Source organism: Nyctibius grandis, chromosome 7 (assembly GCF_013368605.1).
Source record: "Nyctibius grandis isolate bNycGra1 chromosome 7, bNycGra1.pri, whole genome shotgun sequence".
Classification (NCBI taxonomy): domain Eukaryota; kingdom Metazoa; phylum Chordata; class Aves; order Nyctibiiformes; family Nyctibiidae; genus Nyctibius; species Nyctibius grandis.
The window spans coordinates 16,912,983-17,057,161 of NC_090664.1; the positions used below are offsets into that span (position 1 = coordinate 16,912,983).

General features: G+C 40.3%; 5 protein-coding genes across 7 annotated transcripts; 3 read left to right on the forward strand and 2 right to left on the reverse strand.

Annotated features, from left to right (window-relative positions):
* The first annotated feature begins 2,102 nt into the window (after positions 1-2,102).
* SGO1 (shugoshin 1) lies at positions 2,103-7,519 on the forward strand. Its single transcript, XM_068405163.1, has 9 exons — positions 2,103-2,347; positions 2,844-2,986; positions 3,067-3,260; positions 3,618-3,722; positions 4,206-4,270; positions 4,429-4,580; positions 5,168-6,025; positions 6,545-6,716; positions 6,942-7,519. Exons 2-9 carry the CDS (start codon positions 2,851-2,853, stop codon positions 7,081-7,083), a joined length of 1,824 nt encoding a protein of 607 aa, XP_068261264.1. The 5' UTR covers positions 2,103-2,347; positions 2,844-2,850; the 3' UTR covers positions 7,084-7,519.
* A 1,783-nt stretch (positions 7,520-9,302) lies between these two features.
* On the reverse strand, positions 9,303-58,115 carry KAT2B (lysine acetyltransferase 2B). The gene is made up of 18 exons (XM_068404984.1): positions 57,894-58,115; positions 49,156-49,282; positions 44,509-44,654; positions 43,910-43,999; positions 41,990-42,171; positions 39,429-39,620; positions 36,779-36,885; positions 34,947-35,072; positions 32,450-32,586; positions 30,896-31,104; positions 24,227-24,353; positions 20,906-21,016; positions 19,182-19,325; positions 16,217-16,331; positions 15,429-15,465; positions 15,043-15,106; positions 14,861-14,945; positions 9,303-11,295 (listed from the first exon to the last, which is right to left on the reverse strand). Exons 1-18 carry the CDS (start codon positions 58,113-58,115, stop codon positions 11,102-11,104), a joined length of 2,415 nt encoding a protein of 804 aa, XP_068261085.1. The 3' UTR covers positions 9,303-11,101.
* Positions 58,116-69,707: 11,592 nt separating this feature from the next.
* Positions 69,708-75,506, forward strand: PP2D1 (protein phosphatase 2C like domain containing 1). The gene is made up of 3 exons (XM_068404586.1): positions 69,708-70,731; positions 74,139-74,957; positions 75,009-75,506. Exons 1-3 carry the CDS (start codon positions 69,708-69,710, stop codon positions 75,392-75,394), a joined length of 2,229 nt encoding a protein of 742 aa, XP_068260687.1. The 3' UTR covers positions 75,395-75,506.
* A 696-nt stretch (positions 75,507-76,202) lies between these two features.
* Positions 76,203-94,190, reverse strand: RAB5A (RAB5A, member RAS oncogene family). Of its 3 annotated transcripts, none has more exons than XM_068404587.1 (6): positions 93,978-94,190; positions 86,906-87,156; positions 83,081-83,232; positions 81,979-82,101; positions 80,043-80,136; positions 76,203-77,066 (listed from the first exon to the last, which is right to left on the reverse strand). In XM_068404587.1, the coding sequence occupies exons 2-6, from the start codon at positions 87,066-87,068 to the stop codon at positions 76,951-76,953; spliced, it is 648 nt and encodes a 215-aa protein (XP_068260688.1). In that variant the 5' UTR covers positions 87,069-87,156; positions 93,978-94,190; the 3' UTR covers positions 76,203-76,950. The 3 variants fall into 3 exon arrangements, with proteins under 3 accessions (XP_068260688.1, XP_068260689.1, XP_068260690.1); XM_068404588.1 differs by lacking the exon at positions 93,978-94,190 and adding an exon at positions 93,908-93,974; XM_068404589.1 differs by lacking the exon at positions 93,978-94,190 and adding an exon at positions 89,535-89,551.
* A 6,897-nt stretch (positions 94,191-101,087) lies between these two features.
* On the forward strand, positions 101,088-124,712 carry EFHB (EF-hand domain family member B). Its single transcript, XM_068405328.1, has 13 exons — positions 101,088-101,153; positions 101,472-101,534; positions 102,436-102,579; positions 105,156-105,336; positions 105,950-106,060; positions 108,037-108,166; positions 108,546-108,629; positions 110,405-110,472; positions 111,894-112,048; positions 113,049-113,256; positions 113,625-113,831; positions 114,364-114,545; positions 124,467-124,712. The coding sequence occupies exons 1-13, from the start codon at positions 101,088-101,090 to the stop codon at positions 124,629-124,631; spliced, it is 1,764 nt and encodes a 587-aa protein (XP_068261429.1). The 3' UTR covers positions 124,632-124,712.
* The last annotated feature ends 19,467 nt before the right edge of the window (positions 124,713-144,179 follow it).

Here is a 144,179-nt window from a genome sequence, read left to right on the forward strand (position 1 = left end):
AATTAAGAGTAGCACTTAGATGACAGCAATGAGGAAAGCATTCTTTTTCAATCAGAGCATGGTTCATTTAATCACAATCTGTGTATTTGTGTCAAGCAAATGAATGACTAGTGGCTAAAAGACCTTACCAGCATTTCTGGAAACTACCAATTGCTGCTTGGCCAAACGCAAAACACCTGCTAGCTTTAAGTGAGACAAAGTTTGTAGGGAAAGGTATTGCTTTTGGTTAGAATAGCTGGTGCTTAGCTGAAAAAAAAAAACCCAAAACAACAACTCCCCAAACCCCAAGAAGTGGAGTTCAATGAGATAATTTCATCTAATGTCTAGAGAAAGCTGTTTGCAAGGGTCCAGATGAGGCTGTTAGCTGATGTTGAGTGGAGGAGTGTGTCCAATTATTGCCTGTAAAACAGCAAGAGGCCTGGAGGAAGTGGATGCGAGGTTAATTGTACAATATCAGAAAACTGGTATTTCTACTGGGTATGTGATTTTTAATATCCAGTACTTCTTTCTTTTTTTCCCCCCCTTTTTTTTTTTCCACAGGCCTGTGGATTTTTTGTTTGGTTTAGGGAGGGTTGTTTTGGGGTTGGAAGGATGGGTTGCAAGGTGTATGGTAGACTCAGCAAGCAGACAGAAAAAAGCAAAAAGATGTAAAGAGGAACTGAAATTGTGTTAGTCTGGTTTTGTGTGACACTGCTAACTGAGTAGGAGGGTCTAATGTGTTTAATTTGCTCATAACTTTTTATGCCGAATCCTAAAGAAACTATGATTCTGACATGATCTCACGTCTCAAAAGGGGATCATCACACCGCATAAGGAACTGTGTTTGCAGGGCAACTCATTTGCTGACAGGAAATGCAACCCCAACTTTATCACTATCTGTTGATAAAGTAAGAGAGTAAGTTAGATGATTTATTTACACTATTGTAAGAACTACCTAGATGAGGCCAGCTATTCTGAGCTGGAGAAACAAAAAATACATAATCTTCCAAGGAGTGGGAAAGGATCAATGCATATATATCACGGACTACAGTTTCCGTCACGATCTATGAGAATTTTTCAAGTTTGAAATCAGCTTGCCACACCACATCCAAGCTTTAATGGATAAAATCAAACAGGCAGGAGTAGCTGTTAGGAAAGTAAAAATGTAGTAGCTATGAAATGCTAATTTTTCAGATACAAGAATACTATTTATTCTACTGTTAATAAGGTATCGCTTAGCTGATTTTTTTTCTTCTCCCATCATAAAGCAGTGTTTAATAAAATTTCAGCACTCCATGTTCAATATGCATAGATACTAGTATATACTGATCAGTTACAGTTGTTACAAAAATGACATAATCAAAGAACTAACGCCCGTGGGGTGGTAGGGAGGTGAACAGTCTCCTCAGGCCTGGCTCTCCCAGGGAGGCTCCCCTCACAGCCAGGACACAAGCCTAACCGCAGCCAGGCTTGTCCTACTCATCAAGGCCTGGCCGCACATGAACCTCCCAGAGCAGCAGCTGCCATCATCTTATCGATAGGATTTTGGAACAGTTTCTTCCATAAAATAAGTGTTTGAAAATAGGTTTAACTCTGCAGCTTTTATAGTATTTTGATTTCAAGCTGTAACAGCAGCAGTTGGGAGTGCTCCAAAAGAAGCGTGGCCCAGGAAGAGTGGGAAAGGCTTATCTTGCTACTGCTGCGACGAGCAATTGCTGTAGGTAAAATATCTACGATTAATGATTTTTATCTCAGAGTTTTGCTCTTTAATAAACAGCTGTTCTACCTCCACATCTTTCTACTGGAGCAGCTGAAGGGGTGCAGGTGAACACAGGACCCGGGGCGAGGGTCCAGCCGGGGCAGCCGCGCCGGCGCCCATAGGCCGCGTCATCCCTGAGCCTGGCTCCGGCCGCAGCTCTGGGGCAGACAGCGGAATCCCGCCGCGGCCGCCGCTGACCCCCGCGAGCCGCCTCCGCCTCATGCGGCGGGCTGGCGTGCGGGGGGCGGAGCCTGCGGTACCGCCCCCCGAGGGGGCGTGGCCAGGCGCGAGGCCCGGATGAGCGCGGCGGCCGCGCTCTGACGCCACGCGCCGAGTCCCACCAATGCGAGGCTGCGGCGGTGTTGTTTAAGCGCCGGGGAGCGGCGCCAACCGTCTGGCCGCGCGCGGGGACGCCCTGCCGCCCCCCGAGGCCGAGCGCGCGCGGCAGTTGTTGCTGTTGTCAGGCAAGCCGCGGCTCTGCAGAGGCGTCCGCCGGGCGAGAGAGAGGCGTCCGCCGCCGGTGGGCCAACGGTGCTGGGCCTCGGGCCTTGGGCCTCGGGCCTCGGGCCTCGTCCTGTGGCTTGGGCAGCGACTGGGAGGCGCCCAACGGTGTGTACGCCTTTCTGAGGAAGTACGGCTGGTCAGTGCGGGGGCGGGGGGGGCAGGCAGGGCTGATCGGTGGGTGGGTGGGTGGCATGAGGTATTTCTTTAGCGTTAGAGGAGCTGGGGGTCCGCTTCTGACGCCTCAGGGACCACCACACCCCCACACACCCCCCCCCCCCACACACACCTACACCCCCCACCCCCCCACCTCGTACCGCCCCGATGCGGGTGTTTAGAGGCCTCGGCCTGGTCTTCGCCGCCGAAACCGTGCGTCTTGCAGTTCAGGCAATCGCAGTACTGACAGTAGCCGTGCTGCAAAGAATGTTTTGAAAGTGGCCGTAGCTGTGTGTCTTTTCATGTTTTTGGGTCTCTTCTATGTGTGTATATGCAACTTAAAAATACCATAAGCTTTACTCTTGTTTCTCTGTTCCTTTTCTGTTGGAATTGGGGAGCATTATGCAGCACCAGCTTAATAATTTATTTGCCCTTTATATTTCTAAAGGTAGAAGATGGCTGAATGCTTGAAAAAGCCCTTCAAAGACACCCTGAATGATATAAAAGAACGAATGAAAGAAAAAAGAAATCAGAAATTGACAGGGCTGGGTAAAAATAGCCAGCTCTCCACTGTAACGTGCAAAAGAGCAAGTAAGATGTTTAAGTATCTTAATAGTTTTCATATTTTTTTTTTTTCAAACCAAGCTGAAATACTCATTGTTCTATTGCAGCCAACAGCTCCATGCGAATAAAGAGCATCCAAGCAAACAACAGAGCTCTAGCTAAGGCTTTGCAAGAAGAAAAGCTCAAACTGAGGGATGCTGAGGATACCATTCTTCATTTAAGGAAAGATTATCAAGATCTGAAGGTTGAGATGTTTGACTTGCAAAGAAATCTTAGGTTCAAGGAAGCACAAGGTCTTGAGGTATTTTTAATAACAACTTTATGATTTAGTGAAGCTGAACATCAGAATCTGCACCAGTCCACTGGTATCTTTATGGTCTTAAATGTTTCATAAAAAATTAACTCAATATATAGAACAAGTTTTCTCATATTTTCACCTAGTCTGGTCATTAACTAAATATTTATTTCTGGCTGCTCTTTCTTCTTTAACTAAAATCTACCCTCTGTGAATTTTATTTTTTTAATCACAGTTGAAGATACCTGACAGGAGTATCTTCAGGATTTAGTCATCTCATAATACCGGTGAGAAGTTATTACACTGATGCTGTTATACTCTAGTGTAAACTAACTGTGTTATTTTCCTTCTTTTGTCCGGTAGAATCGACTGTCAGCTTTGAATAACATAATTTCAAAAGTATCTCAGAATTTACTGAACTCAATTGATCTCCTTGGCCCAGCAAAGAATTTGTGTTCCACGGGTGTAGTAAGTACCTTTTCCTCTTGGGGAACAGGATTTCTATTAATTCTTCCCCTTACTCCTTCCAGCATAGGTGCACACAGTTTTTGAGACTTGAGCCTTAGTTTGGCGGTACAACCTAGTCCTGCAGTTCCCAGTATGACATGGGGTCCCACTGTGGGGGTGTGTAGCAAGTTGATAGTGGGACTGAGGCTCTGCTAAAAGGTGGTAGGGGCACCCTGATTTTCTATGGTTTTGTCTTGTTCCCTGTACCATCCTTGTAGTTCCTTCTCCTGTCCACAATCTGTATGATTGGGCTGGTTATGAATGTGCTGACTTGCAGGGGCTGAGTATGTGAGATCCCACAGCACTTTGTGTTAGCCAGCCAGAAAGAAAGAGTCAAGGGCCTCTTTGCTCCTTCTGTGGGTAACTTGGCTGTTGTGTAAAATTCGTATATGGTGCAAGCTTGTTTCAGCTATTCAGCCACATTAATATTTACTTTGTTGACAGAATCAGAGAGTGCTTTCTTCAGTTCTTGAAAAAAGTTCCAGTGTCGTAGAACGAATACGTTCAGTGTAAGTACCTTTTATTAATACCTATTTATATTTGAAAATTCTGTTACAGTAAGCTTAATTTTCTGACTGGAAAAAGGGAAGAAATCCAATTATGAAGTAGTTCATTGTCATAAAATACATTGCTCTTCAGTAAATACTACCTTTGGTATTTTCTCTAGAGGACCTATACTGTGTGCTGATGGAGATCATCAAGTACTTCCAAGTGGGATGGAGGCTCACAGTGATAGAAATGAGCTGGCTCGTTCTTTGTCAGAGATCTGTGAGGAATCTGACAGTGCCACTTCCTTAATCCAAATAGTTCCAGACAAAGGTAACTAAATGGAAGTATCAGACACTGGTCTATTCTGAATCAGGAAAAGAATGTGTGAGTGTAAGTTTAAAATGTAATTACTGCTTTTGAAGTAACTGTCAAGTAATTTTCCACATATTATCGTAAAGATTAGGTATTAATGTTGGCAACTGGTAAACTTTTTGAATGAAGATGCCTAGCAAAATGGGGGAAGAATTCGAAAATGCTTTGTCTTCTACATACCTGCGATGTAGTTTCATTATCTATCAAACAGTTCAGAAGAGTAAAGTCATCTTTAGTCATGCATTATCATTTATGAAATCAACAATTGTTAACAAAGCAAAATGCTCTGAAAAATTAAATTACCTGTAGATAACCTTACCAAACAGCAGTTTAGAGGAAAATCTTAATGTAGTATGTTTAACTGCTTTCTGTCTGGAAGCTGTATTAAACAGACCTTATCTTGATTGCCAAATACTGGTTTATACAAATCTGAGGAGAAAATTCTAAGAATAGTCTTAATTTTTGACAGGTTCAGAATTTGCACAAAACCCTTCCAGGTTGTTACTGTTTAGCTTTAATATGACTTTTTCTTCTTCAATTACAAGGGCAAACATCTGATTTTCGTCTGGACAGCATAAGGTCAGAGCTGGAAAATGTTATTTCACATGGACAGGAGGATAGGTTTGGTAATGTATTACCAAAAAGTGTGTCCACCGCACGTCGTTATTCAGAGATGAGAAATCACAATGAACTTTGCACTGGTATCTTGGACCGTTTAGAAGCACCTGATTCAAAACAAGAACTTTCTAAACAGGATGAAATTAGACTTGAGGAAAGTCTAGAAAAGTGTGCTGTAGAAAATGTAAATTCAGATATTTCTCAGCTGAATGAAAACAAGTTAGATTCAGAGCTGGTGTTGAGGCGGAGAGATTCTGAAACTGCACAGTTCAACTTGGACAATAATTCTGATCTTAAACAACGTGACTGTAAAAGGAGAGAAGACTCTCAAGTAAGGAAAGAGAAGCATCAGAAGGGAAAACTGGAAGGGCCCAAAAATACTTCCAGACAAAGACCAAAAAAATGTCAGGATAAAGAGACTTCCAAAGAAAAACTGGATTTCTTGGGTGGCTCCAGTGATGCTTATGACTTTGATGTTGAAGAGCGTGTCCATGTTACACCTTTTCGACAAAATAAGGTGAATGACACAGACACTCGTGTGGATGACGAAGACTACTTATCTAAAACTTATACCATTGACTGGAGCGATTTTGAAGAAGATTCAGATGATAGCCTCTACGAACCTTATAAGAATAAATCAAAAAAAAGGAAAAGTTCTGTGGGCAAGAAAGATACATCGGCAGTCCATGCAAGGCCAAAGTCTAAAAGATGTTTGGCACAGCGTGAGCAGAAACTCCATAATGAAAAAGAGACTGAAAGCAATAAATCAAGTGACAAGTCTACTAGTAAGTGCAGAAAGCGTTCTGTATTTGCTTTTGTTTTATTGAAAGATAACATTGTTTAAGGGATTTAGGCTTTTTTATTTTAGCTTTTTTTGATAAAGAGAATAATGTTATAAAAATCATTAGATTCATTCTTATGTCGACCTTTTCTTTCCTCAGCAGAAATTAGAATTAAAGATATATTTTAAGAAATTGGTCAACAATGAATTAATACTGTATTTTAGTTGTGTTTAAAGATGTATTAAAGCTGGGGAAAAAAGAGAATCGGAGTATAAATAGAGAAGTGGAATAACAAATCACACTTTGCCTGGCACTGCTTAGTGTTAATTTATTTTTCCAATTTAAAATACTGAATGTGTTGATCCTCTTTAGGTACTCTTACTTAAGTGGAAAGACAAAGATAATAGTTATTGCTGAGAGCTGTACATCTAGTATGTTCACTAATGTTCTCTTTTAAGCTAGCTTGCCTGAATTGTCTTAAGTGTGCCTGATTTTTTTTTTTTTTTTTTTTTTTTTCCCCAGGGCAGCCTTCTGAGCCATCTCGTGGTCATCTTTGTGATGTTACCAATACTGCTTCATTGCTCCCCAGCACTGGGAATGCACATGTTGTCCCAGAATGTGAAGGACCACAATCTCCAAAACGCAAGCGTAGCTGTACTGTTACTGTGAACTATAAAGAACCAAGTATTGCAGGGTAGGTGTCTTACTTTCCAGTTTGATATAAAGTTCATGATATTCTATCAAGTAGAGGATTTGAGGGGATTAGTTAAATACTGGAAATAAGTTCTTAACAAAACATTCAAAGAGAGGTCTGATGTTAGTAATATGAAACAGTTCATGTGAAATTGAGCTTACTAGCTGAAAGTTAATGTTTTAAGTGAGGTGAGGAACAAAATTTTGCCTTTTTTTTTTTTAACAGGAAACTCAGGAGAGGAGATCCATTTACAGATACAAATTTTCTGAATTCTCCAATTTTCAAGCAGAAAAAAGATGTTAAACACCATCATTTTAAGAAAGAATCTCTATCAAAATACAATGAGAAATTTGTTGGTTGTCGTTGAGATTTCCAGTCATGATAGCCTTGCTTGCTCCACGAAGGAAGGAAATCTTTCATCCAGGAAATTGTTGTACAGTATCTTATAAAAAATATGCAATTATTTCCATGTTCTAATATTAAGGATATAAAATTAAGGGGGTTTGTTTTTAATCCAGTTAATTGTTTTTAATGATATAGAAGACATAAGACTACTTTTATAACTAAGGTGATTCCATTCAGACTCTTGAGAGGAGGCATCCCTTCATCATTGATATGTGAGTATATCAGAAATATCTGACGGAAAAGATGGTGAATGTAATTTTATGATTCGTACCCTGCTTCATTTCACAGTGGTTGGCAAAGGTGAACTTCAGGCACTTAAGATCAAATGGTTTTGGTTTTTTTTAATAACAATGTTTGTACAGATCTTGTCTATGTAATGGTTGTAGTTTCATATTGAAGTTCATAATAAATGCCTTTTAGTGTTCAGAAACAGCTCGGAGTTGGTTGGTGTTCTTTTTTCCTGGTTTCCATAGTTGCTTCAAGGGTAGCAGTGTCAGCTGTGGGCATACTGCAAGCCAGTGTACTCCTTCCCCCATTTTATGCAGCATAAGCTTTGTTTAGAACCAAGATTGCCAGTTGTGATTTGATTATGTAGCTGGAGCTCTCAAAAGTTGCAAATAGGGTTGGTTGGTACTGCTGTGAATGTGAGTTAAACGTAGGAACAAAGCAAATTTTAAGTTAATTATCTGGTTATCTGTGGAGGTTGTGAAGAGTTCTCTGCTTTGGTGGAGTGTGAAGTAAACTATTATGGGACTTCATAATAACTTTGGCACTGCTTTGCAAGTGTCTTTACTGGAGGAAGTTCTGCCAGATATGAACTTGGTACCATTTGGTACCACAACAGGCACTATGCTAGACCACCACCGTTATAAACTGTCCAGCAAGATTTCAAGGTTGCCGAGCCCTCAAACTGGATTTTCTTTGCTTGAGAAACATTTAAGAAGTACTAGTGGATATGTGAATACAAAGAGGAAAGCTACATTCAAATTAATAATGGGAAAGTACAAAAATACAGCTGCTTTATTTGTCTTGCAAGGTTGCCTGTCTCACCTGTCCCACCTCAATAGCTGTAAGATCTCTCCCTTTCTGTAATAAAAATGTGTAGTGTTAATTACTGTTTTACTGGTAACTTCTTACATGACTCTCCCAACAGTAATAACAAAAGCTGCAGCTACTGAGTGTTTGAAAATATTTGTTCACAACACAGCCTTTGGATGTTGGAACAGAAGCTTACCCCTTCCATTGGAACCCTAAAATTCTAGCTCTGGGGGTTACCAATCTTCGTTCTGAAACTCTTCAGTACTATAAGCACTTAAGTAGAATGATTTAACTTCAGGTGCTCTTTTCTTTCAGTAAACAAACCTGTAATAGCTGTTTATCAGGGACAGCAGAGCAGCCCAAGGCAGACATGGTGGGTCTGGGGTTTTTTTGGATTGAGTAAGCTTGAAGAAGTGCTGCACTTCCATCACAACTGCAAGAAGGAGTCTTAAGTCTAGCTCACTTAATCTCAACTGATATTCCTAGAAGCGTCCAGGAAGAAAGGCTGAGCCTCTTTTGGACCACTGTTTGCTACCCTCTGAACAGTACACTTTTAGTCCTGTGTCATACCACATAAATCTTAGCGGATGGGAGCGGGGCGGGGGGGGGGGCGCGGAATAAATCTCTTATACTCTTTGATTGTCTGTCAGGTATTAGACAGGTTTTGTTTATGGTATGCAAAAAAAGTGTAACATCTGAGTAATGTCATGGTGATAGCAGTCATGTAAAAGCTCAACATGGACTGTAGTTTGCTCCTATGTATATTGTGTCTTGCAAAGAAGGGACTCCAGCAGACAAAAAGGAGAAAAACAGCATGAGCATGCTTTGAGATGAGAAATCAACACTTGAACAGCTCAGTCAAAGAATTGTTTGAGACATTGAGGAGAGGGGAGTAACAGCACTGTAGCTCAGTTAGTATGGAGCTCAGAATGCTACTTGGAATGGTCACAGCTTTCCATACTGAATTCTCAGCTTCACACACCATGTTCCCAGTGAACTCTGAGGCTTTTGTGCACATTTTCTAGTCTACCTCGAAGGTGCACTGACTGCACTCTTATAGCTTCACTGTGCTCAGTAGTGAAATGGCTTCAGCGTATATACTTGTAGTGCAAGAACTAATTAATGAAAAGAGACCAAAATAAGTAGGGTTTTGTACATATATAATTTAAAACTATTCTGTACCAGTACAATATATTAATTTTACAAATGTAAAGTTCAGCAGCTGTTAAAGCATTTGCAAAACCACATATCCTACCGTAACTTTATTGCACAGTATCTATGAAAATATTAATTCTTAAATTAGAAAACAAATGTTTCAATATAGAAGAGACAATCTGATTGAAAGACAGTAAGAAAATCTACTATGAAAATAACAAAATTTCACAGGATACCAAGCTTAACAGGTGCATCTGTAGGCCCAATCTACAAAACCGGATTATAGCATCCGGTACTGGCTATTTAAAAAAAAAAATACTCACTGTACCTTTGTTATAGATCCAAATGTAGGTCAGACTAATTTCATACAAAACGCTACGGCAAGTCTAGTGTTAACATTTTGAATACCTTGTGTACCACATTTACTACTTCGAGGTAGCTCCTGACAACTACTTGCTGAATCAACTTGTGATTTAACACTGCACAGGCATTTTGCAGGAATATATTCTTTGACACAGGACTGGGGTTTTTTGCAGTCTTTTAACTACTGAATTTTACCAATGTAACCTCTGTAAATATAAAACACCAAGAATGGAAGTTAAATCTTTTTTTCACAAAAGCAGTTATAAATTAGTTACAAACTCTAATTAGAAAATGTCAAGTGACAACTTTTTGGCCTGTACTGAGCTCCATTAAGAAGTTAGATGTACCTCTTAAATGTAGTGTAAGCAGCAAAATATATATATTTTATATATATAAGTGCTTAATTTAGACATATACTAACATGAGTTGTAAAATGTTAATACGTTCCTTGGTCTAAATAATCACAGTTAATAAGCATTTACAATAAAGCTTGGTAGAAAATCCAGTTTACCACAGAGCCAAGATTGTAAGCTAGAAGCTGTCATATGTTGACTTCTTTTGTGTACGATAGTCTTATCTCTGCTGAATAATCTAAAGAATTTATCAGTGAAGAGGAGTAAATAGGGTGGATCATAAAATGCATCAAAACCTTAGCTCTACTAAGCCAATTGAAGTTGTCTAGTACCTGCCAATCAGATTCTCTGAAGTTATTTTGGGTACTTATGTCCTGCATAAGCCAAGTCAGTATGACATTACACATCTAGCCTGGTAATTTTTTTTTTAAACAGTGGTTATGAGATTACAACTTGCAGGTAAAATATTTATCAAAATCCAAAATGAATAGAAAAACTTGCATCTATCAAAGATTACAGGCAGTCCTTTTTCAGAACTGGCTGCTTCTCTCACAGCTTCTCAACCAGCTGAGTGTTTCTTTTAAAAAATAACATCTTATAAAAAGGTTCTACAAAGAAACAAGTGTTTTAGAACACCCCCCCCAACTGTTGTTTTCCCTTACTGTTCTCTTTTTTTACTGAAAAAAAACCCAAAACTTTATCAAATAGGTACTGCATTAGGTAAGCTATAACATCTATTGTCTAGGAATTTTCTTCATATTCCCAAACATGTGCAATCCCCCCACCTGTTTTGTGGGGTTTCTGAGGCTGTAGCTGATAAACTTATTATGAACAGAGGGTAATGGGCACACAAAAGAAAGTTTCTGTAATTAAATACATTATAAAGCATTTTAATAAAATAATTTTTGTAACTTCAGTATAATACACATTTGCAAAACTAAAAGGGTTTTTAAAAGTGCTAAGTATTAAACAGAAGTGTCGTAAAACCTTGAAGTCCCACAACTCAGATATATAACAGCTTCCCCTGCCCATAAAGTAGGCACACTGTTTGGCTGTAAAAAAAAGACAGTGTCACTTGTCAATTAATCCAGCTTCTTTAATTTTTGTGTAGAAGAATTTCTCCAGTATATTGGCACATTTGTAGTATTCACTCTCGGGGGGGTTGTACTCTCTGCAATTTGTAAAGACTCGCTGCAAGTCTGCCATGAATAATTTCTTAGACACGTAGTACCTATTCTTGAGTCGCTCACTCATTGTTTTGAGATCTGTACAGGAGAAAAATAGATTAACAGCGTTTGATTCAAATACTTTTTGTATGCAATATCCCCTTAGGCTGATTTGCCATTTCACACTAACTGGCATGGCTAGGTTTTGGAATTCCTAATTGCCTTCATCTAAGGTGCAGTCCCTTTTTTAGCTTCAACAGCAACTGAGCCCCTGGAACTAAGCGGTATTTTGCTGTAAGAATGATTTTGTATAGAGTTTATTTTTTCTTTTTTTGAAAGAGTAAAGCATCATTCTTTTGTGTGAGGTGTTGGAGCGAGTCCAGAGGAGGGCGACCAAGCTGGTGAAGGGTCTGGAGGGTCTGACCTACGAGGAACGGCTGAGGGAGCTGGGGTTGTTTAGCCTGGAGAAGAGGAGGCTCAGAGGTGACCTTATTGCAGTCTACAACTACCTGAAGGGAGGTTGTAGTGAAGTGGGAGTCGGCCTCTTCTCCCGGGCAACTAGCGATAGGACAAGAGGACACAGCCTCAAGCTTTGCCAGGGGAGGTTCAGGTTGGACATCAGGAAGAATTTCTTTACAGAAAGGGTTATTAGACATTGGAATGGGCTGCCCAGGGAGGTGGTGGAGTCACCATCTCTGGATGTGTTTAAGACAAGACTGGACATGGCACTTAGTGCCATGGTCTAGTTGACAGGGTGGTGTCAGGGCAACGGTTGGACTCAATGATCCCTGAGGTCTCTTCCAACCTGGTTGATTCTGTAATTCTGTAATTTTCAGTGGGTATTAGGTGTCCCTAACTCTCCTCTAGCCGCTCTCTGAGGCAAAGCTGTTGTCAGCTCTGCTGGAGGAGGCCTTAGGAGTGTATAAGCAAAGAATTCAAACATCACAAAACATGTATGTTAACCTAAAATCCTCACTTCTGTGCAAACACAGCAGAGAAGAGACATCTGTCTATACTAGAAGCAGTACTTGCAGCTTTGAAAAAAGATTAAATTTGTTCCACACTCTACATATATTTTAATTACATCTTTAAAGCTTATAGTTACACACCCCTTTTTAAGAGTCACATGAAAACAGAGCTCTCCTGCTTTCAATGCATCATACAAAACCTTTACTTACAGAGCATTCTTTAAGAAATGTTTTCTTTTATACTAAAATCAATCATCCATAAAATACATAAATCATCCCAGTATTCTCCACACAGTCACTTTCCCAGTAATTCTTATCAGGCACTTCAAAATTTTGTCTACATTACAAGTGTTCTAGGACTGAGTACAGGAATAGAAGTAGTGGGAGGTGTGCTGGATGCCTTGGCTTTTCTCACCTCAGATGCTCTAACAACTATTTTTTTAGCAATGTTTGAGCCAGGCTTCAGCAGCACCTTTGTGAAACTGTAACAGCTGAAATGGAGAAGACTTACTGCCAACAAATATTGCAAGCAAAGCAGAGACCAAAGACCTCCAATGCAAAGGAATTAAACCGTATAACTTAAGATTTAAAAATACAGTTGTGGGTGGTTTTGGTTTGGTTTGGGTTTTGGGGTTGTTTTGTTTTAAGGGAGACTTGACTTGGCAAAACAGAGAAAAACCCTGACAAATTGACAAGAGGGGATTATTTAAGAAAAGTTTGATGGATGCTCTCACATACCTCTTCCAATGATATATAACTTGCCATTCACTAGTGTTGCACAGTATTTCGCAAAAGTAAAGGCTCATTCAGCTCCCATTAAGTCTGAAATTCAGGTGCCTACATCTAAACTAGATATCCATAGTCTAATTATAGTATCCAAGTGAGAAGGCTGTTCAGCTCACCCTAAAGCCAACATTGCCTAGCTAGTCAGTTAAACTGTCCTCCTCTAACTACAGTGAAAGTTTGGCTCCATCTGTCACTCAGCCATACAGCTTTTGTATTGCAGATGAAAAGGAAAAAAAACAAACAGTATTTCTTGAAAATAAGCAGCTGAAAGAGCACTTAAAACAGGGGAAAAAAGCATTTATACATGAGAACTGACCTTACGAGGTAATCAAAAAAACCTACAGCCATACCTCTCAAATGCTATACAATTTAGTCTGTATGCAAATGTCAAGACAAATGTTCTATCTTGTATGTGACGGCATAAGAAAGGACAATGCTGTTTCTTTTTAATTGAAATTATGTCTGAGCGATTTTTTTAATAGTATCAGCATGCTGACAGTGAGAGCAGAAAGAAAGCAGAAATTGATCAGGAATCAAAATGCTGTTTAGTTGTGCTGGGTTCCTTAGCTGAAAAAACCAACACAAAACTAAACCAAAGACCTCAGCTTAATCCTAAAATGAGAGCTCCTGCCCCCACCTCCAATGTAATACATCTGAACGAGGAAAGGACAGACAACATTCCTACTTTGGGTTTGCCAATCCAGGCAGTAAATTATTTGTAACCATTGTTCAGATTAAACAGCCATCTAGGTCTAGCCTCTGCTCAGAAAAGCAGACAGAGAGAAAACTCTGTCATGGGAGGGTGTCAACATTCTTTTTCTCCATACATATACATATACATATACATTTGTGTCAGGGATACAGGAAGCCGGCTGCTGTTTTATAAAGTACACATATATTTGTTATTTGGAAATTATAAAGTTGAATATAAAAAATCATTAAGCCAAACTGGTATACACAGGCTAGAAGCCTATGCAAAGCAACATGAACACTTTCATTCATTGAGAAACTGATTGATAGTAGCCTGCAATGAACTGGTATTTCATTCTCTAATAACATTAAAAGGTACAGAAACTGTAATCCGAAAGATGGAGGTAAGTATTGCATAAACAATGAAGGAGTAGCAGGATTCAGTTTTAAATCTGCTGCAATACAAATCAAAACAAGCGTCATCTGTTTAGAACAGCACTGAATCATCATGGAAATCGTATGACCCAGCAGTCAAAAGCAAAGAAAAACGTTATTAGCAGTTGTGTATTTCCCTTTGCAAGTAATCCTGCATAAACAACAGCTGCATGATTTAAAAATATAAATAAATAAACCACCTTGGACAACTTTAGCAGATCTCAAATACAAAGATAAAAGTTATCTTACAATCAGTTGCATGAAGCATTTTCCTAAACTTAAACTGGAGTAAACTGTTAAGACTTAATCAGAAAAACCCTGGTACTTTTGAAAAGGTTTCCTCTATGTGATGTAGAAAGTTTAAATCCGATTTTCAAAGCAATTCAAATGCTCAGGTGTTCCTGAAAGTTTGCCTTGAGATTTTTTAATATACCAGCAGGATCTGCAATGACCAGTTACCACACACAAGAATATACTCATACAACTCGCATAAACAAGCTCAGTCCTGAAAGTTTCTAGCTGACTGCACTGTTTAAGAGCTTGCTAGGGCTCTCTAGAGCATACTAAGATTTCACATGTATACGCTATAGATGCTTCACAAAGGTCACAAAGCAGTTGTAAATTTCAAACAGCAGCATCGTACTCTTGGCACTTCAGAGCTGCAAGCAATTCAGATGCTACTAACATACCTTTTAACATAAAACAGTCAGATTACAATTTATCTGCTATGTCTCCAGCTATAAAGATTTTTAAACTCTATACTTAAAAAATGTTAATGGCATTACCCATAGGAAACCTTATAACTTCATAATATCCAGGAGCTTCTGTTCTCTTCACAGGTTCCATGAAGGGCCAAGCGCTTTGATGGCTCTTTGGTAAAGAAAAAAGTAGGGTATCTAATATGGAAACTCTATATTGGAAATCATTTAAAAATCTTTACAGAAGGTAAACTAGAACTAGCACTCACCTTCACCTGCTGCAGGATGGTTTTTAATGTGCTGTAAAGTTGATCTGGATCCTTGGGCTCCTTACTTGAAAGAAAATACGAATACAAAAAGATTAGCTTGAATACCTTATCTTCATTCCTATGACGTGCATCTTACCTAAAAGCAACTCCAAAGTTTCAAGCATTTTATGGAAGAAATAAAATTTTTAAAAAAAGCAACCAAAACCCAACACCCCCCCCCCCCTAAAAAAAAAAAAACCCAACCAAACCCTCTTAGGAACTCATCCCTTGCAGATTATTTATCTATCTTCCAATGGATGGAAGGAAATAGCAAATGGTATTGTTTAAAGACTTTTCTCAAAGGAATCTCCAAACTGCTGCATCATTTTACTTTGTGCAGCACTTACCCTCTTTCTTTTCCACTTGGTTTCCAGCCAGTCTCTCCTATAGACCAACAACATGAGAGATTACATGGGAACTACAGTAGGTCACAACATTAACTAAGTTATTGCAACTCTAAAAAGATAAGCCATTTCAGCACTGCTGCAGTAAAATGGGTTTGTTTTAATAAAAGTTACTCCTAATAAATAACACAACCATCTAGCCTACAGCCCCATTCAATTTCCTACATGCCTCTTCCTCCAGACTGCTGAAAAGATTCTGCAATATTCCTACATTAAATACACGGTTTTTCAATAATTCGGTACAGATTTTACCACAAACTCTGCAAAGAATAACGATGTCAAAGTTACCAAATTTGATTCCCTAGGAACAGAGAACAAATTGTAGAAAAGCACAGTTGAAAAAAATCCCCCAAAAGATGATACTTAAATGTTCTGTTTTGTCCTGTAAGTCCATGTTTAGCACAGAACTCATCATTGTATAGGAGTGCAGTGCATAACAGTGGTGCCTGAGGGAAATTGCTGACTACACTGCGATACAAATCAAAGAGGGATCACATAAATAAAATTACAAACATGTACGTAAAAGAGGACCAGCCTGGGATGCCTCAGGGAAGTCTCAAAGACAGCAATTGTAATGGAAACACAACAATCTTCACAGAAATCAAATCAGCAGACCAAAACAATTACATTTTAATCAAAAAGAAATACGTGACTACATTAGTATTTCTAGTCTTGGACCTTTCTTGGGCTGTTCTGCTTCTGTTCTACATGAAAAGACGTTGATTACATACTAATTCCAGGAATGCTTTCTATAGGAATCTGCCGTACTCCATCTTTGAAGCAAGAAAGGCCAGGATAAACTTTTCGTATCTGAGCTTGTTTCCTTTCTATGAGCTTTTTAATGATCTGTAATAAAGCAGCAGAGAAAACAAAAAATAACTGATTTGCTCAAAAGTAACCCAGAGGATTAATGCAAAACTGTGATGAACAGAAACACTCTCGCTTCCTAATGTTATGGTCCTTACAGATCCACTGAAGCTGGTCACAGGGGCGAGCTACCTGGTCGAACACTGATTCTGCAGGTGAGGCTACCAAGTCTCTCAGCTGCCTGTTTAGGCACAAACCTGGAAGAAAAGGAGTCATCACTTGCTGTATTGATCACAAGCTGCACAGCTCCTGGGAGGGTAGCAGCAGAGTTAGGGAAGGAAAATCCCTGGAGGCAGGTTTGGGAACTGGCTCTAATTCTAACATCTGGTGCTGCTGAACTGCTTCAGCACAGCTCGTCAGAAACTTCAAGGCATATATTAAATGCACATATTTCAATGCACGTATATGTTCACATTCCAAAATCTTAGAAAGACCTGTTCACTTTGAAGTCTCCATAGGAGATGAAGGAGTTGCTTAGATATCAGTCAGAGATGCTCTTACTGAAGATTTTGTCTCGAGGAAGTCAGAATGATGCCACTCTGGAACCAATATTCTACTCTGCTTGTAAATGCCAGAAAAGGCTTTCTCAGTTCTGGGGTACATTCTGTTCTATTTTGCAATCTCATTACCTCAATTCTAAGTAATTTTCTTTGGTGCTCTTGACAGACACTTAGATGCTTACCTAAGCTTTGTGTGTCCTGAATATGTCATTTTCAAAATGGCTTACTTCATAACTGGGAGTAAACAAGTGTGCAGCCATTCAGACCACCACAGTTTGAAAGACTGTTTTCTTTGGAAATAATAAAGATAGACGTATTTTTATTTTTAAAGACCTTCACTCCCCCACACATAGTATTTTCTCTCAAAGAAGAGGAAAATTAAAAAACCCAGACTTTCAAGAGAGGTTACAAATGTTAAGAGAAATACAGTATACAACAGTACCATGGCTAGATTCCAGATATTTTCAAACTAATTGTGAAATGTACCTTAAACTCTTCCTATAATTCAGGAACTAGTGGGTCTTCCTGATTAAAACAAGCTGTTCCATCAGTAACACTGATTATTCACAAGTCAGCAGGTCACAAAAAGGGATTTCTTATATTTTTCAGAATGACTGTAAATAAGCTACAGATCAGGCAGTGCAAACTAACAAATGGTGGTCTGTGACTGGTGTTGGGTGATGTGGTCTTAGCAGCCATAGGCATATACTCTAATTCTTTAATCAAAAGCTTAGATCCCATGAAAAGCTTCACTTCTAAAAAGATAGGATTGGAAAAGTTTGATGTCTAGTACTGGCCAATACCAGCAGCAAACCAAATCAGTATATTATCCATACTGTCAACATTCAAAATTCTACTTATGACCAGAAACCATCTTCATTGCTTTTGATTTGAGCAGACAGGTGAACATTCCCCTTAAAGCTGCAGACTGTGAGGGCTATTTCTAAATTTCCTTCAAACAGAGAGAGTATAAAAAGCCTGATCTGTGTTTTGTGTGTCAAACAGGCAATCCTAAGATGCACTTCCAAAGCTGTATATATTTATTTTCAGAGAAGATACAACAGCAATCATAGATCAGTGTGTAACAACAGCTTGCTTTCTAACAGGGGTAGACACGGGATTTCTGGAGGACCAAGGCACTTTATCTCCAAGTGGAGTGTCTCCAGGTGCTTTGGAACAAAACGGACATCCCACCAAATACAACAGTGAAAATGCAAAATAACATATGCTAATAAAGCAGTCCCAGAGCCACAATCTTACAAACCAACTTAGATTTTTGGAAGTGACATGTTGATGTTTTGGACCTAGAACTGTATTACTGCAGTTAAGTGTGCCTGAGATGTAACAGGCTACAAGAGACACGTCCGCTATCTGCCCACCCTGACAACGTCCCATCCCTGGGGGGAAGGCGGCACATATTTAGCAGTGGACTGAGATCTGAAGAGTAACCAACCAAGCAGAAATGAAAGGGAAAAAAATATGATCTATCTTGTATGGATATATGAAAACTGTCCCAATGAGTTAAGAAACCTTGTAGACTAAATGTATAGCACTCAGATATTGTCTTTCTTTCTGCAAACATGGTTCAAATAGTTCTATTGGAATGAAAATGACTGTTCCATAAAGAAGCATTTTAACAAAAAAAAAAGTCATGAGATTTGAGCAACTTTGAAAGAACAAATTATCCTTGTAATTTGTATTACGTTAAAAACCCAGGAAGGTATTTAAACACAACTGGAAACATCTTAATTATTTTGCTCATAAACTACCTTATTATATGGAATATTATTATGGACTAAATAAAGAACATCCCACATAAACTCCAAAGAGGGACAGCCTGGAATTTAAGAGAGCCCACCCTTGATTTGGAAATTAAAACACTGGCAGAAAAAAATAATCCTCTTTCTTTCAAGTAAAATACAGAACATGCAGTACAAATACTCCACTCAAAAATGACCCTAATGAACACTACTGTCATGGGGGGGGGGAGGGGGGGGGGGAGGAAAAAAAAAACGAGAAAGCTGCAGAACAAATCCATCTCACAAGATTTTGCTTAGTTATCATCTATGACAAAATTTAGCTATGAAATACTCCCCAAAATATCAGTACTTTTCAACACTTCTGTTATCATAAAGTTAGTAAGGTAGAATTTAATGCTTCAACTGCAAAATTATGGGGCTGGGACTCGAATGAAAGAATTATTCTAACCAATAAAAGTGTACATTCCACTGTTCTAAGCACCAAAGCAGAGAGCTAACCTGGCACCGACTGGACTGTTTCTAAACATCTGAATAGATTACCATGTTCAGTGTTTCATTTCAGCCTTTACCTCTTTTTGCTTTTTAATGATGACAGAAAATTCCGTGTAGGGGATTCTTGGATTTAATTCACATCCCATTAACGTGGCACCCTCATAATCCTTGATGTAGCCAACATATTTTGCTTTTGGTACTTTAATATCTTTGGAGAAACCCTGAACAAGAAAAAAACACAAGTTGTCATCATGCCATTTTCTTTCTACATTTGTTTTAACTGAAATGCTATGATGATTTAGAAACAAATTCATCATAATGTTAAAATACAGACAATACAATGGAAAGAGTTACAGACCGTGGTTCATAGTGTTGTAAACACCTTCTCAGGGGAGTCACTTCATAAAAGAATAGTTAATTGCTTATGTGTATAGGAAAAGAAGGGAGATAGGGAAGACAGAGATGGAGGAAAAGATTTTTACTGTGGACAAATCTACTGGATTTTTCAAAAAAAACTTCTATTCAAGGATGCCAGTCCTGTAGTCATTAGTCAAGGAAAGTTGCTGTTGAAGTCAAAGAGATGACAGTAATTTTATAGCCAGAAAAAAACAATTTATTTTTTTTTACCTTTGTATTTCAAGTGAAAAAATAAAATAACAAATCCTATTAAAAGTTCCAAAGTTATACTACAGTCTTCATACAGTTCAAAAGTTAATTGAAAAACAAACCCACAAAAGAATTAACCAAGACAATAAAAAGCAGTGTAGGACTCTCTCTTTGGCTGCATTTTATTCTTTTGGTACAGTGGTATCTATGAAACCTCAATAAAAATCAGGAACCCAACCAGGATTTCCGCCTCACAATTTACCATCAAAGGCTTCAGACTTAAATGGAGACTGAGCACCTTCAAACTGGGGAAGGGACATTTCAGACATGAAAAGGGTCTGTCTGCACAGACAGCAGTATCACAAGCCCAGTGTTTATTCATTTTGAATGTATGAAGAGTGAATTCTATCAGGTTTATATACAGAATCATAGAACAGCTGAAGTTCAAAAGGACTTAAGGAGGTCATCTAGCCCCATCCCTGCTCATAGCAGGTTCTCATCAGATCCGGTTGCTCAAGACCATGTCCAGTCTTGAAGACTGCTAAGGACAGAAGTTCCACAACCTCTCTGGGCAACATTTTCCAGTATTTCACCACTCTTAGAACAGGAAGAAAAAGAAAAAAATTTCTTCTATGTAGTTGCAATTTCCCATGATCCAACTTGTGTCCATTCCCTCTAGCCCTATAGCTCTACATCTCTGAGAATAGTCTGACTCCATCTTCGCTCTATCATCTGACCAGACAGTTGACACCTGTTTAATCTATCAAATCTATTTGACCAATTAGACATCACAATCTTTCCTGAACTTGAACCTCAATCAGGAGGAGCTGTGAGCACAGGTCAGGTAAGTTTTAGTCTGACGCAGGTATGTCTGGCCCTTCTTTAGACTTCTTACAGAATCAGTGAAGGAACTGAACGAATGAAGAAGCAGCCAACCCATAGTTGACTGGTTTTTAGACTTGACAAATTATAGGCTATACAATTCATCTATATTCAGATGATTCCATCAAAGTAAAATGCATTATAAGCCAGTATCATTACACAAAACAAACACAGAGCATATTTTGTAGATAAAAAATATACACATAAAATTGCACTATGCATTTTACCCAACTACTTTGTAAGGTCTAGTTGTTTGGTTCATCACTGCGAGATGTTAACTTCTTGCACCAAGTAATTTCTTACATTGACTTACTTGTTTTTTGAAGTAGCCGATAGCATATTCATCTGCATACGTGAGAAAGTTGAGAATGTTGTGTTTGATGTGGTACTCCTTCAGATGGTTCATTAGGTGAGTCCCATAACCCTGTGTGAAACGTATGAGGAAAAAGCCGTTACAAAGCCTTTGGGGACTGCACATATTAGAAACTATGGACCAAGGATTATTACAGACTGTTTTTCAAAATGCAGTCTTTCCTCTAGATCCTGTTTTAAAGATTTTCTCCTAACTCACTTGGTGAGGCATACTCAAGATCAAACTGTTTTCAGCCTTGTAAGGGTATCTTTGTGACCCAACAGGCAACACAAAATATCACAGCTTCTAGTCTCTGATTCACTTTTAATGTAAAAGAGATCAAAACCTAGACTATTTCTAGGGGTAAATCATAGCTCTAAAGCAGTATATTGTCCTGGAAGTTGTAATTCAAGGTGCATACATTATTTTTTTCCTTTTTAAGTTAGATATCAACTATTAATAGTCATATATTTCACCAGTAACAGAAGTACATATATTGTAATAATAGGGCATCCTTTTTTAGGCATATCACTTCAAAACTGCGAAGCAGTAGGAATACTGAAATTACTCCTTCTAGAGGAACTTGTTGAGATGAGATCTCTGTTTTACTGTGTTCTGTGCACCTGTAGCAGAAACAGCCTCTGCCTCAAAGAATGTATAATCTGAACTGATCATAGAGCATAAAAGGGAACAGTGAAACAGTTATTACCGTAATAAGGACCAGAAAATTATTGAGTCCACAATCAAATAAATAGCTATGCCTTCTGACTGCACACAGGAATAATTTCCATTTTCATTTAACCCCACAGTAAACAAAAGGTTCCATTTATTCACATTTCCAAGCAAGCTATAGTCTTCCCCTTCTGCTGTGAGATGAAGAAATGTAAAATAGACAGGAAAGCCCATAATAATGTGCTGTTCCTGCATATTCCAATTTTAACGTCATGGAGAATAACTGGACACTTACAGAAATATACATGGAATGGTTTTGGGTACTCTGTTCCTGAAAACTGGGGAAATTTTTACTTATGTACATAAGCCAGAAAAATAAATTAGACAATACATACTTCTGATTTAATTCACAATTTGATAGCCTCAAACATGGAAATAGCCAGATAAAAGCAAGTTAGGTAAGTGCTGAAGCTCAATAGAAAAAAAATTTAGTAGTGACACATTTTCTTTAAAATCTTACCAGTCTAGGTACAAAATTTGTACGTTAGTCCTTCCTTTCCAGCTAGTGTTTGGAGCATGTGGTATTCAGACCTCATATTCAAAATTAAGACCTCATATGTGTAAAAATAAGTACTTATGAATTTGAGGAAGCTCTTACAGCCGTATGTTCACTTGTTCAAGTGGCACCCATCACGCATAGCATCAAATACAAATAAGTGGTTTGACAGCTGACGACATGTTAAGTGGTACCGCATTGCTCAGAATTCAGAAGCACTCAAGATAATGAAGAGACTTTCTAATTGCAAATTTGAATTCTCAAATTCTTTGACAAAAACTCTGAATGTTTAATGAAAAACGTTTTCCTTAAATGCAAGCTAGCAGTACACGAGCTAGCCAAGCTCCTCACTCCCCTTCTCATCAGCAGGGTGAAAGGAACAGCCTATAAGAGACTGACATTTTATTTACACTGGAAACACTGCAAACACTGCAATTCATTCCAGTAATTCTAAAGCATCTAATCTCTGACAAAAAATGTCAGCTTTGTGTCTGGAAGAAATTCCAGCAATTATGATGACAATTACTTCAAACATTTTCTGCTGACCTATTATTTTTATAACCTTCACAGGATTTATTCATTCTCACAAACACTTGCCAAAGTCTAACAATCCTAAAAGGAAACTAAGCCATGTACTGTAAAATTTAAAATAATTTTGTAACGTGGGATCAAACGATCTCAAAAACAATCCAACTTTTAAATATCACATTTAAAGGAAAACAGTACCCATATTTCTTACTCCAGCCTCAAACTGAATTAAAATAGGAATTTATTTTTCCCCAAAGCAGGCAGTTCACCCATGTGTGAACATTCAGTTTTTCTCAGTTGCCTGCTGGTAGGGGTCACCTTACTCGGATCGGAATGTGGGAAGGCAAGTTTTCAGAAACAGTTAACTGATACAGCAAGGCACCCAGAGGGTAACAGAAGAAATTGTGCGTTATGTGTGTGTGCATATGCAACCTAGGAGGCACTCTGATGGGTCAGATTTATTTGCTCTATCATATTCTGAAAGGTTATTCCTGGAGAATCACAACACACCTTTGGCAGCCTAACTTGTGTAGTGCAGTTGGTTGTTTTAGTAGACTGAAAACACCTTTTATGAATTAGTCAAGCTTAGAATAGACATAACTTAAGCATATTCCATTATTGTTTGCATTTGCTAAAACACTTTGGATACTTCCACGACAGGCCACTCCTAAGTGCAAGGAAATGTTCCTCTCTAACACCAGAGTTGAATGAAATCAAATACAACCCAAGTACTAACAGTTGTCACAGGCTTTCAGTCCCACTGTGTTACCATTCCACACCCAGAGCTCTTCCCTTCAAAACAGGGCACACAATTTCTGCATGTTCAACTGCTACAAACTCTGAATTAACCCACGTCTCGGCTGTAACAGTTTCACCTGAAAAACATAAAGCTACAGCACCATCTAAAGGCAAAATCCTGAATCAAATGGTCATAGATCTATCTGTAGTCCCCCACGAAAGCGGAAGGAATCTGCTCTATATTCTTTCAACACAGCCACTGATTCTCAACACTCAGAGAACATTTTATGAAAGTAACTCAAAAAAGAGTGTATAGAACAGAGTGTGTGCTTATTTTGGGATGCAAAACTATATCTAGTTTTTTGATGTATCTCATTTTGATTGAAGTCATGTAACACCATGGAGTGAATGAACACAAATTACTGTCACACACAAGCAATACTTGTTTCAATCAACCATGAGGTGTTACACTACACAGAGAGGCAACTGCTGGAGACAGTGGAGTGACTAGTCCAAGAATGGGAAACTACTAGCCACTGTTGTTGTGTTGAGAAAGATTTTATTTATTTCATTAATTACACGTAATCGTGCTATTATGCTGATGATTCTAAATCTGCACATTTGTTTAGTTTTTGTGTATTGTGTTCAGAATCACTGTATCTTTCAAAGTCTATTTCTGTTTGGCAACTCAACAATCTATTCAATGTGACTAACAAAATTAGGAGCATATGCAGTAGTGAATGGGACTCAAATACATTTAATAAACTCTAGTAGAGAATTATTTTTACCTTGACTTGCTCATTGGAAGTCACAGCACAGAAAACAATCTCCGTAAATCCTTGGGAGGGGAACATCCGGAAGCAGATACCACCGATAACACGACCATCTTTTATTAACGCAAGGGTCTTGTGTTTCCTGAGTAGACAAAAATAACAGTCACTTTAATTCATGTACATAGTACATAAAGTGCCATTACCTTCCTTTTTTCAGAAACTTGATTCACTTCTTTCCATGATGCTAATGCAATTGTATATGCCTCTGTTAAGTTAGCTGCTCGTATTTACAGAAGAGTTGCTATTTTAACACCATGCTTTGAATTTACCATAAAACTCATCATTCATGCAGCAAGGTCCTGGCCTTGCCAAGTAGTCTTAGATACTAGGGTAATGTCCAATAAATAAGAGTTGTATTGCTTTCATTGAATCTTCTGCTGACAGTTACACCATTGCGCAGTTCCCAGGATGATTTTACCCTGACTAAATTAGAAATTAATGGAGTTACAGGACAGGAAGTCCTTTCTAAGGGATTCCTGTTTCCTTGCATGCACTCTCTATAGCTAAGCTATCGGTTTCAAATGCAGCTGATGAAGCAAGAAATGATAAGTTCTTATTTGTAATCACCCACTTCTATGGAATCAAGACCAGAATAAATATCCATTTCTGCTGCACTTACACTGACTGCCAGGAAAGACATAATGAGGTGTAATCTGAACTCTTGTGTCAAGGATTAAGAATTTTAGTGTAATCCTCAAGGTCTGGAAAGATTTACACTGCACCTGTTCTCTAGATTACTTAATACACGGTATCATATAAATTGTATAAACAATACAGTAAATTTACAGAGGGTATCTTTTCGGGGGGTATAGTCAGTGCCAAAACTGAGCCCCTGCCAAAAAAAGGTAGTCTTAAGAGTAGTTATATTTTATGTGCCACTGTTGAAAGAGATTTTATACATTTTATACATTCTTCTTTTTCTTGTACTTAGTTTGGTGCTTTTTATTTGTGGAATGACAGCAGCAATGTAGTAGCTTGAGCTTTTTTGTTTACTCATGTTCAAGTTGTTAAAGCAACAAGATTCAGTAAGGATGGCCATTTCAGAAATAAGAACAATAAGTAAGGAAGGCGATAAGTAAGGCAACAGCTGAAAGAAATTTGGGAAGAGAACTGTTGGACACCAGTATCTCACACTTAACGTAGGTTTGTCTGTACCCACTACTCAGCACAGGTCGCCAGTGTGCGTCCCTGGAGATTCACGGCAGATGCTGGGGTACTCAGCTGTCCAGGCGATGTGCGTCGCTTCCTTTGGGTCAACTGTTTGCCTCAGGCACATAAAGGAGGGCATTTTCTTGCTGTAGCAATATCAATACCTCTTTCTCAAGCACAGACTGCTGTCCAGACAGACTTCTATACTGAAGAGCACTTAAACTACAAGCAGTTCCCCTCAGCCTACTAGAAGAGTCCCAATAAGAGATATAGGAGAAGGCCATGACTCAACACCACTACTTCAAAATTTTGCTTTGTTTGGTTATGAGAGAACCTGGCTTCTTCAGCCAGTAGCCTCTGCTTGAGATCACAGTGCTGCTAAGGCTCCCAAACTCAGACAAGATCCTGGTGCTGCCTCTCCCTCCCAACCGAGCAGCGCTTACCCTGCCAGAGCAAAGGTAAAAGAGTCTGGACCGGTGCTGGCCCTCACAAGACAAGTGCTGCCCCCCTCTAAAGAACCCAGGAGAAGGCCCCAAGATCAGTCTCCTGTGCCTGGTGACCAAAGTCCTGTCCAACAGTCCCCAGCACTGGGCTGTTTGTGATTCAGGGACAGCACAGACCCAGCAGCAGTAGCATTTGTTGGCACTGAGAGAGTATTCCTGAGGGAACACTAGTGAGCCTAAAAGCAGAGGAAATGGTTCCAGAAATATTTTCGTAACTGCTGCAGCTATAATACTGGGCACAAAGACAGAGGCTGATATCACCAGTGGTGGAGAAGGGCTCTTCCACAAACCAGGCTGCGTAGCTGGCTGTGATCAGCTTAGTCAGAGCTCCTCAAGGTCTCTGCTGACACACAACAGTGGGCCCACAGGCATTCTTCACCATGAAGTGCTGCGGTCAGTACAGCGAACACCTAGGCTATCCTTGGGCGTGGATCGTTCAGAGGCAGAAATTTTGGGAGAACACACTGGTCGAAAGGAAGCAGACTCTGCAGGAAGCACAGAAAAGTGGACACTTCTAAGGAGAACTTCCCTCCATGCTTGAGCAGCTGAGGCACAATTCAGTCAGGACACTAGGGTAAGTGGAGGACCATGTGCAACCTCTGGATGCCGCTACAGCCAATGTGTCTCTTTTCAACTGCCCATGGTGTAGAGCTGCACCCAAAGCAAGACAGGAAACTTGCACCGATAAAGAGAAAAGCAATGTGCTTAGGTGAGGAGCGATTTCTCCCATGCTGACTTAAATGCTGCTGTTCTTCATAAATCCCACAAGTTCTTCTCACTGATAAACTTCAGTCTCTGCTGCCATTTGGTTCACGATCTCCACAGAGGATGGAGCAGCCTGCAAGTTAGTATGGGCCTGCAAACCACTAATAAGCACCATAACTACTTTCTGACTTTCAGTTCCAACATTGGAAAGTACAAGATAGGTAGGAACCTTCCTCGCAGGCCCACGTCCCTGTATTGGGTTTGCCTGTCAAGGTTTTGGTAGCAGAGGGACTACATGGTGTAAGAAGCTGCTAGAAGCTTCCCCTATGTCTGACAGAGCCAATGCCAGCCAACTTCAAGACAGAACCACCGCTGCCCAAGGCTGAGCCCATCAGTGATGTTGGTAGCACCTCTGTGATAACGTATTTAAGAAGGGGAAAAAGTTGCAGCACAACTGGGTAACTGCAGCAGGAGAGAGGAGCGAGAATATATGAGAGAAACAACTCTGCAGACACCAAGATCAGTGAAGAAGGAGGGGGAGGAGGTGCTCCAGGTGCTGGAACAGAGATTCCCCTGCAGCCCATGGTGAAGACCACGGTGAGGCAGGCTGTCCCCCTGCAGCCCATGGAGGTCCACGGTAGAGCAGATGTCCACCTGCAGCCCGTGGAGGACCCCATGCTGGAGCAGGTGGATGCCTGAAGGGGGCTGTGACCCCATGGGAAGACTGCACTGGAGCAGGCTCCTGTCAGGACCTGTGGCCCTGTGGAGAGAGGAGCCCCCACTGGGAGCAGGTTTGCTGGCAGGACTTCTGACCCCACGGGGGACCCACACTGGGGCAGTTCATGAAGGATTGCCCCCTGTGGAAGGGACCCACATTGGAGAAGTTTGTCTCCCATGGGAGGGACCGCACACTGGAGGAGGGGAAGAGTGTGAGGAGCCCTCCCCCTGAGGAGGAAGGACCAGCAGAGACAACGTGTGACAAACTGACCACAACCTCCATTCCCCATCCCCCTGCAACACTCTGGGGGCAAAGGGAGAGAAAATTGGGACTGAAGTTGAGCCCAGGAAGAAGGGGGGGTGGGAAGGTGTTTTAAGATTTAGTATTTATTTTCTCATTATCGTACTCTGATTTGATTGGTAATAAATTAAATTAATTTCCCTAAGTTGAGTCTGTTTTGGCCATGACAGTAATTAGTGAGTGATCTCTCCCTGTCCTTAACTTGACACACGAGCCTTTCGTCATCACAGAGACTTGGTGGGATGCCTCGCATGACTGGAATGTGGTCATGGATGGCTATGTCCTGTTCAGGAAAGACAGGCCACTAAGGAGAGGTAGTGGAGTTGCTCTTTATGTGAGTGAGCAGCTAGAATGTATTGAGTTCTGTCCAGGGGCGGATCAGGAGCGAGTTGAGAGTTTGTGGGTGCGAATTAAGGGGCAGGCTGGCAGGGGTGATACTGTTGTGGGTGTCTATTACAGGCCACCGGATCAGGATGAGGAGGGTGATGAGGCCTTCTACAGGCAGCTGAGAGCAGTCTCGCAATTACAGGGCCTGGTTGTCCTGGGGGATTTCAACTACCCTGATATTTGCTGGGAGGCCTACTCAGCCAGCCATCCTCAGTCCAGGAGGTTCCTCCAGTGCATTGATGATAACTTTCTGATGCAAATGGTGGATGAGCCAACTAGGAGAGGAGCGCTGCTGGATCTTATCCTCACTAACAAGGAGGGTCTGGTTGAAGAGGTGAAGGTTGAGGGCAGCCCTGGTTGTAGTGTCCATGAGATGGTAGAGTTCAGGATCTCATGTGGCAGGAACAGAATAGCTAGCAGAATCACAACCCTGGACTTCAGGAGGGCCAACTTTGGCCTTTTCAAGCAATTGCTAGGGGAAATCCCATGGGACAGGGTACTAGAAGGTAAGGGGGCCCAAGATAGTTGGTTAGCATTCAAGGACTGCTTCTTCCGAGCTCAAGATCAGAGCATCCCAGCAGGTAGGAAGTCAAGGAAGGGTAGCAGGAGACCTGCATGGTTAAACAGGGAACTGCTGGGCAAACTCAAGGGGAAGAAGAGGGTGTACAGATCATGGAAGGAGGGGCTGGCCACTTGGGAGGAATATAAGTCTGTTGTCAGAGGATGTAGGGAGGCAACTAGGAAAGCTAAGGCCTCCTTGGAATTAAACCTTGCAAGAGAGGTCAAGGACAACAGAAAGGGCTTCTCCAAATACATTGCAGGTAAAGCCAACACTAGAGGCAATGTAGGCCCACTGATGAATGAGGTGGGGGCCCTGGAGACAGAGGATAAAAAGAAGGCGGAGTTACTGAATGCCTTCTTTGCCTCTGTCTATACTGTTGGAGGCTGTCCTGAGGAGCCCCAGACCCCTGAGGCCCCAGAAGAAGTCAGGATAGAGGAGGAATCTGTCTTGGTAGATGAGGGCTGGGTCAGGGACCAATTAAGCAATCTGGACGTCCATAAATCTATGGGCCCTGATGGGATGCACCCGCGGGTGCTGAGGGAGCTGGCGGAAGTCATTGCTAGGCCACTCTCCATCATCTTTGCTAAGTCGTGGGCAACGGGAGAGGTGCCTGAGGACTGGAGGAAAGCGAATGTCACTCCAGTCTTCAAAAAGGGCAAGAAGGAGGGCCCGGGTAACTATAGACCGGTCAGCCTCACCTCCATCCCCGGAAAGGTGATGGAACAACTTGTCCTTGGTGCTGTCTCTAGGCACATCAAGGATAGGGGGATCATTAGGGGCACTCAGCATGGCTTCACCAAGGGGAAGTCATGCTTAACCAACTTGATAGCCTTTTATGAGGACGTAACCCGGTGGATAGATGATGGTAAAGCTGTGGATGTGGTCTATCTCGATTTCAGTAAAGCATTTGACACGGTCTCCCACAGCATCCTCGCAGCTAAACTGAGGAAGTGTGGTCTGGATGATCGGGTAGTGAGGTGGATTGTGAACTGGCTGTGTCTAGCAGAGTCCTTCAAGGATCGGTACTGGGACCAGTACTATTCAATACATTCATTAATGACTTGGACGAGGGAATAGAGTGCACTGTCAGCAAGTTCGCTGATGACACAAAACTGGGAGGAGTGGCTGACGTGCCGGAAGGCTGCGCAGCCATTCAGAGAGACCTGGACAGGCTGGAGAGTTGGGCGGGGAGTAATTTAATGAAATATAACAAGGGCAAGTGTAGAGTCCTGCATCTGGGCAAGAACAACCCCATGTACCAGTACAAGTTGGGGGCAGAGCTGTTGGAGACCAGCGTAGGGGAAAGGGACCTGGGGGTCCTAGTGGACAACAGGATGACCATGAGCCAGCAGTGTGCCCTTGTGGCCAAGAAGGCCAATGGCATCCTGGGCTTTATTAGAAGGGGTGTGGTCAGCAGGTCGAGAGAGGTTCTCCTCCCCCTCTACTCTGCCCTGGTGAGGCCGCATCTGGAATATTGTGTCCAGTTCTGGGCCCCTCAGTTCAAGAAGGACAGAGAACTGCTAGAGAGAGTCCAGCGCAGAGCCACGAAGATGATTAAGGGAGTGGAACATCTCCCTTATGAGGAGAGGCTGAGGGAGCTGGGTCTCTTTAGCTTGGAGAAGAGGAGACTGAGGGGTGACCTCATTAATGTTTATAAATATGTAAAGGGCAAGTGTCATGAGGATGGAGCCAGGCTCTTCTCAGTGACATCCCTTGACAGGACAAGGGGCAATGGGTGCAAGCTGGAACACAGGAGGTTCCACTTAAATATGAGGAAAAACTTCTTTACGGTGAGGGTGACCGAACACTGGAACAGGCTGCCCAGAGAGGTTGTGGAGTCTCCTTCTCTGGAGACATTCAAAACCCGCCTGGACGCGTTCCTGTGTGATATGGTCTAGGCAATCCTGCTCCGGCAGGGGGATCGGACTAGATGATCTTTCGAGGTCCCTTCCAATCCCTAACATTCTGTGATTCTGTGATTCTGTCATATTTTCTCTCCCCTGTCCAGCTGAGGAGGGGAGCGATAGAGTGGCTTTGGTGGGCACCTGGTGTCCGGCCAGGGTCAACCCACCACAGTCCCACAACAGAAGCCACTTGTCATTAATACAGCCACCAAGATAGTATTTGGGTACAATCCAATTAGATTGGCCAGGAGTTATGGGGGCTTGAAAAGATGGGAAAAGGGTAGCACGAGCAGAGCTGCCTTCCACACCACCTCAGCTGGCCATTTCATACACCACTGCCTGCAACCAGCACCAGGCTCTGTCTCACTCACCCAACCCCTCTCCAGCAGTACTCACGGATCAAAGACCAAGCGTGTGATGTACTCCTTCGGCATTCGAGGCAGCTGATGGGAGAACACGTTCTGCAAACCAACCAGCCACATCATGATCTTCTTGTTGGGCTTCTGGTTCAGAGAGTTGCCGATCACATGGAATTCAATCACCCCCCTGCGCTCCTCCAGCCTCGCCGCCTCGTCCCGGGCCGAGTGCGCCGAGAGGAAGTTGGTCTGTACCTCATAAAAGAGGAACAAAATCACATTTTGGAGGTTTCACATCCTCGGATGGAATAGCCTTAACAAGAAAACAAATGAAACCCCTTCTTTTTTCCAAGTCATCTTTTTACAAAAGGAGAGCTGCCAATGATTACGGTTTTTTTGCAGAAGTGAAGCCATCAAATAAGCTGTACAAAGTGTACAAAGGCTTACTCAAACTTCTTTTGGTAAAGATTAGGTAACAACAAGAAGTTCCAAAATCTCTCGAGGGACAGCACTCATCCAGTTGAAGCCTATGCCACTAAGTCTTCATATTTTCTTTAGTATAGCCAGTTTGGACAAAAGTAGTGGATTCGCCTACACATGCTGCAAATCACATATTCTAATGGCGGTGCAGGCAAAGTAATTTTTCATTTTAGTAGTGCTTACCACTATCGTAAGAGCCTAAAAAGAACCTTTTAATTCCTACTGATTCTGCTGTTACATATCTAGCAATTGCATCCATATATTTGAACGGAGATGAAATTAATATAGACAATTTATTTAACTTTTTTTTTCCAAGATCATTTTACAATGCCAAAACATCTCCGCACACACATACTGTTTACTTTTTAGAGCAAAGTTTTGCTGCTGGGTTTCTAGTCACTGCCAGTCCCAACAGCCAGACTGGCACAGCATTTGTAATACGCAGAGCCATCAGTCACAGTATATACTTTGAGTAAGAAATGTAGGCGGTTCCAAATCTTCAGCAGTCTCTAGCTAAACCTTGGCAAATAAGAGCTGATGGCAAAACACAGCCTGGCGAAGGGAACAGAAGGAGGAAAAGCCAGCCAGGGAAAAAAAAAAAGCGCAATTCTCTACATGGCACAATTCTGCAATTCTGTTTGTTTTCTTCCAGCAGAAAAAAAGAGCAACTGTGGAAGACAGAGCAAATAGCTGTTTAGATCAGCCCTTCTGCACTAGACACAGGTTTTAACTTTGGATCTTTCATTCTGCTGTAATATTTGAACCCCATTTACCTTGTCTTATGAGCTACATCTATGATTAACAATAGAAAGCATACTCTGGAACTGTTCTGTAACAAATGTACCTTGCAAAATAAGCTGGGATCTACTGTTTTATTATCACTAGCTTCCAAGTCTCTTTGCAAACAGTACACAATGCATTAAAAAAACCTGCAGAACTATTCTTCATGTTAATGATGCATTTCATCAATATTTTTTGCTCACCTAATCACACTCTTTGAAAGCCTCTATTTTTCTTGCAGACATCACAGTTAAGTTTTGTCGACTCTTAGCTTATCATACTCTATCCATGTGGAACATTTATTGAAAACAGACCAGGTCTATCTATTTCTCACCTCTGGCCCAAGCATTGCTGCAGGATCTGTAATTGTCGACATTACTTCATTGATTAACTCAATAGGAATATCTCCTACAACCCTGGGTCTTTTTGAATCCTCCAGAGAATAGGGTTCATTATTTTTTCTCTTTTCCCCTATAAAAAAAAATCAGGACAAATTAGAACCACCAAACTGTCACAGACTACCGCTATGAAGTCTAGCACTTCTGTTATATTCTTTAATTTGCATGCCAAGTTTAGGGATTTTCTTTTAATCCCTATAGAAAGGGAGAAAGAGAAAGAAATGCAATTCAAACAATACTTATCACTGCTGCAATTTTGTCTTTGCGCTGGTATATTAGCACAAGGGAGGATCAATATACCTCTCCTTCTCCTATACCTCTGAAAAATTCAGTAAAACTATTTGCTTTTCTTTTGCTTCAACATCCTCTGCAGTGAACTTCTGTGCTGCTGTCTTGGAAGGTCAGTGCTCAACACACAAATTATAGTGCATACTTTCGGATAACATGAAATCCCATTATGGCATTCACTGGAAATTAAGTATCCATTATAGATTTCTCTCACCTTTTTTGTAAACCAAGCAGCACTTACAGTCTGACATGTCATACACATTTGACTTCGAAAATCCATAGGAAGTTTCCAAATCAAAATGTACCACATTAATTATTAACTGCCCTACTAACTGCAGACCAACGTTTAATATAGGAAAAGCAACTAGTTAAACAAATTAAAGAAAGAAAAGTCCACCAAGGACTAGTGAGTACAATAATATTGATAGAGCCAGCTGCTAGCTCAGAATTTATCCAAGCAGTAAACTGCCAAATACTAAGAAAGCATACAAACAGGAATATCACTCCATGGTTACCTTGTTCCTGTATTCTTTCCCTAAAGATCTGCTACTGGTCATTGTCAGAGCCAGGATGCAAAATTTTGCCTTTGTGATCAGCACTGAGCAGTGAGATAAGTTGGTTTGGTTTCGTTTCTTTCCTTTTTTCCCCTAAGGAAAGTCCACAACAACTTTAAGATCTGCTTTCTGAAACAACCAGGTAGCTTAGGGCCCACTATTTTACATATATTCTACAGATTGTTTTCCCACAGCTATAGCACTGTAGATATATGAGGATCAAACTGTTCATTCCCCTTTTCAGACTTTAAAGCAGTACAATTGTTTTCTTAATAATAAAATTTTATTGTTAACCTCCCTTCATTGTAGAAATGGTTTACTGCTAATTCTTTTTTTCTTACTTTTTAAACAGCTATTCATATGTGAACAGACCTTCCTTCTTATTTCCCAAGGGATTAATTTCTTGTTTTAAAACAGAATTTTTTGAAGCAATTTGTCAAAAGCTTTCTGGAAATCCAGGTACACAAAACCCTTTCCAAATGCTCACGACTTCCTTCACAGATACGTACAACTCGTGAGTTCTAGAAAAGGCACACTGAATTTCCACACATCACATCACTCACGCATTTATTCATTCCATTCTTAATCAGTTTATTATTGTTTCTTCTAATTGTCTGAAACAGGAGACTTACAATTGACGGTTTCCTGAATTCTCTTACAATCCCTTTAAAAACTAGTTTTGCATCTGTGTGTTTCAGTTCTGTAGTGCCAAGGGCAATTCCAATGACAGCTCAGCTGCACAACTTAATAATTAGTTTTTCAATTGCATATTTCTTCTCATACTCTCAAAAAAATATAATTTTTCTAGTGACTACTTACTACTCATTTTGCTGATCTGATATTTAAAAAAAAAAATAAATTCTTCTACTCATTCCCACTTTTAAGACCATTTCCCAACTTGTCCCTAAAGAAAGCTGCAGTTTAGGGGCCTCCTTAAGTTCCTCTGTAGCAAACTCTGAGGCTAAGAATTCATTTAGCTTTTCCTACTTCCTTGAGGACTTACTTTACGTGAGCTCATGATTATCTCTCTGACCTACAAACTCTCTTGACAGGCTCATTAATCCTGAAGTGTTTGCAAAAGGATTTATTAGGAGAATTTACGCATTCAACAACTTTTTTCCCTCCAAACACTTTTTTTTTCTTTAACCTGACCTCATTCAGGTTTTAAATTTAACCTGGTTGGTGCATTTGTTCTTTTCTTTATTAGCCAAATGTATGCAATTTCAGTACCTTGAAAAACTGGAAAAAAAAAAATGCAATTGCCCCTTCAACTCTGCCTTTATTTAAATGAAACCTTTTTTTCATGAGTCATAATACAGGTACTCCAAGTAAAGTGTTTTCCAACAACCTCTTGACACCTGCAGACCTCTCCCCATTTTAATTGAATTTAAACAAACTGATGGTTTTTTGAAGTACAGTTGCCATTTCTGCTAGTTAAAGATTACCATAGTGGAAAAAAACTATGCGTGTGCGTGTCTTTCAGCAAAAACACCTCAAGGTCGCTATTGCACAGCAAAGGCAATGGTCACCATATACTGTAACTACTGATAACATCGAAAGAAGCCAAAAAGCAAGTGTCCCTCTTCATTACCTAGGTTTGCGTCAAGGGCAGAAGAACCTTTGCAAGCAGGACTCATATTCCCACTGTTGGGTTGCTCCAGAGATGAAGGACTTGCACTGTATGAAACAGATCTTGCAACGGGAGGAGGATTGATAACTGCAATGGCATAAAAGACAAACACATTAAAAATCAGGACATGGAACTCATTACGGTGCTGACTGAAGGACTGTCACAACAACGGACCCAACTTCACACCCACCACCTGAGAAGTAACAGCTAACATCATGCAACAGAACAATGCCACCAGTTCGCAAGCAGAGACATTAGAGCTTTATCTCAACATATTTTCCTAAACATCTACCTAACGAGGGACTGTATTGACAGAGATTGCAAATATCAGGCTTTATTAATCTGCAGTGCTGAGCACAAGCTAAGAAAACAAACTTCCTTCACATACCTGCCAAGCCTGCTGGCGTTTAGCTTCATGAAAAGGCTTTTTGTAGGGGTCTATTGAAAAGCAAAATCTCATCATTCAGCTTCAGCTGTCCACTTTAACAGTGTTCAAAGACTGGTTGGACAAATCAAACTCAACAAAGGGAGACATTGTTGCACCAGTTAAGAGGACGAAACTGTTATTTTAAATGGCCGTAGACTAACATCTCTCTCTCTAATTTTTTTTAAAAAAAAACATTCATCCCAAATCATCCAGTTTTCATTTGTGTCAGGACTTTTGGCAGGTGGGCAGGGGGTTGAGGTGACAGCTCATAGTCTGGACACCTGCAGTCTTTCTCTTTGCATGCCTTTATCCTGGTGTCATCACCAGCAACAACTCTTTTGTGCCATATTCATGCCAAGAATCCAGTGCTTAAGAGGCGCACATTAAAATGAAGCACTGCGGAAATGTACATGATAGAATGAACTCTGAGAGCAACATGATTTTAGAGTTGCAATGAACTTGTGCCTAAGGCATAATTCACCAGTTCATGGTGCAGACCAGAATTTCTCACCAGAAAAGCCTGTATCTGCCACAGTCGAATTTCCCTAGTACTCTAGGAAATCCACTATCAGATAAAGTGCTGACATGATGGTTTTGTCAACTGATAATCAACAATTTTTTCAAAATACTGAATTGTTAAAAAATACTGAATTAAATACCTGAAAATTAAAGTCAACCCCTGAGCTGCATAAATGGATTTTATGTACTTTTGAGCAGGAAGGAAGAGAAGAAGGGGAAAGCGAAAGAAACCCATCATCAATATCTCCCTGCAATTTTAGGGATGAGTTACACCTCAGTACCCTAACTGAAGAAAAGTGAATAAAGCTGCAGAATTGGTGATGAGGCACACGAGTCAGAAACAAAGCAAGGAAAAGCTATAAAAAAAAACCCAAGAAAATCAAAGGCATGTGTGCAAAGGCAATGGGACATCTGATGTGTAAGGTCCCTACTTCCCTACTGGTAGGTCCCTATATCCCTACTGCCAGGGAGCTGGAGAACTGGTGTGGGTCCTCATGCTAGGGGACCACTGTTCAGCAGGTGACCCACCGCAGCCATTTACCCATTGACCATTCCCTCTTGCCCACACTGAGTGCACTTGTGCCGCTTGAATACTCAGGCGATCTGCCTCAGCACCCAGCCTGCTCCAGTGGCACCTTCAATTTGCTGGATTTCATCGTCAAAATGGGATCTTTATATGAGGAAGCACCAGAGTCAGACACCGGTGCTTACTCAAGGCAGATTGATTTTGGTATAGCCTGCTATTCATAAAGCTGCATATCTAAGTCTCGTTCCTTAGAATTCATCACTTGTACAGGTTTATCTTTATATTCAGGCGTTCCCTTACCCGTAACTAAATGCAAATTACCTGTCTGGATTCCCAGCTGCCCGGTTCGGGAACTAGACACCATGAAATCCTGATCCCAAATGGGAGAATTCTGGCTGTACACTTCTTCCTCCAGCATCGAAAGAAACCTAGGCACAAAATCAGGTGAAATATTAACTTAATAGGATAATTCAAAACAGGTTCTTTTTCAGAATAAGCTTTTGCAACTTTTTTACTTTAAAAATAAGTAATGATTCAGTAAGAAAATGCTGTTAGCCAATTCCTTTTTTAAACAAAACAAACACAAGCCAGAGTAGACATTAAGGATCTCAATTCAGTGGAGTGCTTTCACCTACGAAAATTTATCTTTGATTATAAGCCATATTTATTGAATTTACAAATGCAGAAAGAAACAATCACAAACTACTTTTACATAATGAAACTGTGCACTAATATGAAAGCTATGAGTTGACAGATGCCAAGGTACTCATGTTATACAATGATGACGAAATGTGTCTATTTTGATAAACTGGTGTTTTTCAGAGGCACTTGCTTTTTGCCTCTTACAGGTTTATAAAATCCCAGTGTTAGTTATTAACACTGCTCTTAGGAAGATATTTTCATTACTTTAAGTGTGCTACTGTAACTTTTAATTGCATACTTGTGCTTGCATAACAGTATTTTTAATCTTACTTTTGTACACTTACAGAAACAGTGTGATTTTAAACCTCTCTTGATACTACTATGTGAGAGAAATTCCACAGATCAGACTATCCAGCACGCTTGCCTTCACAAGGCTAATATATCAATTCCCCTTCAGAAGCAAGACAGCTGCATATCCTATGTTGCACAAAAGGGGTTTTCAGAACAGGAGTTGACACAGCACATTTTTACTCTCTAGAGGCATCTATAATGTATAGAAACTGTCTAGCTGAAACCAACAGGACTGTTGAGTAAGACTTTCTTGAACAGGATAAGGATTTTCAGGATCAAATCCTACTCATATTTTATATATAGGACATTTATAGCTAAGCCCAGCAATGTGCAGTGTTTCCTGCTACCTACACGGCTGATAATGGCTAAAATGTCTGTAACAGCTACTCGACCATCTGTGACGGAGCAGAAGCACAAATTAAACTTTGGCCATGGCTACATTTACAGGCAGCACAGAGGCTCTGCGTTCAGACCCCTAGGTGACTATTTCCTAGGTACACACAGACGTAATCTGTGGGTGCTCCCTTTGCCCAGGCAGGAGCAGCCAGGGCAGCCGGGAGCCCTGCACTGAAGCCAGGCTCCGTGCTCTGAGCAGCAGCTCCTCCACAGGGTTCACTCTGCCTAACGCCAGCAGAGAGACAAATGCTTCAGACAAGTACAGCTCATAAAAGGTTTAAAACATTATTCATATTTCCCACAGATCATCAGCAAACAGTGCTTGTCTTTTCTTTTTTTCCACAGCAGAATATTAAAAGGAACTGCAGTGAACAATAATGCCTTTCAAATTACTTATCTAGGCTGTAAAAGGCAGTGGAAACATAGGGGCGTATGCACACCTCCTTCCTCTGCAAATCTGCTCCTTGTATCAATGTAGTGTTAAATCCTTTTTTATACCTATTTCAGGGCCAGATTATGATCCTATTCCCAGATATACACAAACATTCCTGTATCCATAACAATCTACCCCAGAGACAGCTTACATTCTTCAAAGTGGTAAAAGGCGCTATTAATAATAATAGGAGCAACAAATCCTGGCTGTACCCAGCTTTCAAAATCACATGTTGTTTTTCATTCCCTTGAGCACCAACCCAACTCTAGCTCCAGACAGCAGCTTGCATAGCATCAGTGTCACCAACTCTCCTGTACGTTCAGTTCCTTTGTTATTAGGAGGGACAGATTTTTAAAATATGGGCTAGAGAGACAACCCATCCTCACAAAATAAGGATAGTTTTGAAGTGATATACTATTTTAACAGGAAGTATACAATGAATGAGCCTGTCACCACCCTTAACCACTGATAAAATGTTTGAAACTAGGGACTGACAAAGTTGAGCATGTTTCGAGATAAGTCATTCTCCCACATACCCCAATATGTAATTATTATTGTTGTTTAATTGTGAGAGATCGTCATCAATATTCCAGTACTGGAACAGACAGTCGATATGAAATTCATGAGTTTAGGATTCACTGATGCAGCTTTATAACTACTCTCTTCTTTGCCAAATTAACACATCTCTTCTGGGGATGGGGTGACTACTTTGTTCCCTATTACAATGTTGAATCAAACTGAAATTCTTAGGTGAATATAAACTCCAGTACAACACTCCCTTTTTTTTACTGCTCCATCACAAAAGCAGAAGCGAACATATGTTTCTGGAGATCTGGACCTATGTTGCTTCCAAGGACTACAGAAAAAGAAAGTAACTGACCAACAATACCTGCTAATAGGCAATAAGCACAATCCCCCAGCAAGATGAATAACGCTTTTTATAAAGTAAAGCCCTAGGACAAAGCAAAACAAGCTGTTGTGTACATAAAATACACTAGTTCAAGCTATGGCAGAAGAGAAAGCTGCAGTATCTACTTGTTACTGAATAAAAAGAGAAATGATTTTAGGCTGCAGGTAATTTTTCCATTTCCATGCCAAAGTTGCATCCTACTGGTTAACCATGAATGCAGGCACATTGCGACACCTTACTTTGGAAAATGGGTGAGGATTAGTGTTCGTTTCTCTTGAGGAAGCTTGTCCTTTTCTTGCCTGGCCTGCTCCAGCAGTTGCCGTCTCATTACAGTAAAAACAGAGCGAAGCAATGTCCTACCGAAAACCTGGGTGGTTTCATACCGAGGTAGACTGTCACAGAACTGAGGGACATTGCAATAACAAAGCCACCTGTAAAGGGGAAAAAAGCCAGATAATTAACACCATCTAATATTTGAATTAATGCAATAAAACCACTACCTACATCATTTATAATGCAGCTGAGAGCTATATGACCATATAAATCAGTTCTACATCAAGTCTGGACAGAGTTAAGCAGCATTTATATTGCCCAGTTTTTTAAAGAAGTGACAGCCAAGTACTTTTAAGTCTCCATATATTCTTTTTCTCTGCAGTCTAGTTTCCACAAAGCACTCTTGTTCCAGACAATAATCATAGATCAATTCATGTTGATGTCAAGGATTCACAGCTAATTCATTTAGCCTCCCACGTCTCCTGCCTGCGACTCCAAAGACCCTTAGCCTGGCCTATTTTCCCCTCTTTAAACATCTACAGTTCCCCACATAGACACAAAAGGGGTGAAACTTTTAACTAGCTCCATCCCAATCCGACTGGACTCCCACCCTGCTCTCCCACCAGCTGGCTTCTTCCCATTACACCCTGACTTGATACTCTTTCATTTACCAGTAACTCCCTCCATAATGAGTTTTGCATTAAGGCGTACATATGAAAATACAGCATGTCGTGCTACTCTTGGAAAAGGGATCATGGTACTGAAGAGGTAAATCAGCGGTACGCTGACTATGTAGGTCACGATATCTGTTAATTTTATAAACAAGATTTCGGTATCTGCATGTAAGTGAACAGTCAATGGTATCTGTAGCTTTAGCAGAATCGGACCACAACCATTACGAAAGCTCCAACAATGAAAAAAAAAAAATGTTAAGAACTGGATGCAAACAGACTGTGCTGGATCCTCCAGGGGTTTTTTCATCCAGAGCCAAAGTACAGCCTGTCTCAAAACGCTCTCCCAAACCCTCATGTTTTAATCTTTGCAAACACAGGAGTTGCAGAAGAGTTGTCAGATACAGATGTTAACAGACCTCTACTCCCTGTTCTTGGCTGATAAAGCACACCTCTCAAAAACACAAGGATGTGTGTGAAACTCTGATATAGTTTCACTCACATCATCAGGTTTTCAAATGAACTCGCTGACTGTAAGAATTCACGAGGTGCACCCGTGGCACACAGCAGCTTCCTCAGCACCCCGAGCAGCACCTCCAACACTGTGGAGAGGAGCAGCTCACACTGACAGGCTTAGATCACATGGAAGAAGTCAGCACTTTGGGTCAGAGGGAGCCTTAGGGACTGTGGAAGGTTTGAGAAACTGCAAGCAACAAAATAATTAATAACAAAAGCCACCAACCAGAGCTAACGATAGCTATTGATTCCTAATAAAGGTTGACTCCAACCAGCCCTGGCTATCTGACATCTGTATCACAAACAAACGGAGGGCAAAGACCCACCAAACATGGTCTTAGGAGCCTCAAGGATTATCAGTAACTATCCTTTATGCCTGGTAGTTACTTGAGGTGACAAGTCTTCTGAGAGCATCCTGGTCGGACAGACACAGCGCAGTCTGCTGTGTCACCAGCCACAGTCTCAACTCACACCAGGGTTTGCTGTTCTCCTTCCCGGAGCTGAGGTTTGTCAGAGGAAAGGCCACCAGGGAAGTGGGCAGAAGACAGTGCTCATCCTCAGCCAGGACAAGCGTCCCTGGCCACTCCTGGGCACAGATGTGCTGACAGAGACCTTGGCTAACAGCTGCCTGCGCTCAGACGGCACGTTAACTGCTGCTGGCACCGTCAGGAACCTTAACTGCTGTTGCTGTGCTAACTGAAAAAGGCATCACACTATTGTTATGAGAAAAGCAAAATTCAGAGGGACTTGGCTTTTTATCCTAGCTCTTCTTCCCCCAGTGGCTAAGTTATTCCTTTGAATTCTGACAACGTATTAAAAGGTCATAACAAGAACTATCATTTTAAGGAACCTAATAGTATCTGTTCACCATTTAGCATTCAAGCACTTACAAAATTATCTTAATTTTTCAAATCTTCTGTGATTTGGTTTCAAACTGTGATGCTTTGCAATGCTTAATGTTATCTTCTTTTTTTTTTAAGTTGAATAACAACTTGCCTGAATTTTAAGTACATAAAATAAGAACCTTCCATGAGGCTCCTATCTCAATCAGACTGAGAGCTCCTTGCAAACACAGGAGTTGAAAGATACAGGAGTTGTCAGATACAGATGTTCGCAGACCTTGGCTCTATGTTCTTGGCTGATAAAGCACAACTCTCAAAACACACAAAAGCGTGTGAAACTCTGATATAATTTCACTAAAATCGTCAAGTTTTCAAATGAACTCCGTGAGTGCAAAGATTCACAAGGTGCACCTATGGCGTACAGATACTGGTGTATTCCCGAAGTGTGCATGTGCCATATTTGTAAGCAAGACTTGTAACAAGCAAAAGCAGCATTACCTGGTATAATTCACTTTATACCCTGCAATATCATCATTTGGTGATCTTAGTCTTCGCTGAGAAGGTGTCTCCAGGTGCCAGTAGTTAATGCGGTTCAGAAACATTTTGGCCAGTTCCACTATTGTTTGCCTTTCCTTTGAGGGTAAGTGGCTAAATTTGTACTGCACAAAATTATTCACACCCTTAAAAGAGAAGAAAATAATGTTTAATTATTTAAGCACAATTTTTGTAGGAGTGTCCTCGAACATGCCTCACTTTATATTTATTAACCCTGAACTTGCATTACATGGGAAAGAAAACAAATACTGTGGACAATGAACTCCTTGCTCAGCTACTCATGTAGCTGAGCACGAGCTGGTTCCCCTGTACACAGCAGCAGGAACATCCAGATGTTTTTATTCTATCCACCTCCAGCAGCTGATTTAAAGGGAGAGAAGGAAAATTCTTTATTTTTCCTTGCTTCTCAAAGTAAAAAACTTTGTCAGGGAACAGAGAAAGATCCAGGGGGCTTTCTTCTATATGCTCACACATGCACAATTTTGCTGATAGCCATGCTGCACAATTTATTTCCTGTGTAAATCAAGTATCACCTATAAATCTCTCCAGCCACTTTTAAATAGTATAGTATGGCTTCTAGACATCTATTTAAGTTTGTGTCTACACATGATATTATTTCTTCAAGAAGTGCCAGTATTTCACAAGCATGTCCCCTCATTGCACTTTGTATACTGTCTACTTTAAAGAAAACTACTGAAGATAGTTAAAATGTGTGACTAAAAGTGCTGCAATACATATATATTATAAATCGATTATAATACTGCTTAGCAAAAAATTTTGTGTGATTGAGTTGCTAAAAACAGAATTGAAAATATTGGTCTATTTTAAGGGAAAATTATTTCAAAATACACTGTAAGAAGAATTACCCTTTCATCTCTACGCTTTACTTTCTTAAGCAAATTGAGCAATATGAAGAATGTGACAAAAAATGATACGGTACAAAACCTTTTTAACAGTAGATTTTAAGGACTAGGAGTGTATGGCGATTACATATACTTATTCTTTGTTTATACTCAAACTAAAGGAGAACTTAAGGTGAAGACTTCCCAGAAATTCAGCAATAAAGTGTTTTGATTCTCCTAAATTATAAGAAGTGAGAGCTGCAAGGAAATAATTACTACATATAACAGTCTTCACATTTTAAATGTCCTGTTTAACAATAGAGCATCCATTCATCCACTGATGGGAAAACACTGAGCTCCTGTTTCAGCGAGGTATGTGAGCCTCTGCATAGTCTCACTGGAGCTAATGGGCCCACTTGTGTGCCAAAAGTGCATTCTCAAGAGCTTGCTTAACCAAAATCTGAATTTGTCATATGTTCTTCATCCATCGAGAGTTACAAAAGCCTCAGTTATTCTTCGGTTTCGGCTTTGTTTTCTGTTGTGTACTCTTTGAAAGAGAAGGCTATGATCTCACTGAATTGGATTGTAATATTTTCATTCATTTGCAGAAGACAAGTGTCATTTTAATATTGGATTTCAAAACTTCAACAGCATTTTTCATCACTTGAAACAAAGAAAGATTATAACTGCCACACATGAAAGTAGTATTTTAAGTTCATTCTCTAAAACCACAAAAAAGTCAGTTTCATTAAAGCATAACATGAATGATGAGAGAAGTCAAATAATGTAACTATTGTACCAACACTAAAGGAGAAGCAGCAGCAGCCTCCTACTTTGTCCTAAGTAATGCACAGAAACATCTGCAAACTGCCTAAAATGCAATGTTTTCAAAAGTAGTGCCTATGTTTAAAAAAAAAAAAAAAAAAAAGAAAAGAAAAAAAACAAAAACAAACAAAAGCCCCAAAACCCCAGCAAATCAAAAAAACCCCACACCAACCAAACCCAAGTTTTGACTGTTTACCTGTTCAATGCTAGGTTTCTCAAATGGGGGACTTTCCAAAGATCCTTCTACGACAGGTTTTCCCATCTGTAAAATGCACTTCCTCAAAAGCTGTTAAAAATATACAAATTTTTTCAAATTAACATATTTACATGCATAGGCTGAATGGAAGTCACAGGTGCACAACACACTGCAAGCAGTGTTGAAAATCTCCTGGCTATATATCTGCTTGTTTAGTCATCTAAATTTATAGCTACTAAACATCACTGTGAATTCACCTTCTTTGAAATGGATGTAAGAGGCTTCTCTGAGCAAATGTAGGCAGCTAAGTTAGCATTTAACTTTTCCCGATGTGTAAGTGAAGAGGGTAAGGCTTGCAGGTTGCGCCTTTTATAGATGAGACTCAGGGTCAGCTCCTCAATCACCTGGATGACTTTTGGAGTAAGATACGGTACATTGCAAGTACCAGAACGTCTAGCCCATAGTTAGCCACTAGAGCATCAGGGTAGAGGAAAAAAAGTCTCACCAGATAAAGTCAATACATGGATGAGGGGTAGTGAAATTGGCTTACGTGTGAGAGAGTGAAAAACCTGAGAAGATACTACACAAGTTCGGCTTACTTTGAACAGGTAGAAATAAACTTGCTTGGTGTCTGCATCTTCTTCTTTGTGGACACAGGTGAACAGATACTCCACATCCAATACAATCCCCAGGAGCCTGTTCATTTCTTCTTCAGACACATTCTCCAGGTGAGAAACATGAGCAGCTAAACAAAATAAAAATTCAAACCTGTAAAAAGCCTACTGAGAGAACCAATAGCATAAGTATTCCCCAGGATATCTCAAACTAAGCCACAATGGTAAAGGCACTGATCCTGTAATAACCTATTTAAACAGAACATCTTATCAGAGGTAACTGAAATATGTGTCACATTGCAGCAACTTGTAAAGGTAATCCAGGGGTGGTAATTCCCACAGCTGAGGAACGATGGCTGGTTGGAATCACAGTGTCTGTTAACACTTAAAACAGACCACACAAGTCCTGTCGGTATTAATATGTTGCAATATATAAATAACTAAATACATTTTTGTCCCAGAGCTATGTTTTTGAGACAAGGTTTCTTGATTAAAGAAAATAAATCCATAATTCCCATAAATTAGGTAATCCAGGTGTTGATGCGACTAGCACCTTACTCTGTGAAGAGTAACAAAAAAAAAATCATCTCCATAAACATAAACTTTTGCAGACTGTACATGCTCATTTGTTCAGAAGTTTACGAAAGAGCATCTTTCAACATGTTGAAATTTCCCAGTGACAAACTCCCTTTTATCATCTCCAAAGGTAAATACAGTTCCACATCGGTAGTTTGCAAAAGCTTGAGGTTTGTACATGTGAAGCAGGACGTTCATTTCAAGCTGGTTTGAACAACTCACCCCAGGAAGAGAGAAGGGAATTTAAAACAAAAAGTCAATTCCCAGAAAGAAGGTATTTGCATTACAAGAAGCAACGATCTTCCCTGACTCCAGGCCAATGTACATGGTATGCATATCCTTTCCTCTGAAAGGACAAAAAAATGCCCTTTAAAAGAAAAGGAAAATTGTTTAAAAGGTTGGGCATATTAGTTTTTCTCTATTTTTAAAAACTTTTATCAATATTTACTTCTTAGATAATTATTATATAATCTTAGATATGCCAATGTGATTAGGACTGGTAAGAAATTTTCAATATAAATCTGATTCCTTAGTGGGGGAGGAAGTGGGGAGAAATAACACTTAACTTAAAAACGATCATATCTATTGGCCACCCAGCAAAGATGGTTTGTTTTGGGAAGTTTGGTATGATACCTGCCAAAATGTTTGAAATCAATAAATTTGTGCAGCTTCAAGTAAAAAGGACACCGTAGCTCTGAACATTAAAAAGATGCCAGCAATTGTTTCCACTTAAATGAACATCTATAACACAGTGTCTTAAGTTCCAAGCATATGCTCAGAACTGAAAGGGGGATGGCCATCATGAGCTTTCTTTAAGGACAAATATTCAGCATTCTGGGCAGAATAAAAGAATTTCATTTCTGTCCTTGAGCCAGATAAGAAGGTTTAATATTCCCACCTGTCTGTTCTGATCTTGTAAAAGTAATAAATAGCCTCCTAGATGAGCACTGCATTAGGAATTGATAACATACTGAAGAAATCTTGCACTCAACTAACAAATGAATAAAACATTACCATAAGAAGCCATTTCCACGTAGTTTCCATAACAATACTGAAGGTTACCTTGACTACTTAGTGGCCGAATTTAAACATTTTATTAAACTAGAGAATTATTACCCATACGGTGAATCTAAAAGTAACACAAGCGTATTACCAGCATGCATTTACTCCTGGTTACCATTTACTGTACAGTCACCAATGGTTGTACATCAGCCCAACAAACTATCTCTCTTCAGATGTTCACAGCCCATTCCCAAATTCTTGTGGCCATTAGTAAACCTTTTATTAAAATCAAAGCTTTAGTACACTGACATCAAATACTGCATTACTCTTGACTAGAGTTACACAGTCCCATTCATCTGCATTGCCCAACAGGTACACCCTTCCTCAGCTGCTGTTGTGCTTGCAAAAAAAAATAAAAAATAATAAAAAAAAAAAAATCACAAGTATAGCTTGGTACAGCTTGCAGAAGAAGAAAGCAAGCAGGAAGAGCAAGGCCAATGCAATGATATGAAGACCTAAAAAACAGCAAGTTAATTATTTCAGTTGTGCAAATTCAACAAGCAAGTACTTGAGTATGTGAACTAGGAGCAGTGAGAAAACAGATTAATGAGGAATGTGTCCACAGCCTATCTCAAAATCAGTGTGTACATAAAAACACTAGTAATGTATACAGGACAGGCAAACCAAGAAATACCCAAATATGCTATGTGAAGGTGCATAGCAGAAACTGAAGACAGTGCTGGGAAAAAAACGAGAGACTGAGTGTGTATATAGTGTACTAACACATTAATTAACTAGTTCTAAAAGTGACTCAAGACTGAAAATGCTTATCAACAGGAAAATGCACCCTGTAACACAGGACAAACCAATCAAACATAAAACAGAAAAGAGCCTCTGACTACGTAACACCTGGTCTTCAGGTTGGTAGAGAGTAAATTCTGCCGGAACCCAATTCAGTCACCACTTCCCAGTGTTATGGTAGTGACCAAATATATCACCCAAATAAAAGAAATATTCATTAAAAACCCAGTATTGAGACAAGCTGTGGGGCTAAGCCACAAATAGAAGAATACAATTTGTAGGTAAGTAGACAGAATACAAGAAAAGAATACAAAAAAGAATACAAATAGTAGGTAAGCAGACAGAAATAATGCACCACCAAACAGATTCATGCACCAAAAACTGCACTGGCTTGAAGATCAAACCATACCCTCAAAAAGAGATTTCTGAAGCAAGACTGATGTCTAGGATTACCTTTGGAAGAAAGTAAGTTAAAAAAAGGCAAAAAACATTCTACATTTTACATCAGGTATGGATTTAACCAGTATGGGAATTTCTGCATTGCTATTTCAACGGTTCTCTGAGGAAGAGAAAATGCAGCATCAATGATAATGTGAAGCCTACACACCTTCTGGTCAGTCTAGTTTTGCAGGCATTCAGCAGGAACACGCTAATTTAGAAGAGATGAATAGGAAAATTATCTTGTAAAACACTGCTGACAAGACATATTTTTGCCAGTAGTATGAGGAAGTAGACAGCAACTCATTTCAGTTATTCCAGTGAAACATCATCCTCATTAGCTGCAGTCGGAAGAATAAGAAATTTCACCTTTTCTAAAAAGAGCCATAAATAAAAACACAGTTTGTTCCATAAGGTACATTTCACTAGCACTGGTTTTACACCACTGGTTTTCCCTGGTTCCCTAGCTAATGAGCAGTTTAAGATTTTCTAACAGACCAAAAACAGCCTCAGCCCTTAGAAGAACTGAGTTTTTCTACAAAATACGTAGCATCCACAAATTCTGCTGAAGAACCAGGAACTGACAGACACAACATCTCATAAGATTTTTAAAAAAATAACAAAAACCTCTTTCTTCAAAGGCCAGGAATGAAAGGGACGGGTAACACAAGCCACCCCAACTGCAAGGCCAAAAGCAGCACAGAGAAGCTGCGTGATGAAAGGTTGAAATAACTTGGCTAAAGCGACCGAACTTTCTATGATACTGTGCACTTGTTCATCTCCTCCTGCAAGCAAACCCAGAGGTGTGGGATATCAGGAAAGGAATCAGCTGAAAAGCCCACAAATAGATGAAATGTAATGAGAGCATAAAAAGAAAAGAGAGCAGAAATAGAAATAAAGTGCAATTAAAAAAAAAAAAAGTATTCAACACAAAGTACAATACTATTTTCAAAAGTTAAAAAACAAATGATCCTTTGTGAAGGTTTTAGATTTCCTTTTTCTTATTTCACTGTCCTAAGTTTTGGACATCAACAAAAGTTAAACAGCAACTGCTTCTTTTCAATTAGTTCCGAATTTTATTTTAGCTCAATTTTTATTCAATATTTGCTAAGGTATACAGAAAAAGTCATCAGCTTTATTTTGGATAGGCCCAAATTCTTAAAAAAATAATAGAGTGATTCACCACTTTTTCAGGCTATGTGAGTAACAAAACATTATTTATTATTAGTCTGGAAAAAAAAAAAACCAAACCACCACAACAGTATTTAACAGTGGATTTTGAGCAGTTGCTTCCAAGATATGCAAGCTGTTTGCACAATAACTTAGACAATGCTAAGATGTACAACCCTAGTATTATTTTCTGTGACACGGAAAAGGCACAGTTCTTTTTGTAGGTAAGAGTATCTGCTTTAGCAAAGTTCAAGAATATTTTATAGTTTATTCTGTAGAAAGAAAATGTAATACAGACTACAGGAGAGAGTCGTTCATGTTGTAACTAAGGCAGCTGACAGATAAAACAATGTAAGGTTAATGTATATGTTACACAAAGTATTAAAATTGTTATGGGTAGATTAACAGTGCTTTTACATTTTAGCAACTTAGAATGTCTGGGGTGTTAGAAGTTGTACCTTAGTTCAACTTCTTCAAAACTCATTTTAGGATATTTCCAACATATTTTAATCTAAGTTATTGACATTTAAGTGCGGTCGTAACCCCCATTTCTAGGTCTTGGCATGGCATCTTGGCTTTCGCCTCGCAAGAGCGGAGATTTCTGGGTATGGGCGCGTGGACTGCAGGAGAAAGGCAAAAGCTTACCCAGTGCGTGGCTGCAGCTGCGGCAGGGTTCGGCCAGGCTGACAACAGCCTGCTGCAGCTCTGCCCGCGGCGGCGTGGGAGGCGGGTTGGGGTTCTTCCAGCCATTGCATTTACAGGATTCCTCAGCCTGAAATCAAAGCAAAGGAGTATCGATCAACACCGTAAAACACAGGAACTTGCTGAAATTGTGTTATTTCAAAAGCAATATAAAGTAATGTTACTAATTATAAGTAATTTTTTATGTTTTGGGGGGATTTGGGGGGCCTGTTGTTGTTGTTGCTGTTGCTTTGCTTGATTTTGGTTTATCAACCACACAGCTAGACTGTATTTTCTAGAAATAATCAGAAATAGAATAGTACCCCAAATAGAGGGATTAACATGGATCTGTTAAGCAAACTGTGCTCAGAAAAATATATATGCAAACTCTGGCTAATTCCTTTACAGAAAGCCCTTGTTCTAGGTCCTATATGAAAGAAGTATTCAAACATTTACTGGTATATCAACATGTACAAATCCTGCCACCAAAACAGTTTTAATGATTTAAACACAAACAGGTTATCTGACAGGCAACACGTTTATCACTGCCTTATCAGCTATGCCGGTAACAAGGAATCACGGAACTAAAACCAAGCCCGTAACAACCCAAGCAGGGCTAACTAAATACTGAAATAAGCAAACAATAACTGCACTATGGGAGAAACCTGTCCAAAGCAAGGCTTGGCCACAAAAGCAATGGATGCCAAAGACAGGGACACTACCAACGCAACCTGCTGCTCACTCTGGAAAGTTTATTTATGCTCACTGAGTGTGGCACACCACCGACAGACTGCAGCTAAAAGGGGTGACCATGAAGGGAGAGGCTGTGACTTTGGTAATCATGTCTCAAATCATTAAGAAGTTCAAAGTCCCAATTCTAGTTATCAAAAGAGCAGCTTTATAGGAGTGGATTTTCTTCTGCATATCCAAAAGATCTTCGTCATTTTGATGGTAAAGTTCTTCTAACAGCATCCATACCCCTATGTGAAGATGTAATCAGAAGAAAAGCAAGCTTTTCTACTGTTCAGTGATACCTGCGCACAGGGCTGTAGCAAGATGCTCATGAATTTGCAGTGCCAAGACCTCAGTGAGGAAAGTGTGCCAACCGCTGCATAATACTTACGACTGAAACCACCTCAGTAGGAAAAATTGTGGTGTTAATATACCCAGCACTAATGCGTCATTTTTCAAAACCAATTCTGAATATATTTAATGCAATCTATTTCAGGAACCTATTTCATTTTCCTTTTATGTTTCCAAATCCCTTCTTACCTAATGAAGAAGCACCCAGGAGAAGCAGAAAGGATCACAGCTTGACAGCTCCTAAGACTCGCAGCTTTGTAGATTGATGGTAAATTGTTTTCCAAACTAATTTCAATATTCAGAAACCTGAGCACCAAGAAAACTGCTGCCTGCAGTTTGCTGAGCTCCACATCATGTTTTTACCATCCCTAACGCTTAAGTCTTTATGCGACTGGTCTCCCAGCCCCAGGTGCCATGGCCTCTGCCTGCGCCTAGGGCAGTCTGGCAGGTACAAAGGGGTGTCAGAGGCATTTTCAGCAAACGGAGCCACCAGGATAACCCAGAAATCCACCTGCAAGGGCCCAGCAAACCCACTTCCACGTAATTCCCTTGGAAGAGGGACAACCTGCATCGCCTGAACCCCCTGGCTCTCCAAACTCCCTGCCACCCCGTGTCTTTATAATGCGGCATCAGGGAGGTTTCAGTATGAAATGAGGGGAAGATTAAAACAATTTATTTTTTGTTAAAGTCTCATAAAATGCAATATGGATGGGTTTATGGTGAATTTTGTGTTATTTTTCTATCATGTTTTCTATGAGTAATGTGATTGGCAGGGAAGTGAAGAAGGCCCGATGTTATTTTACAGCAGAAACCGTCTCTTCCAGTTTCACAGGCATTGTGCCAGTTTTACTTTTGTTTGATACCCAGACCTACAGGGCCTCTTAAAGTTTAAAGACTAGAAAGAGCGATCAGTGATTGAGTGACACCCTGCAAACCAAGGATTGCCCTGGTGTGGGGACTTTGGACATCTGTGAGATAATGTGAAACCCCACTTTCAATTAGCATCTTGAGCTAGACAAAAACAATGCCAAATAAGCTATCCACATTTGCTCTGTGGGAGAGGCAACGTTGCCATGAAAGTTTTTGCAGTTAAGACAAGGATAGAGAAACTGTCACAGAAAAAACTGTCAGAAAATGAGATTATAGCCAAATAAAATTCAAGAGACAATCATAAAGACGTTCTCAAACAAAAATTGATTGAATATTATTTTAGGGAAGTAAGATTTGATCCTTCCCATGCATCTGTCTGGACAAATGTTCAATACTGTAAATTACTGATATAATATCATTCTTCTTATTAATTGCCTTTAATCATACCACAATGAAACACGTCCAAAAAAAATCCCCTCAAACTAGGCACAAGCTTTTTGAGAATTTTTTCTCCAAGTGGAAGCAGTATTACACAGAAGCTCACCACACAACGTTTACTATCAAGCCTAAAATCTATGAACAGTGAGTAACTACACAAACTTTAGTGTCACACAATAATTAACAGCAAAGATGCAAACAAACAGATGTACAAATCGTGGTAACAGCTCAGTTAAACTGCCAAAAATAAATATCAACCCACCCACAGAAGAATCAAAACAGCATGTTCAACAGCAGATTTTTTCTGCCCTCGGTAGTATTTCCTCGCCAGATCCTTCTGAAGCAGCTGTTAATTTGTATTGTTCAAATTATTCCAGAGACCTTTCTCAAACAACTACTAGGGCGGGTTTTTTTGGTTAATCTGTAAAACACCAAAATCAGCATAAATGTTATGTTAACCAAGGCGAAACACAACCTGAAAAGGTCCTCTTTAAAACTAAGCTTTCATTGTAGATGGTGACAGTGCAAGTATTTTGCAGTGAATATGCAATGTGCATTCCTTGGTGGCTTAAATTGCTGAGTTGTTTTAAGTCTTCCACAGCGTTTTGTTCATTCAGTCCTTTCTTTGACTATCTTCAGCTTTTTCCTTTCTTTCTTCCTTTTTTTTTTAATGTCACTCATCTGCTTCCATTAGAAAATAAAGTATGACTTCACCTCTGCAAAAACTTAATTTAAGATCAAAACAGTTTTGAGGGGAGGGAAAAGAAGCATTTGAACTAGTACATCCAGTCCTTGGAGCCTTGTTTTCTGGGACATCTGCACAGATTTGATACAGCCACTGGAGAAAGTTGGGGACTTCTGCCTTACTGAAGCCTACAAAGTAATGACTGTCGTCTCTGTAGGCCCAGGGATCACAAACATCTTCATTGGTAGTTTTTAATAAAATTGCATGAGTGCAGTATAATAAAACACAACAATTACACACTGTTGCCTGCCCCCCACAAAGAAAAACAGTGCAGAAATTATGTACATTTTGCACTATACAATATAATTTCAATCATTTTATTGACACCTTCCATGTTAGGTGGAGCATTACAATGTGGGAAATCAAAAGGTCTGGTAGCTCTGGGCAGTGAAAACTCCAACTCTGGACAAACTAAAGTTCCTCAACAAACTAAAGGAAACTTTAATTTCCTTTAAAATACTGAATATACCAATAGCAGGTCAAAAATAGACAGTGAAAAAATACAGCACATTTTAACACACGTTGTTAGCATTTTTATTTAAAAAGGAAGCACCTGAAAGTTACAACATTGCACATCTTGGCCCCTTTTAAGTGAGTTTCAGGTGTCTAAATAATAATGAATAAACGAAGAATGTTACAGTAACCCATGGACTAAAACATTCCTCTCCATTTCGGATAGTGAAATGACCACAGGAAGGTGCAAACTTCAAGGTAAATGAATTACAAAGTAAAAGACACCAACAGTCTTAAAACTGAGTTTCAAAACAGCTGTTCTGCTGGGCTCTATTTCCAACTCAAAATCATGCAGGTTGCCCTGTCTGGTAACTGAGATGCAAAGCAGACTGAACAGATTATATATACACAACATTACGGATCTTTCTCTTTTCAGCAAGTATAATTACTCTAGAAAAAATATTCTTCCTCCCAACACAAAAGCCATGTAAAATACCCTATAAATTTTTTCCTGCAAGCAATAATCTCAAATTGATGCTTTTAACAAAGAACATCACACAAACCATAACAAATACATTGATGAATTTAAAATACGTATTTGATGAATTTAAAATACGTATTTTTCCCACTCGAATGTCCAGTACCCAGCAACCAGTCAGTCAGATACTGCTTGGAGAGCTACTCACACATATCAGGAAATTAGCTGACCCCTTTGTCTTTAACAATACGAAATAATCAGTTCAATGTTCAGCTCTAAGGAGCTGTTCTTCATTTATTGATCAATCCAAGTATTTTGTTCCCTGCATTTTCCAGTTTCACCTACAGAATAGATGTAGGCTACCATATGAAGCTTTCATTAATAATAAAGGCCCAGTTCCCACCTTGTAAAGTTAATGGTAGATTTCCTATTTAATTTAAAGGAAGACGCTTTAATTGAGCCTGTAAGACATTGTAAAATAGATCCACCCCACCACAAAAATGATTTTAAGAAAGCTTTAGATGTCCTATATGTCTCCTACACACTTCTGCAGAAAACAACTTTAGTACATTTCCAGTTGAGCTTCAAGAAGCTGTATTCACACTATGCAGAATCCAGCAGTAATATGGCCAAGTCTGCCCCATCTTAATCTGCCTTATAGAAGCCAGGAAAACAATATTCCGTTATTGAAACAGCGGTACATATTTACCCTATGAACTCTCTTTTATATGTAGGAGCAGAAAAACTCCATAGAGGTCACTCTAGGAGGAGAAGTGGGAAGAAGTGCCTCTACCAAGGGTCAGCAGCTGGTCTGGAGCCCAGAACCCAGATTTTACTTCAACCTCTGCCACTCGTTCACCTGACACAGGGCCTTGGCCAAGTCATCTCATCATAACCCTTCTCACTCTGTCCATTTGGTGTCTTTAAAGCACAAGGTCTTTCTCCAAGGAGGTATTATTTCCTGCTACTTGTGCAAATGCCTTAGGCTACTGGGCTCTAATTGTATTTGTAAGCATCCAGGCATTACTGTAAGATACATATAATGATAAATAACCAATTTTACAGAAAACTTACTGTACCAAAATAGTACATATTTCAGCTTGTTTATAAGAAAAACTCCCAGTGGGACTGGAAAGAGAGTTGTATTTTCACATACTGTAAACCAATAGGGAAAAAAAAAGCCGAGGAGACCTCCTCCTACATCTTCATTAAATATATTTATGTGCGTAAGTCACACAGTGCTGCTTTTATATAAAAGTACTGCAAGCTCGCATGCCTAATGCTCAATTTCACACCGGGCAAAACCAAAACGATGTATGCAGCCATTCATACGTGCACAGATATAGCAAGTGCCAAATACAAAACCCTGCACAGCATACAGCACTACTGTGCACTTCCGAAAGTCATGAAAACTGTGCCAACTCCTAATATATATCTTATCGTTCAGAATGCACTTTCTTCCCCCACACACACACAAACTTGGGCATTTAAGAAGGTTTTTTGGTTTTACGTTTTGTTTTTTTGGTTTTTTGGTTTTTTGGTTTTTTTTGTTTTTTTTACACAGAGGAGCCTGTTCTCTCCCTTCCACCCCAACCTTTTCTCACAGGGGAAAAAGTCAAGCGGAGCAGTTCAACAGCTACAACTGTCCTGTCCCAATTTTTATCAGTAGAAAAAAAACAAACCCCACATTTCTCCAGCCTGTGCAGCGGCTCCCTAAACTTCACTCTAATTCTGCTCAGAATATGTGCACACTGAAGATGTGTTTGCCAGCAGTCTTTGTTGGTGTTTTCTGTGAAGAAAAAGGATTGCTGAAGAAGGACCAGGAGGTCCCTTTTGGGGACTGAGCACCCTACCCCAGAGCAGCTCCTTGCGCTCTTTTCTGCTCAGCATTTCTGCTGTCGCCAGTACGACTCACGCTCTACAATGCCAGGGACCTCTCCATCTTCTTGTGCTGCTGCCCTTCATCCCTAGTGAAAGCACGCTCCCTCCCTCTGCTACTCCCGGCATCTCTGAGGTTAAGTTCCTAATAAATTCTGCATGCTGAATTTTGCGATGAATTTTACGTGGGAGAAGGTGATGGATGCTAAGGATGCCATTACACATTTTCTGCACTCCAACTTGTACAGCTCTATGTAGATTTACATGAGATTCACATATGGCCACTACTTGAATGAACACAGACATCTCCTTCAGAGATGGTTTGAGTGTTTGCCTTCTCACTCTCTCGCACTCACGCACAGAAATGCAAAATAAATGGAATAGAAATTGCAACCCAAAGTAAGAAAAAGTTCAAAGTTACACTCTGCGCTGCTACTGCTTCTTGAAAACCACTAATGTCACGAGCCAAGCAGTGTACTTCTGGAACACCTGCCAGGTGTTCAGGAAGAAAAATAACACATACTTCCACCCTGCTCCATCCTTCCCCCTTTATCCCATAGGAGAAGCTGCTTGATTAGTTTACAAGGAGCTTCCCATCTGCCTGCTTGCCTCTGTTTTGACTCGAAAGCTGCCAGCCACTGAATCACTGAAGAGAAGTGAAATAGCAAAGGCAGGTTTTGCAATTTAAGCTGAACACAGGGCAGCGTTTAGTGCTGTGGCTGTGTCCAGATCCTGGCGGGAGGAAGAGGCCCTGGGGTGCCCTCAGCCATGGGTCCTACTCCGTCCATCACTGGAGTGCCAATGGGGCATGCACCCAGGACTTCTCACAGAAGAGAGCCAGCAAGGACATCCCAGCAGAGGGGGGGCAGTACAAGCTGTCACCGCACTGTACCCCACCACCCTATGAGAGGGAAAGAAAGGCTGGTGGCCAGCCACGGCGTGCTCTCCTCCCCTCCCAAATGGCACTCGTCTCCCTTCCGACAAAGCACCTGCAGCAATGTACATGTGGGGCTGGAGAGTCCCCAAAAAAGCAAAGGGTTTGGGAGGAGACAAGGCTGCCTGCACTTCTTCACAGCACAGCCACCTCTGTGGGCAAAGCACCTCAGGAGAAGGCTTCTGCCCTCATAAAGATCACCTGGAGGTACATCAGGGGAAGAAAAAAGAACCGACCAGAGAACAAAAAAGTAATTCACACACACACATGTGCACTCCTAACAGCCTGTGAAAATCTTACCCACCCCACAACCAGCTTCATTTAACCGCAGTCTTGGCAACATTAAAATATAGGGGTGCAAAGGGAACTCAGCACTGGAAAAGCTTCAAACCACGCTACCCAGTGTGCGGCAAGGGACGCAAGTTTCAAGTATACTAGCTGCTCTTTTAACTTACTGACACCGGTGTAATATTGCAATGTCCCACGTACGTACCAAAGCTGAAGTGGAGGTGCCTGCACATTTGGAAATAGCTAAGAAATTGCAGTGTGTGTGGCTTCCTTAATTTGCCTTCCCATGACAGCATTGCGCCATGCCTTCAGCATACAGTTAAAGCTCCTCACACCACCAGACAGGACTACAAAGTCATACTATGGTGCTTCCTCACGTACATTAACATTTAGTTTGGCCTTTCACTTAACGTTTGCCCTTTTGAAGCTTCCAAAGTAAGGGGACCGAGAAAATAAGATGCACGTTTCCCACAAACAGCTATTTCCAACGCTGAAAGCATTACTAGCGGATTTGACATCAGCACTGCCAATCTTAACACGTCAGACCCGCTGTGCATCCAGAAATCGCCCTGACAGTAGCGCAGCGAGCGGCCCATGCTCCGAGCACGCTGGTCCTCCTCTGCGCGCCGCACGTGCGCACGCACAGACGACAATGGCAGTTGTCACTGTCCTCCGAAGGCAGGAGCGACAGCTCCGCCCAGGCTCCCTCCGCCTCCGACAAACAGGCAAGTCCTGCTTCTCCCACCAAGAAGAAAATTTCAGGTGGAGGGAAAGCGCTTGTGGAGGGAAACCCAGGGCAGCTCTCCCATGTAAGAGAGGAGAGCACCGGGCAGGCGCTGGAGATGAGATCCCCGCTTGCAGGCGGGCAGCGGAGCCCGCTGCCAGCCCGGGCACCGGACACCGGGACGGCGGTACGTGACCGGCGGGGACACAACTTTCCCAAGCCCGCAGGCCGCGCCCCTTCGCTTCTCTGCCAAAGCGGCTGGCGACGGTGCCAGCTCGGGGCAGCGGCTTTCGCGATGTCAACAGCTCTGCGCGGCGAGGCCGCCGCCGCGCCCCGGCCGACAGGCAGCCCCCGCCCGGGGCCGGGGCGGGCCGCGCCCCCCCCGGGCAGGCGGGTGTCCCCGCTCCCCGCCGGGATGTTTACGCGGCGGGCAGCTGAGGCAGCGCTGTTAACCCTGCGCTTACCGCCGGCACCAGGAACCGCCCCGCCCGCCGCCGCCTCCCGCGGAAGGACGGACAGACGGACGCCGGGGACGGGCACCTCCGCTGCCGCCCGGCTCGGGCAGGGGGAGGGACGGCTGCGCTGCCCCCGCGCTCTCGTCTTCGGCGCGTTTGGGGTTTATTTCTTGCGACCGCCAGCCGGAAAGCTCCGGGGGGAGCAGGACCCACCGGTACCGCCGCAGCCGCCACTTCCGCGGGGAGCGCCGGGCTGCAGCTGGGCCGCCTCCCCCGCCCGGCACGGCCCTTCCCCACCGCCTCCCTCCCGTCAATCCCCACCCTCCGTGGGCGGGTGGGCGCCCGCGGCCGGGTACCTTGCAAGCGGAGTAGACGCCCAGCTTCTCCAGCTTCTTGGCCCGCGGCGCGGCGCGCAGCTGCGCCTTCTTCCCCGCCGTGCGCGCCGAGCCGGGCCCCCCAGGGCTCTCGGCGGCACTGCGGGCGTGCCCCCCGGCGGCCACCCCCCCGGCGGCCGGCGAGCCCTGCTGCGGCCCGCCGCCGCCCGCCGCCCCGGCCCCGGCGCTGCCAGGCTCCGCCATGCCCGCGGCGCGGCGGCAGCCGCCCGTCCGGCCGGCCGGCGCGGTGCGCCCGGCCCTAGACCCTCCCCTTCGCCGCGCCGCCGCCGGCTGCTCCCCGGGGGGGGGCAGGAGGAGGGACCCGCCGCTCCGCGGGCGGCTCCTGCCCCGCGGGGTGTGGGGGAGCCGGCACCCGCCTCCCGCCGCTGCGCACCGCGGGGGGCGCGACCGCGTCCCTGCGCGGGGACGGGCGGCGCTCTGCGCCCTCGCGGAGAGGGTGGTGGCGGCGCCCGCTGAGTGCGGGAAGCCGCTACGGAGCCAGCCCGGCCCTCCGGGAGGCTGCGGGGAATGGTGCCCTGGGAAGAGGCGACGTCGCTGGCTGCGGCCGCGGTGCTGTCACAGCCTCCGCTCCCCCTCGTAGTGCCGCTACTTTGTTTGACTTAACCATTGCATTTCCCCACTGTGCACTTTGGACCCGCTTTTAAAGGGTTCATTTTTTCCCCCCCACATGATCTCTAATTCAATATGTAAATACCAGTCAGTTTTAAATACAGGAGAATTAAAAAACTCTTGTTCCTCGAATCATGGTTTTGGGGCTTGCTTTTTTTTTTGTCCTGGAACAAGTGTTCACAGCAGGTCAATTTATGTCTTAAAGGGATTACCTTTGAAAGCTAAAATTAAGTAAATGATCCCACCACAGAAACTGCACTCTACGCACAAAAGCAAGCGCTTTGGTTTTGAGGCGGTTACGCTCTGTTGCGCGTATGTAAAAACGTGGTTGAGCGGTGAGAAACCACAAATAGCAATTCTGGAGTACGGCACCAGGGTTTGAAAGGTTGGGACTGAGTCTGGGCGTTTGCGTGGGAATTACGGCTCTTTTATGTGTAAACCTGAAGCAGAGATATTAGTTTGGAGGGGAATCCCAGCGTATCAAGAGCTGTGGCAGACGCGGGGCCTTGCCACCTTGCAAGGGGCAAACAAAGATGACTCCAGACTTCTGCAAAGTTAGTAGTAGTATTTGGTGGGGGGAGTAAGAAAACACTTTCCCTGTCTTCTCCCTCTTCCCTCAACTTCTCAGCTCCGGAGGATATTTGCAAAGCATAAGGTTATACTGTGAGCTGGCATTTACATTAAAAGATGGGGGGGAGGGACAGGAATAAAATGCTGGAGTATTTTCATGAAAAACGGGGTCTGGGTTGGTTTGTTGGTTTGTTTTTTTTTTAACTGAGGTTTTTGATGGGAGGGGGTCGGGACCTGCTCCCCGGTCTCCGCCGCGGGCTTCCCGACCCCGGGGAGCCCGCGGCGGAGGCCGGAGATGGCTTAGGGCTTCCCAGCAGCTGTGACAGCGACCCGTAAGATGGCTGCTGCCATCCCCGGTGCTTTTAAGACGGACTGTTAAGGTGGAGGAGCTGCTGCCCTCAGCGGCGGCTGCCCCAAGCTTCGCAGCAAATTAAAGGAGAGAAAAAAAATCCAGTTTCTCTTAAATTTAAGAGAGAATGATTTTTTTTTTTTTAATTATTTGTCTGAATCGTGTTTTAAAATAACAAATAGCCTCTGTATGGTAACAGCCGCTTAAGAACTCTTTGCTTGCATTTTTTGTGTGCCGGTGTGGTTTCTGCTTTCCTCACGGACTTGAAAATGAAACTCTTATTGCTTAGTTTCACTTTCAGCTTTCCCACTGCTCTTCTTTGGTAGCAAATGTTACAAGCGAAGAAAGCATCTTGAACAACATACTGGCTCCTAAAGACCACTTAACGTCTATGCCTGAACTGACGTGTGGAAAATAGACTCCACAACCGACAAGGTTGTAAAGTAGGTATGTTTATTCAGCGCTGGGCAGCACGGGGGGTAGTCCCACCAAAATCGTGCGCACCTTCGCAGTAATTCAGCTTGTATTTACGTACCAAAGTATTACATATTCATCATTTCAAGGACGCCTATACATATTCATGACTTTCCCCGAGAAGGCGGTCTTTATTATAATGAGTTTCTCCTGGTGGTTGTGGGCCGGGGTCTCAGGGATGAAGGCCGTATGTCTTCCTCGCTGTGTACTTCTCACCTTTTCTTCTTGCACGGGCGTGGTAACATCTTGGCTCAAACCGCAAGACCAGTTCTCGATGGGTTTCGTATGACCTTAATGTTCTGCTACTTGTTCTATTGAGATATGCTTAGGCAGTTAATTTACACATCAGGCTGATAAAGAATTAAAGAATTTCTCAACCCCCAGGACAGCTCACAGGCAAAGAATTTCTCAACCCCCAGGACAGCTCACACCCAGATCAAATAGCAAGTAAAAAAAGGAAAAGGAGTTATGTCCCTTATCAGAACATAGACTCCTAGTTTTTCTGGGAGACATTGTAGCCTTTACATCCCCCAATATGGTTTTTCTTTTCTTTTTTGTTTTTAATCACCAGCTTCTGCTTTAAACGGTAAGCTAATGATATGTAACCCAGCATCAAGTTTGCACACCTGCATAGAAATTAATTACGAGTTTCAATTCTGAAAATGCATTCACTATTTTTACACAAGTGAGTAACTCCACTGATGTTTGTTAAGGCCACTCAGCGTTCATTTACGTCTGAAACGCCACAAGCGAGTGTGTTCACAGGACCACAGCCTAGGCGAACAACCTTATTCTTTCAATTTATTCTTCAAGGTTCTTAAAAGCCTGCTAAGTTTTTACTTCCATTACAGTAAAATCAAAGCTGAATGTTGTTACGAAGAAGATACAGAGTTTGGTTAAGTGCCCAAATAATTGTTTACATTTCACAGTATGTCTGTGAGGATCTTAATGGGAAAAACGCTGCTGTATTGCATACAGTAAGGCACTGGTTAGTATAAAGGCACAAAATACTTCTGCTGCAGGTCCTCCTTGAATCCTCAAGAGCATGGCTGTCTTACAATACTATGTCTCTTTTTTTTTCCCTTTTTACCTTGCTGCTTACTAGATAACCAGAACAGTAAGTCTACCAGCCTGTGGCTACGGATACAGTTACTATAGTAACATTTATAAACACTAATTTCACTACACATGCGGAACAACTGCCTGCTACTGTAGAGGAGCAGCTCAGAAAGAAATCATTCTTTAACTGCAAATAGGTAAGTCTTTCGCTTTTTCTTAACTTTAAGCCTGATTCAAATAATTGTTCTTATTGTAACTTTGTGCAAATATATCGTTTAAAAAAAAACCAAACCCTTGACTTTGCCTTCAACTGCTCCAGTGACAGGTGAAATACTACATTCACAATTTTGGCAAGAATAAAGAATGAAAAGATCATTTGCTGGCTGGAAACATGGGACTATGACTTGGGCTGTGTTGGCTTGTGGTGGCTTCAGTGAATATAATCTGGCCATGACAGGTTGCACTACATTAGGAAAATGGAAAAAAAAAATATGCTTTGACATTTGAGTGTATACGTGTCATTCTTGATTTTATATATCCAAGCTGGCTTTTTCTTCAACAAGCAAGTACATTTTAATTTTCTAATTGTAATGCATGTATAACTCCATTTGAGCACAACAGCATCGCTCTGGTGCTTATTTTTCATCATTAAACATGCACTATGAAGATATTAAATTAGATTCAAACTCAAAGCATTGTCTGAAAAACCATCGCCACATTTTTCAGTTTCTGTCCTTGGGGGCCTGTCAGTGGGTTTGCACAAGTCGAACTGTCTCTGAAGCAAGCGCTGGTGGGAGCCGAGTGAGCCTTGCTGCGTCCTGCCTGCACCGCGCAGCTGGAAAACTCAGGTGAGTAGCGCCGTGACTTCAGGAAGACTACTCATCTGCACCAAATTAAGCAAGCCAGGAGCTGGGTGAGACAGCAGTGCCAGCTCGTGTGCTTCTCAGGTCTCTCTCAGGCTGCTGAGGTGCCTGCTTAGAGCCGGTGCTCCCAGGAGACGTGCATCTCCTGTTTGTTGCTCTTGCCCAAATTCACTGTGAACACCCGACAGGCTTACATGCAAGAGCGTGCGCGTTATTCCAGCGAAGGAGGTGGTTGCATTCTTGATGCCGAGTCACAAAAGAGGAAACTAAAATGCAGTTTAGGGTGTGCCTGATGCCTGGTTATTACCTAGTTGTCACTTAGGGCTTTTGGGGCCTATCTTGGTCACGTAAATTAAAGAATGACTCAACTAATAGCAGCCTAATGCTGAATGCTGCTTCTCTGAGAGGGACTTCCCAGCCCGTTGCTGAGCTCTGCACCCCTCATCCACCCCTACCCCTCAAGCCTCATCTCCCAGCCTAGTTGGAACAAGTGTGCCCAAGCCAGCCCTCTCTCCCTCTCCTTTTGTTCAAGATGGGACTTTCTTCCTGCTCTCCCACCTGTTTTTATTCTTGCCATTCAATGCAAATGTGAAAAGCGGAGCTCTTGCACCTCCGGGGAATTTCTCCGAGTACAAAATCCTATTGTGTCCTTTCACTAGCGCATTCCTTGTGGTTGAAGTGGCCTCCCTCTTGGCCACCGCACATTCAGGACTGCTATCAATATTTTATGAATCTCTGGAAGTATTAACAGCACAAAAGTTTTGTTCATTATGCTGTCTCTAGCATCTTGTCAGCTTCCCATGGTGCTTACATGTGACTTTAACAATGCGGATGGCAGACCTTCCCACTAGGCCTTTGTCAGTTATAGGGAACCTCACACCCCAATTACCGAGTTCTTAAAGGAAAAAATGTGAAAAAAAAAATTGAGAAAATGTCATTGCAACGTTCCTGGCTGGTTTAGTAACACAAACGTGTTAGTGATGGAGCACTCAGCAGTTTTTATTCACTTCTTACCCAGAGGATGCTCCTCTTGACTGCAGTCAGAGTTTCGATTTAACAAAAACCGAGCGAGAAAACTGAAGGCTGAGCTCATGCAGCACAGGACATTTACTGCTTTTGCCAGCACAATGTGAATTGTGTGTGCCAAGTTCAGAAGGTGCTTGTTAAAGTTATTTAGCCATCTGCAGTCACTACATAGGCTTACACTGTGTTATTTCATGGTAGTGAGAGCTCTAGATTGCTTCATGCAAACTTAGGATGTACTGTCTATTTCCCTCTTACCTTTTATTTCTTCTGCCTCCCCACAGGATTTTTGTTGTTGTTGTTGTTTATTCCTTTCTTTAACATCTTTTTCTCTTCTTCCTGCTACTTAATATGTGGCAGAGATATCCCTGCGATTCTCTGGAACCCTGCTCAGTGTACTTTGACTGTCCATGCTTTGACAGTTTTCCTAACCACCCATCGGTAGTTAGGAAAACTGCCCGTGGGTGCTGGCAGCCTTACAAACCCCTGGTGACTGGCACAGCCTCAGCTGGCAGGGGTGGGAAGGGAGCAGCCTCCTTTCTGCTACCTGCACCTGAGTAGCTGCTGACCTGCACCCTTGATATGACACTGATTTAGATAATGAAACTGCACATATAAAATCCTTTTAATTTCTGTAAGATGAAGTTACACTGGCCTAAACACATCCAACCGTGCAAGCCCACTCCTAGGTCTTCCCCATATCTGTGTGGGAGAGCACCTGGAAATCCTAAGAACTATGGTCAAAACCACAAGCACCTCAGTTAAACCACAGATACTAAACAGGTTAGAAACCTCCATTTAGAACAACCATAATTGTGGTGTGTACGGCTGGAAAAAGCAGAGGAACCCCAGGAGTACACAGCAGTAACCCCAGATGTAGGGGTTTGTGGGGTGAGGGAGGTAGGGTGTCACTGGGAGGAGAGTGCAGGAGGCACAGTTACATTATCTTCACCCACCACCTGCTCTGCCACTGCTTTCTCCGTGTGGATCCCCAAATCCTTGCCTGCCTCCCCTCCCAGGCTGAGCCCAGCGGGCTTGCCATCCCCAGCCAATGCTTCACAGCCTCTCCGTCCCACGCAGGCACTCGGTGGGTTATGAACTGCCACCTCTGCCCCACCAAGACAGACCCAACTACTAAGACAGGGGCAAAATATCTGGAGTGTAGAAAGAGCTGGGTTTGCCATTTTTTTTGCTACTCCCATTTCCCAGTTTGATGCTTCCTCCCAGCTGAGGAGCTGCACCTCTGCCCAAGCGGACAGTGTCACAAATTATAATTCTCACCTAAGAAGACTTAATGATGGGGACTATTTCCACTTTATAGGATGACACAAAACCAGTTGGTCTGGAATCCCAGGATTCCAGTTTTGGACAACACTTTAAGATAAATAAGAAGAGTAATTATCTTAATTTATTCCATAATTATTTTAATCATTAATCACTTCCTTTTTTCTTGCCTGTTATCAAGTCTAGGGGTGGGAGTGTTCCCACGTCCTGAAGGCAGACTCTGCCCCTAGCACGCTCCTGTGACTCACCAGGTTCATCTTTATCTCTTCCCACATCTTTCACAAGAAGATTTCCTTGAAGCTGCATCCTTGCTTCTGGGGATACAGTAAAGCAGGGCACTACACACACCTGACTTGACTCACTTGGGAGAAGATGTCTTGTTTCTTCCGCAGCATTCCCTCTGCAGATGGTTTTGGAGACAGAGAGGGCCAGCCCTGCTAAAAGGGGTGGAAGGTCTAGGGCATAGCTGCTGGGTTATCATAAAATGAGTTTGTCTTTTCAGGTGGAGAGTTTTTCAGAGGTCTTATATGCATTTAATAAAGGCTACATAAGGTTTTTCACATAAGATGTAAGCTCTTTGCTGCTTTGGCCAAAGGTGACCATGTAAAACTGGGACCTGGTGAGGCAGGCCCTGTGTAGGTGACAGTGCTTCCCTGTACCCTGCTTCAGGCTGTGCCACAGGGCACGCACTGCATAGCACTGTCACATTGCACCACGGTAAATGCTACAGCCCCACCGGCCACCCATGGTGGCTCCTTGGCAGGAGCCAGTCCCGGCAATGCCGAGAGTCCCCACCATGGTTTCTGTACGTGGGTAAGATGCATTCGTGAACAATTTTCCAGGGGAGGTGCTGCTGCCAAACTGTGTGACGGGCAGAGGGGAGGGAAATCAATCAGGAGGAGAGGAGCATGGCTGAACATGTGGAAGCAATGAAGACATATCGTGGCATCACAGGCACATGAGAAAGGGGGGGCCGAGAGGGAAGCGCCGGCTGAGGCACAAGCACAGGAAAGGTGTGGTGAAAAGTAAAGCAGGGATGAAGGAAAACACAGGCAAGGAAGCCCGTGCTCATTCAGCAGGAATTTGCAGCAGTGCAGCCAGTTTATACGTATTAGCTGACAAGATTGTGATGAGAAGCTCAGGGTGACTGTGACGTCCATTTTACATCACACAGCCCTTCCCTGCCTCCTCCTGTCACCCGCAGGCAGGCAGGCATCTTCCCGGTGCTGGTGTCAGCATCCATAATAGTCACCCTTTTCTAAGACCACAAGTATGTAGCAAATAATAATAATAATAATAAAACCCCCAAATCTCACAGAGGAAGGAGTTTAGGACTAGCGATTGTGTAATTTATGTGCTGACTGTGACAAAGGTAAGTGAGGAAGAAGCACGCTCTGGGTGGAGACAGGAACAACGTGTGTCAGAGGGAGATGACTGCATATGGGACTCTTCTGTTTGGATACAAATCAGATCCTGGGTCCTCGAAGCTCAATTAGTGACATCTTCACTAAGTAAAAAATGAGATTGTAGTGACAAACTGTAGAAACAAAAAATAATTTCACCTTGCTATACAAACAGCATATAGCTAGGGAGGGTTCCCAGAAATATGAGGTTTACCGGGATGATGGTATCCTCTGCCATACAAGCCCCTTCATGCAGTTTCGTGCTCTGCCCCTCTTACAGGCAGGGCAGCATACAGCAGAGGTGAAGCAGCCTCCTTTTCCTAGTAGCAAGACCAAGCACTGAGCAAAAGGCTCTTTGCTGTGACACAAACAGTAAATAGGACTTTTGCCCTTGAAAACGCATACAAACTCAAACTAGTTCTCTCCCCATTCTACATCTTCTAATGTTTTTTTATCTGCTTCTATTTTCAGCTCAGAACATTAAACAGTGCTGGGTTTTGGCTCCCTAAATAGGCATGGGGAAACTGCAGAGAGCTAGAAAGCCAAATTTTATCTTTTGCTCTCTGAGGCTGAGAGTGCTTCAGCTTCATGTATTGTGTTGTCAGTATCTCACTGTTATCCTTTAACCCGACAGCAAAAAATTTGCGAGTCTGTATCTATTCCTGATGAGGGAAATGCAAGGAGAGAAGGGAAATACAGACTGATCTTTTTACTTCCTAAGAGTTCAACAAAGGAAGTGTTTCCTTTTTTATTACATTTTTACAAGGTTTTCAGCCATTGACATTAACAGTGTATGCATGCTACATAAAAAAAATTAACACCTAAGCTGCCCTTTTAATACTTATGAGCAAAATGATTGCAACTGAAGAGTTATAGCATATCTTGCTGTTCTACATGAACTATTATGTATATTATCCTGGTTATTTACACACTGTAATAAAGTGGGACTGTTTTGGTGCTCCGAAATTATGATTTGTTAGCACTAACACCCACTTACAGAGATATAAACATCCATAAAGTACGTGAGTGTTAAGTTTACTGAGGTCAAGCTAACATTTTTTTTGAAAGTTCTCAATTTCCTGTCTCTAATCCAAAGGGGTTTTATATACACTAAATGTTGAAAAGGCTGACAAAAAAGCAGCTTACCAGATTTTCTGTATATATTAGTCCTGACTTTTCTCAGGCATGAATGCATCATCATGACAGCAGTGAAAAGGCTTGCACGATCTCCCAGTCTCAAATACAAACTATGCAGAATGAAGGAAAAGGGATTTGTGCAAGCGTATCTTCTGCTGCTATTTTAATGTACGTCCTTACCTTGCCCTGCTGAAGTGGTGCAGCATTTCTAAAGGAGGCTGATGCTCACCTTTTGTGGAGAGATGGACTTTCCCATAAACTGGTCCTACAGCAGGCTGAGAGCTGTAGCCACCTGCAAGCTCACCAATACTAGTGTCATAAGGGTTTTTTTAAGGGTCTCTGCTAATACTCTAGTAGGTGTCACCCTCTACAGAAGATATTTTCTTTTTAAAGTTTTATAATTGATCTACCTCAGCTGATCAGAGGCACTTGATTCTTTAAGACGTATTAATTGGGGCTGGGGGAGGCTGGGGCTTTGTCTTTAACAGAATTTTGTCAAACAACTGTCATCACAGGAAAAAAGTGCATGCGTTGAAACGCAAATCATGGAAATGCCTATAATCCAGAGATAACGAACAGCAGTAGCGAGAGAGAAAAAATACTTCCCAGCTGAAATCATGGAAGAGCCAACAGTTGCACAATAGTTACTTTAAGGTGTGGCTGTATCAAGTTTAAAGAGTGGCCCAGAAAATGGATGAGGTTGAACCAGGATGAAATTACTAAAGGCTATTCTTGTAATGTGGCTGTGGGATATTACTGCTGCTAAACCACTGCTGTTTGCCCCATTAGTTAACAAAGATTAACTGAAAGTTAGAAATGTCAGAAGAGAGAATATAACAAAACTGTGTAATAAATGCATTTTTGTCTGATCTTTCTCATCCATACACAAATACTAAACACTAAATAAAATAAACATAGTGAACTTAAATGTAAACACTATGTTTTTGTAGTTGGTAGACATATGACATATAGGGTGGCAAGCTGAGCTTCTCACATGGTATCAGGACTTTGTGTGTTATGGTGTCTGTACATGTACGTCGTGCTGATGTAGGGGGAAGAGGACGTTATGCAAGCAGCTGTAAGGCTCAGCTGCACATCACTTTATAGGACACAGCAGCCATTCGAACAATTTTAATTTCATCTGCTGCCTAAGCAATACTGTTATTTCCTCTATATGTTATATACCTGTTTTCTTACCCATTTCAAATTACAGGCAGAATTATTAGTGCTGCTACCAATAGGGTTGCTTCATGTTTTCAGTAACTCCAAACTCTGCCAGGAACTGTTCATACTACAATTTTCCAAGCCTGACACAGAATAATTTGAAAAAGTTCCAGGTAATATGGTTTAGCTGTTTCTGAGAATATGATTTGAAAAATACTTTGTTTTGCTTGTATTAAGCCAAAATTCTAATAACTATTTTATAGAGAACCTCTAAGATTGTCAGGTTTTAAACTAGGGCTTGGAAATTTGCCTGAGGTGGCGTCAGTGGTGCACCTTTTGCCATTCTTGTAAATTTATCCAAATCAGAGCAAGTTACAACATTTAAAAGTTTGCTGGTACAGAGTAGAGACATGCCAGCATGTAGGTGCTGAATTCATGCAGCCCCTTCCACACTGGCCCCTGTCAGGGAGTGCCTCACTAGGACTTACCCTACAGCTCTGACTCTTGGGTTTGTAGCACTACAGGCCAGACCTAAGAATAGTCTCTCATTTCATCCTGGCTCTCAGTACTCCCTTTGCTAATAACAGAGGAAGACTGAAGGTGTCTGCATATGCACACATCCCCATCACTACCAGTAGGAGTGGTATTTGAAAGTAGATATTCAAGAGAACGTATGTGCGGGAGTACAGAGAGTCCCAGGACTCAGGAGGTAAGACAGCATTGAGGAACAAGGGTGAGGAGAGGGAGACTGGAGCAAAGAGCTGAAGTAGGAGAAAGGAGGCACATGGAGACAAGAGGAAGAGATCAGCTTTGGCTTGGGAACGGGCAGAGAGGCTTGAGCTGATGAGACCCTGTGTCCTTGCAGTGCCTGGCCTCGATTCCACATTTTCAGCCTCGCCGCTCTCCCCCAAGCTCTCTTGCAAAGTGTGTCTCTTTCCATCCTGACGGCTGGAGAATACAGAGGGCACGTGCTGCTGCTCGCAGGTGTCTCAGCTCAAGGAGCAGAGGTGTTTCCCACAGACTTAAAAGCTCAAACATTGCTTGGCCCATTGGTAATACTTTTGTTCTTCATTATGCTTTCTTGATTTAGAAACTGACACACTCAAAATCCATCCTACATCAAAAGAACACGAACATTGCAAAATCTAGCTCTCATAAGGAAAAAACAATAGAATATTGTCCACATAAGTGTAATTTATCTTCTGTGTGCCTAAATACAATGCTATTAAATAATTTTTTTTTTCCAGGTGACTCCTAAAGGCGTCACAACTAAAACTGGTGGCAATGAGAGTGAGATTGGTTAAAGCAACACACCAATGCTTCTGGCCCTGTTTCCTATCTCCCATGCAAGACTGGCAGATTTTTTTAATCTTAATTTTGAATATGCTTTTTTTTTTTTTTTTGCAAGTAGAAATTACACTTCACTACCATGTCTGGAAAGTGATGAATAGATACAGAAAAGCTGATGAGGAACTACTTCAATTTACAGTTCTAATAGCATGAAGGCGCAGGGCTATGATTTGAATAGCAGGGAGGAAACAACTGACTGAAATCTCACTAGGTACAAGAATAACATAAATTGTGTCATGAATTCTGTATTTCCAAACTTTTCACTGTATTTGCTGTATTACTGATTTTTAACAAAGTTATTAGTTACAATTTTTATATTGTCTCACATGGGTTTCCCAGTTTCTTGCCCATGAATGCATTAATACACAATGATGCAATTCAGAGTGTGTAAGAGTGAGAACAAGGCTTAGGTAAATGTAGCATTACCTAATATTAAAATATTGAAATATGAAAATATGAAAACTCTTAACATATTCAACTCCTTTATAGAATGACATGGGAGGAAAAGTCACAAGACAAAAAAAACCCACCTGATTTTGAACGTTCCAGAGATAAGGAAGATCAGCTGGAGAAGGTCACAATTGCACCCGAGAACGATGATTCCAAGCACGTTTCAATTTCTTGCTCTGCGTGTCAACAGACAATATATCCGTACCACCTTCTTCATCATAAGAAAACGCACAAAGCCCTAACTTTGCTGGGCTTTGATAGCCCACACACAGAGACTGACAACAAAACACTTCTAGCTCAGAGACAGAAACTAGTTTCAAAATTGACCAAGATTCCTAAATATTCTGAGACACACAGGCAGAAGATTGATTATTCATTTGAATTCCTTATGGATTATTACACTCCTACATCATATTGTGATATTCCAAATATTAACAATCCTAGTACTTTTAAGAAAGTAAATAATTCTTTAATAAAAGCGCTATCAATTTGCCAAGATAAAAATTCCACATGGCAGGGAGACATGGAAGACAGATTCATTGTGCTCGACAACTATGGAAATAGGTCAGATACATGTTTTCTGGGGTTAGTTGATGGCTCTCATGGTGTGACAGCTGCAGAGACAGTAGCAGCAGAGCTTCCACTTTTATTTCTTGACCAGCTTGCTCAAACAGATTCCTCCTACAAAAAGAGTAAGGATGAACAGCAAATTCTAGATTCTTTTGCCACAGTAATCAAGGCAGATTACAGGGAAAAAGAGAAGATTTTCTCTGATAAACCAGGCAATGATGAGACCAACAAGACCAATACTTACGAATGGATTCACAAAGCGTATGCCAAGTCCTTTTGGAGAATGGATAGACTTTTACGACTGGGAAGGAATGAGATTTCCAAAGTTCGCTGGAGTGGCTGTTCAGCTGTTACCTGTTTGGTGGAAAGAATCCCCAGCAAAGAGACAGATGGCACTGAGGAAGAAGAAAGAAAACATTCTGGAAACAACACAAACAGTCCATTAGCCAGGACAGCCACAGGTGTTGCTGGATTACTGCATGTTGCTAATACAGGTATGTATATTCCACACCAGGATTTTTTTTTTCTCCACCCAATAAAAAGAAAAAAAATAAGCCAATCTAGAGATTTGTTGGCAGTAGATACTTGGAAATAAAAAGCTGCAATTGCTTTAACTTGACAATGTGAAGGAGACATGATAAATTCCCTTGCAACTGATATTGGTATCAGGCAGTAAGTACTAAGCTTATCTCATAAGTACCTTTAATATATTTGAGTTAAAGCAATAAAGTCAATTTACTATTGCAAAAGACACTGTTAAGAAACATTCCATAATACACAAGTGACCTCTGCAACAGTAGTAAGGACTTGAAGTTTAAGGTGTCACCATTTTAGGGCAGACAATCATAAATCTTCTGAATTTTAGATCTGATAAATCCCTTGTGTCAATGAAACACTCTTAAGACATTCTTTTTATGTTTCATTGACAAGTGACACCACATTTTCTACCAGCAAACTGAAAACATGATCTGTGGGGATCATCTGATTTATTAACTTCTGAAATAGGAACTGGTTGCTATTTACTGTTGTTATGGTAGATCTATTCAGAACAGTTTCCTTATGAAGAACTGTGCTTTGCCTTTCTATAGTGTAGAAGATCAGCTATTAATTACAATCAATCAGAAACACTGATACATTCCTGATGCTTCTCCACCCAGCCCTGCTGCAGGCAACACTAGACAAAGCTCTTGCAGTTCTTAGCAACTCTACTCATTGTATCTTCCCACTTGGTGACTTTTGTTACCAGTTAAGTTCTCTTGTGTTCATAAGACACCTGTAAGATTACAAGCAAGATGCTTGTTTTCCCATAAAGGAGTACACAAGCAGAATTATGTAAAAGAAGCTGTTGGGTGAATAGTTACAAATGGATTTGTGTCTACAGTTATATTCTCTACTGTCTTTCGGTCTCTGCTTGAAGCAACTTTCCGTCAACAGGGGCACTCTTTCCTCCTCAGGTGACTGCTTTCACAAAACTTGTAAGACTTCTTCATATTTCTTCATATGAAATTTGCCTGAAATTAATCAAGAGGGTTGAAGATCAACAGGAAAAGGGAAAACCATTTGAGAGGCTTCATTTCTTCAGGAGGCAAAAAAAAAAAACAAAACAAACCAAACCACCAAACCAAAACATATTTCACATTTGGAAAAACTGATCTCAAATTTAAAAAAAAAAAGAGTATTTCTGCTTAACAATAATTTGCAATCCTCTGCCAGTCTGAGGAACACTATAAACCAACCAGAACATGCACTGACAGTGAAATACCTAACTGTGGTCTACCCCCTCCCTTTCCTCTCCTCAATTCTCCTGACGCTTGTTGCTATAGCCACACTTTCTCTACCTCCAACAAGCATTTTTACAGCTACCAGAACTTTCCTGTTACTGGTATGAAAACTGGTAGTTTAGCGCTAGCTCAGGTATGTTTCCAGGAGATGCAGTCACACCTTTAATGAAATACATGAGTAACTCACATAAAGGTTGTAATGTTTTCAGAGCTAACAAATGCATTTGTTTTCACCTTATTGGGGAAGAAACCCTTTTTTATTACTATGAGCTTAAGAGGTAGGATGAAGGTAGAAATTCACCCAACTTAAGTTTTCTGGTTCTAGTTACCTGCCTCCATTCTTCCCTCTCAGATGAGGTTTTATGCTGGCTGCAATTAAAGATACTGTAAACTCAAGCTCTCTTGGTTAAGGCTTGAAGTTGATCAGAGATACTTTAAGCCTTTTATGATTGAAGTCCACATTTTTGAACCACATTTATTTAACCTAATACACTTAATTTTCCACCAAATGTATCACATCAAAGGAGAAGATCTGCACAACATCAAGCTTCATTTTCCCCCCAAGAATGTGTTCTTACAGAAGCACAGACATGTTCCTTCAGCATGAGGTAAGCAACTGAAAAAGATGGTCAGATATGAGGAGCAGGAGATGATGGCATTGGCCAGCTTTGTCTTTTTCACTTAGTCCCACATTGATAGGTCACACAGTTTTTGTCGATTCTTTTGCCTTGTTTCTGGTTTGCAGATGAGAGACTTGCATCCAAAAGTGACTAGATTTTACTCTTTCTTGCAAATAATTCCACATGGGTTATATTATGCCCTTTGTTAGGCTTACAGCTGGTGGTCTTAGTCTGAGGGTTCAAAAGGAAATTTTAGACAATCTTTTAGCTCTCCATGGAAATCAGAGGAAGGAGGAGGGAGAAAGCACAAGGAAACATTCACACAGCGTAACTTAAGGCATCTACATTCTATAATCACTAAAAACCTGTGTCCTTCAGTTTGATATTCTGAATCACCTTCTAGATAAATGTCTTCACACAGACTACACTTAGCTGTCTCCTACACTAGACAATGCCAATACTTCCCAAGAAATACAACTACTGTATAAGCAGTGCCTACTTATAAACACTTTTCAGAGATCTGTGCCCTAGTCTAGCCAGATATTAAAAATACAATATAAATGAACACACTATGGCCAGCTTAGCATCTGGAAAGCTACCATCCCACTCTAGTTCCTTCTGTAAGACATCACTTTTGCCCTTATACCAGCACATGAGAGCAGACCAATAACCCCCTGTAACACAAAAAATGGTCTTCTCCCAGGGTAGCCATAGAGGATCTCAAGCAATACATCACTTTGTTTCAAAGCTGCTTTCCTCTACACTCTGCATTCAAGTCTGCCAAGACTAGTCACCTGCAGTGTTGCAATTCTAATGCTTCTCATTCTCACCCTGCAGATTTTGAAAGTGTCGAGAGAAAGGTAACTTATCTATACCTACTAAAGGAAAGAAGTTCGTCCTTGACTTCTCATGATGACCGTGAGAACTCTTGCTCCCTTGGGTCCCTTAACCAAGGAAGAGATTTAAGGCATCATGTCAGTAAAATGTAAATTCTACACAATGTCCAAATTATTTTCAGGTACTAGGAGTTTTATACTGCTGAAAATAGTCTGAACCTGAAAATTCTTGATTAGTTCATTCAGCCATAATATTTTGAAAAGACACACTCTCCTAGAAAAAAAAAAAAAGAGTATTTGAGAAAAATATGCTCTCTTGCTTGAAAAAAACAGTCAAGGTACAACATTTCTATCAGACTGCACTTCAAGCTGAATGAAATGTCACTTAAGACTCCTCATAAGAGTTCAGTTGCAGTCAGATGAATAAGGTTCTGGAATAGTCTTCTGAACAACTGGAGGGGAAAAAAAAAAAAACACAGAAAAATTTGCTGTAAAATAGAACCAGATTCATTGATGGACATATTGTTGCCTGTGGCAGTAGACAATTGAACTATGACCTCAGTTTTTTTCCCAGTCCTTAGCAAAAGGCTGTTAATGTAACAGCAGCATCTTAAAAAAACATCAGTACACTATAATTCAAACTATCATCTTATTTCAATTCTAGGTAATGCACATGCAGTCTTATGTAAAAATGGGAAGAGTCACTGCCTCTCAAAAGAGCACAGCACTTCGAATGTAAGCGAGAGAAAACGCATACTTCAGAATGGTGGAAACATCAGCACTAATGAACCAGACGGATTAGTAGAGGGGAACCTGAGAACTACAAGGGGTCTTGGACATCACGGAGATCCAGTACTGAAAAGATCTGTTATACCTGTACCGCATACCGTATCTGTCCCTATTGATGATACTTGTCAGTTTCTTATTTTAGCTTCTAATGGGCTTTGGGAGGTTTTGGATTACAATGAAGTACTTGCATTAACACTAACAACATTCACTCATTATTTAAGAACATATGAACGTGTTCAACAAAATGGAACTTCTCCACATGAGTGTCAGTATTTGGTGCCCCTCACTGAAGACAATTTAAATGACTCAAAGGCTATTAATGATCTGCAACATGGAATAGAGATACTATATTCCAGCAAAGACGTTTTTCTCACTGACTCGAAATGCAACCTGAAACAAAGTAAGCCAAAGTGTTCTAGAAGGAGCTATGTGCAAAGGAAAGATGGAGTTCCTAAGGAAACTGATGACCACAAAAATCAAGCTGACCCAGAAATGTCTCTTTTCAGTAACAATGAAGTAAGTTCACAGAACAGAGAGATAAACCAGTCTGACTTTAGCACACAAAGTGGCTCTAAAGAACTGAAACAGTTTGAGAACAGAAAAGTGTATCCATGTAAAAGTTTTCAGCCACAGTCACAGACTGCAGAGCAAGAAGAAACAGACACTACTAACACTTTCTGTGCAACAGGTTCAAGTCACACCAATGAACAGCTGCAAGAGAATGTACCGGCAATAGGGTCTCAAGACTTGAAACAACCCCCAAAAGATACAAAAGCATGCTTATGTAATTATGACTCAGGTCTACAACTGGCAGAAAAAGCGGACTCCAAGATATTTTGTGACAAACATGCACGTTACGCTGGTCAAGAACTGCTAAAGACTGTATCACCAGTGGGTTCTAAATTACCACCACAGTTTGAAGAGGACACAAAAACATACCTATCCAATTGCGAATCACAAACTGCAGGAAGAGGTAGAGTCATCTCCGAGACACTCTACAACAATGCAGCAAGCTACATCAGTGAGCAATTGGTAAAGACTGCATTAGCTGCAGGTTCAAGAGATAACATCACTATTTTGATTGTACTTCTAAATGGATGCGATAAGATACCCAATTACCTCAACATTTAAAAATTTATCATAGGATAAGTGGAGTGCCACAGTACATGTAGTACAAGCTTATATTTAGCTGTGTCATGAATTTACTTATATCATCTTAAACGCTGACCCATATAGTAAAAGCAGACATCTTGTCTGGAACTGTGCAAATTCAATAAAACCTTCTGAAACTCAATAAGAAACAGTAATGAAAAATATTTTTTTTTTTAAACCACTTTATTCAAACCTGAGCACCTCAATATAAAACTAAACACTGGTGAACTGTCATTTTCCTTGCTAAACCAGATTACTGCAAATTTAAAATCTGCACAGGTAAGTTTCTGCTATCAGTTCAACATTTAAATAGACTAATTCATCTCTTCTGACACACTTGGTAGATTTCATATAATGAAAATAACTAAAAGAGTTAGTGCAATATACCGAACAGATCAAAATAAAATGTACTTTGAAAAAAAAAAATTGCAAAGTTCATTACTGACAGACAGCAGTACTTATGTTACAGATATAGGAGCATCATTTATTACTGTTCTAGCCATAAAGGAAGAACTTGGAACCCCCTTTGATTAGAGAGGAAAAAAGTTAGCTTTAAGTAACTGTACATTCTGTATACCTTTAAGCAACTCTTTAAATATTACAGAAAGTATTAAACAAATGTAGACTACAATGCAGAGTACCTATTTACAGTACATTAATATCCAAATTTAAAATCAAGTTGGATGTACATAATCGTTAGTGCACTACTTTTTTTTTTCCCTTAGGGGAAAAACAAACTGTAATGGCCAGCAATGATCAAAACCAAGAAAGAAGTCACAGACACCGAGTTTGTTGTGGTTTTACTTGAAGAGCTCTTACAGTTTGTAGAGGAAAAAAAACAATCCTAAGTCACAAAGTTGAATTTACTGGTCTGTACCCTCTGAACAGATCAGAAATGATGTTAAACTTGATTTATCACTAATTCCTTTAGATAACTAACTGGGTTGATATAATTTACATACAGTGTACCAACTAAAACTCCACTTTCCTGCAAGCACAGGGTTCTTAAAATTGTTAATGCAAGTATTATTTGTAATTAAACTATGGAATGTATAACTAAACAGTAGATGCCTGCAGAAACAACTGGTTGCATCAATACTGTGAATAAGTTTAAGTAATTTTTAGACCCTGTTTCTAAAAACATTTTAAAGCACAACTGAGAATTATGAAAAGTCCCAATTCCATTTATTATAACAGTAATCAGTATTGAGGCTACAGGAACTGGCCAATTAGGTCCATGGAAAGTAGTTCTTCTACCCCCCCTAATGGTAAGTGATTTTTGAAACCTTTCAACTCAAGGAAGTTTATTCTGCTTCCATCTCTCCCCTGCTGCTGAAACATTACACCCAGTGGTGGATACATGCATGTTAAAATTTTAGGTCAAAAGAAAACTCTGTTATCATGAACTTGACTATTATCATAAGTCTCTTTGCTGTTTGGAAGCTGCACTGGGCCAGGTTAAGCACTCCAATTCCACGGTTATTAACAGTTAGGAAGCAGAAGAATATTCAGAACAGTTTAAAGCAATTGATGTTCTAGTTACTACAACATTGACTCTTGGGTGGTTGCGTGGGTTCAGTAAGGTCTACTCCTCTTCCTCTGGCAGAGCTGGCTCCTGCACTCTGTGGTTCAGTCTTGGGCAATTTTTTTGCTATAAAATCAACAAGAATTAAGAGTTAAAACTGAGATTGTACTAAGATTAAATCACCTGAGTACACAAACAGTCAACACTTTATTGCTCTATAAGCCTATCAATATTATCACTATAAAATCTGATTTGATTCAGTGCGTTGGTAATAAAAGAAGTTAAGACACTTAACTTCTTAATGATTAACTACCTTATCTATGATTTTCAAGAGTGAAATGCATTACTAACTTGAGCAGTAAAACATAGCTGCACAGGTATGCTATGCCAGTAAATGATGGCTCTTGTGCGAATCCACCTACACAGAAAAGGCTTTAAGATCAGGATGTCAGTGCTAAAAGATACAGAAAGATTGAAAACGCACAAAACACTCACAGAAATGGGTCAAACTACTGCCTAGCTATCTAGCCAGAATAAGTATTTGCATACAACGTATAAAATGGCCCTCAGCACTAGATCAAGTCTTTCCTCTTTTTTTCAAGCTGTCTCTTCTCTCCAGCTCTTATGAGTCAACTGACTGCAATAATTTCTTTGTTGTCCTTGTGGCTCCACGGTACCTCCTCGGTCCTGACATGAAAAATAAGGGTGAGAAATGTTACCCTTCCAGCAGTAGCTCCTCCTAGCTTTCTCTCCATCAGAAAATTGCTAAGTTCTACACAAAAGGACTTCCGTGGGGCTGTCTTGCCAATGTTACCAGGACCCAGCAACCACTCCTGTTCTACAGTTTGGCTGCATGCTTTGACTCCAAAGGAATTACTTTGGCCAGCTTTTTAAAGTACAACTTTTCCTAAAAAGGATGAACTGCAAGTATAACAGCCAGAAAACTAGCAGAGTACACATCAACAAGATGTGTTGTAGTGCTAGATAATCTTGGGGTGTTAGGTAATCTCATCTAGGCTCCCTTTCTCACAAAAGGTTGGACCAGATGTTCTTTTGAGGTCCCTTCCAACTTGGGCTGTTCTACAATTCTGTGATAGAACCCAAGAGTTCACGTGGTACTAATCTGCTGAGACAGGACAAAGGGACAAAGCACCAGTAGAAAAATACCTTCAGAGCACTGTCGTTTTGAATTCTAGATACCTTCTAGAACTGTAAATTAACATGATTTTTTTTAACTGGAAGTTCCGAATGAGCTTTAAAGCAGTCAATTTACAAGCAGCTGTAGCTTGCATCCCTCAGTTCTGTTCATGTTCTCATTTTGCATTTTCTCCCATTTTTGAAGATCATATTTACACGTCATCCTGAGAACTGCATCCACGTTGCGCAAAAGGCCATTCCAAGTTCCACGCAATACTTACATCCTCACCAAGACCCCCTTTCAGGGACCGTTGTTGCACAGATCTTGTTCTGATGCACTGACAAAGCTGAATTTTACCCATCAATGTGAAAGAATACTCACATGGACAACCACCCTTGCAGCAAAAATATGCAGGTACTAATTGGGCACTGTTTTCTCAAATTTACTTTTACTTCATTAAAATATGGAGACATAAGAATTATTGTTGGTGTAACAAATTACCAAAAAAAAAAATTTTCAGATTTTGAGGATTTTTTTTTTTTTAAAACGAGATGCAAACTGTACCTTTAAACAAATTAATTTTAAAATTTCACCAGAACAGTGTAATTGAGCATTTATGTATCATTAAATTCAAGCCTATCGTGAGCATTTATGAGAAAAATATATTTTCCACTCATACAGTTATGTGTTCCTCCCCCTCCCAAGTATTTATAGTTAACATGAAGCAAGTACTTGTTATAAAGTGTTGCTATAGTAATAATTAAATTTGTATCTGCTGGAAGTTTGAACCACATCACAAATTACCTTCTGCATTACTGACTTGGAAAGCAGAAGATAAGAGCTCTTCAGAAATATTTAATTTTGATAGCAATGCTATTTTTCACGAAGAAGTGGGATAGAGAGGTCACTGTAGTGTAAATTACAAAACAAACTTAATAAGGTTAATTGACACTATACATTACTATTCCCCAGTAGCAGAGCCACTACTGGTTATTACTAAATAGATTGGTGACCAACCTAAAAAAACATGCTTTCTTTTTTCTCCACTTTCAACATTTTATTAACAATGAAATAAAATTTTGTGTCCATCAATGGAATTCACAAAATTTCTTAGTAATTCATACCTACTATTACATGTTAGCATCTTTACAGAAATCCCTAAGAATACGTTAGGGCTAAAAATATATTAGTAAATTTACTTCTCACATGATGTGTCCTTTACTTATACATAGCTGCTGAATTGAGAGCACACATCATCTTCGGCACAACTTATGGATTTTAGCTGCATTTAGAATTCAACCAAAAATTTAACACAAAAGCGTATTTAGCAAATATTTTATTTAGACTAAAATGAATACTTGGCTTTTTTTTTTAAGCAAGTCCATTATCATTCTCCCATTCTGAAACGTTTCCACTTTCCATTACCACTGTCTCATAAAAGGTACATTATTCCAGGTTCTGCACCTAAGGCAGTGCAGAATCTGCTGCAAACAACATACCATCGAAAGACAAACATTCATACACTTTCACTTCCATTCTTACACTAATTTGAGTAACAAATGTCAAGTACATCTGACAATTAAGAAAAGCTGTGTAAAGCTTTTTATGGTTACCCATGCCATGGGAAAGGTGGTTTTTCTGTGTAACAACTAAAGGCTGTACAAGTTTTCATCATGGAATCAGAACAGGTACAGGGAACTGGCTGACAGGATTCAAAAGTAACCTAGCTTTGCTATTCAAAGTTAATCCAAATGTTTTGGTGCTTGACAGAAGATCTGTACAACTGTGCTTTAAGCAAGTTTATCCAACATCTGAACATCAAACAGAATATGAAAAGGCCTAAGGACACTTCAATGCCAGAAATAATTTAAGTGAAAAACAAACATCTTGGGTTAGGAAGATTGTGATGGTATGAATCTCATTAAAAAAATTCCCTTAAATTCTCAGTTTGTTCATAAACTCACCAATTGCCATGAATATTTCATTTACATTCATAGATGTTTTGGCAGACGTCTCCATGAACAATAAGCTGTTGTCATCTGCATAAGCCTGTGCTTCCTGAAAGTTAAAGTAACAATGCATTACTTCATTGGAAAAAAAAAAAATAAAAATCACACAATCATTACACATTATACTTTTATTGCTACTAAGGAACAATTTCTATACCATTTTGAAAGAAAGTAAGTTTGTTGAAACACTCATGTGACAATGTGTTACTTATCAGCTATGAAGAAGTTACAGTTCCATCAAGCAGCTAAACATTTACAAATGGAATCTTAAAAATCCTTACTCCTCTTAAAAATTTCCAGATGGAAAAATCTCAGGAAAAACTAAATAATAAAAATAAATATTTATTAAAAAGACAGCCCTGATCCAGAACAGTAGCTGTGATAGCAAGAACAAATAAGCTCCAGAAAGCGCCATTAAATGTCCAAATGTCAGAAAGTGTACTATTACCCTGGAAAGAAGGCAGTTTGTGAACTATCTTGAATCTTTCAACCACTGAGGCAGATGGATCAGAACAGTTTCATTATCCTGACAGAAATTCACAATTATAAAACAAATAAGCAGTATTAATTATCTTGCCATGTCATCTCCCTTCTCAGTCTGAATTTTGACTGAAATACACTGTTTATAAAGTTTCCTATTTTTGCCACTTCCTGTTAGCCAATTCAGCTGAGAATCCCCATCTTCTGATTACATAACTGCCTTTGTATTCTGCAAAAAGCCAAAGTACAGAATACCTATGATGAAAAAAATAATCTACAGCATATATTCATTTAAGTGACATCTGCTAAGATCTATGCAACTGTATGTGATAACAAATACCTAGAAATCTAAAATGTGTTTCCCAGTGAGAAAGGATTGTAAAGCCTGCAAGAAGCCCATAAACCTACATTAACAAGAAACCCAAATATTTGAAAAATATTAAGATCATAATTGTACAAAAAACCGTAAAGGTAGTTCTACTTTGGTAATTAAATTTGATTAAGTTTTTGACTGCACACATGTATGAAATTTTTGTTAAATACCACAATTTTTCACAAAACACAAAGGTCTTCTGTCCCACAGCTTTATGTTACAACTGACATGGAAGTATAAAATTAGGAAACCGAGTTGTTGAATTCTGGCAGAAAAATACCTAAAACACCACCAACCTTCATAGTCTGACTCCTATAGTTACAAAAGGATTCATCACTATACACAGCAGTATCTCACACAGTGACACCAAATACAGATTAAAACCGTAAGAGAATTTATGGCTAATAAATATGATCAAAATTCAAATTCAATCAATCATAAATGAACCAGAACCACCTGCAGTAAGTTTTATTTGCTTTGGAAGCTATTTTCCAATGACTTGGTTAAACTTTCCAGAAGATAAAATATAGCAGTGAGAGCACAGATATATCCACTTAACCAAAAAGAATGCCATGAAAAGCACAATTAAAACTTGAACATTACTTCAACAGTATAGCCTAAGCAAGTTAAGCACATCAGTCAGCTTTGCATCATACAATAATCAAAATTATCCTGCTGACAAGTCAGAGAGAATGGTTTGCACTCATCCATTTAAACTCTAGTTACTGGTAATTTTGGGTACAAGACAGGAAGAGGTCACATCAAAGAACAGAAATTCAATCAGCCTTAAAGATCTGCAAATGAATTAGTTATTCCTCAAAGTCAAACTTAACTATTCAAAGAAGTCTATTGCTACATACCACTTGTACAGAAATAGATTTTTCAGTCGCATGTATAATTTAGTCTCAGTTGACGTTTATATTTAACGCCATAACCTCTACAACAACTAGCTAGGCTATGCATATAAGATCCTTCTAGGTTTATTTACTTACTATTCCAACAAAATACTATTTCTATAAACAGAAGTTATGTACATACCTGGAAATCCACAGCTCTTTTGTTAGCTAGATCAGCTTTGTTTCCTGCTAAAGCTATTACAATGTTAGGACTTGCTTGTCGCTGAAGCTCTTTGACCCAATTTTTCGCTCTGGCAAAGGACTCCTGTTAATGATTGCAAAATGATGCAACTGAGTTTTATCATCCTTTTGTACTCATCTATCATCCCAATCTCTGTTACCTATACTTCAAGCAAAAGGCCAACACAAGGCTGCTACCTTTGTCCAAAGGCACACTCCAACTTGTCAACTGAGCTTTTAAAATGAAACATTCCTACCTTAGTTCTCAAATGTACGTAGTTGGGATAATGCTGTAAAAGTAAGTAAAGACAGGAAGATCTTTATGTAGACAGAGTAAGGAAAGTATTTAAGAGAGAAAATGGGAATCTTAATTTATCCTCTAGAAGAATCAAGTTTACTAACAGCTATATTGAAAGGGCCTCAAAACACTTTCTAATTACTGAGCACTGTTCATTTTGGTACAGGGTTTCTGTTTTTTTTTGAGGGCTTTAGTTTTTAAGTTTCATTTTACCAAAAACAAGCGAAGCGTATCTGATTTAAGTTCAAATAAAAACAAATCAAATAACCTTAGGTTTTCGTCTCAATGGCTTGTGCTATCTTTCCAATCCTTACCCATACCAATAGCACTTGCAATAGTACAATATTAAAATAATGTCTTTCACTATCAGAAATTAACTGCCACCAGCAATGTGATGAGAGTAACAGCTTAATTCTGCTGAACTGATTTAAAGGTGGGTTTGAAACACTTCTACAACAGAATTTGCTTTCTCTTTTTTTTTTAATACATTAAAAAAACCTAGAAATGGTGTTTTGGTAAGAAAAGTTTACAGACACAATTTAGTATTACATAGTCCAATATTAAATCAACAACCTCATCTAGTGAAAGGTGTCCCTGCCCATGGCAGGGGGTTGCACTAGATGTCCTTTAAAGGTCCCTTCCAACCCAAACCATTCTATGAAATGATGAATTCATTCACACATGTCAGTGAGGAAAATTAAGGAAAGATCAATGCAAGACTGCTAACATCCAAATTCCCCTTGTGCCTCCCTAATATAGTACTTACCTCATTTGTAATGTCGTATACCACTATAGCTGCTTGCGCTCCTCGGTAGTACATGGGTGCTAAACTGTGGTACCGCTCTTGCCCAGCTGTATCCCAAATTTCAAATTTTACCGTTGTATCGTCGAGACATACAGTCTGGGTTAGAAAAGCAGCTACAAAAAAGATAGAGGTGCTGAAACCAGAGGTCTGCTTATATCTCCATATTAATATAAAATCATGTTCACAGAGATGCTAATATGATTTCCTTAAGCAATTCAAGCCTATTATTAAAATATAGCAGGTTTGAAGCAAACATTAGCTGATAGACCATAACTCTGACCAACATAGAACAGTTATTTAAACAAACAGTTTTCCCTCAAGTTAAAGATATAAGAAAGCAATAGCTGGAAAGAATTTCCATTATTTTTTTGTAATAGTGAATGTGAGTAAGCACAAGCCTCAAGTCTTCTAGATACATTTCATCCCACTTCAACAGACTAGTACCAGTAACAGCATCTCATCATGCCATAATCCAACACTTCAGATATTTACAGTCCTACACATTTTTATTACTTGAATAGTATCTTAAAGCTTTCATTTTCAGCTCCTGACAACTCCACCTTAGCCAATGGGTATTGAAGAAAGAGTCACTTCTCAGAAGTTTTGTTCTTAAAGCAGTCATATTTTTGACTTTGCAAATGATCTCAAGAATTAATTTCAGCATAATTTTGACAGCCTGCAGTTTCAGGGAAACTTGCATCCATTGCCACTACAGCTGAATGCATTACCATAAATAATGGTCTTCTAATTACAGAAAACAGTAAGTAACTTATTCCAAGTCTTCAAACAGTTACTCCAAGTAAAGATCTTCCATTCAGATTAAGGTACATACTAGAAATACAGAGGTGAGTACCCACACAATACAGAAACCCATACTACAAAACTAAGCTAGAATCTCAAGGATTTCTTGGGAAAAAAAAAAAAACAAAACACTGAAAAGCAAGATTTCCTTCTACTGGATTCTCTTAACCCTCCAAGTTTTAACTCAGCCATCTGTTCTACCTTAGCTTTTGAAGTTTAAAAAAAGCACACAACTATTACAGTGGTCTGACAAGCTGTCTTGATTACCTGCTTTATAGTCATCTTGTTTGCCCAGTTATAGTACATACACAGCAAAAAATGCAACAATTTCAAGAATTTAGATGAAAGTTTGAGCAATCCAGCATAAAAGCTTGGAGTTGTTTTTCCAGTTGTGACAGAAATTTAGTGAAATACTGTGGACTGGCTTGCCCTTGCTCCTTCCACAAACAAACAACAACAACAAAAAAATTAAAAATTTTTAGACCTTCTGCTTGACGAAATGCTAAGGGAAGTCCCCTAGTTGGGTGAACTGGGGACTCTGATCACTAAGCATACTGACAGATTGTAGATGATTTAAATCTAATGTCTGAAGAGACACTGACCCAAAACCCTTGCATACCTGGGATGTTACCCTGTCTCACATGCTCCAAGACATCATAGCCTATGAATCATTCCAAAACTGCTGGAACTTTCAACTCAACTTATCACAGTAAACCAAAAGCAAGTCAATCTTGCTTTATGAAGGACACTGTAACTAACATACAGAAGCTGACTAGTTAAGTGGTCAGGCGTTCCTGCTTCAGAGGTATTAGCATCCATCACAGATGAGCAGGCAGGTTGAAGAAGGTGAAGGCTTTGATGTTCCAATGTTAAATCACCACAAATCTCTCTAAATTCTAAATATCCAGGCACTGGTAAAACAGGCTCCTCTTGGTAGCTCCCTAAGCAGCCCAGAACCAAAATAAAGAGAAAAAACCCATACATCCTGCATCAGACTAAGGGCTTCCTCCTCAGAAGCAGCTCAATATTATATTTCTCCAAGGCAGAGACAGGATGTTAAACAAGTGGAATCTGAAGTTCTTACAGATATTATCTTCAACAGAAGAATGTACCTACAACTCCATAAATGAAGGGATGTACTCAGGAAGAGAATTAAAACAAGGGTTTTATTCTATGACCTCCTCTTGTTTTTGTTGAAAGGAACATTTCAACCACCATAAAATGCCAGCTAATTTCTGCAAACAACGTAACTTTCTTCTATCTTGCAAGGCCATAGTAAATTGATGATTAATCAGCTGTGTTACTTATCTGAAAGCCTATCATCCTTAACAGCCATACTTTTGTCTTAGGCAACTAACAGGCATTGCTACACTAGTCTGAAGTGGCAAAAACACACCACCACCATCCAAAATGTCTGCCTTTAACGGCACTCTCTTTCAGACGTTTTTATTCAGATTCACAACGCACATAAGCCTCTCTTTGTTAAAAGGCCCTTCTGTATACAAAGAAAATTATGCCTTAGGCAACTGCAAGCTACAGAGTTAGACAGCTTTCTCTATAGAAAACTTTCTCTGAATCCCAACACTGCTGCATTTAATATCTCTCTGCTGTATTATATGGCATTTCCTTGTTTCTATTTTATATAGAAGAGGCACAAGTTAATACAGAGATTACATTAAACTCTATATATCTGAACTTGAACTTAAGGTCTTGTTTAACCTTTGTATAGATTTTAAACAGTGTCACAGGGTTTGGGTTATCCCTAGTTCTACCCAGACACTAAAACAAGAAAAAAACAAAAAAGGAGGTTAAATGAATTGGAGATCATTGAAATGGAACAATTAATTTAACTTAATTTTAACAGTGTTTTTTTTAACCAAAAACCATATTGATATTGGGAAGTTCATTCACTATAGATCTTTGAGAATGCTCTCCGTGTTACCACATAGCTGTACAAGATAATACAGAAACCTTTCACACTAACACCTATCCTAAAGCCATTATAAAACATACAAAGCCAAAAGTGAGCATTAGTAAAACTGCTAAAGGAGAAAAAGTGGTTCTCCATTTATGCTGACAGATATACAAAATAAATACATGTAAGCTAGAAACAGGGTAAAATTCAGGAAATTCAGCTTGTATTTATTTTTGTAAGCTTCATATACTTTTCACATTTCAACAACTGTTCCTGTATAAAGACACATACAGATCACTGAAAGGCCTTCACATAAATATTACAATGAAACAGACTGATTCATGCAAGCAGCAACAGGGACTACTAGAGAATATTTATCAATCCATAAAATCCATATTTTGTTTAAGTCTGTATGCCATTAGGTAGTTTTAAGAGAAGTTTAAATTCATCCAAGGAGGAATACAGCTCAAAGCACAAACAACTTCAACATACAATACAACAGAAGAAATGTGCTGGGGAGGAGAATAAAATCTGTTCACAGTTGAACAGATTTTTTTTTTTTAGTTCAAGTAGCAAGCACCTGTTTTGTCTGAAGTCACCAAATGTAAAAAACAGCACATCCATAAATGTAGCAAGTTCTCACAAATCAAAAGCAAAGCCAGGATACATAAATGACAACACAATCTTTTTGGAAGATGCAGCACTTTGTTTTCATAGAAACTAAGTTCTTAATTCCTATTAAGCAATTATTTAATGCATTAAGCATACAGCATAATTAAAATAGTCACACATCCACCCACAAACAAAATGTAAAATCAAGCCCAGTTTTCAAAACTATGCAGTTCAAGCACACATTTGCTTTCTTCACTTGACACAGATGTTTGCTACAGCCTTGTGCTAACTACAACTTTCTGCTTAGAAAGTTATAGTTCTCAGTTAGAGACACAGGGCTCAGATTTGATCCTTGCTGTCAATGACCCAATTTTAGAAGTGCCATTACATTCAAGTTTGTCAAGGGCAAGGACAATATAAACTCAATGTGAAACAAATCAACAGGATAACTTTCTCACCTCCAATCGTACTTTCTTGAAACTCATGAAACTGTCCTTTTACAAAACGAAGCACCAAACTTGATTTGCCAACTGCAGACTCTCCTAAAAGTACTAGTTTGAACTGGCAAATTTTATTTCCAGCATTTGGCCCATTGGGTCTTGTTGCTCCTCGATTAGCCATGCCCAAATTAGAAAGAAGTCCTTTGTTTCAAGCTCTTGAAAGCAAGTTCCAGGATTCAGATCTCAGTGGTGCTTCTGCCAGTTACAACCTGTTTATGAAAAGACAGTGGGTGGCATTAGATTTACAAACCAAGTAAGAAAAGTCACTAATGCAACATCACTAATTCACTAATGCAACATATAACTTGTCCTAATATTTACCAAAGTCAATAGTCCAGAGTACAGCTAACAGCATTGTTAAGATGTCAACCATAGACAAAATCTATGACAAATGAACCAGTTATCTTCTTCAATACCTAGTCCTCCCATTAAAGCTTCAAATTAGGACATTAAAATCCAATTATGTTTCTTCTTGCAAGACTTCAGTCTCTTATTTCTTAACATGCCAAGGCTGAAGTATAACACAATATATTCAGACTTCCACATTATTGTTAAAATATCAAATGACAAGAAATAATTTTTTTTCCCACATTTTTGCTATTGCTAAGCAATATTCTGAAGTCAGCACCACTAATGGATGCTAAAAAATTGAGCAAATTGGGAAAACTGAATCACCACATCAAGTTCTTTGCAAGTATACTTCATCAATTTACTTCTATCACGCATATCAAATGCAACTTCCTTGAATACAAGTACAGAAGATCTTGATGTACAAATCATTAATACCTTCTCTAGTTAACAACTGTACTTTGAGAAGCAAAAATACAAAGCCTTCCATACGCAGAAAAATGGATTGTCTTGACCAGTAAGAATTACAGATCACTTTGTGCAAGCCACCAGAGAACTACCTTATGACAACAAATTGGTATTTCCAATACTAACACATGTCTAGCAGATCAATATTCACAACAGAGATCTCTGCTAAGAACAAGTATGAACAGTGTATTCTTTAGTCCACCTACTCTGCTTTCAAGCTTCTTAATAAAAAATAAAATCACAATATTTATTCATATGGACAGGGAAGCCTTTAGACTCTGCTGGCATCACTTCTGAGCCTAAGATTTACATCTTTACACACTTAACAGGAGAGATTAAACCTTTTTGCAGGTAGGCGTTGCTGTATGAAAGACTGGCATAGTAACTTTCTGTATTCTCCTTCCTCCCCATTCCCAAAACAAAATTCCAAGTGAGCCCACAGAAAATATAGCTAAGTGATGGTCACTCAGCTCTCAGTAAGATAAATATCTGCTTCTGTACTTCTGCTAAAAAAACCCCACAAAACAAAACAAACAAACCAGCCCCTAACTTTGTCCTACTCCAGTTGATTATTTACTTGAATTGTGCACATTTTGTGGGGATACAGCTTTTCTAGCATCTAGGATGCAAGCAAGTGGGTTTAAAGCACATTCTCCTAATGCAGAAAACGGCCTTTATACACATGTTGCAAAAAGGTAAGCAAACCTACTACTTTCAATTGACTTCTTGCTCTTTCTTCCTTATGGTAAAGCAACTACATTTTAAAGCAAGCAGTAGTCTTTAGCCATCTTCCCATTTGTGCTGGTTTTGGCTGGGACAGAGTTAGTTTTCTTCATAGCACCTGGTATGGGGTTGTGTTTTGGATTTGTGCTGGCAACAGTGTTGATAATGCAGAGATGCTTTCATTACTGCTGAGCAGTGCTCACAGAGTCAAGGCCTCTTCTGCTTCTCACACCACCCCACCAGCAAGGAGGCTGAGGGTACACAAGAAGTTGGGAGGGGGACACAGCTGGGACAGCTGACCCCAACTGACCAAAGGGATATTCCATACCATATGGCATCATGCTCAGCATATAAAGCTGGGGGAAGAAGAAGGAAGGGGGAGGATGTTCAGACTAATGGCGTTTGTCTTCCCAAGTAACCTTTATGTGTGATGGAACCCTGCTTTCCTGGAGATGGCTGAACACCTGCCTGCGGATGGCAAGTAGTGAGTGAATTCCTTGTTTTGCTTTGTTTGCGTACGTGGCTTTTGCTTTACCTATTAAACTGTCTTTATCTCAACCCATGAGTTTTCTCACTTCCATTCTTTTGATCCTCTCCCCCATCCCACCAGGCGGGAGTGAGTGAGGAGCTGTGTGGGTCTGACTTGCTGGCTGGGGTTAAACCACAATACCATTTCAAACCACTTAGCACATGTATCAGGCACTTGAGCATTCCAGTTTGCTACACACCTAGCTCAGATACTAAGCCTTCATTCTCCTTCCTAACTCTCCCTTCTGTGAACTCAACACAAGTCCTAAAGAATCTTCTTTTCTGGAAAATGCTTCTAGCACTCTAGCAGAACCCCATCCTCCACAAAGATACTTCCTTACAAACGCATTTCCATGCAATAAATAAGAAATCTAAGCATTATTTCTTCAACAATGTAACAGTTGAAAAAATGGTACTTTATATCCCACTGTAAACAGAACTTAAATATAGCTCTTAGAAAAAAACATTTTTAACACCTTAAAGACACTCCTATTTGCTCATGTTGCTCCTTTTCCCATACCTCTCAAAATAATTCAGCTTCTTCCAGGAAGGATATTCCAATTCTGTATTCATCCTTGTCTGTCCTGAGTTTCTGTCCTATTTGACTATTATGGTATCCTTAAATCAAAATATTTTTAGTTGCACAACATTATCTAATAAATATTGAATTTTAGATATATGTTTTTATAACCATGTGAAAGTGTACCATAGTGAAATAATGTTTCTATGAAGCAAAAAAGCCCCTGCATATCCTACCGCCATTATTATTAAGTACTATGATAATTACATATTAAAATTCTTACTCATTAAATTAATTTTGGTTGAATATTTTAGAATACAGGAATGGATCCAGTTATTTTAAAAATAACAGACCTTTCATCCTTACAGCATAAAACAATTCACGCACAGCTGGTTTGCTGGTTCTCAGGCAAAACTCTTTACCCCTACATGTACTGCTGAAATACGCTTCAGAAGTTGTGGAGCAATGTGGATAAAAATGGATCAGTGACAACAATTAATCTCTCTAATTATACTTCACAAGAGAAAGCAGCAAGGCATAGCCAAAATATAGGTAGCTCAGAACACTGTTAGCCATTTGTTTATCTTTTCCTTTGGAAAAGTAATGAAGACAATTAACTTATTTCTGTTTTAAAATGAAATACATCTGTTTGCTGTTAACATTCTAGTGTGTTTGGATAACGATGAAATAATTTAAAACCCTTTAATCTTAATTCATCCCATGTTTTTCTAGACTCTGCAGCTTAAACAGAGACATAAGAGCTACATCCAATGACCGCGCAAGTTAGTATTCTTTGGAGCAAGTGACTTCTAGGCGACACACAGAAAGGAAATCAACCCACTACACTGGTTACTCACTATGAGTACTTTTTTGCTTGCTGTCTCTCATATTGCGAGCACAAGGAGGCATAATAGAAAAACAAGCAAGACTAATTTAACTCACACAATACCTATTTGTTTCAACTGGCCATTTACAGCTTGTAGTTATCCACATTTATATCACTCACAAAACAGTAATTACTACCCCTCACAAAGCTCCTTCAGGACACAAAGCTGAAACAGGTTGTCAAGAAAAATAACCTATTTCAATTTTTATAGATGCTCAAGCTACAGCAGCTGTAGTTATCAAAGAACTTAAAAGTTTACGCCCTTATAATACCCCTCCCCCTCACAAGAAACCATTCTAGAAACCATTCTAGACACTCAAGATACCACGTACAAAAATAACCAGCTGTCAACCTGAAAGAGATTACACTACCTAAGAGGAAGGCCATCAGATCCCAGTAACATACTGCAAACATCATTCATTCAACAGTCACATCAATGTATCCAATAACTTAACAATAAAACCTGCCACAGTCATACCACCCACTTTTTAACAGCTCAGGACAAAAAAAAAAAAAATGCCAGACTGAAAACCTGATAGAGCACATCCAGATGATTTTGATATATTAAACAAGTCACTAACACCTTCTTATGAGCATATATAGAAATAATCATCTTTTGAAGTTTCAGATGACATTGAAACTGTTCAGTAAATTCACAACGTGGCAGCATACAAATATGAAAAACCAGGAAAAGATTTTCTTAATCTAAAGAGAAGCAGTACTACAGTTTGACATAGCTATTACAGAATGTTTTTGGCCTGTTTTTTTTCACCTTTGTGTGCTGAACATAGTGCCTCACAAGGATTTCAAAGTAGACTTCAATGCTACAGACCCCACACGTGCTCCAAGCCCCAGGTCTCATTCACTCTCCAGTTCCTTTAAGCCATCCGTAAAATATTAGCCTTGAGAACAGTAAAAAAAGCACCACATAGAAGAGATAAATACTACATTCAGTACCCTACACACACTCACTGCAAATTCAAGTCTTTTTTGACAAATCACTTTCAGACAATTCTGAACACTTACTCCAAGGGCTTAGCAGCCATGCCTATTTCTTACCCTCACAGCTTTGATGAAAACCTCCAGGAAAAGATCCACTAACATGCCCCTCCCCTCCCCCCCCCCCCCCCCCCCCCATTTTTATATGCTAAGTAAACTTTGCAATCTATCAATATGTTTAGAATATGTGATGAGAGAAAACCTTGATAAGACATTTTCATTCATACATGCAAAAGTAAGCACACACCTGTTTGACTTGAACTCTTTAATCAAGCTCTTAAACTGACAGGTATGGAAGTTATATAAGAGAATTACTTACATAAAAATCTGCTAAGGAAAATACTGTGAAAGTTTCTTAGATGGATGGCTTCATATGGATAGAAATGAGGGAGATGTTCTTACTTTTATGGAGTTTAATGTGGTAACTCCATCATATATTAAAAGGCAAGGCCCATTTTGCAGTCTTGGGTACTACAAATACATAGGTCCTTCTGATAAGTAGGAACTTTCACTCTTCTTGTGAATATCCCCCAAAGGGAGAGCAGTTCCATGCTGAAATGCCAGAACAATAAAGTCTGGAGCATATTATTAGGAAAGTACTCCAGCTAATCCTACCAAGTAATTTACCAGACACTGCATATTCTCATCACTTTAGAAGAGAAATTTATATGCTACTAGGTAGTCTTTGCTAACGCATTTTATTTATGAAAGAGAAGAGTCATAAGTATTTTAACAGACCACCACATAAATTTCATTATGTTTGAGACTGTAAAAAATACCAACACTCCTAGCCAATACCTACAAACTCACAATTTAAATGTAAGCTTTCAGATCAGTGCCTATTTTAAACTACAAGAAAGATAATACAGGTGTATCAAAGTAACAGTAGTGACAAAAGCCAGACTACTAAAGAGATAAAGACAGTTAACACTGTTCCTACAATGAATGTGATTAAGTGCATTATCAAATACAAAGACCACAACAAAAATTCACGATAACTTTAAAACTGGAACATTCCACCACTTTTATATTTCAGAGCAGATGACTTTTTCTTACTATGAACACACTTACTATTGTAGTCATTTCTAATAAACCTTTTCACACTTCATGAACAGAGACAGATCATGCAATGCCAAGGCTGCAACCACTATCTACTTTAATTTTTTTTATACTGCACTATCTTGACTGTTTTAAAAAGCAGTGTCTAAAAAGTCTTATTTATTAGGCACTCCTACTAACCAAGTTTTTTGTTGTTCTCTTCCAGGTTTGGCAGAATTAATGTGGCATCTTACTGCAGTGTTCAAGACAGTGATAAGTATGACCATCAAAATGCTTGTCACATGTAAGCCAGTTTATATTGAAACATAATGAGTAAGTTAAACACGTGAATCAACGCAGTCACAGCAAAAAAATCACAGCCTTCCAATTAAAGATAATAACCATCTCATAAGCTCATATGAATGATGTATAGTACCAATTGCTTTCAGATAAACTGGTTTATCATACAGGAAATGTAAGTAATGATGACTGTACTACCATTGTCTCTAGCCACCTCACTTCAACCAACATCTACAGTTTTCCTGACATTTCTTATTACAGAATAACAATACACACATGCAACTAGCCTGCCTGCAACTCTGAAAAGTCACTACCAAATTGGAAAAAACAAAGATGCCATGCTTTTTACTTGTTCTGAATGTTATGCGGAAGACGGTGATTAATTTCAGCTGCTTAATTAGACGTTGAGCCTCTCTTTTCCACCCCCAGGCTCTGAAAGAGGCATAAGGTAGAAAAAAAATAATCGAAAATGCTGAGAATAGCCTTTTCATGGCCCTGTTGTCTGGAACATTTTGATAGTTTTTAAACAATTCATCTCTCCTCTAAAACATAAGAGCGCACAGGTTTGTTCCTCCACCATACTCTAGCTTTATGTCTAGTTCCAATTAAGTCTTATGTAGAGCATACCCCGTGTACCAGGCCTGTCGTGATCCCCCCAATGGCGACGTGTTATCAAGTATTTTACTTCCCATCTTATTCACCGTCCCTCCTCCAGCCGCAAGCGAAAGGGAAAGCAAGGGACCCATCTCCCAGCCTCCCCTTCCACATCTCACAAGCAACTCGAAGGGAACAGCCCGGCCCTTGCAGCTGGCCTCAGACAGTGATAACTCACTGCACGAGAGCCCGCACGCACGGAGGATCCCCGCTCTCCCGTTCTCGCCGCAGACCCGGGCCCAGCCCCTCCAACCCCCGCCGCCACCTCCCCTCCCCCGCGGCTCCCTTCCAGGCACAGGAATAAGGGGAAGTGGGAAAATCGGGGGCGCCATTTTGAGACGGGAAGGAAAAAAACAGCCTCTCCTCCCCGCACGCCGGGCTGCCCACCGCGGCAGCCCGCGCCACGGCCCAGTGTTCCCGCAGGCCCCGGCGGCAGCGCCAAGGCAGGCGGCCGCCGGCAGGAACAAGAACAACTGATGCCCCCCTCTCCCCTCACCTCGCCGCCGGGGAGGCGGCCGACCCGCGAGCGCGGCCCACCGCCACCGCCACCTCCTCCTCCTCCTCACCTGGCCGGGCCGCGGCGGCCGCGCGCGGGGGAGCCGGGCGGCGACGCAGCGACGTCCGGGCGGCAGGGCTAGCGGGTGAGCCGGGGCAGGGTGGGTGGAGGAGGGAAGGCGGCTCCTCGGTGGGGGCGCGGGGCGGGGGCGCAGCCGTGCCTCACCCAGCCCGCCGCCGACTTCCGCCGCCTCTGCCCCGACCAAAACACACTCACTCACACACACACGTACTTCCGCCGCCACGTCACGGCCCACCGGCGGCATGCACTTCCGGTTCGCCCGCCCGTCACGTGACTCCACCTTTTCCCCTCCTCCTTTTGTTTCCTCTTCCCCTCCGCCCCCGCCCTCTGCCCGGCCGTTACCATGGCAACGCGGGGGGCTGGAACCCCTTCCATACCCATTCCTCCCTCCCCCCCTCCAACAGTCGCCACGTGCCAGCCCGCGCGGAGGCCTGTGGGAGAGGCGCGTAGGCGGGCGGGATCCCGCAGGGCCCGGGCCCCGCGTCGCGCCTCTGCTTCCTCAGGCGGCGCCAGCGACGCGGGACCTGAGGGAGCGGTGTCCCCGTCCCCCCGCCCAGCTTGGCTGCCTGTGTTTTGTAGCCGGGTTAGTCCCGCGGAGCGACTACTCACTGCAGATGTGGCCTGTCAGCAGGGCGGGAGCTTCGTCAGTTTGCTCCGCGGGGTGCCCCGTACCTCCTGCTTCTCCTCAAGCCCGAGGAGCGTCTCCGGGAGCGTCTTCCGTGGTCTACGGCCAGTGTTACACTAGAGCTGAGGCTCCGTTATGCCATTCATCATAAAATATACGACTTCAGTGTTAGTTGTCCGGTCAGTCCTCTGGCCAGTGCAGGATTATCTTCTCCTGTTGTTGCTGCTACTCTAGAAATATGCTGAGAACGGAAAGAAAGGTGTAATCAATCATGTCACAGCCTTTTGTTTTTTAATCATCTCCACTCTTTAGTGCTGCTTCAGAAATATCTCGCAACTTGTAAAATACTATAGTTGATGGCCTTGTAGCATGAGAAGAAAATGAACAAATCTCATATCTGTCTCCTTTTGTGTTTTCCTTTTTTTTGGCCTTTTTTTCCTCTTCCCTAGTATGGACATATCAATACTTTAAAAATTACTGAAATGAATGGAATAAAACCAGACTACTCTCTTTCTTTTCATCTTCTTCAATTGTTCTTTTCCATGTTTAGCAGATTGGTCTCGGAGTAATAATTTCACCATTCTGCTTTGCTAAGTAAAAGTTAATCACTTACATAAATGCTTTTTGTAAGGTCAATATATAACTTAAAATAAGTGAAAAAGGCTTTGAGTTCACCAGTGATGCAGAACGCCAGACTAGCTCCAGAGAAATGTGTTTGAAAGCATGCAAGTTTTACAAGCTGTGGGTTTGCTTAAGCTTACAGTAAGGACTGCCTTTTGGAATATTTGTATGAGTTACCCTTTAAATCAGGTAATCCTGCCCTAAGGCACTGCTTATTTGCAATAACCCTCTGGTTTCAGTATGTTCAACTGGACTGCAGGATTTGCTGAGCAAAATGTCAGAATCCTGACAAAGAGATGTTTTTTACTATATACATTATGAGCATACATCCAAGCACCAGCTGGCATCCAACCAACCTGGCAGCTGCTCGCTTGCTCACTCACCTCCCTGCAGCGGGACAGAGAATAGATAGGAAGAACAAAAGCAAGAAAACTTGTGGGTCAAGATAAAGACAGTTTAACAGATGAAGGAAAAAGGCAGGGGGGCAAGGCAATACAAAGGAAATCGCTCGCCACCTCCCATGAACAGACCAATGACCAACCAGTCTCCAAGCAGCAGCCATCTTGGAAGCCAGCTCCTTCTTCCTCTATCTAAAATTTGTATTGCTGAGCATGATGTTGTGTGATAAGGAATATCTCTTTAATCAATTTGTGTCAACTGTCCTGGCTGTGTTCCCCTCCCATGTTTCTTGCCCACCCCCAGCATACCCCCTGGGCAGGGACAATGACAAAGAAGGGAAAAAGAAAGCCTTGACCCTGTGCAAGCACTGTTCAGCAGTAGCTGAGGTATTGCTGTGTTATCAACCAGCAAAAATAGTCACAGATCGAAAACATGGCATCATACAGGCTGCTATGAAGAAAATTAACTCCATCCCAGCCAGACCCAGTATGCACGTGAACAGTTTTGGATGAAAAAAAATGAAAATATTACACTGTGACTCTTTAGAATGACTTGAACTTAAATTCAATTTAGAGATTAAATGCTCAAGTCATACATGGCATTTCATGTTTCATGAAATCTACTCGATCTACTCAAATGAAGAGCTACTGATGGAAGGTATGATCCTAGTCCATTTTTGTTTCTAGCTGCAAGCTTACACCTCTTGAGTAAGTTTTGATGACTTACAGCTGCAGAGTGAGTTGGATCAACCACTGATGTTATGCAAAAATTACCAAAAGACAGTTTTGTAGTGGCTCAGCTGACTGAACCAACTCATCTGACTTGATGAGACTGACTAGATCTGGTGCAGATGAGAGCTAAGGAATATGAGTTCAGAGAAGACAAAGAGCCAAGAACCACCCATTTGGCAGTAAAATTTGGTTAGGTGTAATGGGAAACCACACACTCAGTTTACACAAGAAGAATGAGAGAAAATACAAAACATAATGCAGCAATGTTCAGAAAAGAACTGCTAGCATTCTGTATGAAGGGATCAGATATTCTATACTTCTAATATTAAAAAACAAATACTTTCTAAATCCAGAATACTCTTTCAGATTAGCAAATGTATCTGAAAATCAAGGCTGAATGGAATTTTTGATGCAGGAGTTATATTCATGTGTTACAATTGCACTAATAAAAAGGAGGCAGAAGTGATAATGTATTGTTTTCTCATGAGAGAGAATTTTTCTCCTCAAAATCCTTTGAGTAGACTTAAGATACGTTGCAGTAGGCCATTTTGCTGCAACTGCTAGCGTGAATACAAATCTGACATGCTTTCTGTCTGTTAAGTATGTAGGCGGTCCGTGTTTTGGATTATGTGGTGGATGCACTCTCAGACTCTGATCCAACAACTGCAGAGCTATGATTCTGGTGTGCTGCTAGAAAGCGTGTGTTATATGCATGAGGTTCCTCCTGGCTAGCTAACTCCCTGACTGCAACACGGAGCTGTAGTATGTCTCCTTTGCTTTGTGAAACTCCCAAATTGTTCATAGCCGGTTGACACTGACATACGGGGTCAGTAAACAGCAAAGATTCACTGTGAATGTGTGAAAGAGGCAGAAGAGCACGTGGCAGTGATGAAATGACTGAGTTCCAGTTACCATATTTTGGGCTTGACGGGTCTCTGTGAATGTTAGTGATGAAGATGAGTTTCTTCTGTTGTAGTCTGGACAAATAGCTGTTTAAGAAAAGCTATGAAATCACTCAGATAGCCCTACCAGTGTTCATGTTTTCATATTTTATGTCAAGTTGTGTCATACGTCAAATAAAAAAACTGTGTTGGTCGATGCTAAAGAAAATTTATGTTAGGGGGTCATGATTTCAGCAGATGGATTTCTGTTTCAACATTTCTCTGCAGAGTTTAATAATATGCTTTGTTCAGGCTTTTTGTGTTTAAATCTGACTCTAGATGTGTAATAATAAATGGAAGTTGACTTTAGAGGACGCGCAGAATCTCTTTATTCTGTTTGAACTTCACAAATTTCTCTTTCCTGTGTCCATCTGCTATAATACCCTTTTTTCTGTCTTTCTTCTGTCTCCACCTGTGTACCTTGTCTCTGTACCTCCATTGGTTTGGTCATATCATAGTATATAGAATGTGTGCAGCACACAGAAAGCAGTAATTTTCTATCCGTAAATGAGTTGAATAAAAACCGTGAAAGTAACCAGGAAATAACAACAGCGAAGTGTATCAGCATGGCTAATGTCCTTCGAGATTTTCACAAAATTTGCAGCATTTTACATCAAGTTCTCTGGCCTTCAGGGACCTTAAGGAATTTACAGACTTAGTGCTTTGACTGCCATCTATGCCAGCACCATAGTCAGAATGAGAACTGTGTTGAAGGACATGGGGTCTTTGTCCTTCATGAAGAAAGTAAAATGCAGGGTTTTAGATTGTTTCTGTTCCTCAGTTTTAGCCTGAACAAGACAGAAAAAGGCACTCTATTGTGGGAACTGGATGTCAGCAGAGTGGTAACTTCAAATGACAAATACTGTTAAGTAAAAACATACTGCTGTAGAAGGGAATATTTTGTTCAGCTTTTTCCAAAATAGATTTCTCTAGAGATCTGATTTTTTTAATATAGGAGATGACAAATTCATGCTGAATTCAAGGAAGTTTTGATCTTTTTTTCTAAAATGGAGTTCATTTTTTTTTGTTAATTCATCAGCTTATCTTTAAAATTTACAGATCCTTCCTACCCTACAAAATTTCTTCCTGTACACTAGCTAACTTTGAATCTAAGAAGGAAAGAATATGACACTGATTCCTAAAATAAGTAGAATTATAGGGAGAAGGGGAAGCTCTTTTGTTGGATGCATCTACATGGAACTTTGAGTTCACATTTTGTATCTGTACTGCGGACTTAGAAAATGCCTAGAAAATAGAGGTAAGAAACTCTAGCTTTTACTACCCTTTCTCATATTGTGTATCTCTACCCATAATATGCTGAGAATGCACTTAGCCTGGCTTTTACCAGGCTGCATCCTATCTACTTTTAATGTGATTCATATGAAGGGAAACTCTTTCCAAATTTATCCACTACTATTTTATTTTCATTTCTCTGAGTTCAAGATTTGCATTTTTAAGAATATTATTTTTTTCTGATAGGGCGTGAAAATATGGATGCAGTTTTTACAGCTTAACAGTAGAGTATTTTTTATATAGGTGAGAGGGATGTGTTCTTCTCCACCTTTTACTAGCCTGTTTTCTACAGTATCCACAGTAATTTATAATCCTGCAGATAAAAATGTTTTCCTGCTTTCTCTGACATCTGGATGCACCTCTCGTGGAAAGTAGCTAGTGAGGCATTTCCCTCTTCCACAAAGAGGCTAGCAAATGAGAGCATTTTTAAGAGCAGGTTTTTGATCTGAGAGGGTTTAGGGTCTGCTTCCAAGAGATGTGTGAAAGATAGCTAAGAGAAGCATGAACCTTGTTAGTGAGTTTCAAATTGATTTATAGAGACCTGCATCTCTGCTGAAAAAAAAAAAACAAAACAAAACAGCAAGCTGAGGAATTCTGCTGTACTTGTTTCTGCAGTAGGTATTCTTTTTACATTGTCAGGTCCTGTTTTTCAACCTTTGACCCAACCTGCTCCATCAGGGCTGAGTGGATTCTTTCAGTTAGCAAGTGTGGCCACCTACTGGGGAAAAAAACAGTGTAAAAATAAAATAAATCAGAAATAACAGAATATACAAAATGGTAATACCTTGAGTACAGGTGGAGAGCCAGCTAGAAATGCAACAAACATAAGAATAAAAATTTGAGTCCCAGTTTCCTGTGCTGTACTATTACCATATAATTTTTGTGGTGCTATACTTTGCTCTTCCTCTGTATAAATAGTTCCGTCTTCTGACAGCTTTATCCTTGCCCAGTTAATCCTCTCAATCAGATCAAATCCATCCCTGATTTCTAACACCTGAAGTTTTGTTCAAATCACAATTTAGCCTTTACTAGATAGAAATTGCACCTGACAGAAGTACAGATCACAAGGCAAGAGCTAACTGATCATTTTATTTGTTAAACTAGCAACAATTATTGCTTTATTTGGCAGGAGCACTCTAAGTAACAATAAATATGACTGAGGTATAAATGAACTGAACGTGTTAAGAGTTTAGAAGAGCTTCTTTAGTTCCCAGGTGGTCATGGATATTCTGTATTAGTGGTGTTGTACAGCCATGTCTACAGGAGAAAAACACACTTTTGAAAAAGAGCACCAGCAATGGCCACAGCTAGGTAGTAGGTGAAGGAAACACATATGTTACGTGAAGAAGGTTAAGCCTACATTCACATGTGCGAGAAGCTAGCTGATCACAGTACTGACATGTGCTGTTGATGCCCCCAACAGCAGGAGCAGATAGTCGGGCATCCCTAACGCCTGGTGGCCTGGTCATCAGAGAGCAATCACTGGCCAATCCTCTCATCTTCCATTTGTAGGAAAGGGTTTTGAGAATTCAGTTTCAATTTAGCTTCCTTCGTTTTAAATCCCTATCAAACAAATATTAGAGCGGAGAATAAAATGGCAACAGCTGGTAATGTTTGTTAATTAATTATGGTTGAGGTCTGTATGTTTATCTAAATCATAGGACTATAGGGCAGGAAGTTTTTAAATTTAGATGTTTTGCTGGGAAGAAGGGGAGAGTTTACTAAATGTCACCTGAGAGTAAAAGTCTTTATAAGAGCTGAGGGGCTTTTAAACAGCGGTGAAACTTGTTCAGTCTTACCCACGCTGCTTTTCTGAAATAATCTGCGTCTGTTTCTAAAAGGCAAATACAGTGGTTTAAATATACGATGTGTTGACTCATTAAACAGCATTCACGTGTCCTGATAACATGGGTAGTGTTGACAGGCTTCTCTCACCCGCCTCTGTGCCCCAGCGTAGACGGGAGTTGCAGTTTTCTTTGGAGGAATAGTCTCAGTATAAAGTATTTTATTAATATGTCTATGCACATGACAACATTTATGGAAGGGGCTGTATTTTTTATTAGAATAATTAATGAAGATTTAAAGTTTGATCAGATTTTTGACCATGTAACACCTTCTTTCAAACCAAAGACGACTCAATCCGCCTGTCTGAAAGCTGGTGGATTTTCGAGGACTTTAATAATTGATGTAAGAAATATACTGCCTCTGCACTTGGACCTTAATTATTTTCTTGTATCATGACGGTTACAAAATGGCCTGAGTGCAATTTGTTGCCTGTTTTTTTCCAGGGGGTTCGACAGAGGCGGTGGGAGGGGTGTGACGGGAGAGGGCGGTGGGTGCCGGGTGCGAGGGCGATGGCGGGAGGGGTGTGAGGGCGGCCGCCCGCCCCGCACGAGCGCTGCCGTTGGTGCCTGCAGGGGGCGCGGTGGCGCCGCCCGCCGCCGTTACCAAGCGAGCGGAGGGAACGGCCGTCGCGGCCCCGTGCCGCCATGGCGGGGCAGCTGCGGCCCGTCTACGAGGGGAAGTTCACCGATAGGTTTCCCAAGCTGTCGGCCGTGAGTGTCTTCGCCGAAGGGGTGCCACCGTTGCCGCGGAGCCGTCCGCCCGGTCTCTGCGCCTCTCTGGGTCTGGGGTCTCGCCGTAGGCTGAGGGACGAGGCTGGAGAAGGCGCGGGCAGGCGCATCTCGCTGCCGTTCCCCCTCTCTCCCCTCAAAAATGCGTGTGGCTCCTCCCCCCCCCCCCCCCCGCCTTTTTATCAAAACGGGGACAGTTAGACAACATCTCGTGCAGGGTGTCAGATCCCAATTTGTCCAGTTGTGCTTATTAGTACAATGAGTTTGGTTGTGCCTTATTTTTTTGTTTGTATCGTTTAGGCTGGAAAGTTGCTTCCCACTGGCGATACGGCTGTGAGTTGCCTCACTGAGGTTTTACCCAGGGTGAGTTTGTTTTTTCAGACACTCCTTGTGAAACTTATGTAATAATTTACCGTTAGTGATTGTGCTTCAAGACAGGCCCTAAAAAGAAAAGAAAATCAGTGAAACCGTGGTCATTTTTTCTACATCCCTTCTCTTTAGAAATAACTAATTTTTTCTGTGTTAGTTTTTGTCACATGGGATCATAGAGAATAGCTGGTAGGATTGTAAAACACTTAACGGCAGTTATTTTTCACTCTGCATGTTTTACTAAATTCACCATGCTTGCTTAGATGGGACAAAATAGAATTGTTTTAGACCGTTTTTCTCTGGTAATACAATTATAGTGATTATTATTAGGAATTATTATTACTTCTGGTGGAGGTCCTTAATCAAGGATGCCCCTCAGAACCGTGCTTCCCACTGGCCCTTCCCCACACCCCTGAAGAGTCAGAGGGTACCAAGACACAAATGGATCCCTTAAATATCATCTCTGCCTGTAAATAGGTAATTAAAAAACAACAAAACTGTGGTTAAAATGATTTCTGAAATGGCTTCATTGATGGTGGAATTGTTGTGAATCAGGTTAAAGGTTTCTGAAGTTAATAAATGTAACATCTACTTTTCATAAAGTACATGTGAAGAAGCTGTTGTCCATCTTAAAGATGGAACCAGATAGTTGAAACTTAGCAACTCTCTCGTTAGTTCTGTTGCTGGTTTGATAAAATTTAGGCAGGGCTATGTTGACCTTAGGCTCAGAATATCAGCATCTGCAGGAAGGTATGCATGTGTTACAGCCCCAAAACGTCCTCATTTTGTTCTTACCCCTGTGGAATCACACTGAAATGGCTGCAGTTCTTTTTCTTTTCATTAATATTTTGAGAATATCTGGTGTAAAACTGTTTTTGCTTTGCCTTATATATAGCCCATTACTCCAACTACTGTGCGAAAGTTTCGAAACACAACAAATCCAGCTCCGGGTGTTGAAAGAATATTCTACGGCAGAGCAGATGATCCTGACATTGCAGCTGACTTGACGCATGGCATAGAGTCACGTTCTTCACTCAGTGTAAGAATGTGACTGATATACTTTTGTTTAAGAATGGACCGCTTAAGAATGTCCTTAATAGGAGCAACTGATTTCTTCATAGTCAGGGGTAAAGGTACATAGCTGAGCAATTTACACTGTAGCATTTCACTGCTGTTGTGGATTATCTGAATTCTGAGTTCGATTCATAGGATTTAAATAGCATGATTGAAATAGGAAAATATTTCAAGTTCAGTGACTTTTACCTTATCAGTGACTTAACTTTTGCAATGACTACTGAATTATTCATTTCATTTCAACGTTGTCTTCTACCCACAAATTTTGCTGCTTTCTTCTTTACTGATTACAGAGGTAAACCCTGTTGAGCTCTTAGCAAGAGAACATGGTTATAGTTCAGCATAATTATTATGTATTCTTTGTTACCTTTGGGTTGAAACTGATTTTGTTAGTGTCACGGTTTAAAGCTGGGCTGGCTATTAAACCTGCAGCAGACGCTCTCTGTTAACCCTCCCCCCCCCCCCCGAAGGGAAAGGGAAAGGGAAAAGGGAGAGAGACTTCCGGGTTGGAAAGTTAAAACAGTTTTAATAAACCTATAATAATGAAAAAGAGTATAATAATAATATTGGAATAATTAAATATATACAAATATATATACAAAACCAAGATCGAGCTCCCCCGATGTCGGCAACGTCACCACCGGCACTGCAGGGCAGGCTCCGGGAAGGCCCAGGCTGGGCCTAGCGACGGTCGAGAGCTGGATTCAGGGATGCACGGATCGGGATCGGGGGCAGCAGGAAAACAGTCGGAGTCCTCCTTGGACACCGGCCATAGCAGAAAAGAGCCCGAGACCCTCGTGATCCCCCCGCTTTATACCGAGAATGACATGTATGGGATGGAATACCCTCGTTGGTCAATTTTGGGTCACCTGCCCTGTCCGCTCCCCCCTGCAGCTGCGACCCCCCCTTCGGCTCTTCACTCGTAAGCAGTGAGGAATTCAGCAGTGACCTTGGTTTCTCTAAGACTAAGTACAGCAAGAGCCTTACTGCACAACATCCCTACCGGTGCCTCAGCGATAACTACAAACTTCGAGCGTTATCAGTCCTGGAAGCAGACACTGTCTGCAAAACATGTAGTTAGTTTCAGAAAGTGCAGTTACTTAGAGGAGACTTAGCTGAAAGTAAAAATCACTGAAAGGAAAATCGGCCTGGTTTAGGCCAAACCAGGACAGTTAGCTAAAAAGTGATGTTTTGGATATGTCACACCATTTTGTGTGTATTCTTTACTTCCAAAATTATTTTTGTAATCTGTAATCAAACAACTGAAGAGGTTTTTGGTGATATTATCACATAATTATTGTTCAAATCTCTAAAAACAACAGTTGTGTTAGTAAAATACACTTTTATGATGCATTTCATCAGCTGGGCTTGTAAATTAATAGTTTTCAATTTTACAAATGAAGATGTTGAGGCAAAGAGGAGTTCAGGTCTCAAAAGCAGGTCTTTTGGTTGAAACACAGAAGTCCTGATATTAGAGGATGTTGAGTAGGACATTTATTAGGCATATCCAAAATGAAAAAAAACCACAGGTTCTTGGTGTCCCTCCTCAGAAGTTTTACATTGAACAGATTGATTTGTTTAGCCTGTACTGTCTGTTGAAGACTGTTTCACTTTGCATTATTAATTAAATATTAACTGGAGGAAGAGTTGGAGTCTTAGTGAGTTCTCTAAGTGTGGGTTTGGATCAATTGTATTTGCAACTACTTTTTTCAATATTTCTTTATATAACATTCAACAAGAGTCTAATAATAAACCTTCTCTAGAGTACCCATTACATTGATGGGTCGCCTTAAAAATCAAATGATTTGGAAAGATCAAAATACCCTGTTTTGACATTTTTGAAACTTTTTTTTTTTTTGAGATTTTTTTTTCCCTTGAAGTTGACCTAATTTTACAAGTAACTTCTATTGACTCAAGCCCAGTGTGGGAAAAAAAAATTATTCAACCTAGTGCTAAGCTTTGAAAACCCTGCTGAAGTAATTTCTGTTGGTATGTTGTTTTAGGATGCAATATTAGTGTGTATCTTGAAATACTATCTTTAAATTCTGTATCGGCAGAATTGGGAGTAGCTGTTTAGAGAACAGATAGTCTTAACTGCTAGACAATGGGTGTTTTTAATCATAAGCACCAGGAGACTTCATTTCAAAGATGTTATAATAATTTTCACACTTAAGTTTTGGTCATATTATAATTTGACTATAGTTTCTAATATACTCTAAGAACAGGAAGGCCACAGTCTGAAATTCTATAAATTAACAAGTGGAAAAACTCACATAAAAATAAAAAGTGCTGTCTCACAATATGTATTTTATTTAGCTGGAGATTTAGCATAGCATTGGTTATTAGTGGTCTTCTCTCAAAATACAGCTTTATTTTGCAACTTGATAGATAAAATTATGTCAGTGTAATCATATAAGATCTCAGAACACTTATGATCAAACTTTTGTTCATGTGTGTGTGTGAGGGAGTAGCCATATTGATGTGTGAATGATTAAATTTTGCTGGTTTTCCTGCCTCTTGTGTTGTTTGTGATGTCTTCAGGCAGCTTCATTGATAAATCCACTTCCTAAAACTGATTTTCAACAAAAAATACAAGACAAAAAAGAAGCAATTTACTTTAGTAATCGTCAAGCATCCTTGGGCAGATCACATGATCAATCTTCTATGTTACCTAAGGGCTTGGATATAATTAATACTACATTTGGAACAAAAGTCATCCAAGGTAGGAAAATCTAGTGTTAAAACATATTTCTTCTAAATACAAGATAATCTGCAATTTAGTATCTAGCACATATTCTCTGCCTCCAACAATTCCAGCTTAATAGAAAAGTTATTATTATAGCAGTTAAAGAAAGGCATAAAAATGTACTAGTATTTTTCAGTTATGATGAAGAAACAAGCAACTGAGAACATTTGGTAACTAGTAGGGCTTTTGGCTCTGTTCCAGATTTGTCTTTGTAGATTTCCCTGGAGAGCTGTTTAGGTAGCTGACAACTTACCTTCCTTTTCCCAGCTATCCTAATAGGTCTAATAAAAGATGCTACCTTGACCTGTGCATCTTTCCTCCACAGATTGGAGCAAATCACATATGTGTTGACCATGTAGCTCTCTTGCAATGGTTATGTTCATCTGTGTTTCTGTTATTTTTTTTTCTAGTCTCCCGTCATTATGCTGAAAGATTCCTATAGATTGACTAGAAACGTGGTAAGAAGTATCATTCTTCCACAGTATTAGCATCATCTCTAACAAGATATTGTTTAAAATTAAGAACCAACCAACCAAAACACCCATCCCCTTTACCTCCCCCAACCATATATTTATTCCTTACTTTCCAGATATATCAGCTGGAGAGCTTATAAATCCACCAAAAACTTTTGAGGAAGTGGATAAAGAAGCCAGAGAAGGACACGATCTGTACATCGTGTCACACAATGATTATTATGTGGGTAAGTTTAAAGGCTGATAAGAGACAGCATAAAAAGTTCTGATATAAATAAAGGTAGTTGTTCCTCTTTGTCTTCAACACGTATGCTATTTTTTGAGTTATAGACTATTACTTTTTACTACTGTATTAATATAATATAAATTATTTTTAAAAGTAATGATGTGAAAAAAATACTTATATGCAACTGAGAGAGCCTGACCTGTTTCTAGAACTGGAGATCTCTTTGTGGTGGGTGTATTAGACAGTATAAGAACCTAATGAAGGAGTGGGAAGTTGATTTCTTTTGGGTGCTATTTGAAAAGCAAAGTATTTCTGGAAAACTAGACACTCATAGATGCCCTGGTTGCTTATTGAGTTTGACATTGTCTATGCCACTGAGAGCAATCTCAGGCTTAAAGCTACAGACTGCGAGCTCAACCTATTCCAGTACTTTCACTGCTGGTTCCTCTCTTTTATCAGGATCCAAACAGAATTTCAGGGCAGTTAGACTTTCTGGTGGGGAGCTCAGCATCAAGCTCTGGTTACAAGGAATTTCAGGCTGCTGACTGGCTCTCTGGAATACAGGTTCCTCAGCCTACAGCATCCTGCCTGTGAGTCTGTCCCACAGCCTCTGTCTCTGCCCTTCCAGTGGGCTGCACCTCCACTGCTTCAGCCTCTGGGGGCTGTATTTGTGTGGTCTGCTCAGGGATGGCTACCCTTTATCTCACAGGTCTGCACAGGAACAATGTGACAAATAGCACTCTGAAATGCAGTATATGTATTACTTCTGCAGCCACTTCTATTTTTCCCAGTTCCATCATTTCCACTCAGGCTGAGAGACTGACATTGCTGCTCTATAAGACTAGTATTACAATAAAGTTGCCCGCTGTGCTAGGACCAACAGTTTTGTAGGTGTAGGCCAAACATATAAGAAACCGCAATACAGATATTTCAGTTGTAGTAATGTAAATTTTATACAGAGGCAGTTACGTAGAAGTGAAAATACAGTACTGTGTTCTCTCACTGAGAAATTCTACTACAAGTACTATTGGTATAAATTGGCCAAACTTGTAATTGTATTTCCCCTCTTCCTCACCTTTCTTAGATGTTTTAATGGAATCATTCCTTATCTGTTTCTATCTCCTTTCTAACTTCCGTCCACAAGATCATGGAGAGGCCAAGCCAAAAACAAACAGACAACAAAAAAAAGAGTCCACTATGTGCCCTAGTTTTGAACAATAACATAAAAGTTCCATGCTGCCATACAGCCAGAGGAAGTCCTTATTGGAAAGCATGCAGTGAATAGTATTTTTTGAAAGTTCTAATTGCCATTCTTTTCAAAAGGTGATTGAGAGGAGCTTGAAGAAACAGAATACCATTTTTTTCTGTGACAAAAAACGTGCTTGCAGCTCACTTACATAGAGTACTTATGTGATATTCTTGTATGTGAAACTTCATTTTAAAGGCAAGACTGGATTAATAGATTAATTAACAAGTAGGGTAATATCTTGTTTACAGTGAAGTCAGTGGCAAAGTTGCCATTGGAGTCAACATAGCAAGAGCATATCTGAAAGTGCAGCACCTCAAAAACATTGTTTTCCTTTTAGCATGTTTTTTTAACAAATAGTAAATTAAATGGTACACATCTCTACTCAGGTACGGATATTATAAAGTGGTTTGTTTTCATGACCCTCACTACTTAGGCTACCTGGTATTTTTTCATTAATTCTGTTGGGCTTGTCGTTAGTCAGACATGAAAGGGCATCCAACTATTTTGCCACTGAAGCAGTTTTTGCTGTTTATTTTGCCTTTTATCTTCACTTTTAACAATGAGATTATTCCTAACTACTTAATAAACATGGAGAATGCAAATTAGTTATCTTTAATTGAACAGAATTGTTAATTAGTTATTTGCTTTTGTCTTAAGAATGAAGATACTTAGTACATTTTTCTTCCTGAGGTGTTTTATACACGTTGAAACGCTTACTTTTTCCACAGGGGAAGCAATAAATAGGAAGTATGACTCGCCAAACTTCAGCAAGTCTTTTGTTTATGGAATAGAAACTCCTCACTTTAAAGATGGGCGAAGTGTATCCAAATCCTTAAACTGGCTCTATGATCTGCAATTGTAAGTTGCAATGAGTTAACTAGTTAATTAGTAGTGTGAGTTCTCAAGAAGAGTGAGTCTTCATATTTGAAGATAATTTTACATTTCACAATCTCATCCTTAGCTATATTGAACTGAATAGAAAATGCAAGTAGTAATTTTCAGAATAGTTTATCCAAATCAGTTCTACCATAGTATAACAGCACTTGGCATGTCTTTAGCATTACATAAAGACACCTTTGATTTTAAATAGCAAGATTTTTCAATTACTAAGTTTGTGTTTGTCTTGCAGAGGAGTTGCTGTTTCCTTCTAACATATAATAATATATTTTAATATTATTGCAAAATTATTGAATATTGTTAAACAAATATGTGTGAGAGTTATTTTCATAATTTGTAGGAAGAAAGCAGCAAAAATCATATCAAAACGAAGCGATGATTTCAAGGAAAAATTTCAACCTCAGCTTGGAAAAGTCCTTGATCCGTAAGTAATCAAAGATACCTTCCAAGAACAAATTCACTCACATTTGCCAAGTCTACAATATCTTTTTCTGTCTTGGGTAAAAATTATAACTGTGCGCTCAGTGCTTCTACTGCAGCGCTCAATTACAGAAAGGGACTCTCTACTTGCCCTAATTAGTCTGATAAGTATGCTAGTTACTAATAAGGGCTGTATTGTGTCTATGTGTTAAATTTAGGTCTTACTGTTTAAATGGTCTGTATCTGAATTGATAAATTTGCACCAAGCAAATTGCAAGCACACTAACACTTCATTTTTTTTCCTGTCTTTTACAGTTAGGAAGGTTTGAAAGAACTGAGATGTCTCACCTATTGTTTGGGGATTTGACCATGTTACTTACTCTGACACTATTTTTGGTCATCTTTGTTACATCACCTGTATTCTCGCTTTATTACTTCCTTGGAAAAGGACATGGAACTAAATTGTGTTATTATCTAGCAGCAGATCTATATATCAATCTCAGTCAAAACGTTACAATGCTTCATAAACCTCAGGTGATCTGGAACAGCTTTTTAATTTTACAAAACAGTGCTTATGAAGGACTACAGTAGTCCTAAGGTACAGTGTGGTCAGGATACAGCTGTGCTATAAAGCTAGGGTTCCTGAATGTAAGCAGACACTCTCTTTGCAGATGCTCTAGATTTCTGCATCTGTATCTGAAGACTCTCAACGTTATTGACTTTGGTAGCAAAATTTAGTTTTAAGCTCAAGATCACAGGCTTAAGTGACTCTAGAGAGCTATGCCCTTAGGGAGTGAACACAAACGTGAGCCATTTTCTCCTCTCCTCTTCACTGTGTCCTAGCTTACTGTGAAGTAGACCTGGAGCAAACAACATGAGGCAGTATGATCAGTCAGGGAATATGAGTTCCAGTGCAATCTCAAACCCAGCACTAATATTACAAGACAGATACAAGCTAGCCTTTACTTAGTGAATTTTACACCCTCCACATCCTATGTGTAATATGAAAATGATAAAAGAAAAATACACATAGTTTTTAGATTACAATGCTTCCATCTGTGTGTTTTTTTTGTTTTGTTTTGTATTTTAGAACAAAGCACTGATTCTCTTTTCAATTTTGATGGAGATTTCTGATTCATGTAGCAGTTTTAATTATTAAACATAGAGATAAAATGAACATTGTGTCTTTTTCAAATTAAGAAATAAACGGTTCTTTAATGTCACCACCAGCATATTAATTTTCTGGTAAATAAAACTAGGCCAAATTTTCCAGATGGATATTGGCTTGGTTGCTGGTTTTGGTAGACACAAAATTGCATGTGAAAAAGCACAGATGTGATTCAATTTTTCCACTTCAGCCAAAAGTAGTTTATTTGGAAACATTTCAGTTGGAGATTTGATTTCTCCTAAACATTCCTATTATTTGACTAGTATGTTATAAGGACTTATCTCACTCATTTCTGTCATTGCGTTAGAAAAATAAATATTTTAGCATAGAATGTTTTTCCTTTCAATGAGTATAAATGTTCAAAAAGTTAATGTTTACATTTGATTGTGTTATGTTACAAACAGCAAATATTCTAAACAGGTTCATAGTAGGATGCTTTTCTGGAATGGCAACTTTGAAGCAAAGTGCTGATAAACAAATTTCAGGTGAACTGTGTATATCATCCCTAATTATATAACAGATGATCACTTTTTTTTTTTAATAATAGCATGGGGTTTATTTTGGCTATTAATAAACTGTTTGACAATTAACAAAGAAATTGTTATCGACAGCATAGCAGAAACTATGAATGTTCCCCCAGGCCATACATTTGGAATGTTACTCCGTCCAGATGAATATGGTAAGTTCAGGGGCAGAATAAAATCTTATCTTGTTGATGAAACTATGCTGAAGAAATTACTGTTGGTTGTATAGTATATAATTTTCCTAAAATCTTAGAGGCAAGGTAAAAAAAATTAACAGTCACAGTAAATTTTTGGAGGGAAAATTTGAAAAGAACTGAAGCTGCTAGTGGGAAGAAAATGAATGTCAGAAATAAAGAAACTTCCATTTTCAGATGATCATGTTGGGGTTTTTTGTGTGTGTTTTTTTTTTTTTTAAGCCTCTGTATCTGAATGTAAAAAAAATGGGGATAAAACTCACATTGACATTTAAGTGGCAAAGTTAAAATGTCTATTTAAATCAATTATGTGTCTTCCCTCTCAATGATTTTTCCAGCACTTCTATAAAAAGAGCAAAAATAACAAGTAATAAATAAGGATAATAAGTTTTTGAAGGTAGCAGGGAGACAGAAAACAAAATGAAAATAAAAAATTATTGATTTTCATTATGACAAAATTTTGAACGCTAGTCAACTCAAATAGTCAGTATTGGGACTGATGGTGTTTTAACATTACGTTTAATAACTAGGGAATAAAGTGAATAGCTAGGCAGCAAAAAATGTAAGTGGCTCAAAGTTATTTAGTTAGTCAAGACCAGAGAAAGCTTGTTCAAATTCTACGTAAGCTTTTATACATGCTTTACTATGTAGCGTAATAAAGTTAAATATTTCAAATGTGTAGGTATACTTGTCCTATAAGAAGCAGCAGAAAGAACTGGACAAAAAATTTATTATTAACAAGTAGAAAATAATGCATGTACATTGTTGTTAGAAGAGCATTAGGTGAGCTACTCCTATTTGTTACTGGACTCTGAATGAACTTCTTGCACTCTAGAAAGTGACCTTGGTGTCTTGGGGACTTGGATGAAGACTGTAGCTCAGTGTGCCAAAGTATTTAAAAATACCAATAAAGTTAGGGTACATAGAAAATGGGAAGCGTAACAAAAACAGTACATTGTCTTTCTAGAAATCAATGGTATATAATTACCTGAACTATTACATTGACTTTCGCATTGCTTCTTGTAAGTGTCCTGAAATATGACAGACTGGGAGTAATAGATTAATAATATATGTTCTTTTGCTCTCAACTATCTGGACATTGAGTAACTCTTACTGCTGTCGGAAGCTTTTGGAAGCAGTGGATGGATTTGTGACGCTATATTAAGTTCTTTCAAAATTTTGGTATTAACTGTGTGTGAGTAGAGAAATCATCATATGGACCATTTGATCTTTTAATGAAATGGCCGTCAGATGTTCAGTAGTCCTGAAAATCAGCATCTTGAAACTGAAATTCTCCTTTTCCTTAAGACTGTAAGCTGTTTTTTTAAAATGTCCATTTTCTGTATTTGTGCAACTAATTGAGGAAGTGTTTATTTTTATAGGAGTTGGTGATCTGCTTCACTGCCGGGTTCCATGTGAGTTCCTACGTGGTAAAGACAGAGAGAGAGCTGTCTTGACTGCAGTTCGGCAAAGTTTGAAGAAAGCTAATTATGAGAATTTTGACATGTTACTAGAAGCATTCAGGCATTATGATAAGGTTAGTGTTTTGAAAAAGCATAAATGTAAAGGAATGTGTGACATTAGTACTCCTGTGCCATGGAGATACAGACATGAAGAAACACAAGCATAGCAAGACAAATACAGATGAAGACTATAAAGATAAGGTTACTTCATAGTTATTGTATGTTTCATCTACTGTGATATGCTATGGAATTAAACACAACGGTATTTGGAACCTTTCACAGCAGTATTTGGAGCATCCAAGTTAACAGTGAGGAAGGGACATGTGAGCAGGAATAATCTTAGCATTTTTTGCTCTTCAAAATTTGGTATTTCTTCTTAAAAGAAAAAGGGCTGAAGGGATTATGTTCATATTTTCTTCCAAGCTGTACTTTTTGACTGAGTCACCAAGCATCAGAATTTCAGATCTTTTCTCTTTTTCTCTCTGGAAAAAAATGTATAATTGACATTTCATATATAACATTAATTGTAATGTATACAGAATGATTGATGCCTTACTTTCAAAAGAAATCTTAGCTTTGCCTCAACATTTATGATTAGGTTGTTATCTTGTCACAATACCCTGTCACACTCTTTTACTCTCAAATCTCTGTATTATTTAAGTTGAAAATGATTTATTGACACTTTTATATTCAGATTTTTAATTTCTAAATTACTCAGAGTTTCTTTTTGTATTCAGCAATGTTACTCTTCTGAAATAATGTGCCTGGCGGTGGTGGAGCACTGGAACAGGCTCCCCAGGGAAGCAGTCATGGCGCCAAGCCTGACAGCATTCAAGAAGCATTTGGACAATGCCCTCAGACACATGGTGTGAATTCTGGGGCTGTCCTGTGCTGGGACAGGAGTTGGACTTGATGATCCTTGTGAGTCCCTTCCAACTCAGGACATTCTATGATTCTACATATATATATAATATATATCTATATATATCTAAAAAGTGCATATGTGTATTTGTTCCTTTTGGTGGAGACTTTTTATAATGACTCTTACAATAACTTTTATTTTATTTATAACAGAATGGTGATGGAATGATAGACAAGGATGACCTACGAAAGACCTGTTTTCAGCTTAATTTCAATCTAGATGATGAGCTCCTGGATTCCTTGTTTGACTACTGTGATTTGGATAAAGATGGTCTGATTAATTATCTGGAGTTTGCAAACTTTCTGAACTGGAAAGACAAAATGGCTGTTAAAGAGTTTGAAGAAAAAATAATTACAAAAGGTAGATGACTTAATACTGGGAAATTGTGGAAATTATCTTGTTCTTACAACAGCTATTGAAAGGACATTGTTGTTGTAGACTAGGGGCTCCTTTAGAAGGGTAGGATTTAGAGTGCATTTAGCCCTTGCCTACCACCAGCAGAACCTCAGAAACAAATGTATTTTAGAACCCTATAGTTGGGTGTTGCATATTGAGAATGGTCCATAAATCAGGACAAAGTAAAAGATCTCTTAGAATCATTATCAGCAATGCAGATTAATTTTGTTACCTACTTTATAGTTTGTCAAGGATTCAGGCAATGGATTTTACCTCTTAGTCTACAATGTGCTGATAATAAATCCTGGCTGTGCTATAACTTTTGTTTATAGGGAAAAAACTAGATGCTCCTATTCTGCCTGAAGACACAAAGATAAATGATGAGCCATTGCTGAAGCAGGAAGATCTTGTGTTAAAAGAACCGGGAAGCTCAGAAAAGACACCAAAAATGCTTACAAGATCAACAGATCATGTATTTGCAAATTACCACACAACGTCTTCTCAGTATAATGCTGTAGTAGGTGGTCTCCCAACAACTTGTAAGTACAGTGGACTGTACTTCTCACTTGTGAGCATCATTTAAGACAAAGTCAGGAACAAGTTTAAAAAGTATTGCTACAGGTTCTACTAACATACAATATTGAATTAATTTATCTAAACTAAGTTTGTTTAGAATTGTTGCTTGGAAGTTGGCATCGCTTGGATGTTTGGCATGGTTAATCGGTTCAAAATGTGAAAGTTAATCTAGGTGTTTTTGAGAAATTATGCTAGTAATTTTAGGAGAACAATATCTTCTTGGAATCAACTAAAAATGTTTTCACCTGAAAGTACTCGATAAGTCCTAGAATATTACTGCAGGATTTCCTGTTGTCATGCTTCGTGATGTAGCTGAAGCTAGGAATTCTAAAAGTATTAAAAAAGAGATGAGGAAGAAAATTACATAACTTCTTATTGAACCTATGTGAGATGAAGTATCAAATGTCTTCTTATTTCATACAAAATGTTTTATCCTTCCTGGCACTATCTTTATGTACAGGTTTTTCCATGCTACCTGTTGATTGATTTCCACAGGTTATCCAGTGTGTGGTGTTCCAACTATTCGTTCCGATATTCCTGCTCCTCGAATTCGCCGCATCAATGACAGAACTAATTATGGTGATGAGGCCAATGCTTATGCATTATTGTTCCCTTCTGTCTTCAGTCAAAAGGGAGTGTATGAAAGAGACTTTTTTAAAACAAGACCAAAGGCAGAGGTATAGTGTTTTTTACAGGTCGTAAAATTCATTGTTGCAACATTACCATCTTTCTTTTCATCTGTTCAACTATCTGAAAAATATGTACTCTTCACAAAATTATTCATAAATGTGGTAGATATTAATTTAATTGATACAACTTCAGTAAGTAATATAAGGAAGTACATCAGGTTGTTGCTACTCACATGCTCAAATGCTTTGTCAAACGAAGGTTGGTAATTAATCTAGGGTTTAAGAGTCTATGACTCATCATTTCTGCAATGTGAGAAAAGCAGAGCAGTTATGAAATTTCCATCCTTGGACATATTCAAATTTCTAAGCAAGGTCCCAAGCAACATGGTTTGATGGTAAAGTTAACCCTGCTGTGATCATGTGGTTGGATGGATGATCTCCAGAGATCTCTTCCAATTTAAGTTCTTCTATGAGTAGATGTCTTAAAAAGCCCTACAAGAAGATTTTTACAGGTGTGTAAAAATAGTTTCTATCCCAGAGGGATGTTCAGTGGAAAATTTTATCCAAGGTGTCTCTCCTCAAACAAATTTGCAGGTTTTGCTAATGGCAAATTCAACAACCTGCTTAAATATACCTTTTAAGTGCTCTGCTGAGTCAGGGATGTAGCTAAGATCTGCAAAGGCCTTGTACAGTGATAGAGGATATAGGGAGTCACACACCAATGCTGTGCCATCTCATATTTCTGAAGAGAAAGATAGGACATGAGACTGCAGGGACTTACTTGGGGACTCTGTGATTTTTCCATCTGATATCTCTGAGGGCTGTGTCACAGTTTAAAGCTGGGCCAGCTATTAAACCTGTGGCAGACGCTCTCTGTTAACCCTCTCCCCCCCACCCACCCAAAGGGAAAGGGAAAAGGGAGAGAGACTTATGGGTTGGAAAGTTAAAACAGTTTTAATAAACTATAGTAATGAAAAAGAGTATAATAAGAATAATAGAAATAATCAAATATATACAAATATATACAAAACCAAGATCGAGAGCTTGGAAATCCTCCTCAGGCAGAGTTGCTCCCCCCAGCACAGGCAGAGGGGAAAATGCAGTAGCTCCCCTGCCATCACACCTGCAGGCTTTTAACTGGAGAATTGGAAAAGCTGGTACCAATCAGTGGGAGACAGGAAGGCCCCTCCCTCCTGGGCCCCACCTCCAGGAGGCAGTGGGTTAGTGATAAATAGGAAAGTGAGAATGACATGTATGGGATGGAATACCTTGCTGGTCAATCTTGGGTCACCTGCCCTGTCTGCTCCTCCCTGCAGGTGCGAGCCCCCTTCAGCTCTTCACTCATAAGCAGTGAGGAATTTAGCAGTGACCTTGGTTTCTTTAAGACTAATTGGCCTGGTTTGGGCCAAACCAGGACATTCCACCCCTTATTCCATACCATTCACATCATACTCAGATCACCACTACCTTTTCATTTTCAAAAATATATACACATATCACTAGTTTATGATTCATCTTCATGCAAAAAGTTCATCAAGTTCATTTAGTTCAGGATTGTGGGTTTCCATCTGGCTAGCAGTCTCTCAGGGCAGGAGAGATGGTATGAGTTTTGTCACGGTTCATGCCCACGGGTTGCAGGTTCAAAATGTCAGTCTCGAGGAGGTTACTGGATGCCACTTGCAGCTAGCTCCGGTCTCATCACCACTGTCTTAACCTGAAAGACACTTATACAGCAACAACATACAGTTCAGAATTAAGTAGTCTCACCCAGAATCAGATCACCTTCAGGGACACATCGGACTTCACCATCTTGCAACATCACCCACCAAGTACATCCAGGTCCCTGAGCAAAAGCAATCCCACGAATGGGTTTACCTTTGCCCGTTGCAGGAAGAATCCAGACAGTTTTTCCCAATAGATTCCTTTCATGCACCACAGGGACTTTATCTCCTTCTGCTGTATGTAGAAGGTCTGACTGAGCAGGGCCAGCTCGATTGATAGATCCCCTGGTGTTAACTAACCAGGTAGCTTGTGCCAGATGTTTATCCCAGTTTTTAAAGGTTCCACCCCCCATTGCTTTCAGGGTAGTTTTTAATAGCCCATTATACCGTTCAATTTTCCCAGAGGCTGGTGCATGATAGGGGATGTGATATACCCATTCGATGCCATGCTCTTTGGCCCAGTTATCTATGAGACTGTTTTTGAAATGAGTCCCATTGTCCGACTCAATTCTCTCTGGCGTGCCGTGTCGCCACAAGATTTGCTTTTCAAGGCCCAGAATAGTGTTCCGGGCAGTGACATGGGGCACAGAGTATGTTTCCAGCCATCCGGTGGTCGCCTCCACCATGGTAAGCACATAACTTTTACCCTGGCGTGTTTGAGGGAGTGTGATATAGTCAATTTGCCAGGCCTCCCCATATTTATATTTCAACCACCGCCCCCCATACCACAAAGGTTTTAACCGTTTGGCTTGCTTAATTGCGGCGCATGTTTCACAATCATGGATAACCTGTGCAATAGAGTCCATAGTTAAGTCCACCCCTCGGTCACGAGCCCATCTGTATGTTGCATCTCTCCCTTGATGACCTGAAGTGTCATGAGCCCACCGAGCTAAAAATAGATCACCTTTATGTTCCCAGTCCAAATCTATTTGGAACACTTTAGCAGCTTGATCCGCTTGTTGGTTCTTTCGATGTTCCTCAGTCACCCGACTTTTAGGTACGTGAGCATCTACATGACGTACCTTCACGACTAGTTTCTCTAGCCGAGCAGCAATATCTTGCCACAATTCAGCAGCCCAAATAGGTTTACCTTTGCGCTGCCAGTTGCTTCGCTTCCACTGCTTTAACCACCCCCACAAGGCATTTGCTACCATCCATGAGTCAGTATAAAGATACAGCCTTGGCCACTTTTCTCGTTCAGCAATGTCTAAAGCCAGCTGGATGGCTTTTACCTCTGCGAATTGACTTGATTCGCCTTGTCCTTCTGTGGCTTCTGTGACTCGTCGTATAGGACTCCATACAGCAGCTTTCCACTTCCGATGCTTTCCTACAAGACGGCAGGATCCATCGGTGAACAGGACATACTGCTTCTCATCCTCTGGTAGTTCATTATATGGTGGGGCTTCTTCAGCATGTGTCACCTCCTTTTCTGGTGGCATTCCGAAGTCTTTGCCTTCTGGCCAGTCCATGATCACTTCTAAGATTCCTGGGCGATTAGGGTTTCTTGTTCGAGCCCTCTGTGTAATTAATGCAATCCATTTACTCCACGTCGCATCAGTTGCATGATGGGTAGTGGGAACCTTACCCTTGAACATCCAGCCTAGTACTGGTAATCGAGGTGCTAGGAGAAGTTGTGCTTCAGTACCAATTACCTCTGAAGCAGCTCTAACTCCTTCATATGCTGCCAGTATCTCTTTTTCAGTTGGGGTGTAATTGGCCTCGGAACCCTTGTATCCTCGACTCCAAAATCCTAGGGGTCGACCTCGAGTCTCCCCTGGTACTTTCTGCCAGAGGCTCCAGGTAGGACCATTGTCCCCAGCTGAGGTGTAGAGCACATTTTTAACATCTTGTCCCATACGGACTGGTCCAAGGGCTACTGCATGCACAATCTCTTGTTTAATCTGTTCAAAAGCCTGTCGTTGTTCAGGGCCCCACTGAAAATCATTCTTCTTTCTGGTCACTTGATAAAGAGGGCGTACAATCTGGCTGTAATCTGGAATATGCATTCTCCAGAAACCCACAACACCTAAGAAGGCTTGTGTTTCCTTTTTGTTAGTTGGTGGGGACATAAGTGTTATTTTGTTGATCACCTCTATCGGGATCTGGCGACGCCCATCTTGCCATTTAATCCCTAAAAACTGGATCTCCCGGGCAGGTCCCTTGACCTTGCCTCTTTTTATAGCAAAACCAGCTTTCAGAAGAATTTGGATTATTTTCTCCCCTTTTTCAAAAACTGCTGCTGCTGTATCACCCCACACAATGATGTCATCAATGTATTGCAAATGTTCTGGAGCTCCACCCTTTTCTAGTGCAGTCTGGATCAGTTCGTGGCAAATAGTAGGACTGTGTTTCCAGCCCTGGGGCAGTCGATTCCAGGTGTACTGGATACCTCTCCAGGTAAAAGCAAACTGTGGCCTGCACTTTGGTGCCAAGGGAATAGAGAAAAATGCATTAGCTATGTCTATGGTGGCATACCACTTGGCTGCCTTTGACTCCAGTTCGTATTGAAGTTCTAGCATGTCTGGCACAGCAGCACTCAGAGGTGGTGTAACTTCATTTAGGCCACGACCGTCCACAGTTAATCTCCATTCTCCATCAGACTTTCGCACTGGCCATATAGGACTATTAAAGGGTGAGCGAGTCTTGCCAATCACTCCTTGATTTTCTAATTGTCTAATCAGTTTATGAATGGGGATCAGCGAGTCTCGATTGGTGCGATATTGTCGTCGGTGCACCGTGGTAGTAGCAATTGGCACCTGTTGATCTTCAACCTTCAGCAACCCCACAACAGAAGGATCTTCTGAGAGGCCAGGCAAGGTAAACAGCTGTTTAATGTCCTCAGTCTCTACAACTGCTATACCAAAGGCCCATCTATACCCTTTTGGGTCCTTAAAATACCCTCTCTTGAGGTAGTCTATGCCAAGGATGCACGGAGCATCTGGGCCAGTCACAATGGGGTGCTTTTTCCATTCATTTTTAGTTAGGCTCACTTCAGCCTCCAATACAGGTAACACTTGCGATCCTCCTGTTACTCCTGAAATACTGATAGATTCTGTCCCTTTATGATCCGATGGCATTAGGGTGCACTGTGCACCAGTGTCTACCAGGGCTCGATACCTTTGTGGTTTTGATGTGCCAGGCCATCGAATCCACACAGTCCAATAAACTCGGTTGTCCCTTTCCTCCACCTGGCTGGAGGCAGGGCCCCCCTAATTAAGAAATGGATTCATGCTGCTCACAGGGACTGGACCTTCATTTCTCCTATTCACACTTGGGAAAAAGGAATTTGAGGCCCATCTACCCTGACTGGGGTCCTGTTCACTGGTAACTGGAGCAACCATCCTTCTAGAAAAATTCTCTCTGGTATTTCTTTTAGCTTGCAACTCACGTACTCGTGCCTGTAGGGTACTGGTAGGTTGTCCATGCCATCTGCTCATGTCCTCCCCATAACCACGCAGGGCAAACCACAGGATACCTCGTGATGTGTTCCGTTTCCTTTGAGCTGGTCCTGTAGGAGAGCATTTTCTCCTAACAGCTGCAACGCGATCCTGTGTAGGTAGAGAGTCAAGTTTATTCTCGATCCTGGACAGTTTGTCTGACAGTTGTTTAAATGAGTCCTTGTTTTCCTTAGTCAGTTTTTCCACAGCTGAGATGCATGCCTGCAGTGGGGAAGAAAGACTATCTTCATACTGTCGCATATAGTTAGCCATTTCACCCACACTAGGTTGTGCCATAGCATCTTCTCCCCAGACTAATATTGACAATGTATGGGTATATATCGGTGGAGCATTCTTCACAACCTTCCGGAACATGGATCGGTTGCATTCCACTTCATCAGGATCTACAATTTCCCGTGGGTGTCTATAAATGATCTCTTGCACAGCTAGTTGTCTAAGGTAGTTAATACCTTTTTCTATAGTGGTCCATTTGCTTAGGTGGCTCATAACATCATCTTTATAGGGATACCTGCTCTTTACAGCTGACAAGAGTCGCCTCCAGAGACTGATAGTGTTTGACTTTCTTGCAAGCGCCTTATCAATACCACCATCTCTGGACAGGGATCCCAACTGTCTGGCTTCTCTGCCATCTAATTGCATGCTATCTGCCCCATTATCCCAGCATCGGAGCAACCAGGTAATAATAGGCTCACTGTCATAACGGCTGAAGTCTTTCCTTATATTTCTCAGGTCCTTCAGGGATAAGGAGTGGTAGGTTATCTCTACATCCGAGTCCTCCTCTTGTGATAGTTCTGCTTTAGAAGGACCTTTCTTCTGTGATGGGTCTGCTTTAAAAGGACGATCGAGGAAACCCCCATCTGTGTCAGGCCCTAACTCTGCCTGAGAAGGGCCCTCACCTGGGTCATATGATGGCTCTGCCTTAGAAGGCTCTGAGTCATCATCCTTCTCTTCACGATCTGATTTCTTTCAGTATTTCTTCCTGGTTACAGGAGCAATTGGTACAGATTCAATAGATGCTGGGGTCTGAGTAGATGCAGTGGCTGTTGTGGGGGGTGTAGCAGCTGTGGTACAGGCTGCCGAGGTTTCAGTGGGTTTAGTGGCTGTAGCGGCAGTACACACTGTAGGATCTGAGGTGGCTGCATAACACCTACACCTGTCCCTGCCCCGATACTTAATCTTATCCCACATCAGAAACACATTCAGGACAACCAAAAATAAAAACATGCCACCTAGACAGCACCATCCGAATTTTGCAAAATCTAGTGGAATCAGCTTGGCAGAAAAGGAGAAGGCACTATTTCCTGAAGTAAAACTGGAAGTGTAATCATTAACACAATCAGCTAAAGGACGCCCGGAGTCCGCAGATGAAGTCGCTGCTACTGATTCACGATTAAAGCTGCCCATCATTGTGTCATAGAGATAAGAGATCGGAATATTAACTGCCGAGTTTATCACAGCATAAATCAGTATCAAACCCCATACCAAAACAATACATTTCAACCAGCGCCCACTGCTAAACTGCATGTAAACATTCATAAGAAGCAAGCAATAACACAGTGCCCACGGCAGGTAAGGCATCATTGCAATACTCAATTGTGAAAGAAACTCCATAAAAAGACGAGATAACACAGCATTCAAAAATGACATCACCATTTTCACTATCTGTTTTAATTTCCAACCCCTTGTAAATCTCAAAGGAAGAAATCTGATACTCTCTCAGCTGAGCTTTCCAGGTCTCCTCCCACCAGAGCCAGGATTCAACTTATCAGAGCAACCTGTTGGAGCTTCTCTCGAGCCCCACGTTGGGCACCAATAAATCTGTCACAGTTTAAAGCTGGGCCAGCTATTAACCCAGTGGCAGACGCTCTCTGTTAACCCTCCCCCCCCACCCACCCAAAGGGAAAGGGAAAAGGGAGAGAGACTTATGGGTTGGAAAGTTAAAACAGTTTTAATAAACTATAGTAATGAAAAAGAGTATAAGAAGAATAATAGAAATAATCAAATATATACAAAACCAAGATCAAGAGCTTGGAAATCCTCCTCAGGCAGAGTTGCTCCCCCCAGCACAGGCAGAGGGGAAAATGCAGTAGCTCCCCTGCCATCACACCTGCAGGCTTTTAACTGGAGAATTGGCAAAGCTGGTACCAATCAGTGGGAGACAGGAAGGCCCCTCCCTCCTGGGCCCCACCTCCAGGAGGCAGTGGGTTAGTGATAAATAGGAAAGTGAGAATGACATGTACGGGTGGAAGACCTCGTTGGTCAATCTTGGGTCACCTGCCCTGTCTGCTCCTCCCTGCAGGTGCGAGCCCCCTTCAGCTCTTCACTCATAAGCAGTGAGGAATTTAGCAGTGACCTTGGTTTCTTTAAGACTAATTGGCCTGGTTTGGGCCAAACCAGGACAGGCTGCTAACACTGTTATCTCACAGCCCAGAGTTCCTCCAACATAAATACTAAACCAGCTTTGCTCCTTCAAGAGTATTGTTTACTCTTTTGCTTTTACATTTGTATGCATTTTCTAGTGAAAAATATTAAGAGATAACTTCGTTACCTGAAATACAATTTATGAAACAATTGTAACAAAATGTGAAATTCCAATATATAATGAAAAAAGAAGCCTTAACAACCTCTCCCTTTCTACCAGTCATTATATTATATATTCAGTCACGTTTGAAAATGGATCTGGGACTTGACTATATATTTTACAGAAAATAATGTTGCTAATTATTGGCTGGGAATGTAAAACGTGTGGTGTCATGTTCTATACATATCCATAAAACGGCTTGTCAGAATATTGTGTACATGAGCATTTACCATTTTATAACCTAGCTCTGAAGCAGGAAATCCGTGCGTGCAGAATATAGCTAACAGTAAATAGAGTTCATGCTTCATTGAGAAGCCCATTATACCTGTCAAGCACTAGATAGAACTCTTCTCTGAAGTTATAATGTGGCCTGAGATGTCATACTTCATTGTAGACTATACAGGCTATAGAGAGTTCAGTACAGAACCACCTCTGAGTGTGTTAAATCACCCTATACTCATGAAATGGACTGTTTCAGTGTTTTAGTGACGGTCTTTGATTTGTTTTGATATGGAGCATTAATATTTTCAAACATGTAATAGCTAATGAAATTATTATATGAAAGCCCAGAGTCATTTAATACTACCAGGTTTTGTATAGGCCTTGTTGCGTTTAAGGTATGTTGTGTTTAGGAGGGCTAATTAGGCAGAAGCTAAACCCCCTTGTGTTCCAGCTTGTCCCCAGGTATTAGAGGGGCTGGGGGCGGCTGAGCTTAGCCTCTGAGTGATGCCCGATTTGACATCTTAAATTTTGGCTGAAATAGGCCAAAATCAGCACTATCAGTCCAGCTGCGTTCAACAGGCCTGTAGAAAGGAATGTGAATTCTGACTATAAAGCAGTTTCATGAGGTGACTCTTCATGTTACAAAAGAACCAAATAGTTCTAGGGCCTGCTATTTTTTTCACTGGAATTCGTCCTAGTCTATTGAAGAGAACAGAAGTTATGTAACTGAGTAATAGGCTGTAGTTTATGATCATGTAGATAATAGGTAAGGGTCAGTTTAAACCCATCTGCATGCTTGATAGTCTGTGGTTTAGTCAGTGATTATTTTATGGCTGTTGATGAGCCAGGACAGAGTTGTATTTTAATATGGTGAAACAGAGTTATGAGAGCATGTAGTTCTTTATGGTCCCTGCAGTGGTATCCTGTAATGGAATATTGCTTTTAGTTTAACTTTCAAATTTCACTAGCTTATTTAAGACATTAGATCAAATCTGGTTTGTTTTCCTCATGAGTAATATTATTGATTTAACTGAAACAACACCTATGCTTTAAGAAACAAATTTTAGGCCGTGTTTTCCTCCTGTATTTCCTGTATTTCCTGTTTTCCTCGTGTAATTTCAGCTGGCATAAACTTGTCATAATCTGTTGGCTAAGATGAAGGTGTAGATTTACTATGGATCAGGCCTATATTTATACAAAAGACAGTTTTAGAGAAACATTACAAACAACATTGATTTGACTGTGTTAAAGGTCTTACTTTATCAAAGCATGCATAAAATCTCTAGAGCATAAATATAACACACATGCACACCCACGAGAGACAATTTAAGAAGCCAAACATTTGCTGATACTAACAAAAGCACAAGTCATGTCAATATTGTTCTAAAGCCACCTTCCTCTAATGAGTCAACATGTCAGTGTAATGAGGCATGCACCAGGAAGTATCCAAGTGAGAAAATATGAAAAAAAATTCTGCTGAATTACTTTGGTGTAAAACTATAGCAAGACCCAAAGTTGATGAGAACCATTTCATTTTAGTAACTTCACCCATTTGTCTATACCAGTTGAAGATCTTGTGTATAGCATTCTTGCTGTGAAATGCAGACAATAATATAATCTGATATATGTCAATAACTGCAAAAAGTAAAAATTGAATGGATAAACAGGACTTGACTTAGGGCTTTTAAAAAACGTTTACTTTTCCCTGAATCTTCTGTGTTTGATTTTTCCAATGTTGAAGTTTCATCAACATTACTTTATTAACTAAAGACAATTTTGTACACCATCGCTTTCATCCCAATAAGATTCAGATTTACTTGAATAGGAACTACTTTGGTTAAGAATGCAGGATGTGGTCAGTAGTTTGTATTTAAGAGTGGGAAAATATTCTTTGGCAAACAGAGATTGCTAATATATGTAAAAGCCAGACTCTATATAGTTTAAAGAAAATGCTGACCAGAATTACATGAATTGTAATATTTTGTAGATTGCACAAATTCTCCGCAGCATTGGTGTGAACATTTCAGATGAAAGGTTTGAAGAGATATGGAAGCAAGCCTGTATGAAACATCAGAAAGAAGAGGTTAGTGTAGAAAGCATCAGGAATGCACTGGATGAAATACATGTATCACACAAAAGAAACAGCTGCTAATTCTGGTCTTTGGGCATTGCGTTTATTTAAATTGACATCAGTCATAATTCTGATGCTGAATACAATAAACATTTAAAATAATGTGTGTTTATGGAACTGGAATTCACTGTTTATTGTCTTTCTGAATAGTGGGTTCACCACATATATATGAATCTTTCTGCTATCACTGCAGTTAGTAGGAACTGATATCCATAGGAATAAAAGAGGATACAGCATGTTTGTGAATGGAATCCAAATATTCATCTTACATTCTTTAATTTATCTTTTTTGCAATGTTTCTAAGTCTAAATAATAATGCTTTGAGCATGGACACATTTTGCACCTTTGAATTATTTTTTTTCTCTTATGAACGGATACTTTTGAAAGTACTTAAGATAGATGTTTCAGATATGCAAGACGTCTTAAAGATTATTATCGTAGAATGGCATCTTGCCTTGCTTCTAATGTTCCATAACTTCTTGTCAACAAAATGGTAGCTGACAGAGTTCTGGTTGTGGTAAGTTATTTGATATGTTTAAAAATTCATGTGAGAAAGTGCTTTACAGTAAGATACTAAGGAAACTACATAGCCATGGGTGTGGGATCTAAAGTGTTGTCATGAAATAGACTCCATAAGAACCAATCAATTAAGAATTGCAAAAATAAATGCCTAATTGTGTGGCAGAGGGGTCATATTCTTTATGCAAGCTTATGGCTATTAGGTAGTAGTGTTTGGCTTTCACAAGCAAGAAAAAAAGAATGGATATTTAGAGGTGTATATGCACATGACATAAAAATACAGGCTAGGTAGTCAGAAAAGTTTGGGAGAGCTTTCAGGGAGCTAACTGTTCACCTGTGACCAATGCAATTTCTTGGGAAGAGGGATCTTCATAAATGAAAAACACTTGAGGGTCATTATGGGAATGTCAACAAATATATATGAAGTCCAGTAAGAATAAACAATGGAAAGCAAGTAGTACTAAAATCTGCAACTGTGAATTGGAATGTTCACTCTTCGTCTACAGTACTGAGCTTGGTATAAAACAAATGGAAATTGTTCGGTATTGACAGTGAGAATGATTAGTTTTAGACTTTTTCAAATTAATTGAAAAGAAAAATCCTGCCTAATGTAATCTTAACATACAGGATTTCAGGGAGGATATCACTTTGTCACCTACCGGTGCTTTAATACCTTAGTGAGATTTGGAGGATTAGATAATGTTGCCAGCCAAAAGTTTTACTAAGTTCTACAATGTAAGTAAAGGTTCTGTATATCTTAAATACTAGCAATACATGTGTAATGACAGCTTAAAATGTCATTTTTACTCTCTTCTCACTTGGCACTCAGTGTTTGCTAAGGTTCCTCTTTTGCCAGTGTTCTAGGAGCTTGTAATTTACTAGCTTGTTATGTGAGATCCACAAACCAGACACTTTTGTACATTATTATTGTAGTATTAATAGTAGCTGTCTTACATCAAGTACAAAGAATTTGCTTTCTGGTATCTGCAGGAAGCAGGTGGTGGAAATGCTGCTTTATGAAGGCAGCTTCTTTCCTGCTGTGGACGAACGTTGTTCTGCGCTGTTGTTGCCTTGCCTTCCCATCCTTCTGGAACTCTGTGTGTGCACTGGGAAGCATGTAGGAAGCAGACTCTGATTGTCCCAAGTGAAATCATGACAGAAAGATGAATGTACTGCTAATTTCAATAGAATTTGTCTTGTCAGGATTTCACTACCTCCAGTGAAATTCTCTAAAGCTCCTCTTCTGGTTATATAAGGTGGGAGGGAAGAATCCTTTGCCTTTGTTGCGGTACGCTTCCAAAAGCAGTGGACACAATTACTTTAGAAAAAAATATTGTTTTTCTCCTTCAGTAGAAAGTTCTAGATGAAAGATTTAAGCTCACTTCAGGCAAAAATCTTAAAAAAAATCAGATCTGTGTGTGTATATATATATAAAAGAGATCTGTTATGTTTGTGCAGCAGCTGAAAATTGTGTGTACCCTATTTTTTGAGCCTACTGTAAAGATACCCACTTTCATTCCTCTACTTTCAGTAGAATCTTTTCCTTTGTCAGTGAAATGGAATTAACATTGTTCTTGGACAGTCTGCTAAGTGCAGAATAAAGAAGACTAATAAATCATAGTTTGCCAGTATGTTTCTAACCACAGACTAAAGGTTTCCTTTTGAGCTTGGGTTTGAAATGAACTGGAAGTATTATTCACCTAAACTTACCTCTTCTGAAGCTTTAAAGAATTAATCACTGAACAGAGCTGTAAATTCTACTTATAGGTGCTTGTTTTTCATGACAATATATATATGAGGCCTCTGAAAGATTTAATCACTGTGACACAGGCAGTTACTTCCGTGGAGTTTCCCAATCCCTTTGTTTCCTTTTGTTAAATACTTTATGCACACAGAGCCTTGGTGCAGGTTTTTGTATTTCATTTCTGTTTTACTTCCCAATGTGTGAATTCAATGACATATTTTTAGACTTTAGAGCTGTAAGTTGTGTTCTGTGATTTTTATGGTTCTCTTAATATATTCCAATTGACTTTCTTCTGTATTGCAGCATGATTATCTTTATCTAGGTACAGAGCTGATTTAACTAGGACAGCATGCTACCTTTCACTAACCTGTGGGCTGTATCTGAGGTAAAGTTTTCCAGAAAGGGTTAGCAAAACAACCTTCACTATGACTCAAAAGCCATGCGTTCTAAGAGCAAACACACAAATTTAGCTCTTGAGTGAATTTATTCTGTTAACAGTTATATTACAAAATCACAGAGATTGTAAATATGTTGACTGAGACTTGTGGACAAAACTAGTAAATGGCAAATCCTGACAAAGGTAAATATTTTGGTAAAAATCACTGAGTTCTAGACATTTTGGGCCAAATTTTCTTCATAGAATTTTCATAAAAATAAACACTGGATAGAAGACACAGCACATTCAGATATTTGTGCACTATTTCTCTGTTAAACTCTGTTTCACTACAATGATTATTCCAAAGAATAGCATATTTAATAATTATGCATTTTAATTGGTTCTGTCAAATGAATTGCACTCCTCTTAAGTTCGTCTTAGAGCAGTTCGTATTGGTTTTCAGGGTCAGAGTGGGGAGGTCTTCCTTTCTACACAGCGAGAGGCCAGTGTTTTCTCCCCAAAAGCCATGCCAGGGATACTGACCTTCAATACCTGAAAACACTTGTAAAAGATAAGGCTAAAGATTTGAATGTGCAAAGTTATTTGTTATTCATTCTATATTTCTGGCTCTTAATCTTTAGAATGTGAATATTAGCACAGATAAGCATACAGCTAATATGACTTATTTGGCAGTGACTTGTGCTATGTGAAGCAGATGTTGGACTCAATTATTCTTTTTACTGTTGTCTAATGGAAAAATTCGTCTGTTCAATGACTTGTGTTTTGAGATGCTGAAAGATCCAGCCCACTATCTGCCATAGAACTGTATGTACAAGTAAATGTAGACCTTACCTTGGTATTATTACTATATAATTTTAATATGTGTATTTAAAAGATTATTTTTTTTTTCCCAGTAAATTAAAATTACTGAGAATTGCTGGTTTTCAGTGATTTACCTGACACACATAAATTTCCTGGTCCTGGAACTCATTTTTAGAAGTGAATGGCCAGTTTTGGTTGGTTGGTTGTTTTGGTTTTTAAACAACTGTATGTAATTGAGTGCTAAATAGAATGCTAATAACCCTTTATACTAAGAAGTATACTTAAAATGGATCTCTAAGCAGAAAAGGAGGTATAGGGGCAAAGTGCCCAGAAATATGATTTAAATCTTCATTTTGCCAACAGATATGAATAGGTAGGATGTTTTTGGATTGGCTTATTGTCCTGGTTTTGTGGGGATAAAATTTATAGAATCACTTTTCTGTTACATTTTGTTTCAGTTTGTGGCCAGCCATGGTATGATGATCAAGGCCATTAGCAGTAAGTCAGGGCAGCTGACCCAGGCTGGCCCACAGGTGTATTCTGTAACATTAAAGTCAGGTTCACTATAAATGGGAAAGCTGCTGGGGAGGGGTGTTGTATTTTTTTTTTTTTTTGCTCTAGCTCTCTTCTTCCCTCACTCTTTCTCCTTCTCCTCAATGGTTGCTATCCCTGGAGCAACTTGCCATCACTCTATGAGCTAAGTATAATTTTGTGTCTTTTGTATTAGCATTGATATTGGTTTTCTTATTTTATTAAATCTGTTTAAATTTTAACCCAGGAGTCTCCCTCCTTTTCCCAATTCCCTTTCTTGGTTAGGGGCGGGGACATTGGGTGATAGAACAACTGGTTATTGTTTAGCCTTGGGTGCAGGCTCTAAATGGAGACACTTACACAGCCCAGTTAGTTGGTTTTTGCCATTAGGAGGTATTTCTTTGGAAAATGGTTATTTGCATTTGATAGTCTATCATTGGGCACCATCTGCCTGTGTGGTTTAACCTTGCTGAATGGTCAGAATGCTTTTCTAGCAGATGGGTATGAGTTTAGGCATGCCAAAGAACCACTAAATGCTATGTGGTTGGGTAGTTGGGATAGAATCTATATTTCTTTATTACTCTTTAAAACTGTATTCATTTTCAAAATGCCAGCATAGATTATGCAAACCTGTAGGTAAAGTTTTGGCTTCTTTGATCAGGATTAATCTGCAAAGGAAAAGGTAGTTAAAAGTCTTCACTGTGTTCCGATTTGCTAAAATAGGTGCTTGTTGATTTCCACCAAATGTGTGTGGCGCCTCTGAGCAGACTGGAGTAGACAGAGAACTTCTACATCCTGGGTCAACATTCCTGACTTCCCAATGTCATAAACATGAAAAATTTGTATTCCTCGGGGCACAAGTATGTGCAGCTGTGTTCTGAAATTATGCTCTAGGAGATTAGGTGGTAAATTCTGTAGTACCTAAATAGTTAATCTTTGGTGTATTCTGCATGTTTTCAAAGCTCACTCCTCATTCCAGTGCCTAGGTGTAAATGAAAATTCACTGAAATAAGAGCAGAGGACTTTCAAATGGTACCAGTTAATCATGGGGTGATTTTGTTTTCCCAGCAGTTTTCAACAGCTTGCAGAGACATGTGCAGTCCCATAGTAATACTTTACTAAAAGCGTGTCCCCACAGTGAGCGTCAAGGCTGAATGCATAACAAAATTTAGGGCTATTTTTTTTTGCTAGTGAGCAATGAAGATAAGAATGTAAAGAGTGTCCATACAGGGCAGCCCAAAGGTTCCATCTAGCCCAGTGTCCCATCTGACAGTGGTCAAAAACATGATTAGGGAGAAGCAGCAGATCTGGGCAAACATTGTGCTATTTCTTCCTAGCAGTCTCCCAGTGCTTCAACCGCTTGAACTTTCAGGACCTTTCTGAAAAGCATTTATTTTCTTTATATTCAATGATCTTTAACATGTTTCGCTTCATGAACTTACCCAGTCTGCCCTTGAAACTTTGTGATACTCCAGCATCTGCAACGTCTTTTGGTAAGGAGTTCCATAGCTTTGGCAATACATTGGACAGAAAAACTAGCTCCTTTGCTTGCTTTAAACCTTCTTTCTGATGGCTTAATATGATGTGAGATAATTACTCTATTTCAAGAAACATCATCAAATCAATTTCTAGACACTGTCAGAGATAAATATTTATAGACCGTTGTCACATCCCTCCTAAATCCTGTCTGGGGACTGCTTGCCTAGCTATTGCCTGTATAGAAGTTATTCCAAAGTGGTCTTTTGGCATGTTACTTTTCTCTGAAGTTTTTCCGATTCTGCAGCACCTTTTCTGAGATACAGTGAACATGAATTTAAAAGTGGCAGACAGGTGCTTTCTCTGTGTTGTCAGTTTATTTCCCCTGATAACAGTATTATGAATGATTACTGTATTTCACACATGGAGGCAGGGGTAGTTTCAAAGGTATTTTGTACGATTATAGGGCAGCTAGCAGAGGCTGAATCAGTAAGGCACTGCTCAGGGCAGCAACCTTGGGGTACACAGTTGTGTGCTTAATGCAAACATAGTCCCCCTATGACCTGCTTTGCTGCTTTGAATACACTGAATCAAGTGGATTTGATTCCAGTTTGCATGTTGTTGTTAGAATTTGGTTCAGTTTATACACCTGGACAGTCTGTATGTTTTCTTTTATAAAATGCTTTGGAGATGTTGGATGGAAGATGAAGCCTAAGATTAAACTGTTTTTTGCTTTAATAAATACTCTGTTGCAATGCCACCATGGTACATAAAGCAAGATAAAATGTTAAGCTGCTACTGAGAGACGTATTATTTTACTGTGATGTAATTCTTCCTCTGCGTAAATTCAGCAAGAGGGTCTAGCTACCTCTTACATCTATAATAGGCCAAGATTAGTGCACAAACTCCTGCTAACACTGTGAAAATAAAGATCAGATTCAGTCTGTTAGCTTTTTTAAATGCCAGGTCTCTTGATTTAGGGCCAAAGCTAATGCTATCTGCCAGCATTCTTTTTGTTGTTCAGTCACAGTGGGAGTGTAGAATAATGCTATCTCTGTACTTACTGGTCGTCTTATTGCAGTGGATTTATATGGGTAACAAAACGGCACTCGTACAATGATTCACTTGAAGTACAGTACTGCTGAAAGCCAAATGTGAATGGATTCCAGGCTCTGATCTCTCAATAAGCATCTCTCTTGAAGTCCTTACTTGCACCCTCTTTAGAATGGAAAGCAGTACAAAGAATTTCTGAGGAAAAAGCAAGCTAATGATTAATTACCTCATTTGAAGTGGACTTAAATTACAGTTAAAATAGTAACATGGTGCATAGGGCTTTTTTTTTTTTTTTCCTCCCAAGTCTGCTTTTGTCCCTATTCTACAGGCAGGGAAACAAAGACTCATATTGCCATTTTTTAGGACAAGTGTTAAATGCATTTGTAGCTGTGCAGCCATCTACTGAAGACAGTAGGCAACTGTCCCTGCATACATGCAGGCATGTAATTGTCTGTCACAGACCTAGTTTTCTTTTCTAATTTAATCACACAGGTGGTTAAGTAAACCATCAGTTAACCCTTGTTAAACCATCATCGTTTAATACATCCTTGCTTAAGACAGCACACAGTTCACCTCTAAAGTTGCTTTGACGTGAAACCTAATACCAGTAACAGAGGGATAAGATTGGGACCAAAAGCTTAGATATTGTAACAAGTATTTCTCACTTGAATAATAGCTATTGTTTCTTAAAAGATTTATTTTTTTAATTACTGGTAACAGTAGCAGTAGCCTGAGTATGTTGTCACAAAAAGTGCTAGTACTTCATTACTGACTCATTTTTTGCTTCAAGCCATTTTCCACCATTTATTGTGTTTGTCAGCATTTCAGTTCAGGCTGTTTACTTAGGAATAATATTGAGGATAGTAGGAACACACAGCCTAATAGTGTTTGCAGGTGGTCAGATGTGTGCTAACAATGCTCCAGTGTCATGATTATTGGTCTTATTATTTGAGAACAAGAAGAACTGGGAGATTATTGAATAAAATGCTGCATGACAAACATTTGTTCAGAAAACTAGGCATGGCTCAGATGAGGGATGATTGTTTCCCTTTCTACTGCTTCTTCACTGGAGTGTTAGGCAAGCAGAGTGCTCTCCTGAAAAGAGCTTTGGGCCCTGGGGCTTGAAAGATGTCAAATATAATGTCAAATTCTCCCTCTGGTTAACCAGTTAACAGAATTGGTGGGGAAAAAAAGACCCTGTTTGGAATTAAAGGAAAAGAAACTAATGTTTTGTATGATGTTACACAGTTTCTGTAGATTATTCCCTTCTTTAGTGCAAAAAAAAATGAGGTAGGGAAACACAGTCTCTACTCTTTTTCTTTATTCTGCTGCAGAAAGTAGAACAAACACAATAAGAAGAAAATAGGAGAAAGTGGGCAAATTAGAAATGAGTAATGTATGAAAAGACACAATTTTTCTTTTCAAAGAGAAGAAAAACTTGCATCAAAATGACTTTGTTTTTTCTTTCATAAGAAGAACAAAAGTCTGAAGGGACTTTTCAGTCAGCTCCATCCATTTCTGCCAAAGATCCTACATGGAGGAAAGCTGTGATTCTCTAAAGGGAAATGCCTGAAAGTACACTGACCATTTCTCGAAATACAGCAGAGGGTTTGTGAGAAAAGATCTATTGTACTTGTGTATAGAGTAGTAGTCATTCTTCAATATTAAAAGATGATTTGAAACATTGAGAGAAATGATGTGTATTGGATTGTATGACAGCGGTGTGCCAGTACAATGTGTGCCTGGCTCCTCAGCGTGTGCAATATGCAGCACCTTTTGTGGAAAGACTTTTGTACAGGATGGTTCTACTGTGTATCATATTTGTTTCATGTCTAGCTACAGTTTTTAGGACTGTAAGTCCAATTATAAATTCATGTAGTGAAACAGAAAATAAATATCAGAGTTTAGAAGTAGCTAGAGGTTATAGATGGGTTATTGCATATATAATAATGAAATAAATTTAACAAATAACTTTAGTTACCCAGAAGCTCTTAAACTGAAAAGCAAGTCTTGTTTTTTCACACAGCCCTTTTCAAATAGAAAATGCTCATTTCTAACACAGAGGGCACATGAGATATTCAGCAGTGTTTTATTATCCCAAGAGGTGTGGGAGGAAACATTCCCTGTGTGGCAAGTGATTGTTTTGTGGAGAAAGGTGGAGGAAATGGGGGAAGGAGCAAAAAGATTAGGGGCAAATAAATTTCTGCAGAATGTGTTTTTCATTCACCCCCCCATTAAATCATATAAGAATTTTCCATACAGGCGATTTCTTTCTGTCAGTCACCTAATCAGTTAGAAAAAGGCAAGTCAAGGCAATAAAATGATGACTGCCTCCTTATTCCATTCTTATTCTTTTTCTTCATATGTTGAAGAAAGACAAGATCCACAGTACTTCTTTTATATATCACTCATTATAAACTAGAATAATTTATTCTGCTTATTCTTTATTTTGAATGAGTATAGAGATATGCTCGTAAGTCATAGTTCTTCACTAAGTTGTTAGCCATGCAATAGAAATACAGTATTCTCTTTAATATCACTGGGAACTGTAGAAATACCAATAATTATCACTTTAGTCACTGCTGGTGGGGTAATGTGGAAAATATACTTGCCTTAAATATTTTGTAGTGTTTTGTACAAGTGGGAGGACAAGTTGTATTGCTTCAACTCCATTTTCCTGGCAGAAGTGAGAGCTGCAACAGCTCTCTTCGCATTTCTGACAGGCAACCCATTTGTTCGCATTTTTAGGTGTCATTCACATCCTTAATTCTAGGATTCCAAGTCAGTAATGTTATTCTAGAGTGGTGAGTTGTCCAGAATATTTTCATCCAGCATTCAAGAATATATTTGTTTTTAACTGTAAGTGTGATGATTGAGATATATATTTATGAGTTAGGATGGTTGGTGATATTAAGCACAAAATCTCTATTCCTGTCACTTAACTGTAGACAATTTACTGAAGCACCAGCTTGCTTAAACGTTCCTTTATATTAAACAGAAGAAAACATGTGCAGTTGTATGGCAGTTCAGGTTTTTCAAGCATCTTTCTTGCTTTTCAAAGACTATGGGAAGGTTTAGAACCGCGTGGACGCATCAGTTAAGCGCATGAGCTCAGTGGGATGTCTCTGGACTCGGCGCTTAATTTACCTTCTCCAGTCCCTAGCCTTCATTTGTGCCTTCCACTTATATGTAGAGGACCATGTGGAAGAGAGTAGTTTTCCTTCAGGTTCATTTGCTTGTGAGTTTGATTGACTAGGGGTGGTTTTTTTAACCAAAGGCCTGGCTGTGTCGCGGTTTCTCTCCCGCCAGCGCAGGAGCAGCGGGAGGGCTGAGCGGCGCGGCCCTGCCGACGGCAGGGGGCGCTGTAGTATTTCCTGGCGGGGCCGGCGGCGGTGGCGGGGCCGCCCGGGGGGCTCAGCACGGGCGCGGGGGCTGTGGGCCGGCGGGCGGGGCTGCTTAACGCTGCGTTTGCCAAAGTAAACACTGTCGGGTGATGTATTTCACGTCTGTTGAAGCACGGAGTAAGTGGCGTCCCGTTCTCTCTATTGAATTTTAAGGGAGAACGTTGTTTTTGGGGATGTCCGATAGTGTGAGTTTATTCTGGTCCGTATAAGCTTGTTCTCCGAGAGAAATGAAAGTCAATGATTTGGGCGTATTGTAATGTGTAAATAAATACCTTATCAGATTTTTCTCCCCTGCTTATGCATCTGTGTTATTAATCATGTTTTTTGTAGTGTTTGTAGGACTTCATTTCAACATACAAATTTAAGTAGGTAACAAATTTTTCAGTCAAGTTCAATGAGTGTTAAACCAATGTGCAAATGCTTATGCAGATGAACCTGGGAATATTTTTGTCTGTGAGGGTTAGCACATTTGTATCTGTAGGAGCCTTAGTTTATAGCTCAGAGATCTTCAAGAAACATCACGTTTTATCATTGATGCAAACAATAACAGAAAGTTACGTAGAAAAATTCTTATCCCTTTAAAATGGGAAAAAGGAAAAATCCTTAAAGGATCTCCAGAAGCCACAGGATGTTTTATGGTAGTATTGCAATAAGAGTTTACAATAACCTAACAATTACGGGGAAAGATTCATTAGTGATTGCATGTATTAGAGAAATATTCATGTCCTGAGTGTTAATATACAGGTTTTCATCAATCAGAAAACCAAAAAGGTTTGGTGTGGTGTGTTTTTTTTTTTTTTCTAAAGCATCGATAATATAAAATACGCTTGGACTAAAAGGATGGAAAAATTACTTTTAAAAAATTTTAAATGGCTATTCATATTTTACTACTGATACCCCTGGTATCCAGCATGTTTTGAATTAAGCATTTGGCTGTGTAATGCTTAATTTGGCGAGGTACGCTGTGGCGGCAACAGTCTGTTCTGTGGCTGAGTGCTCGATGGAGGAGGGCAGAGAGGTTCCCAGAGCCAGGGAAACCCGAGGAAGAGCAGAGAGACCCTGCAGGAGCTGGCACCTCTCACTAGCGAGGCTGACATGGCCTGGGCATTGCCAGGAGCAACCGTGGGAAATTTAAATGGCCCCAGGGCGTGGTGTGGCAGTTGGTGTGACAGCTCATGCAGGAAGGGCCCTGCACCCTGCTTGTAGGCCTACAGCCCAGGGAAGTGCTCTAGGTCCCCGCCATAATGGTGAGCAGTCACCTCAGAGTTAAAACCAGTGTTTCTGCAGAGAAAGCCCCTGTGAGGTCTGATGCTTCCACCCAGATGGAACCGGTAAGGAAGGAGACTTCAGTGCCGGCGGTAGACTACAATGAATGCCCCAACCCTTCTTCTGGAGAAAAGGTAAGTACCTGCATAAGGTGTGCACAGATTGATGATTGTTACTTGAAGTGTCTGGGTTGCAGGGAACAGTTAAAAGGCTGCACAGTATTAGAGAAGCTGATACAGAGATAGGTAGGTGGTTTCAGTACCATGATCCAGTAGAGGACACCACTGAGAAAGAGGCACCTTGGACCCTGGTGACCCACAAAAGCAGGACTCTTCTTCAGTCTCCACCTTCCAGTATCACAACCAAAACCAGATATGAAGATTTTAACAGCTATCGTCACCCATGAGCAAGGTCTATGAGGAGAAACTGTACCAGCAACACATGGTGGTTACCATAAAAAGAAACGACGCATGCTTGTGGTGGGTGACTCTGTTGAGGGGCACTGAGGTGCCCGTCTGCCAGCCTGACAGGGAGTCACGAGAGGTATGCTGCCTTCTGGGTGCTAAGGTCTGAGATATTGCTGAGAGGGTGCCACCACTTGTCAAGAGTATCCACTGCTACTCTTTCATATGGGCATGAATGATACAGCAAGCCGGATCCCGGGCAGAATCAAGGAAGACTATAAAGCCCTGGGGGTGCAAGTGAAAAATATTGGTGCCCAAGTTATCTTTTCCTCCATTTTACCAGTTAGAGGAAAGGGGGCAGCCAGAAATAGATGTATAATGGAAATCAACTCCTGGCTTCATGGCTGGTGCCATCATGAGGGGTTTTTGTTTTTATGACAATGGGACATTCTTTGATGACTACAACCCGTTAAGGAGGGATGGAATCCACCCGTCTAGAAGAGACAAGGTAATCTTTGGCAGCAGGCTGGCCAACTTGGTGAGGTGGGCTTTAAACTGGAAGACTCAGGGAGTGGGGTCCAGAGTGGCAATGCTCGTGCCATCGCATCCAACTGGGGAATAAGCCAGGCCAAGCAGAGCAGCGATAAATATTCTTTAGCTGGGAACCAGAAGGCCAACCACCTCAAGGGTATATATAGCTGTGGTGGATCCTCTTGCACCTCTCCTGGGAAACCTGCATGCTCCATTACCTCTCTGAAATGCCTGTACACCAACACACGGAGCATGGGGAATAAACCGGAAGAATTGGAGATATACGTGCGGTCACAGGGCCAAGATGTCATTGCAATTACAGAGACATAGTGGGATAGCTCGCATGACTGGAATACTGCCATGGATGGCTATGTCCTTTTTAGGAGGGACAGACCAACAAGGTGAGGAGGTGGAGTTGCTATTTGTGTGAGAGAGCAACTGGAGTGTATCAAGCTCTGCCTAGGGGTGGATGTTGAACGAGTTGAAAGCTTATGGATAAGAACTGAGGGGCAGGCTAATATGAGTGATGCTGTTGTGGGTGTTTACTACAGGTCACTTGGTCAGGAAGAAGTAGTCAATGAGGCCTTCTACAGACAGCTGAAAGTAGCCTCAAGACCACAGGCCCTGGTTCTCATGAGGGACTTCAACCACCCTGATATCTGCTGGAAAGACAACACAGCTAGGCACCCACAGTCCAGAAAATTCCTGCAGAGTGTTGATGATAACTTTTTGACAGGTGGTGGAGGAGCCAACGAGGAGAGGTGTGATGCTGGATCTTGTACTAACAAACAAGGAGGGACTGGTTGGGGATGTGAAAGTTGGGGGCAGGCTCGGCTGCAGCGACCATGAGATGGTAGAGTTTAGGATCCTGTGTGGAGGAAGCAGGGCAATAAGTAGTATTACAACCCTGGACTTCAGGAGAGCTAACTTTGACCTCTTCAAGGACCTGCTTGGGGGTATCCCATGGATTAGGGCTCTAGAAGGCAGGGGGGTCCAAGACAGCTGGCTAATATTCAAGCATCGCTTCCTCCAAGGTCAAGATTGGTGCATTCCTCATTCCATAAAATGAGTAAGAAATCAAGCAAAGGGAGCAAGAGACCTGCATGGATGAGCAAGGAGCTTCTGGCAGAACTCAAATGGAAGAAGGAAGTTTATGGAATGTGGAAAAAGGGACAGGCCACTTGGGAGGAATATAGGAAGGTTGTCAGAGTATGCAGGGATGTGACGAGGAAGGCTAAGGCCCACTTGGAATTAAACCTGGCAAGAGATGTCAAGGACAACAAGAAGGGCTTCTTCAAGTACCTCAGTAGCAAAAGGAAGACTAGGGAAAACATGAGCCCCCTGCTGAATGAGGAGGATGCCCTGGTGACAGAGGATACAGAGAAGGCAGAGTTACTGAGTGCCTTCTTTGCTTCTGCCTTTACTGCTAAGGCCAGCCCTCAGGAATCCCAGGCTCTGGAGGTAAGAGAGGAAGTCTGGAGAAAGGAATACTTTCCCTTTGGTCAAGGAGGATCAGGTCAGAGATCACTTAGGCAAACTGGACACCCACAAATCCATGGACCCCAATGGGATGCACCCACGAGTGCTGAGGGAGCTGGCAGATGTTATGGCCAAGCCACTCTCCATCATCTTTGAAGGGTCATGGAGAACAAGAGAGGTACCTGAGGACTGGAGGAAAGCCAGTGTCACTCCAGCCTTCATAAAGGACAAGAAAGAAGACCCAGGAAACTACAGGCCAGTCAGCCTCACTTCAATCCCTGGAAAGCTGATGGAAAAACTCATTCTGTATGTCATCTCTAAGCATGTGAAGGAAAAGAAGGTTATCAGGAGTAGTCAACATGGATTCACCAAGGGGAAATCATGCTTGACCAATTTGATAGCCTTCTATAATGGCATGATTGGCTGGGTAGATGAGGGTAGAGTGGTGGATGTTGTCTACCTTGACTTCAGCAAGGCTTTTGATACTGTCTCCCACAACATCCTTGTAGGTAAGTTCAGGAAGTGTGGGTTAGATGAGTGGACAGTGAGGTGGATTGAGAACTGGATGAATGGCAGAGCTCAGAGGGTTGTGATCAGCAGCACTGAGTCTAGTTGGAGGCCTGTAGCTAGTGGTGTTCCCCAGGGGTCATTACTGGGTCCAGTCTTGTTCAACTTATTTCAGTGACCTGGATGAAGGGACAGAGTGTGTACACAGCAAGTTTGCTGATGACACAAAACTGAGGGGAGTGGCCAATACACCAGAAGGCTGTGCTGCCATTCAGCGAGACCTGGACAGGCTGGAGAGTTGGGTGGAGAGGAGCCTAATGAAGTTCAACAAAGGCAAGTGTAGGGTCTGGAGTACTGTGTCCAGTTCTGGGCTCCCCAGTTCAAGAAAGACAAGGAACTACTGGAGAGAATCCAGCAGAGGGCTATGAAGATGATCAGAGGACTGGAGCATCTCTCTTATGAGGAAAGGCTGAGAGAGGGGTGCCTGTTTAGCCTGGAGAAGAGAAGACTGAAAGGGGATCTTATCAATACTTCCAAATACCTTAAGGGTATTTGTCAAGAGGATGGAGCCAGTATCTTCTCAGTGGTGCCCAGCGACAGGACAAGGGGCAATGGATACAAACTGAAATGTGGGAAGTTCAATCTGAATGTGAGGAAAAACTTCTTTACTTTGAGGCTGACAGAGCACTGGAACAGGCTGCCCAGGCAGGTTGTGGAGTCTCCTTCTCTGGAGATATTCAAAAACTGCCTGGACACGACACTGTGCGACCTGCTTTAGGGGAACCTGCTTTGGCAGGGGTTTGGACTAGATGATCTCCAGAGGTCCCTTCCAACCCCAACCATCCTGTGATTCTGTTTTCAGTAGTGAATTTGTTGCTCTGTTGCTTGAACACATACTGGTAATGCATTTTCTGTTTCGATTCTCATACCTTCTCAATGCTAATCTTACTTCATGGTAAAATATACTCCAGTTCACCTAGTAACAGATTCACTCTAAGTATCTGCCCCCAGGAGAGCAGGGGAGCAGAGCTAAGGAATGTCATGTTTCCAGCTCTTGAGTTTGAGCTATATTAAAACCTATCAGTCTTTCTCTGTAGAAAGCAAAATGAAACCAAAACAAATTGAGCTGAAAATCAAGGAAATTGTTCCTTTATTAAGTAAAACCTGAGAGTATATAATTTTTTTTTCTTTTAATTCCTCATCTGACAGATTTCTTTTTCAGATAAAAACCTAGACTCTAAGCCAGAAGACATCTTTCTGTAAGGTCATAGAGATGGGGGAAGGAAATATAAAAACTCTCCTGTGTTCAAAAGGACTTTTTTTAATTTTTTTTTGCTTTTTAAGTACTGGAGATTTAACCTGCTTTCAGTTTTTTTTTCTGGGACCACTTGAGTTACTTTTAAGAGGTCTGGTATTTCAAAGGATAGGCTATCAGCATTTTCTAAAAGCAAAGACCATTAAAGTTCCTCACAGAGTAACTAAAATGTAGGTACTCAGAGGCAGGAGACATTACAAGCAAAGCAATGTGTCTTCATATTACTTTACCCATAATCTTCCAGTGATTCATACTCTAACTTTGTTACAGGGTTCCTGAATTTTACTTCTGCTTTAAAAGAAGTGAATAGAAAGCAAGTCCAAAATTGGTTATGACACTCTTGGCTAATGACAAAGAAATTGAGCCAACATCCGTTCTCCACTTGCGTATTGCTTTTTCTGATTAAAATAGGGGAAAATTAAGTCCTAGTCCTGATGTTTTCAGGTTGCCTGATGTGTTTTTTTTTCTTAACATTTTCTTAAAAGTTGGTGAAAATTCTAAAACTGCAGCTGAAAGAATGTTTTGACTCTGTTTGCACCTACCCTTAGGGTTGAATGGGAATCATGCTTCACTTGCAAAAGCATACCCTCTCCAGTGCCATTCAAGAACAGAAGATTGCAGACCTTGCAAAGAAGTCTCCATATTAGCAAGAGCTCTTGCCGCTGGCAGTGCTGTGGAAAGTGATGACAGTGACACACAAGTTGCTGACAGGCTGACACTGCATATTAATCTGTGGACAAATGGTTCATGGTCAGACCATTGTGCAAGTCACTTGAGCCATGTTCCATACTTTTTTTTCAATGTGTTGGGTTTGTATGTGGAAATGAAATTATTTAATTAAGGGCTATTCTCCTGCCCACTGTTTTCTTATGGTAGTTGGAAATTATTTCAGATGCTTTCCTAAGTATAATTGATTAGGTTAATGGAAATTATTTTCTTGGAACTAGCAAAATTATGTCTTTCACTGATTTGTGCGGTTGAGTTCATTCACTGCTAAGGCTTTAATCTCTGACTGTAATCTTAGAACTCCAAATTGATGCTGACTTTTAGTTCTTCCCATTTTCTGCAAACTCTCATTCCTGACATCTATCCCGAAGTTCCTACTGCGGTCTCATGATGACGGCTTCTCTTTACAAGTCTTCCCTCGCAAACTACTCTTGTAATTTCACTTTGCTTTCTCTCCTGGAACCACAACCTTGCTGTCTTTCTAAAGACTTTTCTTCTTCTTTCCTTGAGCCCATCTTGCATCATATTCCTTTATATTGTCCTCTGAAAATATTCTAAAGGCTCTCTTCCCTAACTGCTTTAACATAATACTTTGCCCTTTTTACCTCTCTCAATCTTTTCTTCCCTTTACTTGTGTTGCTATCTGAAAATGATATACCTTGAATAAAATTCAGCTCTGTGTGGGGTTTTCTGAGTAGCCAGGCGGATGATCAACAATACTTCAAGGAACTGAAATAATTCCTCTTGTCAATTTTCTTGTCTTTGTCTAAAGATTGGTGCAGTAAAAGAATGAACTGATCTGGAGTGAATTACAAATTGGTTTTGTGTTTCGAAGCTGCTAATAAAGAAGAGAGCAACTGCAATGCAATAATCTACTGCTATTGAGGAAGTGAGGAGAAACTGAATAACCTTAGCTTGTCTCCCCTGACATGTTCGGAAATCAGTAGACTATTACTTCGATCAACACTTAAACCACTAAATTATTATTATGATTCATGCATCATGGTATATGCATTTGCTGCAATGTTAAAGAGACTGAGTAGCATTTTGCATTTCTTCTAATATCTGCTTTGCCTTAGATGTGTACAATGATTTATCAAGATGAATTTAAATGCTCTAAATGAACATCAGAAAGGTTGTATGCTCCAAAAGTATTTTTTGCTTACTTGTATGGCCCTTAAAGTGCTTTAGGAACTTTACAGAGAGCTATGGGAAGAGGGAGCTTCCTTGAAGAGCTCACAGCATATTGAAGGAAGCAAGTCGTGGCTGTGCTCTGGTGGGCTACCTGCATTGTCTTTGAGGATTGTGGGTGTGTTGTAAGGATGAAGGTCAGTAGGTATGTCATGCAGAAGTGATTTTTGAGAAGTGTTGTGGTTTGCTCAGCAGCATCAGGAGAAAAGTAAGCATAGAATCATTGAGGTTTGAAAAGACCTTTAAGATCAACAAGTCCAACCGTAAAGCTAACACTGCCAAGTCCACTGCTCATCCAAGAGAATACAGGTGCTTAAAGTCACAAAATATTAGAGTGAGACTGTGATGGTCTATCTCTAGTTTATATTAATTTTTCTCTTTTTTTCATGTGGTGTTATCTGTCACTGAAAAATAACTTTTACAAGCAGAAAAAAATGTAATCTTTGCCAAGGCTTTCAGCAGCCTGCCACAAATTTTGTACAAAAAAAATGCAGTTGAAACTGAATGCAAGCAGTAGCATTTGCTTAGCGGTGCTGTTTTCCAAGTCACAGGAATGGTGTTTTGTTTTTTTTAATACACAGTTCACCTGTGCAGGGCAAGGTTAAATACAAGGTTCTTTGTGAAAAAATGCAATTTCTGGTAGAACTACACAATCTTTTACTTGTATTAAATGTTTTGAGTAAAAATAGGAAGCAAAACTGCTGTCCTTCTGAGTACCTCTTCTCTCTGAGTATATTGCTGGTCAGTCTTTGAGTAAGGTGTTGAAGAATTCCAGTTGCCTTTGTTTGATTTTTTTACTGTGCTGCCAGTAATTTTTTTTCTTTCTTCATCTTATAGGCTTTGGCTTAACCCCTTTCTAAATTAAATGGATTCACTTTCATTTGTAGTTGCCTTTTTAATAAGGATGCTGGTATAAAAAGAGCTCAGTATACTCTTCTCCACTCTTAGATTTGTACAAATAGCTTGTTAAGCGTTATGAAGTTATCTAGATTCTTATAAGAGTTCTGCATTTTGACTTTCTTGTGTTAATTCCTTAAGCCAGTATAGGACCAAAAAACATTCCCAGAATTTTTCATGATATTTTGAAGTATACTTCATTTAGTCAAAACATAGACTTTAAGTTTCATAATAGAAAAAAAAGTGTTTCACTGATAACATTTCCTGTAAAACAAACCTAAAAGAACAAAACATCCAGCTCTGAATGGATGATCTATAGGACCACTTTCAGGGAGCAAAAGGGGGCAAAAAACTCTTTGACCATATTTAGCAGCTAGTAGTTTCAAAGGACCATTTCTCTACTTAGACCTCTTATGAATGTCTGATAAAGTAAGCAGCTATAGTATATAGAGTGTTCCTTCAGCAATGCCCATGCCCTCCCCAGTGAAAGAGGAGGAACCTGTGTACTTGTGACTCAGCTGTTGCACTTCAGTGTAAATTGATGTTGACTATGGGGCTCTAAGACAACATGCTATAAACTGGGACAGCTGGGGCCTGTAACTGTGAGGAGCAAAGTACGGGATGAACAGCTGCAGATAGTAACGCAATAAACTACCCCAACCATGTTTACCAGTTTGTTGCTTCTGTAATATTCATATTTCTACTATTCGGTGGGAAAGGTAGATGCATGTTAATGTATATCAAACAGATCTTCACAGGGCTGTAGAAGCTTTTCAATCACTATTATTCAATTTTTTTCTGAACGTTCACAGAGAAATTCTAAGAACTGCCACAAAAATTAATATTGGTTGTGATTTTCTTTTAAATAAAAATCTTGTAAGTCTGGGCAAGTTCCAGGAAATGGGAAGAAAAGCTAAAGTCTCTTCAGCACTTAAACAGTATAGACAAAATAACCTAGGTAACTGGACTGGTTGCCTGGACACTGATACCAGGCCAGATGATTGAGACTGATACAGGATGCAATCAGACAGTAACGTTAGCAAAGCTAATGCCAGTCAGCATGGTGCTATGAAAAGCATGTTGCCTGTTGTATTTTCTTTTGAATTAGACTGAAAGTGCTAAATGAGATGTTCTTCGCTTAGATTTACGTATGACACAGAGCTTGATGCAATGTGAATTTCCTTAAAACCACCTACACTCAGACAGCATATGTTAAATTAGAATGATGTCAACACATATAAAAGTAACTGTAAATGTAGAAGTATCCCATTATGTGGATATTTTCTAATGGAATTCTCTGAATTTGAACTTTGTCCAATTTTTTTTGA

Excerpts from the sequence above, each read along its gene's own strand:
- SGO1 (XM_068405163.1), top strand. The coding sequence starts at position 2,851 with ATGGCTGAATGCTTGAAAAAGCCCTTCAAAGACACCCTGAATGATATA. Across the intron at positions 2,987-3,066 it reads TGTAACGTGCAAAAGAGCAA|CCAACAGCTCCATGCGAATA; the intron begins GTAAGATGTTTA and ends GTTCTATTGCAG. Across the intron at positions 3,261-3,617 it reads AGGAAGCACAAGGTCTTGAG|AATCGACTGTCAGCTTTGAA; the intron begins GTATTTTTAATA and ends TTTGTCCGGTAG.
- KAT2B (XM_068404984.1), bottom strand. The coding sequence starts at position 58,115 with ATGGCGGAGCCTGGCAGCGCCGGGGCCGGGGCGGCGGGCGGCGGCGGG. Across the intron at positions 36,886-39,428 it reads ATCCTCACCCATTTTCCAAA|GTTTCTTTCGATGCTGGAGG; the intron begins GTAAGGTGTCGC and ends TTTTGTGCCTAG. Across the intron at positions 16,332-19,181 it reads TCATTAAAAAGCAAAAAGAG|ATCATTAAAAAGCTCATAGA; the intron begins GTAAAGGCTGAA and ends GCTTTATTACAG.
- PP2D1 (XM_068404586.1), top strand. The coding sequence starts at position 69,708 with ATGACATGGGAGGAAAAGTCACAAGACAAAAAAAACCCACCTGATTTT. Across the intron at positions 70,732-74,138 it reads ACTGCATGTTGCTAATACAG|GTAATGCACATGCAGTCTTA; the intron begins GTATGTATATTC and ends TTTCAATTCTAG. Across the intron at positions 74,958-75,008 it reads TTTCTGTGCAACAGGTTCAA|ACTTGAAACAACCCCCAAAA; the intron begins GTCACACCAATG and ends TAGGGTCTCAAG.
- RAB5A (XM_068404587.1), bottom strand. The coding sequence starts at position 87,068 with ATGGCTAATCGAGGAGCAACAAGACCCAATGGGCCAAATGCTGGAAAT. Across the intron at positions 82,102-83,080 it reads TATACGACATTACAAATGAG|GAGTCCTTTGCCAGAGCGAA; the intron begins GTAAGTACTATA and ends AATCATTAACAG. Across the intron at positions 80,137-81,978 it reads AAAGAGCTGTGGATTTCCAG|GAAGCACAGGCTTATGCAGA; the intron begins GTATGTACATAA and ends TTTAACTTTCAG.
- EFHB (XM_068405328.1), top strand. The coding sequence starts at position 101,088 with ATGGCGGGGCAGCTGCGGCCCGTCTACGAGGGGAAGTTCACCGATAGG. Across the intron at positions 102,580-105,155 it reads AGTCACGTTCTTCACTCAGT|GCAGCTTCATTGATAAATCC; the intron begins GTAAGAATGTGA and ends TGATGTCTTCAG. Across the intron at positions 105,337-105,949 it reads TGGAACAAAAGTCATCCAAG|ATATATCAGCTGGAGAGCTT; the intron begins GTAGGAAAATCT and ends CTTACTTTCCAG.